At 40.2% G+C, this 132788-nt stretch overlaps 3 protein-coding genes across 11 annotated transcripts in view; 1 reads left to right on the forward strand and 2 right to left on the reverse strand.

Moving 5' to 3' along the window:
* Window positions 1-333, reverse strand: part of LOC121853876 — a 7049-nt gene extending 6716 nt beyond the window's left edge. The window contains exon 1 of the mRNA XM_042348253.1: window positions 216-333. Within this exon, the coding sequence (XP_042204187.1) occupies window positions 216-321 (106 nt within the window). The 5' untranslated portion in view covers window positions 322-333. The remainder of the gene's footprint in view (window positions 1-215) is intronic.
* Window positions 334-47144: 46811 nt separating this feature from the next.
* LOC121853903 lies at window positions 47145-57769 on the reverse strand. The gene is made up of 5 exons (XM_042348295.1): window positions 57650-57769; window positions 55034-55201; window positions 49933-50185; window positions 48718-48849; window positions 47145-48421 (listed from the first exon to the last, which is right to left on the reverse strand). The coding sequence occupies exons 2-5, from the start codon at window positions 55176-55178 to the stop codon at window positions 48253-48255; spliced, it is 699 nt and encodes a 232-aa protein (XP_042204229.1). The 5' UTR covers window positions 55179-55201; window positions 57650-57769; the 3' UTR covers window positions 47145-48252.
* Window positions 57770-63972: 6203 nt separating this feature from the next.
* LOC121853752 lies at window positions 63973-114207 on the forward strand. 9 transcript variants are annotated; one of them, XM_042348103.1, is made up of 43 exons: window positions 63976-64156; window positions 74523-74811; window positions 76158-76628; window positions 78297-78473; window positions 78760-78904; window positions 79240-79309; window positions 79778-79898; window positions 80505-80684; window positions 81539-81710; window positions 82082-82200; window positions 82896-83002; window positions 83173-83376; window positions 83703-83811; window positions 84221-84400; window positions 85262-85410; window positions 86380-86544; window positions 87220-87315; window positions 87948-88080; window positions 88464-88573; window positions 88852-88972; window positions 89449-89624; window positions 90533-90643; window positions 91109-91229; window positions 91777-91971; window positions 92693-92866; window positions 93176-93398; window positions 93633-93889; window positions 94392-94661; window positions 95174-95400; window positions 95759-95897; window positions 96815-96961; window positions 97953-98106; window positions 98612-98804; window positions 99083-99239; window positions 99466-99638; window positions 100221-100323; window positions 101064-101209; window positions 102217-102283; window positions 102575-102702; window positions 103110-103208; window positions 107480-108617; window positions 108708-109201; window positions 112018-114207. In XM_042348103.1, the coding sequence occupies exons 1-43, from the start codon at window positions 64142-64144 to the stop codon at window positions 113680-113682; spliced, it is 9690 nt and encodes a 3229-aa protein (XP_042204037.1). In that variant the 5' UTR covers window positions 63976-64141; the 3' UTR covers window positions 113683-114207. The 9 variants fall into 9 exon arrangements, with proteins under 9 accessions (XP_042204041.1, XP_042204043.1, XP_042204037.1 ...); XM_042348102.1 differs by having other exon boundaries at window positions 107480-108536; window positions 108582-109201; XM_042348105.1 differs by having other exon boundaries at window positions 107480-108332; window positions 108630-109201.
* Window positions 114208-132788: the final 18581 nt, after the last annotated feature.

A 132788-nucleotide genomic window follows, 5' to 3' on the forward strand; every position in this document is an offset into this window, starting at 1 on the left:
TAAACACATCGTTACTAGTAATATTGATATTCATCAACATATTTTCTATACTGTCGTTGTATACCTTATGAACTTCTGGAAACTGTGCTAGGTTTTCATTTGTGAATACGGAGCGAAAATGACTATTTAACGTACTACACATTTCTAACTCATCATCAGTCATTCCTCCTGTCGTATTGTCCTATATCAATGAACAAATACTATCTCTTAGTTACCTGGGAGGGAGAGTGTTGACGTATAAGACTCACAGGAGGTGTAGCACTGCAATATCAACCCGACTTGCAATAACAGGAGCCAAGGAACAGGGCCGCGCCTCTCCATACTGTGTGAAGACTTCCGGGGCACTGAAGAGCAGCATTAATCTATATTTTAGCAGGATGTTGTCAATAAGACCCAACCGCGGGTGTTACGTGGAAATTATCTTATTGTTATGAAGCAGAGATTTTTCTTTATTTAATATTATCATATTCCAAGTAAGGACTATTTCTTTCTTCCTAGTCAACAACATGACGACATGGTGGTTGGACACAGGTACTGCTGTGTCAAAACCTGGCAGTGTTGGATTCACAGTTCAGTAGATCACCATTGGTGTACCTATATAAGCCTACTGTACTGCAAACCAATGAAGGTTTCAATGGGCTTTTTTCTTCTGATGAGAGTTTATGATTTAACTAAGATAAAGTTATTGATATATTAGAAATTAATAACTGGAAAATATTCATCTTTGTTGGTATCATCACGAATTATGCGAAACATTTATTAACACATTTGTATATGAATGTATACAACAAGTCAGATTATAAGGTATTACAGTCATAAGCCAACAGACAAAGTCAAAAGGCACTCAGGAAACACTGCATGTCCATTGCTTGGCTAAAGCAGCGTAAATCTTTTGTATACCTGAATGACTGTGTTCCACTCCGTATTTGGTCTGGAGTCAAGGAGAAACAGGAAGAACAGGTTCCGGCCGATACTTTATCACCAGCAAAATAATGTTGTGTTGATTCCATCAGCTAAATAATAATATACATTACACAGGACGACACAAACATGTACTAACTTCCTCTTGACGACCGAGTTCGTAAATGGCATCTTTCAGTGAAATTGCTCTTCTTACATTATATATCTTCATGATAAATGGTTCATCATTAAGCGTTTATTAAGTATACCAAAACACAAAGCATTCATTGAAGGTGTCAGTAGTCCGATTTTCTTGTGTTACATCTGTACCGTTTGGTATCTTTAGGCACTTACAGTACATCTCGCCTTTATTTTACTTCTAGTATAAACATGGGACAGTTCCATACTGTTGGCCAGCTTCTCTCTTCGTTGGTCTCATTTCTTCATTAACCGCATTCGGGACTCTCTTGTAAGTCTGTTTGTCCGTTTATGCTTTAGTATTTCTTCCAAAGGTGAAATTTCCCTCTAATGGCTCTCTTAGTTAATAAGTTCTCCACTTGGATTTATCTCTTTGTCTTAGGGTAAATATTCCTTTACCTCCTATGGTCAGGTTAATTTTGGATCTGGACGCAAGATATATCGGTCACAAGTCCTACAAACACTGTACAGCAAACGTTAAGTAAAAGAGTTGAGGTTGAATCATGTGTTTAAGATTATCAGTCGTTTATGTCCAGGTCATCTTGGTGAGGATTACGGCTATGAACCGGCAGGGCACTTGGGGCAGTGAACATAATCGTTCGTACCTTCTGTACGCGGTCACACAAGAAACCCTTTCTATAAAGAATTGCATCAATTTACCTAATCATACTAATTCCAACAAATAATTCAAATTGGAATTAAAAAATACATAGCTGATGAAGATAGAATATAACAAGACATTGATTCATGTATCATTAACTTACGAATTGTTTCAGTGATCCATCAGTCTCGGTTAGTCTCGGTGCCACGTAAAACTTGTTATATTTAGCCATTAATATATATATATGAATATGTTTAAAAATTTCTTGGTACAGATTAGTCCCTCAGCCTAAGCAAAGCACCCTAATGGAAACAAGCTAATGATCTTAGTGTTAAGTATCCTTGGTCGAATCGACTCAATAATTATAAACATTATGAGGCAAAAGTGACGACAGAGATGGATTACCAATGGGCAAGTAAGAATGGTGGGGAAACAGTGACGTCAGAGATCAGCAGTGAGTGATTAATTAAAAGATGGTAATACAACAGTGATGTCATAGACCTGGAGTGGTGTATAATTAAAAGATGGTAATATAGCCCTGACGTCGCAGGTGATACAATCGTTCTTCAATTATCTCACTCCCTAACTGTAGAGTGGGAGGGAGGGAGAGTGTACTTAGAAGTGCTAATATATTTGATTAGGATTGAGGCAGCCTGATGTAGCCCGGAGCCCCTGGCTAGGTTGAGGAGGTGTAACAGGAAGCTGGATCATAATCATCGAGTCTGGGCTCCATATTATCCTAAAATTTAAAAGCCGTATAACTCCTGGACCTTTGAACTTGTAAGGAGGGAACACCAATGCTGGGTGAGTCCACCATACTTACATATCTTCTGGGGGTGTCTGCACCTTATCTGGCTGTGCTACAGGGAAGAGAGGTACAGTAGTTGCCAGAGTGGAAGCGCGTGTGTTCTCACTCCCTCACCAACTGTCTTCCATTCTTCCAGTACAGCATCGTGACCTCACCTGGGCTCTCGCAAGAACCGCCAGGTTTTAGGTTGCGGTATTCACTTGCTGGGCAGTGGCTGGTGGTCATGACTCTTGTAATGATGTGGTTGTTCACTTTGTGGTGTGTCATGAGATTTGAACTTCCGGAGGACCACACAGAGTAGAGGGAAGTAGAATGAGGAGCTCCCCTTATTGGACACCTTCTGCTGACACAAATTCAGTGTCTTCAAATAGCATTCTTAGAAGTTTGTAGAACCCACACGATACACAGGCCTTGCAGCTATTTAAATACGGTTCAGATAAAGCATATAGTAAACTAAGGTTTTGTAGAGAATATAAGAAGGCAGTGTGATCATCACTGTACTCGACTGCTGCAAAGTTAGGTACCATTACCACAGCTGGGCAGACTATATATATATATATTGTAACAGCCCAATTGAACGATTGTGTGATAATGACCCTTACACGTAGAACTCGATTGTTCTTTATTCGGTCAAAACCTGCAGAGTACAAATTACGTATGTTACATATAAGATAATTAATTCATTCGTACGTTCCTTCACTATTAATAACTACATATTGTATATTTGAGTAGCGTGGGGTGTTAAACCATATAAAAACTTACGTGTTTCGGGTCTAATGTAGGGCTTATTAGCTCCCTGACTTCTTAGCTCACTGGACGGCTAGAGACTATCTTCTGAATCCCACAAGGAGCGAGTCAGTCCGAGGCTAGGCCATCTGTTTCACATTTAACACCTCAGCAAAGTTCGTTGTCAACACTCTGTCTCTCTCCTGTCTCCCTTTCTCTCTCTCTATCCCTCTCTATCTCTCTCTCTTCTAGTTTATCCTACTGTGGCGTGTTTTCTTTTTCCTTGTGGTTCTCAGCATATACCTGGATCACGCGCACCTACAGTGATTTACTTGCATATATATATATATATATATATATATATATATATATATATATATATATATATATATATATATATATATATATATATATATATTGATATAGATATAGATATAGATATTGATATATATAGATATATATATAGATATATATATATAGATATAAATATAGATATAAATATATATATAAAAATATATATATAAAAATATATATATAGATATATATATAAATATATATATAAAAATATATATATAAAAAAAAATATATATATATATATATCTATATCTGTAACCAGGTGAAGGTCGGGTCACCTTACTATACGACCTGACCACCTTGTTGTGCTATTTAAAGATTAGTAGGGTCTTACCTAATACCTGACCATTGTGGACTGGTCTCACCTCCTCTGTATATATACACCTTGGTTTGTATTTCTCTTAGTCTGTACTCACCCTGAAGATGTGAATTGCACGAAAGCGCTTGGGAACTTCGTGTTTTTCTTCTTTCCTTGGTTATCAGCATATACCTAGATCACGCGCATTCTGATTATTGCATGTATATATATATATATATATATATATATATATATATATATATATATATATATATATATATATATATATATATATATATATATATATATATATATATATAATATATATATATATATATATATATATATATATATATATATATATATATATATATATATATATAATATATATATATATATATATATATATATATATATATATATATATATATATATATATATATATATATATATATATATATATATATATATATATATATATATATATATATTATATATATATATTATATATATATATATATGTATATGTATGTATATATATTATATATATATATATTTTTATATATATTATATATATATATATATATATATATATATATATATATATATATATTATATATATATATATTATATATATATATATATATATATATATATATATATATATATATATATATATATATATATATATATATATATATATATATATATATATATATATATATATATATATATATATATATATATATATATATTATATATATATATATATATATGTGTCAGAAATTTCAGAGTAATTTCAAATGCCCCGCCATGAGTGATACTGAGCGTTCAAGGTCATCTGAGGGGAGGGAGCGCTGCCTGCTCGTAGCGAGAGACTGCGGAACTAGGCCTATATGATATTAAATGTAATTTACCGAATTAATAATGGTGCGATTCATGAAGTTAAGGGACTATTATTGAATTTGAAATTATTCTAGATCGTTTAGCAGTCTGAATAATGTTACGGGTGTCCCACGGAGTTATTAGTTAGGCGGAAAATATGTCACGTAGACCTAAGCTAACGCCTTGAGGAGACGCGATGCTGCCTCTCTCTCAGTCGCAGGGAGGATTCATACAAAACAAGACGTCCCTGCGCGTCTGTCACAGAAATAGTCACGTGGCCTAGTCACCTGTGCTGCACTATTGCAGAATAACAAGTAAGTCTCATTCGATCTCAGACAGGGTTAGATAGGGCAGTGATAAAGTAAACTAGAGCTAACAGTGAGTTCATTTCAGGGTTTCCGTCAGAACCCACTTGACTGGAGTTGACCGGAGTTGACCGGAGTTTGACTGCGAGAGACTGACTGCCGTTTGAGACTGCCGTTGATGATTGAGGGTGGCGTTTGTCGCCATTGGACCGATCAGAGTAGGCCTGTCACTGTTTTAGCGGGGTACCAAAGGATCTCTTGAGGGAATCTAGCCGTCCACCCGGACGGCTCTCAACACGTCGGCTCACAACACCACATGTCCCGAGCCGCTTAGTGAAACCCTCTTGCTAACGGGAAGCTAAAGCTCCTCTCAACTGCACAAGGTCTGATTGGCTCACTCTCTTCCTGCCCATGGATGCACTGGGAGTACACTGAGGCTATCTGAGTATATTAATGGTCACACACTGAGACCGTGAGTCTAGGACTCTAGGAGATACCTAGAGGAACATTTATCTTCCTTATTACGGGTGTAGTTAACACCACTCCTCAGACTGATATTATCTTGACGTGTGTAGTTTAATATTTCTTAAATAATTTTGATAGTAGTGTTTTTTGAATGTTTGTGTCATTAAGTGGAACCAGAGTGATACTGTGATTTGATTCTTTTAATGCATCTGATTGTTCTTCATAATTCTGATCTCAAGTATAACCTTGTTCCCCAGAGTAGTGGTTAAGTTAGGTTAGGAAGTGTGCATCTGTTGGGGTGCTATAATTTTGTTGAGTGCCCTTAAGGCCTATTCATTGTAGAGTATTTAATTTCTTATTTTTTATTACCATTTCCTCAGTGCCTGGTATTATTTTGTTGAGAGCCCTTAAGGCCTATTCATTGTAGAGTATTTAATTTCTTAATTTTTATTACCAGTTCCTCGGTGACTGATATTATTTTGTTGAAAGCCCTTAAGGCCTATTCATTGTAGAGTATTTAATTTCTTAATTTTTATTAATTCTTGATTTATATTTAATTTTTATTTTATACCATTTCCAAAGTACTTATTATTTTGTGAAAGCCCTTAAGGCCTGTTCATGTGTGCAATTAACATTTCTTAATACTTCAAATTTATTGTTGCCTGTGTTTCTAATAATTTCTATGTCATTTATAACTTTTATTCCCCAGAGTAGTGTTTAAGTTTAAGTTAAGAGGTCATATATTGGTGTGCCATTATTTGATTGTGTTTGTAGTGTTGGAGGGAATATATGTGTCTAAATTTTACAGTGTGTCTCATTCATCCCAGTCACAGACGCTATCCTTCCACAGGTCACGGACAATTCATTTTGTGTAGTAGATTTAAGTGTTCTTGTGCTGGTTGAGTTTTTCTCAAAGGCGCTTCCTGCCATACCATCTAATTTTAATAAACCCCAAGTCAAGTGAAATTAAAGTCCAGCAAATTCCGACGGTTACATATATATATATATATATATATATATATATATATATATATATATATATATATATATATATATATATATATATATATATATATATATATATATATATATACACATATATGCAATGGGCGTGCTTGCATATATAAATTAATAGACATATTTCAAACAATCACCAAAGAATTCCCGTCTCGAATTGTTCCTTACTGACCCTGACCCACAAGTAACTATAAGCCATCACAGGTAGTTAATTAGAGCGAGGCGGCAGTGGATCAACCCAGTTATGTAGAGAGGTGGGTGAGTGGCGCCTGCACGGTGAGTGATGGTGACCCAATGATCCTCTCACCTGTGGGTCACCGGGAGATGGATCACCCTGTTGTCTCATTGTATTAATGGTGGGGGTGTGGTGTTCATGGTATGGTGGTCATGGTGATGGTGTGGTATCATGGTATGTTGATGGTGTGGTGTTCATGGTATGGTGGTCATGGTGATGGTGTGGTATCATGGTATGTTGATGGTGTGGTGTTCCTGGTATTGTGATCATGATGATGGTGTGGTATTCATGGTATGGTGATGGTGTAGTGTTCATGGTATGGTGGTCATGGTGGTGTTGTGGTGTTCATGGTGGCGGTGTGGTATTCATGGTAGGGCGGTCATGGTGATGGTGTGGTGTTCATGGTAATGTTGTGGTATTCGTGGTTTGGTGGTCATGGTGGTGGTATGATGTTCATAGAATGGTGGTGGTTTGGTATTCATGATAGGGTGATCGTGGTGATGGTGTGGTATTGATGGTATGATCTTGGTGATAGTGTGGTCTTCATGGTACGGTGATCATGATGATGGTGTGGTATTCATGGTATGGTAGTGGTATGGTATTCATGGAGATAGTGTGGTATTCATGGTAAGATGATCATGGTGGATATGTGGAATGGTGGTTGTATATAATTCATTTTTGTAGTTATATGGAATTCTTGGTAAGGGTAGTATGGAGCAGTACAGTTCATGATAATGGTAAAAAGGAGCAGTACAGATTATGGTGATGGTAGTATAAAGCAGTACAGTTCTTGTAATGCTAGTATGGAGCAGTACAGTTCATGGTAGTATGGTACAATACAGTTCATGGTAGTGGTAGTATGAAGCAGTACAGTTCATGGTAGTGGTATTATAGTACAATACAGTTCATGGTAGTGGTAGTATGGAGCAGTACAGTTCATGGTAGTAGGGTACATGTTCATGGTAGTGGTAGTATGGAGCAGTACTGTTCATGGTAGTATGGTACAATACAGTTCATGGTAGTGGTAGTATGAAGCAGCAGTTCATGGTGAGTGGTATTATACTACAATACAGTTCATGCAGTATGGAGCAGCAGTTCATGGTAGTGGTAGTATGGAGCAGTACAGTTGCGGTAGTATGGTACAATACAGTTCATGGTAGTGGTAGTATGGAGCAGTACTGTTCATGGTATGGTATAATACAGTTCAGTGGTAGTGGAGGAGCAGTACTGTCTGCGGTAGTATGGTACAACACAGTCCAGGTATAGGACAATACAGTTCATGGTAGTGGTATGAAGCAGTACAGTCTAGTAGTGGTAGTATGGAGTAGCATGTCATGGTAGTATGGCACACAGTTCATGTAGTGGTAGTATGGAGCAGTACTGTCTGGCAGGTAGTGGTATGGAGCAGTACTGTCTATGGTAGTATGGTAAACACACAGTCCATGGTAGTGGTAGTATACAGTACAGTTCATGGTAGTGGTATCAAGTACAACAGGTCTATGGTAGTGGTAGTATGGAGCAGCACAGTTCATGGTAGTATGGCAATACAGTCTGGTAGTGGTAGTATGGAGCAGTATCATGGGTAGTATGGTACAAACAGTTCATGGTAGTGGTATATGAAGCAGTACAGTCTGGTGGTATGGATAACACAGTTCATGGTAGTGGTATGGAGCAGTACAGTTCTAGTAGTGATGGAAGTAAAGTATGGTAATACAGCTGGTGGGTAGTGGCAGTACTGTTCATGGTAGTGGTAGTATGAGACAGTACTGTATGGTAGACAGGTTCTGAGGTGTGGTGATGAAGTACAGTTCATGGTAGTGGTATTATAGCACATAGTTCATGGTAGTGGTAGTATGGAGCAGTCCAGTGTAGTATGGTACAACAGTTCATGTAGTGGTAGTATGGAGCAGTATGTCATGGTAGTATGGTACAATACAGTTCATGGTAGTGGTAGTATGAAGCAGTACAGTTCATGGTAGTGGTATTATAGTACAATACAGTTCATGGCAGTGGTAGTATGGTGCAGTACAGTTCATGGTAGTGGTAGTATGGAGCAGCACAGTTGGCGGTAGTATGGTACAATACAGTTCATGGTAGTGGTAGTATGGAGCAGTACTGTTCATGGTAGTATGGATACAATACAGTTCATGGTAGTGGTAGTATGGAGCAGTACTGTTCATGGTAGTATGGTACAATACAGTTCATGGTAGTGGTAGTATGGAGCAGTACTGTTCATGGTAGTATGGCAATCAGTTCAGTATAGTACACACAGTTCATGGTAGTGGTAGTATGAAGCAGTACAGTTCAGTAGTGGTAGTATGAGCAGTACTGTTCATGGAGTATAGTACAATATAGTTCATGGTAGTGGTAGTATGGAGCAGTACTGTTCATGGTAGTGGTAGTATAGTACAATACAGTTCATGGTAGTGGTATCTTACAGTATTATAGTACAATACAGTTCATGGTAGTGGTAGTATACAATACAGTTCATGGTAGTATAGTACAATACAGTTCATGGTAGTGGTAGTATGAAGCTGTACAGTTCATAGTAGTGGTAGTATGGAGCAGTACAGTTCATGGTAGTATAGTACAATACAGTTCATGGTAGTGGTAGTATGAAGCAGTACAGTTCATAGTAGTGGTAGTATGGAGCAGTACAAGTCATGTAGTATGGTACAATACAGTTCATGGTAGTGGTATGGAGCAGTACTGTTCATGGTAGTATAGTACAATACAGTTCATGGTAGTGGTAGTATAGAGCAGTATTATAGTACAATACAGTTCATGGTGGTGGTAGTATGAGCAGTACAGTTCATGCTAGTATGGTACAATACAGCTCATGGTAGTGGTAGTATGGAGCAGTACAGTTCATGGTAGTATGGTAATACAGTTCATGGTAGTGGTAGTATGGAGCAGCACTGTTCATGGTAGTATGGTACAATACAGCTCATGGTAGTGGTAGTATGGAGCAGTACAGTTCATGGTAGTATGGTACCAGTTCATGGTAGTGGTAGTATGGAGCAGTACAGTTCATAGTAGTGGTAGTATGGAGCAGTACAAGTCATGGTAGTATGGTACAATACAGTTCATGGTAGTGGTAGTATGGAGCAGTACTGTTCATGGTAGTGGTAGTATGGACAGTACTGTTCATGGTAGTATGAGTACAATACAGTTCATGGTAGTGGTAGTATGAAGCAGTACAGTTCATGGTAGTGGTATTATAGTACAATACAGTTCATGGTAGTGGTAGTATGGAGCAGTACAGTTCATGGTAGTAGGGTACAATACAGTTCATGGTAGTGGTAGTATACAGCACTGTTCATGATAATGGTACAATACAGTTCATGGTAGTGGTAGTATGAAGCAGTACAGTTCATGGTAGTGGTATTATACTACAATACAGTTCATGGCAGTGGTAGTATGGAGCAGTACAGTTCATGGTAGTGGTAGTATGGAGCAGTACAGTTCATGGTAGTATGGTACAATACAGTTCATGGTAGTGGTAGTATGGAGCAGTACTGTTCATGGTAGTATGGTACAATACAGTTCATGGTAGTGGTAGTATGGAGCAGTACTGTTCATGGTAGTATGGTACAATACAGTTCATGGTAGTGGTAGTATGGAGCAGTACTGTTCATGGTAGTATGGTACAATACAGTTCATGGTAGTATAGTACAATACAGTTCATGGTAGTGGTAGTATGAAGCAGTACAGTTCATAGTAGTGGTAGTATGGAGCAGTACTGTTCATGGTAGTATAGTACAATATAGTTCATGGTAGTGGTAGTATGGAGCAGTACTGTTCATGGTAGTGGTAGTATAGTACAATACAGTTCATGGTAGTGGTAGCATGGAGCAGTATTATAGTACAATACAGTTCATGGTAGTGGTAGTATGGTACAATACAGTTCATGGTAGTATAGTACAATACAGTTCATGGTAGTGGTAGTATGAAGCAGTACAGTTCATAGTAGTGGTAGTATGGAGTACAGTTCATGGTAGTATAGTACAATACAGTTCATGGTAGTGGTAGTATGAAGCAGTACAGTTCATAGTAGTGGTAGTATGGACAGTACAAGTCATGGTAGTATGGTACAATACAGTTCATGGTAGTGGTATGAGCAGTACTGTTCATGGTAGTATAGTACAATACAGTTCATGGTAGTGGTAGTATGAGCAGTATTATAGCACAATACAGTTCATGGTGGTGGTAGTATGGAGCAGTACAGTTCATGCTAGTATGGTACAATACAGCTCATGGTAGTGGTAGTATGGAGCAGTACAGTTCATAGTATGGTACAATACAGTTCATGGTAGTGGTAGTATGGAGCAGCACAGTTCATGGTAGTATGGTACAATACAGCTCATGGTAGTGGTAGTATGGAGCAGTACAGTTCATGGTAGTATGGTACAATACAGTTCATGGTAGTGGTAGTATGGAGCAGCACAGTTCATGGTAGCATGGTACAATACAGTTCATGGTAGTGGTAGTATGGAGCAGTACAGTTCATGGCAGTGGTATTATAGTACAATACAGTTCATAGTAGTGGTAGTATGGAGCAGTACAGTTCATGGTAGTATAGTACAATACAGTTCATGGTAGTGGTAGTATGGAGCAGTACAGTTCATGGCAGTGGTATTATAGTACAATACAGTTCATGGTAGTGGTAGTATGGAGCAGTACAGTTCATGGTAGTATGGTACAATACAGTTCATGGTAGTGGTAGTATGGAGCAGTACAGTTCATGGTAGTATGGTACAATACAGTTCATGGTAGTGGTAGTATGGAGCAGTACAGTTCATGGCAGTGGTATTATAGTACAATACAGTTCATGGTAGTGGTATGGAGCAGTACAGTTCATGGCAGTGGTATTATAGTACAATCCAGTTCATGGTAGTGGTAGTGGAGCAGCATGTCGGTAGTATGGTACAATACAGTTCATGGTAGTGGTAGTATGGAGCAGTACAGTTCATGGTAGTATGGTACAATACAGTTCATGATAGTGGTAGTATGGAGCAGTACAGTTCATGGTAGTATGGTACAATACAGTTCATGGTAGTGGTATTATAGTACAATACAGTTCATGGTAGTGGTAGTATGGAGCAGTACAAGTCATGGTAGAGGAAGTGGTCGGATGGGCACCATTAAGAAAGGTGACAGTATGACCTTTTCCGATAAAAAAACTTCCCGAACGTTTTGGTCCAAAGCGAAAATAAATGGAAAGGGGAAGTGAGAGAGAACGAAAAGAGAAAAGGTGAATATTTAATGTGAAGTCGGAGTTATATGAACGAAGGGGGAGAGACAACAGTAAAGAAAGCTGTGACCATTTATAGAGAAGAGTGAATAAAAAGAGAGAGAGAGAGAGAGAGAGAGTGTGTGTGTGTGTGTGTGTGTGTGTGTGAAGGAATATACAGGTATACTATCAGAAAAAAGTGAAAAATTCCTGTTAGGATCAAGGAAGGATTTAACCCAACTGACTATGGGAAAGAGGAACTACCCCTTTTTGTACTTTACTCACACGGAAATTCAGATCCTGTAAATAGACAATATTTTGCATTATACCACTGCGTCATAACCTTTGACACCATTTCATTATAAATCGACACTACCTCAGATTACTTCGAAAGACTTGCAGATATTACACCGACAGATAACCAAATTATATAGTCAACCGTAGGTATGAATATGGGTGTCTTACGGTATCCGAACCCATAAAGCTCTCAAACAGTCTTCTAGCAGTACGGTATTCCGTTTACGATAATGTTACCGTGTATATATTGTAATATTATCAGTGTTATTAATATTTGCCCTATTGACTTACATATTTTTATAAAATGTCTGTACAGACACTTTGTCTAACCGTTATGAAGCGTGTCTCGAGTATTGTTTCAATGATATTCCTTTTTATGAAACTGATTCGAATGATAATTGTTTCGAGTTTTGAACTCTGCAAAATAAACTGAAAAGTAGTGGGAGTAAAGTGCAAAAAAAGTGCTGTGAGATTTGTTTGGGATATCATTCTCGTATAATAAAAATATAAGCCTGGGAAGTACTTTGTTTACACGAATAAAAACAAAACAAAATTAAAATATCGAACACTTCTCTCATACTGCTATAGAATTAGTGCTGTCATTATTATTATTTTCCTCTTATATTTAAAAACAACAAATGTAAGTTGCAAAAGAGCTTTTTCGAGTGACAGACAACAAGAAAATCGTATACGTGTACCAGAGTGAACATTAACACAGCATCACATACACACACACACGCCGCTCCTCCCTCACAAACACAGACCTCTATTGTTTAAAGTCAGTCCCGTGTTCCTTGCCTGGCTATCTTCCTCAGAGGGAGGGAGTTTTGTGCCGGGAAGAAGCCTCATTATTCCTGGCCAGACCGCCCCGGGGAGGCACCGCCGGCCTGACGCAGGTTTTGTGAGACGCTGAGGGAGGACCACCTGCACCCTCACTAGTCCGGCTTTAGTATGCAAATTTTCAGTTTGTGGACAATTTTGACTTTCGTTTCTGAAATTTTAGAAGACCATTAGGGAAATTTCCTAACTTTTTTTGAATTCTGAATTTTATATGTGAAATAATAATAATAATAATAATTCCCAGAGGCAGTTTCCACCTCACTAGCCAAGTCTTCTATACCAGGGAATCCAGGTAGTGTGTAGAGAATCTCTTACTCTATTGTCCTGCCTTTAAAGTATTAAAACTTTTCTTCCCGCACGTAAAAAAAAATAAACAAATAAATAAATCGTATGCCAACAATTTAATTAAGTCACGGAGAGGATTTCAAATTTCAATGCCATGTTAAGGTTTTGTGACGCTGGTAGAAGGAGAATTAGCCGAGAGGTTTCGTCTATTCTAAAGTACTGTAAATACATGACGATACTTTCAGGATCAGAATATAAAAGCTCTACCTGAACTCATATTCCCATCGACACTTACTGAAACCAATTTACCTTCTCAATGTGCGAGTGTGTGTGTGTGTGTGTGTGTGTTTATCCGAGTGACTGACTGGTATATATCTAACCAACATTATCATAGCACATGTCATTTTTAGTTTTATCGTTTACGGTTAAGAAGAACAACATTGCCCTGGTGTTATCTCTTAAATAATTTAATTCATCATTTGTTTTGCTCGTCGAACCTCCGCACCCACCTTACTCACCCGGGTCACTCACCTCTCATTATTAACCACCTTACTCATCTTGCTCATACTGTCTAGCTCACTCCCTTCCTCACACACAGTTCATATTATATTATCCAAATCACTATACTCTTATACTCATCCTTCTCATTTTATTCCCTTCAGTTATTCATATTCATCTTTCTTCGCACTTATTTCATACTCACCCTTGCCTCTACACTTACTCATACCCACTCCCTATTCTCCCCTTTCACGCATATTCATACTTCCACAAGCGTCGCAGGTCAAGATGGAGGTACTCGAGTTGTTTACATATCGGAGGTGCCATTTTTAAAGGGTTAGACGAGGGAGGAGACCCACGCGACAAGGGTTCAGCCACAACATGAACAACACACCACCACATGTTGCTGAGGTCGATACTGTGTGTGTGTGTGTGTTGAAGCAAGGACCAAATATGAGTTTATGATAATAACAATAATATTATTATTATAACTAATTTACTTAACTCTCTTAACTGAGGTGGAAGTAAATCAGTTGTCAATATAGGTGGAAATACCTTTTGTGTTATCTCGACAACCTTCATCACCAAGCAGCCTGTATCTGACGAGGCCTCACCTAGCTGATCACACACACACACACACACATACATACTAATACATACATACATACAGGGGTGTACATACATACATACCTGCATGCATACATACATAATAAGGGTAAACTAGGTAGAAAGTATAGGTAGAATATTTAGTTGTAGGAATGTAAAGTGAGGAAATGTGTTAGCGTGGCCGATTAGTTTATTAACTTGGTATTATACAGGTATATTCTTAAGGAATTTATAAACACCAATTCTAAGTACAGCTATTTATTATTCAACTCAATGACACAGACACATTAATAGATCAATAAATCGAAGCTACTAGACACTGACTCGGACGCAAACATGAAATGGATACACTTCCCACCGTAAGTAACTCACCCTAAGGATCGCTCTGACAATGACCCACGAGTGACCTGAGGGAGGCCCAGCGGCTGGGGAAGCTGCAGGTGCTGCTGGACTCTGTCTCCTATGGGAGATTGCTACCTGGAGATTCGGTGATGGGGAGGGAAGTCTCCGAATGTTAATGCCTCTTGGAAGGAGCTGCAGGGCCCTTATATTGGAGATCTCCAGCCGGAAAATGTCGTCACTAATCTGGGTGTGTCTGGCCAGGTGACAGGTGTACTGGCTGGAGGGTAGCTTCTTGAGTAACACGGTCATATCGCCGGGTTAGCTAATGACGGTGCAGTGAGAATTCTGGTTCATTGTGACTGTGACCTCTTGGGTCAGGTCTTAATCTCACCTTAATTACGAATGGTGGGTCAACTTACGAGAGTGTACACACCTGCACTTCAGGTCACTGCCGATAGTTTCACCCTTCCCGAGGATCGAACTCGGGTCAGCTTCAGCTTGTGAGGCGTGGATGCTGACCATTACACCACACACACACACACACACACACACACACACACACACACATTACATACATTACATACATACATATACATACATATCTCACCAGTCCATATAGTATGCAGACTTCCATATACAAACAATACCTTACTAATTGGGAATCGAACATACATACATACATACATACATACATACATACATACATACATACGCATACATACATACATACATACATACATACATACATACATACATTCATACATACATACATTCTTGACCACCGGAGGATCAAGACCTATCAGGCGCTGCTCTTTGTCCATTGTTTGGCCCATTCCCTAAGTCCCTCTCTCCGACCCATCCTCACCACTGGGATATCAACAGAATAAAAAATTACAATTTCGTTTCGGAAAGAAGTGGGATCAGTGTTGATCAGTGATGAACAGTATTTAAGCCAGTGAATTCAGCACTAGACAGTACCAGTGAGAGCCGTGACCCACCAGTGAGATAAGCACCCCTGGGAACCGACCACCATCTTCTGACCAAGCGGTGTTAATCAGTCCACCCTGGGAACAACAGTGGACCGGCTTTACACCTCACTATGAGATAATACAACACCACCTAGCAGAGAGTGAGGTACTGTGACACCACCCCACACCACCTGGTGTCTCCATAACCACGTGAGGTCCTTCATATCAACACCCGAGGACGAGTCACTACACCACGTGAACACTACACCACCCGGTGTCTCCATGACAACGTAAGGTCATCATATCAACACCCGAGGACGAGTCACTACATCACGTGAATACCACACCGCCCGGTGTCTCCATGATCACGTAAGGTTCTTCATATCAACACCCGAGGACGAGCTGCTGCAATACGTGAACACAACACCACCCAATGTCTCCATGACCACGTGAGGTCCTTGATGTCATCACCCGAGGACGAGTTACAGCACCACGAACACACCACCCGGTGTCTCCATGACCACGTAAGGTTCTTCATATCATTGCCCAAGGACGAGTTACTGCACCACGTGGCCTATGTGACCTCACACAGTATGGCAAAAGACCAGCCCAGGCCATCAACTGCAAACTATAATAATTTGTATGTTCAATTCATGTTCTTCTCCTTCAGTAATGAAAGCTTTTGTTAAACGACCCACCTACCCCATGTCTTTGTATGTAATTAGTAATTTTTTTAAGTTTATTTTCAGCCTTTGGGCTGCAGAACTTTTTCAATAAACCGTTAATTATTATTATTATTATTAATATATCATTATTATTATTATTATTACACACACACACACACACACACACACACACACACACAATAATAATATATATATATATATATATATATATATATATATATATATTATATATATATATATATATATATATATATATATATATATATATATATTTATTTATTTATATATATACTGTACAGGTACAAATTTATTCAGTAACATCTTCATACAAGTTTACATTAATTTAGCGCGTATATTAGCAATGTAGGTGTACATTAATACAGTATATAGACGGTACAGACAATGTATACTATACATAGTGCCTCCCAACACAGTATCCCTAACACAGACTATGCAGAAGCGCGCCCTGTCACACACACGCTAGTCTTTCGGTGTTCGTCATTCGTCAATTGTAAAAAAAAAAATGGCGTTGTATGCCTGCTCTTCAGTTTTTTTACTGTATCTATTGTCCCTCTGAACCACAGACAACGATGAAATCTGATATTGTCTATCGTGTATTCTTCGGACAGAAAGTGTCCACTGGTATAGACAGAGGCCGGGGAAAAGTTAACACATGGCTCAATGTAGACAAACATATCAAACGTATTTACCAATATCAACATCAATAAAAATTATTAAACTTAAGCAATTAATAAGAAATGCAAGACGGGCTAGAAAAAATTGACAAAATTGTGGAAAAAACTTGCACGGAAAAGGTGCCAGTGTGACGCTGCCTTTAGTCATTCACAGCTGGGACACAGTGACAGCTGGTAAATAAGTGATACGTCCATTACTAAACACAGTCACGGTAACAATACCTGGCATCTACTTGAGGGTAATATTTATTTATTCTTTTTTTCAGCCTCAATTAATGTCTTTTTATGTTGTTGACGTGATATAATATTAAAAACAACAATCAGCCCTCCACCCATACGTGAATGGATGCCAGTTATATTATTATATTTTGTTTTTATTTCATTTTTATTTTATAATTTCCACCACTTTTCAGCTTACTAGCCGTTCGGGCGGTTGGAATCGGTGTTAGTACAGGGCGAAACCGGGGACCGGGAAACCTGTGATGTCTGGTAGTGAGGGTCACACTAGATAACACCCTTCTCACGTGTGTCCAGGCCAAGCAGGACTCAACCCTTGAGACGCGCTTTACCATTGGACGTATACCAAGTGTAGAGGAAATTGCGACAGAAAATGAACGCATGATCTCTCAATAACGTACATGAACAACGCAACAGTCACGGTGTATGTATGCGATTTGTAAACGTTTAATAAACCTCATCGTAATTGTGTTTATATTTACCTATATATACCAGGTGGTTATTGCACTAATTCGGCGGGTATCAAAGCTACTCTGGCCTACTGACCTCTGGGCAGTGTAGGACTGGGCTCACTGACCTTACCCACACAATACGAAATAACTAAACAGACAAAAATACCGACAAGACACATTCCCGAGTATGATGAAATCCATTCTCCACCAGACCCAACGGTGAAAAATATTCCGATATTTCTGAACGTGAATACATTTTTTTCCCTTGAATTTCCATGTTTGATTGTCAAATTTTTGGAAACGATATTCTGAACGCTGGTCCACTGTTTGTTGAATTACTGCTGGATAATTTTTTTTTGTCGAGATTGTCCGCCGTTTCACTCAACTTTTGTTTAGTTGTTATGAAAAATTATACCTACAAGAGGACATATTAGGGCGGAGGCAGAGCGAAAGAGAGGGAGAGGGAGAGGGACGGTGAGGAGGAGGGGGGAGTTAGCTATATGTAGAGGGAAGATGAAACACGTCCATATGGTATAGGTAAGAGAAGCACGTATATATGTGTTAGAAAAGAGAAGCAGGTATATTATGTTGTAGGCAAGAGAAAGCACGTATATACAGTATGGGGTAGGAAGTAACATCACGTATATATGAAGTAAAAGTATATACACCTGGTCTATGAAGTGTGACAGGTTTATCAGTATGTCAGGCTGGGTACAGTACAGTAGTATGTCAGGTAACTATATTTCGTATTGTCAGGTGAATCATTAGTTCCATACTTGAGTGAGTGAGTGAGTGACTAATTAAACTGGACTGACTGACTGACTGACTGACTGAAAATAAAATGATTCCTAAGCTGAAAACTCCAACTGACAAATATCCACACGAGATATTACAAAGTCAGTTAACCAGAGGCATAAAACGAGCTATCAAATACATTTAACACGGAGCTGAATGTGACACGCTAACTATAATTATTACTGTGTCAGATTAATTAATTTCAATGTTTGTCTGATCAGATACATCAGCGATCTGTCAGGTGAGCTGAGCCATAATGGGCCTCAGAGTACAGGTGACATTGTGTGGCAGGTTAATTAGCGAGGTGGTCACTAATTTGTGTACACCATTGCCTTTTACGTTGGCTATATTGGGTTCATCGTGTGTGTGTGTGTGTGTGTGTGTGTGTAATGATGTAATAATTAATAATAATAATAATAATTGACGGTTTATTGAAGAACATGGCAGCCAGAAGGCTGAAAATATACAGTTGGATAATTGGGGAATGGGTCTCTTGATTGACAAATAATACACAAGTAACATAAGTGATATAAATATGATATATAAAGACTAGGTGAGGAGAAGGTCATAGTACAGGGCATTTCAACATAGTGACAGTGCAAAAAGGTAAGATTGACTGGGAGTGAATGCATTGGTTGATTACAAGTTATTGATGATTTTTACAATGGTTGGGACTGGGCTGTTCTTATAGCGATCAGTACTAGCTCGTATGGGCTGGATTTGGTTGTGGTGTCGAACAGCAATTCTCGGGCGAGGGATCTCGGGAGGATGGTGCAGAAGTTTCTCACCAAATTTGCAGATGAGGTCGTGGTGATGGTCAGAGAGACCGCGCGTGTGTGTGTGTGTGTGTGGCTCAGTAGAATTATCCTCAAAAGAACCCATGCTGACACTAACATATGATCACAAGAACAAAATAAAAAAATATTTAAAAGAACAACCAAGAAATTAGTTTGGTAAGAAGAAAAAGGAGATGAAGAAGAAGAACAGGAAGAACAAGAAGATATCAGGTAGAACAATACATCAATTGATATTCGCCATTATTATTTTCACCAGAAACAACAACAACAACAACAACAACGGGCTCGACTTAAAAGAATTTCAGCATAAAGGAAACACGTCACTTTAACTTGTATAGAAAAGTGTAAAAAAAAAGAAAATAGTGTAAATTTGGTAGTTAATGGAATGTAATATAAAATTTTAATGTGAAAAATTGTGGACAAAAAGACCTGGTTAATGGGGGAGGAGGGAGGTGTAGGGTGATGGATGGGGGAAGGGAAAGGAGGAAGAGGAAAAGAGGAGTGGGGAGATGAAAGGTAGGGGATGAAGAAGAAGGTAGGGGATGAAGAAGAAGGGAGGGAAGCTGGATGGGGGAGGAGAGAAAGAGGGGATGAGGAAGTAGAGAATAAGGGAGAAGGGAGGAGGAGGTAAGGGGTGGGGAAGCTGGATAAGGGAAGGGAGGGGGCGTGGTGGAGGCTGGACGGAGAGAGAGAGAGAGAGATTATAAAATTAACCCCATTAAAAAAAATCAGTCAGTAATTAGTATTAAAACAGTCTCTGACACACCATTTGTATCCTGTTGAGAGAAAATCCACTTATTTCTGAAGCTTTTTTTTTATTACGAGATACTAATGAAATAAAGAGTGAGACCTTTTGTGTGTATATCTAGAACAAAATAGCCATAACAAACCTATACCAAGGTAGAGTCTTCTAAAAGTTATCGACAGTAATAGGGGAAGAATCTGTCTCTGTTATGATCTTTCAGAATATCTCCTAAACTGAGGTATACAGTGAAAGAGAAATATAACTGCTATATCCTGTTCAAGAAATGAACCTCGGCACCCCTCAAGGTGGAGTCCTGAGTCCCACCTTGTTTAACACTCTCATGCACTCCATTGCATCTCTCCCGTGGCCGACAGAAGTTGTCCACTCAGGATATGCCGACGATGTCCTTCTCCAAGCCCTGACTACCTCAGCATGCAGGAAGCCCTTGATCTGGTCTCCAGAGAGTGTGATTCATGGTTTCCTTCTCAACTGCGAAACAAAGCCATGTGGCACGGTCGTGTTGTACCTCCACCCTTCTCTCTCTTAGCGAACTGGACTGGGTTAATGGGACAAAATACCTGGGTGTGCATGTAACTCGCACGTTGTGTCAGATCTGAAGTCCGCTATCTTCAAGACATATGCTTTCGGCGTCTCGCTCCTCTCTACCATGCGCAGGGGTTCCCTTGGTGCCACAATCCCTGTACTTCTCACCATGTACAAGTCCTTTGTCCGTTCCTGTGTCGACTACGCCGCCCCTGCCCTCGTTAACATTAGTCGGACTGCTGCCAACCGTCTCAGTTATCCAGAGGAAGCTACTCATATCTTGGGCTCCTCAGTGGACACGCTCTACTTCTCTATATACGAACTTGGTCTTTCCCCTTACAGGATCGTGTCCAGGTTTTACCTAAAATTGCCGTTTCCATTCTACGGATCCTCAGGGCAACTATGTCCAACCAACTTGACTCAGCTGTCGAGACCGACCTCCGTCTAAGACAGTGGCGGGTCACTCATCCGGGCCCTTCAGGAACACGACCTCCTGCCTGATATTGTTGTCACCCCTGCTGTTGGTTCGTCTCTCCTGGCTGATTTTCAACCTGAAGTGATTGCACTCGGTGGACCGCTCCCGAAATCCCACGTGAGCCCTGTTATTCTCTGCAAATACCACCTCTCCAGGATCGCCCACTGGTCCCCAGGTAGGGTCGTCCTCTACACTGATGGTTCTGTTGACCCCGCTACAGGTAGGGCCGGGGCTGGTGTCTGCATCTCCCGTCCTGATGCCCTGAGCCTATCAAACTGTGTCTCAGAGTTTCTGACGGGGCATCCTCCACTCAGGCTGAACTAATAGCTCTCTCTTGCTGCCCTTCTCGCTGAGGAAGAAGCAGATGGTTTCTGCCCTTGCTTGTCTGCTGCGATTCAGGTCTGCTCTCGACGGGATCGCATTTGGATCAGGGAAAATAAAGACCTCATCCTCCGAATACGAGGGTTAACATCCACACTTCAGGATGCAGGCCGTCCTGTGACATTCCTGGATACCCAGTCATGTCGGTATCTTGGGGAATGAGGCAGCAGATGGCCCTTGCCAAGACTGGCTGCAACAAGGCCACACCTGACTACGTTGTTCCTCGAACACTTTTAGATTAGGACCCAAATTCGCCGCAAACAGAGTAGCTCAGGGCAGCCATCCTCCTGGACTCCCCTGCCCACCTGGTACGATGTCCTCCGCTTCCTGACCTCTCGTACGTCTACAGGAAAGGGTCGCGGAAAGGGGACATGATTGCTACCCGTATCATCATTGGGTATGACTTTGCTGGAGATTGGTATCCCCATCCCTTGTGCATTATGCAGAAGACCCGACACCCTTATCCACTACCTCCTAAGATGTCCCCACACACAACGCTTCCGTGACGCCTGCTGGACCACCACTCCATTACCCCCCTGACGGAGACACGATGATCCTCCCCATACTGGCCAGATATTTTGTAAATAATATTGATTATGTGTTAAAGGAATATCCTTCCTTCCTTAGGCTTTAGTAAGCCCCTTTATAATATTTATACTGTATATACTTGTCACACTTGCCAGATGCTTCTGGTGTCATTGTACAGGGGTACCTAGTGACAGCACTAGGATCCCGCTTCCTCTATCAAGGAATAAACAATTGAAATTGAACTGCTATATAATGAGTCTCTTTAGTTCAGTGTTTTTCAAACTTTTTTTACTGCGACCCACAGCCAGAACAACAATTTGAATTGCGACCCATTAAACCTAAGTGTAATGATATGAAATGAGTAAATCAAAGACAAACACTGTTCACAATTTTTATTTTGCGACCCAATTTATTTATTTCGTGACCCACTGAAGGGTCGGGACCCATAGTTTGAAAACCCCTGCTTTAGTTGATTCATATTATATTTAATGACGACTCAACCGATCTGCTGTTACTTGGCTGATCGTAGGTGATGAGATGGTGTGTTTAAGTTCACCTTTAAGAGGGCCGAGGAGCCTAGACCTGGTTATGGCTAGGTAAAAAGGACTCGTTCCCTTACCCTATGAAGATGAGGTATGGTTGTTAATTAAAGAACTTTGCTGTTGACTTCGATTTATGCCGTGTGTGTGTGTGTGTGTGTGTGTGTGTATGTGAAAATATACACATACCACACATGATATAATACAGTGAGGTTATAATGAAGAGTTCACCATCATCCAGGTGGCCATAATCAAACCAGAGAAGAGCCTCCCAACCCGAGTACTCCGCCGCATAAAACATACATAACAGAGACACACGAGGCGGCAATAAAGCTAAGCCATTGTGCCCCGCGGTGAGCAGCGAGGGGCGCCGAGACAAGCGAGTGCCAGGCCCTCCTCCGTCTCTTGGGTGCCGCCGAGTTGTTGGTGTGTGTGTGTGTGTGTGGAGGGGGAGGGAGGGGGGTGCAATACTGCCACTTCCTCTCCCGTTTTCTTGTGTTGTTAGCGAACTATTTAGGCCAGACTCGATTTTTTTTTATACAGAAGATGGAGTTGGTAATTTACATGTTAATTGCGGGAGTTTTTATCCTTGTTGACGTGTGTTAATGGTCCAAGTTTTTTTTGTTCATTTTTTGGGGGGCTGACGTTTCGGGATAAAGGATTGTGTGGCCTCGGTCGTACTGTACCCGCTAACGAGGGAACTTTTCCTTCTTCTATTTTCCAGGTTATAGTCGAATAAATCTCCCAGACATGTTTGCAGGCGAAGAGTTTTTGTCTTTGGTCATTTATTACCTAAAAAAGCCAAAAATAGCGAGTGGATGTGACGTGTTAACCTCTCCAACTTTTCATAAATTTGACCACTTGAGTATCATGACTTAACCCCATCCCCACTGGTACAATGTCTTCGTACTCAAATGGTCAAGAAATCGTACTTCAAAGATGAAAACATCGTACTCAAAGGGTCAAAACATCGTACTCAAAGGGTCTTAACACCGTACTCAAAGGGTAAAAAACAACGTATTCGACGGCTTAATACATCGTACTCAAAGGGTCACAACATCGTACTCAAAGGGTTACAACATCGTACTCAAAGGGTCAAAACATCGTACTCAACGGGTCAAAACATCGTACTCAAGGAATTAAAGCAAACTATCAAAAAGAAAACATATTAAGTGTACCTACAGTAATTTGTATCAGCGAAAACTCTTAAGACATAGGCAGAAAAATAAACTATTTATTTAGATATTTATTTAAGTACACAACAATCTCTCTCTCTCTCTCTCTCTCTCTCTCTCGATACAAAGGCACATTAACTTATTTCACCTGGTAATTAAACACTAACACTACCTTGTGCTTAGGTTAGGATAGATAGGAATTGATTAGGTCAGGTTAGGTCAGGTTAGGTTAGACAGGTAGGTCAGGTCAGGTAAGCGTTTGGGTGTTTAATCATTGGTATGAAATATGCTGGGAACCTAATCTTCAGGTGATCCGAAAAATACAATTAAGTTTATTGGGCAAATGAATTTAAGTTATTTTCCAATACAACCCTGACCATCTGAGAAGGAAAACACATATGATCAGTTAAGTTTACAGAAGATAAAATTAGAGGGAATATATAAACAAAGGGGAAATAAAAAATAGAGAAAATAGGAAATATAAAAGAGGATATATAAAATTAGACGAAATAAAAAATAAGGGGAAAAAAATAGAAAACACAAGAATAAAGTGGAAATATAAACACTAAACAGCAGGTAGTAGGCAGCTACCAAACAGGGAGGTACTACTGCCTGGGAAGATATTGGAAGCATAATGGTGTCTATGGTAGACCCTGCTGCCATATGGCATCACGAAAATTGTGACCAAGTCCCAGGTTGTTGATCTGACTTTCTGCCTCATTTACACACAATTGCAGGGTCTCAATTGTTTCTCTTACTTTGACAACACAACATACATATATTGTTTCTTACTCTTGCTCTTTTTTTAATTTTTGTATTTCCTTATGGTTCTTTATTATTATTATTATTATTATTATTATTATTATTATTATTATTATTATTATTATTATTATTATTATTATTATTACTATTACTATTATTATTATTATTATTATTATTATTATTATTATTATTATTATTATTACTATTATTATTACTACTACTACTAATATTATTACTATTATTATTACTATTATTATTACTATTATTATTATTATTATTATTATTATTATTATTATTATTATTATTATTATTATTATTATTATTATTATTATTATTATTATTATTATTATTATTATTATTATTTTTACATTATCGCCCTCCTTCAACAAGGAGACTGAATCATGTCGACAAGAATATGTGTTTGTTGTGTGGAGGTGGTGTGGTTAGTTAGGTTAAGTGAGAAGAACTGAAACTCGTTGATGGATCACATATTTTGAACATTTGGAGTAATGGTTATTTAGATGACCTGAAGATTAGATACCCTCGGCTTATTTCACCTCACGGTTAACCACCCAAACCGAACTTACCCAAATTTAACTTAATCTAACCGGACTTAATGTATCCGAACCTAACCAAACAAAATTGATCTCAACCTAACCTAACCAAATTTAACACAAGAAAACGTAACAGCCTAACCTAACCTAACCAAAATTAACCTAATTTAATATAATCTGACCCCCTGCAAGTAGCGCTAGGGTTGTTAACCTTCAGGTGTAATATGAATTCAAGTAATTCAAGTAATTCCTCCTCATGGTTTTGTACTCACCTACAGACACAAATACATTCTCAAGGAAAAAAAGAGGACACCCACAAGGACAAACAAGTAAACAAACACACATACACGAAGAGAATTTCCCGGGAGTAACAAACACACGATGGGAACGAAACAAACAGCTATCCCATCAGTACTAAACACAACACATACAGACTGACACACACGGGGGCTATATCGTAACCCTCTATGATGTCGAGATTTGTATGCACCCGTGTGACTCTAGGGCGTGTGGGCGTGATGGGTGTGAGGGGTGTGGTGGGTGTGTGGGCGTGGTGGGTGTGTGGGCGTGGTGGGTGTGAGGGGTGTGTGGGAGAGGCGTGAAGGGTGTGTGGGAAAGAGGTGAGGGGTGTGTGGGCGTTGTGGGTGCGAGGGATATATGAACCTGGGGGTGAGGTATGTGGGCGTGGTTGGCGAGGGATGTGTGTGTGGGCATTGGGATGAGGGATGAGGGGCGTGGTGAGTGAAGGGGTGCCCATCACCCACATAATTACTCAGCATCAACACACACACAAAACAATTCGGCAATATGGACTTTTCCTCCCTAACTTGCTTCCTTGTCAGTTTCCTAGATTTCGTCTACGTCAACGTAAGACCTCTGTGGCTTTCACTTTCATAGACTTCAGTGTAACGCTTGACTTTAAGTCATTCGCAAAATAATTATCAACCAAGCTATCGACCTATGGTTTCGGATAAGTCTCATATTATGGCCAACAAACTTCCTTAGTAACACACACCAAACCGTATGCTTTCGAGGACCTGTTTCCACCTTTAAGTCACTCACTTACGGCTTTCCCCTACGACATTTGGATGGGACAATTCTGCTTCCGCACCAACGTTGCTTTGAAAGATTCTCCCACTCGCTGGAAATATGTCGACGACTCCACCTTTGACATCCGTGTGAACAACTTGGCTCCCGACTACAGCACCCCAAGAAAATGCTGAACATTCTCCAAGATTGATCAACCGCCAACCATGTCACCATTAACCATACCAAGACCATGGTTGTGCACATTAACCTCTTCTCTCTCTGACTATGTTCCACCTTCCTCCATCACACTGAGACCCAAAACACTCCAGGTTTGTGGAATCCACCAAGCTCCACGGTGTCATTATAGAATCTATAGATGAACTGAAATGTGAAGTACACATTATAATAAACGTCAAATCTTCATACTTCCTAAGCTCACCTATGCTTTCCTTGCCTGATCTTCCTCCTTACCTGCTACACAACGTGGACTCCAAGAGAGAGTTCAGTATACTGACCCTTTTTACTCTCTGATCAACACCATGACCTGATCTGTCAGTTTGGGACGAAGCTACTACACCAAACATCATCCTCGCCAACGTCACCTGCTACCGCCTGAGATCCCCCGCCCGCGAATTGTTATTCGAAACCTCAACTGCATCCAGTTCTTACGACCACATAGTGATCTCTGTAAGAACGTCTTCATTCCAACCATTCTAAAAGCTATAAACAATTAGGAGATAATGTGTGTGTGTTCACTCCTTACTAATCTCCCGTTTGTACTGTAAATGAGTTAAAATTCATTGTTAAATGACCCCCCTTCCCGTCAGCATTTGTTATATACGGTATGTATCACTAATGCCTGCCACACACACACACACACACTCCTCACAGCCTTATCAACACATTCATAACCCGGCGTCATTAGAGCTCACGTTTACCTTAAAAATGTTATCTTGTAAATTATGAATATGTGACGAGCGAGGATTTTCATCAGCATAATAAAAAGACCCACAAAAGAACGCGGCTCGCTAATTCCACACGCTCGCACGCGCTCTCGCAATCTTCCGTTTTTTTATTATATATATTTTTAATGAATGATCTCTAGTCAAGGATGTATTTTTCGCCAGTATGTGCGAACATGGAAGGGGTGCGAACATGGAAGGGGTGCGAACATGGAAGGGGTGCGAACATGAAGGTGGAACATGAAGGTGCGAACATGGAAGGAGCGAACATGGAGGGTGCGAACATGGCAGGGGTGCGAACATGGAGGGGTGTGAACATGGAGGGTGCAAACATGGAGGGGTGCGAACATGGAAGGGGGTGCGAACATGAAGGTGCGAACATGGAGGGGTGCGGACATGAAGGGGTGCAATATGGAGGGGTGCGAACATGGAGGGGGTGCGAACATGGAGGGGTGCGAACATGGACGGGGTGCGAACATGGAGGGGTGCAAACATGAGGGGTGCGAACTTGGAAGGGGTGCGAACATGGAAGGGGTGAACATGGAGGGTGCGAACATGAAGGGGGTGCGAACTTGGAGGGGGTGCAAACATGGAAGGGGTGCGAACATGGAAGGGTGCGAACATGGAGGGGTGCAAACATGGAGGGTGCGAACATGGAGGGTGCGGACATGGAAGGGGCGAACATGGAAGGTTACGAACATGGAGGGTGCGAACATGGAAGGTGCGAACATGGAGGGTGCGGACGTGGAAGGGGTGCGAACATGGAAGGGTCTGACATGGAAGGTGCGAACATGGAAGGGGTGTGAACATAGAGGGGTGTGAACATGGAAGGGGTGCAGACATGGAAGGGTGCGAACATGGAGGGGGTGCGAACATGGAAGGGTGCGAACATGGAAGGGGTGCGAACATGGGGGTGCGAACATGGAGGGGTGTGAACATAGAAGGGTGAACATGGAAGGGGTGCAGACATGGAGGGGTGCGAACATGGAAGGGGTGCGAACATGGAAGGGGTGCGAACATGGAGGGTGCGAACATGGAAGGGTGCAGACATGGAAGGGGTGCGAACATGGAGGTGTGAGCATGGAAGGGGTGTGAGCATGGAAGGGGTGCGAACATGGAAGGGTGCGAACATGGAGGGGGTGCAGACATGGAAGGGTGCGGACATGGAAGGGGTGCGAACATGGAGGGGTGCAGACATGGAGGGGGTGCAGACATGAAGGGGTGTGAACATAGAAGGGGTGTGAACATGGAAGGGGTGCAGACATGGAAGGGGTGCGAACATGGAAGGGGTGCAAACGTGGAGGGGGTGCAAAATGGAAGGGGAGCGAACATGGAGGGTGCGAACATGGAGGGGTGTGAACATGGAAGGGGTGCGAACATGGAAGGGGTGCGAACATGGAGGGTGCGAACATGGAGGTGTGAGCATGGAAGGGGTGTGAGACATGGAAGGGGTGCAAACATGGAAGGGGTGCGAACATGGAGGGTGTGAACATGGAGGAGGTGTGAACATGGAGGGGTGTGAACATGGAAGGGGTGCGAACATGGAGGGGTGCAAACGTGAGGTGCAAAAATGGAAGGGGAGCGAACATGGAGGGGGTGCGAACATGGAGGTGTGAACATGGAAGGGGTGCGAACATGGAGGGGTGCGAACATGGAGGTGCGAACATGGAAGGGGTGCGAACATGGAGGGTGCGAACATGGAGGGTGCAAACATGGAGGGGTGCGGAACATGGAGGTGTGAACATAGAAGGGTTGAACATAGAAGGGTGTGAACATGGAAGGTGCGAACATGGAGGGGTGCGAACATGGAGGGTGCGAACATGGAGGGTGCACATGGAAGGGGTGCGAACATGGAGAGGTGCGAACATGGAGGGGGTGTGAGCATGGAGGGTGTGAACATGGAAGGGTGCGAACATGGAGGGGTGTGGGCATGGAAGGGGTGTGAGAGCATGGAAGGGGTGCGAACATGGAAGGGGTGCGAACGTGGAGGGGTGTGAACATGGAGGGGTGTGAACATGGAAGGGTGCGAACATGGAAGGGGTGTGAACATGGAAGGGGTGCAGAACATGGAGGGGGTGCGAACATGGAAGGGGTGCAGACATGGAGGGGTGTGCGAACATGGAGGTGCGAACATGGAAGGGGTGCGAACATGGAAGGGGGTGTGAACATGGAGGGGTGCAACATGGAAGGGGTGTGAGCATGGAAGGGGTGTGAGCATGGAAGGGGTGCGAACATGGAAGGGGTGCGAACATGGAGGGTGTGAACATGGAGGTGTGAACATGGAGGGGTGTGAACATGGATGGGGGTGTGAACATGGAGGGGTGTGAACATGGAAGGGGTGCGAACATGGAAAGGGGTGCAAATATTTGACACAGGAAATATATGGAATAAGATTATACACAGATATACGTATATATACTTATATAGATGTGAAGTACCCAGTGGGGGGGGTGTACATGATGACTTAGCTTCTTGAGTATGATGACCTAATCCCTTGAGAACAATGACTTAATTCCATAAGTATAATGACTTTACCCATTAATTACAATAGCTGAGCAGCAAATTTTGGCCACGAGGCACGGACTCTGAGGGAGGAGGCGGTACACTACTCATTACCACTCACCAAGCTAATATCTCTAACTCTGCCTCACTCTCTTTAACTTTTTCAACATCTCGCCCTCTCTTTAATTTTGTCTCACACTCTTTAAAACTCTTTACTCTCTCTCCTGATGTACCTTTGTCTCACAACGTACAGAACAGTATGTAAATAATGTAAATAAACCACAGAAACTGCTTAGTATTCATACAATAGAAGTCGAAGTCTATGACAATTGTCGTTTTCTAAAGTCAACTGCAAGCTCATATATATATATATATATATATATATATATATATATATATATATATATATATATATATATATATATATTATATATATACTGGTGGGTATGGCAGAATCCATCATAGCGATCTTCCATCAGGTTGAGGCACAGAGCTGGTCTCACCCTCAGTCCTACCAGAATGCGAATTCATCTCGTTTCCCCGATCCATCATCGACCGGGTGAAGGATATCTTGCCGGGGCCCCCAGCCATCGACCCTGTTAGGAGCGTCCCGTGTGGTGTTCCTTGTAGCTCCTGCGATATCGCCTCCATTTTCGAAAATGAGGTGGATGACATAATGAGGGAGGGGGGTACGCTGGTGACCTCGACGTGAGGTACTTTTTCTCGTGTGCCCTTTTTTGGGTGAGTGTTCTTCCTGGAGGCGTCTCTTACTAGACGATGTCCTTTACTGAGTGACACCCTTTACTGAGTGACATCATTTATTGAGTAACGTCCACAACCGAGTGACGTCTCTTTTTTCTTTTTTTCTACGGGATTAGCCCACCCAAGCACAGGTCATTGACCCACATCAGGGCCCTGGTGGGCGAAAATGTAATAACAATAACAACAATAATAATAATAATTAGTTCATAGTAAATAAAATTTATAATACAAAATTAAAAATAAAATTATAATAATAATAAGCCTAATAATAATAATTATTATAATAATAATAATAATAATAATAATAATAATAATAATAATAATAATAATAATAATAATAATAATAATAATAATAATAAAGAACCACAGCGAAACACACACACAAAAAGATCAATAGTGAGAAACGATATACAGTCTATTGTATATGTTGTGTTGTCAAAGTAAGAGAAACATTGAAACCCTGCAATTGTGTAAATGAAGCAGAAAGTCAGATCAGCAACCTGGGACTTGGTCACAATTTTCGTGATGCCATATGGCAGCAGGGTCTACCATTAGACAATACATTATGCTTCCAATATCTTCTCAGGTGGTAGTACCTCCTTGTTTGATAGCTGCCTATTACCTACTACCTGAGTGGCGTTCCTGACTGAGTAACTCCCCGACTGAACACTCCATGCACACTGGTGGTTGATCTGCTCAGTCTGTGGTTCCTCTGGGGGATGATTTACAAGACTAAATAAAACAATGACACCAGAAGAAGTCTTGCCACTACTCGATGTCCAACACAAAGGTAACTCCAGGTACTGAGACCGGAATGAGTGTGCAGCTGAGGTCACTACGTTGCCCTGGAAAGACAATAGACATGTGGTGGTCGTCTTCCCATCACCTTCAGGCAGTGGCACAGCGGTTAATAATGGAACAAACGAATAAAAACCATTCAGTAGGCTTAGGAACTGCCTATATAAAATAATAATAGTAATAATAATATTAATAATAATAATAATAATAATAATAATAATAATAATAATAATAATAATAATAATAATAATAATAATAATAATAATAATAATAATAATAATAATAATAATAATAACCGTCACTACAGCGTATATAAACAAAGTTACACAACCAGTCACAAGTTTATTAGTCGATAAACCAACATGAAAGTTGACACCTGGTAAATTTCGCTGTAATTATACGTAATTATCTTTTAATATTACCTATAAATCTGTAGAAGGTAATTAATACATAAATATTTACAGATTTTATGACTTAAAGGTGGCAGACAAGAACGTTATCCGGGAGCTTACAGTAAGTTTGTCTGGTAGAGTCCTGTGCGGTCTCTTTTTTCTCTCTCTCTCTCTCTCTGCATAAATCATCCACTCTACTTAAATATAGTGCAATTTACACAACTAAAAACATATACTGTACACGATTCAGTGAATTATATGCTGCATATTATATCAAATACATCAAGCCACAGTGAGTGTGTTATTGTGTTACACATGAAGGCGGCGTTATTAGTACAACACACACACATATATATATATATACATAAAGTATATGCTGGATTAAGTCACTGTCAGATCATGTAGAGTTCTAGACAGTCCAGTGGTCTCAATGCCTGGTGGCATCCTACCTGTGTCAGAGAAACATCTGTTTCTACCTAACGTCTGAGTGACTCGGCGGTAGAGGGAATACGATTACCGAAGCTGCCTCAGAAACTGGCTGGTGATACAGGGAACGAGTACAGTACAGTACAAGTACACACAGTACTTGTTGCATTCTCAGTTTACAGTGATCATGTGGTCTTTATCTCCACATACCAATACTACTCGCAATTAGCTAATTTGTTTGTTTTCAAACTTTCTTAAATTATGAACAAATTTATATCCTCCCTTGCAGAATTGCCTAGCTTATACTACGGAAGAACCGACTTAATTGAAGTTTATAAGTAACATGGAGGGCATTACTCAGTCGAAGATTATAGATAACGGACCCCAGTCATTAATATGGTGTTCTTTTCCGCCGTCCAGTCGATTATTTTCATAACTAGTCAGTAAAAGCGAACCAATGAATTAAGGAATCCGGCACCTCGGGTTTCACCCTTTCCGCCAGTGATCATTAGAGGTACAAGCAGTGGTGGCGCTTGACTTTATGTGTGTGTGTGTGGTCGCCGTGTTTGATCACTGTTTCCACATGTTTGCTGTTTTGTGGATTACCTCGTGTTTATTGGGTCGTGGGACTTCAGGACTCTACGTTGTGGTTATTAGCAGTTAGTGGAAGCCAAGGTGATAACAGGTTGTGTTTTGGCACTGTGGGGTCCAGGGAGGCAGTAGTGTAGCCTCTCCCGTGTGCAGAGAGTTGTGGATGCAAGTAACCAGGACGAAAATAATGCTATTAAGATGGCTATTAACCTAAGCTAGCATGTGGATAGACATATATATACTATATTAAGATGGCCAATATTAACCAAAGTTAGCATATTGGATAGATGAATAATACTGTTGTAAGGTGGCTATTAAAGTTAGCATGTGGATGAACTATATAATACTGCTTTTAAGATGGTTATTAACCAAAATTTATCGTAATGGATGAACATATAATACTGCTATTAAGATGGCTATTAACCTAAGCTAATAATAATGGATATATGAATAAAATCCTAGAGTAGTATCGGTACATTGTTGTTGTAGTGCGAATTATATCCACCTGTACTGGGACCTTGATTTTGTGTGAATTTATTAGTCATCTTTATACATATACATACATACATACATACTATATACATACACCAGGGTTATCGGCCTGGTTATGGTCATATTAACTTACCTTCTGTTCAGTTGAAGTTTTGTTAGGGTAAGAGTGGTAGGCATCGTCTTCGGGGCCCATATGCTGCTATTGCTGAAGTAAGTGTAATGGGATCGCCTATTAACATTTCTAATATAATTATTGCCCTTGATAGTGTAATACCTGCCGTGCCGGATCAATTCAATTCAATTTCAATTGTTTATTCCTTGATAGAAGCGGGATCCCCAGGTACGTCATAATTGCCCTAATATAATAACACCAAGCATCTGACAAGTGCCTGAAATATATGGGATAAATATTATAAGGGCTTACTAAAAACCCCTAGGAAGGAAGGCTATTCCTTGCAACACATAAACAATGTTATTTACGGTATATCTGGCCAGTATGGGGAGGATCATCGTAATATATCAATCGGGGGTCGTGGAATTGGTGGTCAGCAGGAATCTGGAAAGCGTTGTGTGAGACATCTAGGAGGTAGTGGATAAGGGTGCGGCTGTCGGGTGCTATATGCACCAGAGAGTTGCTCAGGGGATGCGGGATTACCAATCTCCCAAGCAAAGTCATACCAATAATGATACGAGCATAATCACGTCCTGCTTTCCGCGACGCTGTAGACATACGAGGGGTCAGGAAGATTGCAGGAGGACATCATACCAGGTGGGCAGGGGGTCCAGGATGGCTGCTTCCAGCTTCTCTCTGTTTTGCCACGAATCCCCAGATTCTAAGCATAAAAGTGTTCGAGGAACAACATGGTCAGGTGTGGCCTTGTTGCAGCCAGTCTTAGCAAAGGCCATCTGCTGTCCTCATTCCCCAAAGATACCGACATGACTGGGGAATTTCTAGGAATGTCACAGGACGACCTGCATCCTGAAGTGTGGATGTTTAACCCTCGTATTCGGAGGATGGTCCTTATTTTCCCTGATCCAAATGCGTCCCGTCCTGAAACCCAGACCTGGAATCACCAACAGACAAGCAAAAAGGTAGAAACCATCTGCTTCTTCCTCAGCGAGAAGGGCGAAAGGTCAGGCTATTAGTTCCGCCTGAGTGGAGGATGCTCCGTCGAGAAACTCTGAGGCGGTTTGATAGGCTCAGGGGCAGCCGGACGGTACACACCAGCCCGGCCCGACCTGTAACTACGAAGGTCCTTTCCCCAGAACCATCAGTGTGAGACGACCTTCCTACCTTGGGACCAACGGAGATCCTGGAGGTGGTATTTGGAGAATAACCAGGGTTCACGTGGGATTTCAGGGCGGTCACGAGGGCAATCACTTTAGGTTGAAAAATCCAGGCAGGGAAAGAACGAACCAACATGGGGGTTCACTTGGATCTAAGTTGTATATCGCAACATTATTATTATTTCTCCACAAGTCCAGGTTCGAATCGCCTCTGGTTTAAATGTATGTCTGACGTAACTACGATTTTCCGGTTTTGCCTGCACCAACATTGGATAAACTAACCACAGATGACGTGATACGATATCGGTGAATTTCTTATATATGGTGAACAAATACTCAGCCTTTGGATAGCCACAAACTACGCCACTAGCAACTACGCGTGTATTATCGTTTTATATTTAGCCTTTTCATCCAAGGTTTGCCCACTGAGAATGGTATGACTGAACGATAAAAAATAAATAGAAACTCTGAGTGGGTTATTGTGCACGAGGACGAAGCCATAATGTGGGGTGAAATGAAGCCTAGCCTAACCTCACCTACCGTCAAACCAAGTGTGTCTTATTAGTGATGATGGTGTCTTATAATAACTGGGGATCATTCAATAACGTAATTTTCATGTTATTCATCATCATCATCATCATTTCTGTTATTTTATCATCGCATTCATCATCATCGTCATCATATACGCCTTCATTGTCGTCGTCATCACATATACGCCATATTATCGTCATCATTCGCTCATCATCATCATCATCATCTATCATCACACACCTACCCCTAGACCTCTCCCGCGGTCTTGACTACCAGCAGTGTCGGTTATTTTCAAGTGGTGTTTTATTTCGGTTCGTGTTGCATACATTTGTGGAATTTCTCGCAGAATAAATTATCGTAATATATAACTAAAAATCTTTGTTTGGCATATGCAATAAAGTTCTGATTATCTACATGACATTACGTCAATTTATTCAGTGTATTCATCATGCAGAACCTCTACCTATGGGGAATATGTCAACTAATAGTTTCGTATCATAGGTTCTGAGTGGCTGGTACCACAAGGAAGCGTTGAATCTGTATCGAGAGTTCTGAATGGCTGGGCACCACAAACGAAAGCGCTGATTCAGGAATCGAGCTTCAGGCCACATTTCTCTAGACCATCTGTGATTTTGTTGATCAGCTGAATAAAAACGTTTCCCGTATTTCCTGCAGAAGCAACTCAGTTTTCTGTTAGTGACATTACATGTATCCTCCGGTCCTTATCATTACAAGAGCGTCGGTTAGATAAGTTTTTCGATCGGTGGTTCGGTGTCTCAAGGTCGAAGCTCTCGGTGTCACTGGAAGGTATCAGTACTTTCTTGGTGTCAAGTAAGCAAAACAAATATAGCCGCGCCAACCATCGATTAAAGTGTTACTAGGTTCATAAGTGACGCTTTATATCATGTGCTTCAACACCACAAAACGTATGTTCATACTGGAGATGGTTCGATTATTATTGGTGGAGATATTGGACTGAACTTTAGGCCAGGACAATGACCAGACGTGGAGGCCGGCCGGTTATTAGCAGAGACTTGGTCGAGGCATTAGTGGATATTGTGACGGAAGTTAACGTTTACAAAATGATCTAAATTAACTTTATCAGTTGTCAAGGATTATAAGCTGAACGCCATCTCATGTGTGTGTTGGTGTTTGAAAACTTCTCTGGGTATGTCGCTGTGTATATTTTCCTTTACAACTGATTTCTATACCTCTCAATCTGCGTCAATTCATTGGCCCATTAATTGTATAGAAATGTTGATGATTGAGACTTAGTATACTGAATGATCTTGACAGCTTCACTGGGGGTAGAAATCATTTCTTATTGATTTGGTTGTAGGAGTTTGGGTTAGGTACCAGAACAAGGCGACCACCCGCTGATTAACTGGCCTCTCTCCCTAGATACCATTATCCGAACACATTTATACGGAGTCCTTTAACACGGCTTTAGGGGATTATGAACATTGAATTAACTAATGGTGTCATGATCAAACCTTATAAGTGGTTGTTCCCCAGTTGGCACCTTAATAGGGAGATGTCTCCTTTATTGTACATTACGCCTTCCAGTCTTTGACTCAGGTGTATTCATAAGTGTGTTCTAGAATTGATTACCCTTGATTATTAAGAACAAAATGTAAGCAGCACTTTTGGGCTAGAAATAACAATATAAACAACCTTCACTCAGCGCAGCCAAAGCTCAGCTCGACATTATGCATCACGTGAAGATTAAACACCCAATCAGATTTTACTTGTTATACAGAAGTGCCACTTTTTGGTGGGGAACAGGGTAGTTATCTTCAGGTGATATAAGATGAGCTGTTGCCATTTCCTTCGTGATTTCTTAATTTTATCTTGTTTTAAAGCCAACACGATTTCTATGAGTGTTTTAAATCCCCCAGTGCTTAAGGGCGGTGTTCTGCTTGTTCACCTGACAGTCAAATGTGTGACGAACAATCAGATCCATCTTGAGGTATCAGTTGGTCACTGTGGAGAATAATTGGTGTTGGGGAAGTGTGCTGTGGGTGGTGGTGGTAGGAAGAAATTTATAGTGGTGGTGGCAGGGAAGTGTTTACAGTGGTGGTGGTGGCGGCGAGTGTCTGGTGGTGGTGGAGAAGTGGAAGTGGTGGTGGTGGGGGTGTCCTATTGGTGGTGGGTACTCACTTGCCAGCCTCCAATCACCAGTGTAGAGGATATTTTCGACCAAGTAGAGATAATATAGCACACATTCTCATTATTACATAGTCAAAATTAGTATAATGGTCAAATAAATAGTTTACTCCATTATCATAAATATTTGAGTGTTGGTATATTTGTCCTTCATAAAGATATTCGCATGATATTTGAAATGAAGAGAAATTAAAAAGAATATCACTATCAGAAAAGGGATGTTCTTAAGAAGATAAATAAATTAAAAGAAGACAAAATCCCAGGCTGATGAAATTTTCCTCGAGGTTTTTTCGAAGAATTAAGGAACGAATTTAACGGACCCTCGTTGAATTTATTTAATCATTAGAAACAGGGGTTTTGCCGGGCTTGTGGAAACAAGCAAATGTAGTACCCATATTAAAGGGTGACAGAACATCGCGTCAAGTGGCGATTAGTTTGACGTCAGTAGTGGAGAGGCTAGCGAACAAGTTTAGCAAATAAATCGATTGCATTTGAAAACAAATTAATCTACGATTCTCAAAAAGGTTTACAAAGGAAAATCTTGTCTAAAAATCAGCTGACGTTTTTTTAGGAGAATCTGAGTGGTAAATAATGACGAAAATTACGATGTTATTTACTTATACTTTGTAAAGCGTTGACAGAGTACCGCATCAAGAGCTTTTGAGAAAAGTTAAGGCTCACAGTATCGAGGGTCTTAAATTGGGACGTCATAACACAGATGAACACAGAGGTGTTGGCGTAGGTGGTGTTAAGTCTGAGTGGGCTTATTGTAACCAGTGGGGGTTCCCCAGGGGTCGGTACTGGGCCCTCTTGTTCATAATCTACATGTGATCTAGTTACTGGGATCAGCAGTGACATAAAGTAAAGTTTGCGGATGACATAAATAGACTTAGATTAATTCGGGAAGGATACCCAAATACTGGGAGATTTAAATAAACTACAAGAATTGGTCTGGTAAAATGGCAAATGAAATTCAACACCAGCAAGTGCGGCCTACTTAATATTGGAGAACAAATACTGTCAATATATACAGCTTAACAACATCAACCTAGAGAATCGACTTTGTGAAAAGACTTGGGGGTACTATGGCACGGACCTACGGCCTAGAAAACAGTGCGTTAATGATTTCTAAATAAGGCAAGCAAAATTATTAGGTTTATATCTAGAAGTTAGCCAGTAGCCAAGAGTGCAGAGGTCTTGTGCAGCTATATCTTACTTGCGCTAGGCGGTGCACCTCCGTTATGCCGGTTCCGGTTCTGGTGCCCTTATTATGAATGGATATCAATTCGCAAGTTAAATTTTGTGAAGAATGACGAAATTGATCCCCAGTACTTAGAAACCTTCCATATCCAGAATGGGTTAAATAGACTACTTGCATTCCCTAGAAAGACGAAGTCGTGAGATAAGGTGAGTTGGACATAGTATTATTGTAGGGCAGGTTGGACTTGGTATGTGTTGTGTAGGAGTGAGGGATGGACTAAGTTTTTGTGTAGGAGTGAAGGGCTAAATAGTATTATTGGTAGGAGTGAGGGAAAGGTTACCAACTTATTGTGTGTAGGGTGAGGAAGGACTTGTAGTGTGTGGGCGCTGAGGGGAAGGACTTTGTGGTATTGTTAGTGCAGAAGGACTTGTAGTATTATTGTGGGGAATTGAGGAAGGACTTGGTATGTAGAAATTGAGGAAGGACTTGTGGTATTGTGAAGGGTGATGGAAGGCCAGCCAGTGTGTAGAGTTGAGGAAGGACTTTGCGGTTGTGTGTGTGGGGTGAGGACTTGTGTGTGTGCAGGGTGATGGGACTTGGTATTGTGTTGGTGGGGACTTGTGGTATTGTGTGGGGTGAGGATGGACTTGGTGTGTTATTGATGCGGTGGGGATGGACTTGGTTTTGTGTGGGGTGAGGACTTGTATTGTGTGGGGTGGGGAAGGACTTTGTGGTGAGAGATGGACTTACGGTATGTTGTGTGGGCGCGAAGGAGGACTTGCTGAGTATTGTGTGGGGAAGGAGGACTTGGTGTTGTGTAGATGTGGGGAAAGACTTGTAGTATTATGGGAGTGGGGAAGGGACTTGTGGGGTGTGTGGGGTGATGGAAGGACTGTGGTGTTGATGTGGGGAGTGGGGGAAGGATTGGTGAGAAACTATTCTGTGAGGGATGGACTTGTGGTATGTGCTGTTGAGCGTGGAGGAGGACTTGTGGTATTGTCAGCCAGGGGGTGAGGAAGGACTTGGTATTATTGGGGTGAGGCGACTTAGTTTATGTAGGAGTCAGGGGACTTGTAGTATTATCTTGAATGAGGGAGGACTTTGTATGTGTAGAGTGAAGGACTGGTATGTTGTGTGGTGAGGGATGGACTTGGTATGTTGACCAATGGGGTGAGGATGGACTTGTGGTTCAGTGTGGGGATGGGGATGGACTTGTATGTGTGCAGAGAGTGGAAGGACATTATTGTTAGGGTGAGATGGACTTGGTGCATGTTGTGTATGGTGAGGGATGGAGCTTTGTGTGGGGTGAGGGGATGAACTGGCGGTGTGTGTGGGGTGAGATGGACTTGGTATGTTGTGTATGAGTGAGGGATGAACTTTGGTGGTGGGTGCTTTGGTGTGTGTGGGGTGAGATGGTGGGGATAGACTTTTGTGTGGGGGTGAGGGGACAGACTTTGTGTTATTGGGGAATTGGGGGTGGACGGTATGTTGTGTATGGTGGGGATGAGCTTTGTGTGGTGGGGACGGAACTTGTAGTATTGTGTGGTGAGATGGACTTGATGTTGTGTATGGTGGGGATGAACTTTGTGTGGGGTGAGGATGAACTTGTAGTGTGTGTGGGGAGTGGGGGCGGACTTGGTATGTTGTGTGGGTGTGAGAGAATTTCGTAGCAAATGCTCAATCTCATTCACCAGAGTGAAATAAAACACAAGTGTTTTATCTTTGGTGGGGAATTGTATAAGAGCTATGAATATATTTGATTGAGAAACGGTTTGCTTCTTCATGATGGGTTAGCATTGTGTAGGGAGTGAGGGAAGGACTTGGCAGTGTGTAGGGTGGGGAAGGACTTGTAGTGTGTTTATGAGTGGAAGGAAGGACTTATGGTTTGTGTGTAGGAGTGGGAAGGACTTGTGGTTTGTGTAGGATGAGGAAGGACTTGTGTGTGTGTAGGAGTGAGGAAGGACTTGTAGTGTTGTGTAGGAGTGAGGGAAGGACTCGTAGTGTGTGTAGGAACATAAGAACATAAGAAATTAGGGTCTGCAATAGGCCGGTTGGCCTGTGCATGGCAGCTCCTGTTGAGTTACTACCATGAGTCTATCCAGCCTCCTTTGAAACTTTCCAGAGTTCAGCACTTACTACAAAGTTACATTCCCTTGTCCACCACCCTATTTGTAAACATTTCCTTCTAACTCCTCTAAACCTAAACTTATCAACTGATTCCGTTGTTCAGGTCTCCCGGATATAAGAACTTTATGATTCCTTTCACCCATGCTCTTAATCTCTAGGGTGCAAGTTCGTTTCTTAAGGTTCAATCAGGACAACGTGGTATAGGGTAAGTGAAGGACTTGTAGTATTGTGGAGGGTGGGGAAGGACTTGTAGTATTGTGGAGGCGTGGGGAAGGACTTGGAGTATTGTGTGGGAGTGAGAATAACTTGGTATGTGGGGGTGAGAGGACTTGTAGTATTGTGTAGGAGTTAGGGATGGACTTGTAGTATTGTATAGGAGTTAGGGATGGACTAGTAGTAAATTCTTGATAGGGTGCTGGCATAACAGTATGAAGAAAGAGAGATTTTAATACTTGTCGCCAATATACAAAAAAAAATATTTGATAATAAAATTTTTATTTCTAAGTGTTAGAAATACTCAGGAGGATGAGGACCATAACGGTGTACGGATGACAGGCAACATCAAGATGGACAGAAGAACGATCAAGAGTAAAGGATGAACATTCTCTAAATCTTAATCTACCAAACATGACAGGAAGTTGTATTGTATATATGTAAGGTGTTGGTTAAATACGTCATAAATAAAACAGATTATAAAGTAGGAGTGAAAGCACATGCAGTGTGGAGAGTGAGGAAGGTTATGCAGTGTTGTGTGGGAGTGAGGGAAGGACTTCTAATGTGTGTAGGATTGGGGATGGACTTGCAGTGTTATGTAAGTGGGGAAGGACTTATAGTGTTGTGTAGGTGGGGATGGACTTCTAGTGTGTGGGATTGAGGATGGACTTGCAGTGTTATGTAGAAGTGAGGAAGGACTTATAGTGTGTGTAGGGGTGAGGGATGGACTTGCAGTGCTATGTAGAGAATGGGGAGGACTTCAGTGTGTGTAGGATTGAGAGATGGACTTGCAGTGTTATTTAGGAAGTGGGGAAGGACTTCTAGTGTTGTGTGGGGATTGGGGATGGACTTGCAGTGTTATGTAGATGTGGGGGAAGGACTTCCTGAGTGTGTGCAGGAATTTAGTGAAGGACTTTGGGTGGTTGGTAGAAATGAGGGAAGGACTTCTGTATGTGGGGTGTGGGGAAGGACATGCGGTGTGTGTAGGGAATGAAAAAGACATGAAGTGATGGGAAGGACGTGCAGGGGTTGTGTGGAAGTAGAAAGCACTTCTACTATTGTGTGAGGAGTGAGGAAGGACTTGCAGTGTTGTGAATAAGTGAAGGAAGGACTTCTAGTATTGTGTAGGAGTGAGGGGAAGGACGTGCAGTGTTGTGTGTTGAAGAAGTACTTGCAGGGGTTGTGTAGGGTGGGGAAGGACTTCTAGTATTGTGTAGAGTGAAGAAAGGTTTTGTAGTGTGTGGAGGGTGGGGAAGGACTTGCAATATTTTTTAGGAGTGGGGAAGGGCTTCTAGTATTGTGTGGGAGGAACTGGGAGAAGGACCTGCAGTGTTGTGGGGAGGAAAGAAGGACTTGCAGGATTGCGCAGAGGAGTGAGGGAAGGACTTGCAGGGTTGTGTGGGAGTGGGGGAGGACTTGCAGGGTTGTGTAGGAGTGGGGAAGTACTTGTAGTAATGTGTGGGACTGAGGGAAAGACTTGCAGGGTTGTGTAGGAGTTAAGGAAAGACTAGCAGGTTTGCGTAGGGTGAGGGAAGGACTTGCAGTGTATAGGAGTGAGAAAGGACTTTCAGGGTTGTGTAGGAGTGAGAATGTGGGGTTGTGTAGGGTGGGGAAGGACCTGCAGGGTTGTGTAGGAGTTAAGGAAGGACTTGCAGGGTTGTGTAGGGTGGGGGAAGGATTTGTATTGTGTGTATAGTGAGGGGAAGGACTTGTCGTGTGGTGTAGGGTGGGGGAAGAACTTGTGTGTTGTGTATGAGTGAGGGAAGGACTTGTGGTTTATGTAGGGTGAGGAAGGACTTGCAGGGTTGTGTAGGAGTGGGGAAGGACTTACAAATTGTGAAGGAGTGATTGAAGGACTTGCAGTGTGGTGTAGGAGTGGGGGCAAGGACTTGTAGTGTTCTGTAGGGTGGGAAGGACGTGTTGTGTGGTGCAGGGCAGGGGAAGGACTTATAGTGTTGTGTGTGAGTGGGGAAGGACTTGTAGTGTGGTGTAGGGTGAGGGAAGGACGTGATGTTGTGTGGGTGTGAAAGAAGTACTTGTAGTGTGGTGTAGGGGTGGGGAAGGATTTGTAGTGTTGTGTGTGTGGGTGGGGAAGTACTTGCAGTGTTGTGTATGAGTGATTGAAGGACTTGCAGTGTGGTGTAGGAGTGAGGAAGGACTTGTAGTGTTGTGTAGGAGTGGGGAAGGTGTGTGTAGAGACAGGGAAGGACTTATAGTGTTGTGTGTGAGTGAGGAAGGACTTGGTGTGGTTTAGGGTGAGGGAAGGACTTGTAGTGCAGTGTGGTGGGGAAGGACTTGTAGTGTGGTGTAGAGGTGAGGGAAGGATTTGTATAGGAGTTGACCATAAAGACTTGTGGCGTTGCAGAAGCATAACTTCTAATACACTTGTATTTATGGATTTGTATCTAGACAGTCAGAAGTATTTTGTTAACAATTATTTTGGACTTTAGTTTCATCATTTGCAAAACAAAATATTTTATCTTCCTGGCAGTGAAATACAAGATGTTTGTTTATGATTTTACTGTAAAATTAAGTAAATTAATACAGCTTTACAAGTAACAATGACCATTTCCGGTGGGCAAAACTTTGAAATTGTAAAAATAAATGATTGTATTTTTTGTAAATGTTCTGAGGCAGTTTGTCCTCCTAGGGTTATGTGAGGCCCAAGGGCTTATATGCCGCCGCCACGGACTGTTTGGCTAATGAGGGCTGTATGATGATCATAGGTGGTTGTATAATGGATTTAAGGACTTTGTAAGGTTGTCAGGGGTAGTCTGATCCAACCAGGAGCTGTTTGTGGCTACATTGAATATCAACTGAGATGTGTGAGGCTCTTGAGACTACTGTGCTGTGGGGGTTAATTAGTGCTCCTAATGTGTGCATAAAAATAGGTCAGTGTACCCGACATGACAGGAAGTTGTATTGCGTATAATATTTACTGTTGGTTCGACAAGTCTTTATAAATGTTAATATAGTTCATAACGGTTGTATTGAAAGTTTATCTACTGATTACTGTAGGACTGAGGAAGGACATGCAGTATTGTGTAGTGGGGAAGGACTTCAGTGTGTAGGAATGGGGAAGGACTTGTAGTGTTCTGTAGGACCTTGGGAAGGACATGTAGTGACGTTCGTAAATGAGGGAAGGATTTGCTGACCTGGTGAGGAGGACTTGCCTAGGAGTGAGAGGACTTGGGGGAGGACAGCCTAATGAGTGGGAGGAGGTTGCAGTGTTTTAGGGTGGGGAAGGACATGAAATGTTGTGTAGGATAAGGGAAGGACTTGCTGTGTGGGTGGTGGGATGCAATGTGTTGTGTTGGATTGAGGAAAGACTTGCTGTGTTTTGTAGGAGTGAAGGAAGAAATATACAGCGTTGTGTAGTATGAGAGAAGGACTCATTGTAATGGATAGGAGTTTGAGAAGGATCACTGTGATGTAGGGGTGAGAAGGACTCACTGTGAGGTGAAGGTGTTAGGGAAGGACTCGCTGTGATGTGTGGGAGAGAGAGGGAAGGACTCGCTGTGATGTGTGGGAGTAAGGGAAGGACTCACTGTGATGTGTAGGGGTGAGGAAGGACTCACTGTGATGTGTGGAGTGTGGGGAAGGACTCACTGAGGTGTGGGGATGAGAAAGGACTCACTGTGAGGGTGTAGGGTGGTAGGAGGACTCGTTGTGATGTGTAGGGAGAGGAAGGACTCGCTGTGATGTAGGAGTGAGGAAAGGACTAGCTGTGATGTGTAGGAGTAAGGAAGGACTCACTTTGATGTGTGAGGTGAGGGAAGGGCTCCCTGTGAGGTGTAGGGTGAGGAAGGACTCACGGAGGTGTAGGAGTGAGGAAGGACTCCTGTGAGGTGTAGGGGTGAGGGAAGGACTCACTAAGAGATGTAGGAGTGAGGGAAGGACCGACTGTGAGATGTAAAGTGAAGGGCTTCTCTCACCAATGAGGCAGACTACTGGTGATGTCATTGTGTTCCTGTGACGTCCTGTGGAATGCCTAAGGTGACTCATAAAAACTGAAATGCAGAGAATTGTGACATAATGTTACAAGCAAGTTGTAATGATTTAATAAGAACTGAAAGCGCCATCATCTTGTCTGACCGCATTGACTTCAATCTTTTATTATATGAATTTGGTGGAACAATTTTAATTAATTTCTCAAATCAAGATGTATTTAAACGACTTTCTTGTGTTGCTTTTGATTTTTTTGTGGTGTTTAGAGTAACGCGTTACATTCTTCTTGGAATATATCTGCGTTTAATTTAATTTTTGGCCGATTCAGATGTTTCATTAGTCTGCTCCTCTGTTTATTTCTTTCTCTGTAACCAATGTGGAACTCCCCGTAATTTGTTTTTATGTTTATTGATTTATATTTATCTATTCACTCAGATTCTCTTCCTCACCTGATGAACTCGTGTTCTTGCTGTTCATAGAAACTTCACGCGGTGTAAGAACAAACTAACAAGATAACTGTCAAGCTTGTTCAGTAAGTAAGGAATCTCGGCAATCGTGTGTTGCTCTATAAGTCTATAGTATCAGACCAACTGATGTGTTTCTTAGAGTAAATTTTCTGTTTTAGACTTAACACTGTCGCAAGGGACTGAGAGTTACATGGTATCCTTTATCTGATATCTAGAAATACAAAGAAATAAAATATAATGTTTATAAAAGTCAGGAAGATGCTAATATAGGCTTGTGAGAAACATAAGGAGAATTGTCTCTCAGAAGAATGTAGAGGAAATCCTCCATCAGTTCACTTTCATCCTTTAGTTTCTACTCTATAATCACGTGGTACAGTTGCCTCCACATGAACGTACTACGACCTGGGAGCATTTGGGGACTCGGGTATGAGAAGTGGCATCGCAGCGCAGTAGACATGGACGTGAATCCGTGGAATACCTTGTTTGATGGCTACACACCGCTGTTGCATAACACATATTACAGAGTTCGTTTATATTTTTACATCCTTTATTGTTTGTATCTTATCACAAACAGGGTAATTTCACTGACTCCCATGCATTCAGTCCTGACTAAGGCACTGAGTCGTCACACCTCGTACTCCCAAGCTGAGGGGCGGGTACCCATACCATAGCTATGGCACTACGTTCATCTGGAGACAACTGTACATAATTCTTACTAACCTTAACGAATTTTTTTAAGGAGAACAAACAATACAAAAAGGAAATTTATTTATTTAACAAAGAACAATAAATTATTACAACTAAGAAGACATTTGAGAGTGAGGAACCCGCAACCAGCATAAGGCTCACGTGAACCATACCAAGAAATGAACACACAACTCACAAAAGTAAACAAAAACTACCTTATCGTTGTATTTCTCATGTACCTTGTTTGCTTATTATTAGTGTAACAATTATATCTCTGAGCTGATCGTATCAGTTTATGGACAGTAAGAACATAATAAAAATTGTGTTAAAAGATCATCTCAGGATGAAGAGTCGGGTCATACTTGAAGGATTGCTAGTATTGGGCTGTAAATTCACTTAGAACATCGAGGACATTGAACCCAGAGTGTTTTGTGTAAAGATCCAAAATGGAATACAGTCGTCCAAGGTCGTATTAGGTCGTGCCACGTCACGTTTCAGTAGTTTGGGTTTAATTTCTGATCCTTTGTGTTAGTGCATTGATGGATGATAATAAACTCCCTTAGTAGGTCAATATGATATATAGTCAGTCATGATAACACAGCGTTGGTCGGGAGGTCATACAGTCAGTCATAATACTGTCGGTCAGAATAGTAAATGAGTGGTCAAAAGAGAACACAGTCAGTCAAAATGATTTATGAAATCAATCAAAAAAATTTACAGACGGTCACTGTAGCATACAGGCACTCTAAATAGTATATAATCGGTCAGAATAGCGTAAAGTTGTCCAAAATTATATATCGTCGGTCAAAATAACATATAGTTGATACAACGCTTTAGTTAGTCGAGATTAAGTTGGTTGATATATACATGTGAAAGGAGATAGCAATTTATACATTAGCAGCCATAGGATATTTATAGGCAGTCAAGATATCATATACTGTAGACTCTCAATGGAGATATAGGTCGTCAGGGTGTATCTTATAGGCAATCAAAGTATAATCACATATGGCAGTCAGAAGATGTATAGTCTCAAGGTACTGCACATCATTACCGGCGGTCAAAGCAGGAAATATTGAACACAGGAGACAACAAACAACTGAATTTGATGCACATTCGGTTAAGTTAAACAACTGGATAAGATAACATTTGGCGAGTCAAGGAACTGTAGTTTCAATCTGGCATGATAGACAATCGTATTAATCAGGGTTTCGACAGCCAGATTAACTACTATCGATCAAGTTGGTACTGGTCATGGTAGCGTTTATTCTATCTTGGTCACGTCTAGGTCGTTTAATATGGCGTGTAATCTGTCAAGAAAGCGTTGATTTAGAGAGTCTGCAGGGTAGAGTTCTTCAAGTTAGTCATGGTAGTATTTAATCGGTTCACTTAGCAGTCTTTGCGCATTGAAAACTCAGAGGTCAGTCAGAAGTAAGGGAAGTGGGGGAGTTATCGGTCAAATTAGCGTCTAGATAGTAAAGACAGTATTTAATCTGTCATTGGTAAATTAACCGGACAAAGTGGAGACAATTCGGTGTTAATGGCGTCTAGTTGAAAGAAATCCATAATATTTTGAGAGACAGCTCAAAGACTATAACATGTAGTTTCTATAGAAGTATGGAATCTCTTAAGACAATATGTAATAGACTAAGATTCTGAGAAGTTGTCCGAAATAACATGTTGTCTTTCGGGATGTTAAGGAATTGGTTATGTTAACATGATACACAGAACTATATCATGCACGTTATAAAGACAAGAACATGTTAGTTGAGGAGTGTAGGACTGTTGAGTTTTTCTTATGACAATAAGGATCTAAAGAAGATTTTTGGTCAACAGAGAATTGTGATATTGGTCACTTGGTAATAATCTAAAAAAATAAACATAAATTAAACTAAACATATAAATATATTCAAATAAATACATGCTAAATATTAATACCATTTATTCACTGTTTTGACGAGAAGTGACTAAGTTGTGTTACTGGCGCGAACAAGTCGTTACGCCTTTACTGGCCATAAGTCAACATCTAATACAACAGCTGTCTGCATCCTCTTGGCAGACTGCGGAAAACAACATTGATTTTGTTATAAACTGAAATTAATGATCTATTAATTACTAAATAACAGTGACGCAAAGTTAACCAGAACTACAGATTAGTGTGCTTTATAAACAGCTACCAAAGTTGAATTTAATTATAATATCCCCCATTTCTTTTGATCACTTTAACATTATTGATATACCTCACATTAACGTGATATTTTCTTTTAATCTACTCTATCACGGCCCTTTTTGTGTATTTAGGTACATTATAACTGAATGAATTTCTATGTAGTTATATGTTAAATTTCGAAAACATATTTTAACTTTTCAAACGGTCGACATCACAATAAGGGCATGTTGTACGAAGCATCATCGCCTTCTATAAACTTTGCGCAGGACGAGTGTACAGTCAAGGCAGTGGAGAGAGCCGCTGGCGTGTGTGGAGGTTTACCTGGTCGTCGCCCCATACATTCTGGACCAAGGAGGTGGGACACTCGGAGAATAGCAACGCGCAGTCCTCCAAGGCGGCACCAGCATCTTGCGCCTCCTTGTATTCCTCCAGGCCACTGATTGATGGACTGGAGAGTAAAGAGAAGAGAGCTTCATTAACGTGCGTATTGTTCGGTAAGGTCAGTTAAACTTCAAGCAAAAAATCACATGGTTAAGAGATTTTGGGAGAAGTTAACACTGCACGATTGAGATACTTGATTGAATGAAGTTATATGCTAACTGCTCCCCTAAAACACTAATGAAGGAGCAAATACTTCACTCACTTATTGTATATTATAGGGGCCACTCACCTCATTAATTACTGGAACTACTCACCTGATTTATACTGGAGCCTCTCACCTAATACGTCATACAAGATACTCACCTGATATACTGGACGAGGGAAGCTATGATAGGCATCCTGGAGGCGGCTCTCTGTAGCTCACACACGGTGCGTCTCCGACAGGCCACTTCCTCCACATCCATCAAGGCGAACGCCGACTCCACTGGGTCGATGCTGATACAACAAACGATAGATTAAGAATAATTTCACCCAAAACTTTGAAATCTGCGACTGTACAATTTATCCTAAAAAATAATTTTTGTGGAATGCATAGATAAGTCCCGCTACTCTGGCCTAAACTCTTCATTTGTCATAAATTTCATTACATGCATAGAACTGAGGCTGCTTTTCCTTGAATTTTATTCCAAAAGTCTCTGTTTTTATTGCATAAATTTCTATAATATAAAGTATAATAAAAAATCTGTAGGTGATCTATATACTGTATGTCACTCACTGCAAGAGTTCCTTGTAAACCTGAATCTTAAAGAAAAGGCTGATTTGCTTCGTTGCTTTCTGTTAAACAAATATATAGATAACATAGTTTATTGTGATTTGTTATTTTAAGTTAAACACGAAAATAATGCAGAAATGTGACCTCAAAAGAAAAAAATAGGTATACACAAAATAGATATAAAATTTGAATAAAAAACTGACATATCCTTTACTTGGTGAATCACTAAGAACATCACAGCATAATGTATCTGATCTGCTGACTCGTGCTCTTCTTGACTGGCAGCTTTGAGACACAGCTACTACACGATTTTTATGTGACCCGAAACAGCATGACAACTACATGTATTTATTTTTGTGAATCTATTAGTTACATATTTCAAATTATTTAATATATTGATGAAAGACGTTTATATTGGCAACTCATTTTCTTTTTTTACTGAACGTTCACCACTGGCGTCACACACTGCAAATGGTATGAGCTGTATTATATCATCTCTCTATAAGTTGTATTTGTGAGCCAGATAGAAATGGTCTTGCTACTAGTATTAGTGTACACCGGTTATCTGACACACATCACTTTCTATACCGCTATACCCTGCAGTGTACAATATAATTTTTGTTTTAAGAAATTGACATGCCTCTATGATTTTGGTGTCTGAATGTTACTTTATCTGGTTGTCACTCGAAGGATTTAAATGACTACATCTTTGATACTAATCCACAAATGAAAAGACACGTATGGAGAGTCAGTATGGGGAAAAAGTTACTCACCTCTTGAGAACTTCTGTATAATGGATGACTCACCTGTTGAGAACCCGTGTAAGTAAGGACTCTCTTTTCCCTAAGGAACGTTGACTGCTCTGATAGCCGATGGAGGCGTAAGAGCTGGGTTGGTCATAGTAGGCAACGTATGGCTCACTGTAGGAAGCCTCCTCGGAATCTTCCTCCGGGTAGAGTCCAGATTTGAGGGCTAGGCCGAGTTCCCGGAACAGGAAGATTACTCCTATCACTACTGCGACTGTAACGATTCCCTGGATGGCGAACACGGAGAGCATATCTGTGCAGGGGGGGGGAAGTATCTCAGCTAAATGATGGCAGCACTCACCTGTTCATCACGCGCTGTAGGATACCCAAGTCATCACCGGACTGGGCCGCCGACAGCATCGCCCATAAGTCCCAGAAGGCTTCGACCCACGAACGCAGGGGCGAAGAGAACGACGATGAGGAAGAGCAGCAAGGATGAGCAGCCAATAGGTTACTAACTGCCCCAGAAACACGCCAAGGCCGCCTGCCGGTGGACCTGCGTCAGCACACTGCCTACGACCATTTCATCTAATGTCTCTCACTTTGCGATATTTGTTTATATATATACATATATATATATATATATATATATATATATATATATATATATATATATATATATATATATATATATAGAGTTTTCCATCCACGCCTTTCATTTATTGCTCACATTACATATTGCTACTGTCCACCAAATTCTACATTATTACTGTCCGCAGCTGTTAGCAGATATTTTGCACCTCTAACTGGTGTTAATATGGTATTAACTACATGTACAGCCTCCTGGTACTTAAACTGTACAGTTACTATCTAACACTGTTCATTGTCTGCCACTGTCTATACCTACTGCTCAACACATTCGGTAGTTACTGTCGACAAATTTCACATTAACTGCCACCATTACATCAACTTACAGCCACCATTACGTGAAGATACTTTCCACATTACATACAGCCCACCAGACGGGCAGAAACAAGAGACAAGCAATGCGATAGGCAGACAGATAGATGGAGAGAGAGAGAGACAGAAACAGTGAGACGATTGTAGGATCAGGATAGAGAACAAATATGTAGAGAAAATTAAATATGAGAAAAAGGACAAGCATCAAAATATTAAACCGAGATGGTGAGCCTGTGTATAGTTGTTGTGGTTATGAGGTGTTGGTGAAGTGTTGGTCATGAGGTGTTGTGGAGGTGCGTGTTGGTCATGGTGTTGTGTGGAAGTGTGTTGTGGTCATGAGGAGTGTTTGTGGAGTGTGTTGTGGTCATGAGGTGTTGTGTGGAAGTGTGTTGTGGTCATGAGAGTGTTGTGGAAGGTGTGTGTTGGTCATGAGGTGTTGTGGAGGTGTGTGTTGTGGTCATGAAAGTGTTGTGGAGGTGCGTGTTGGTCATGAGTGTTAATGGGAGGTGTGTGTTGGTCATGAGGTGTTGTGGGGTGTGTGTGTTGGTCATGAGGTGTGTTGTGGAGGTGTGTTGTGGTCATGGCAGGTGTTGTGGAGGTGTGTTGTGGTCATGAGTGTTGTGGAGTGTGTTGTGGTCATGTGAGGTGTTGTGTGGGTGTGTGTGTTGGTCATGAGGTGTTGTGAAGTGTGTTGGTCACTTGGTGTTGTGGAGGTGCGTGTTGGTCATGAGGTATTTGAGGTGTGTGTTGGTCTTGGTGTTGTGGGGGTGTGTGTTGGGTCATGAAGTGTTGTGGAGGTGTGTTGTGGTCATGGTGTTGTGGGTGTGTTGTGGTCATGAGTGTTGTGGAGTGTGTTGTGGTCATGCGGTGTTGTGGGGTGTGTGTGATAATGGGGTGTTGTGGAGGTGTGTGTGGTCATGAGGTGTTGGGAGTGTGTTGTGGTCATGAGGTGTTGTGTGGAGGTGTGTGGTCATGAGGTGTGTGGAAGTGTGTGTTGGTCATGAGGTGTTGTGGGGTGTGTTGTGGTCATGAGGTGTTGTGGAGGTGTGTTGTGGTCTGTGAGGGTGTTGTGGAGGTGTGTGTTGGTTATGGGAGTGTTGTGGAGGTGTGTGTTGGTCATGAGGTGTTGTGTGGAGGTGTGTTGTGGTCATGAGGTGTTGTGGAGTGTGTTGTGGTCAGGTGTTGTGGAGTGTGTTGTGGTCATGGGGTGTTGTGGAGTGTTGTGGTCATGGGGTGTTGTGGAAGTGTGTTGTGGTCATGAGGTGTTGTGGGTATGTTGTGGTCTGTGGTGTTGTGGAGGTGTGTTGTGGTCATGAGGTGTGTTGTGGAGGTGTGTGGTCATGCCCGGTGTTGTGGAGTGTGCGTGTGAGGTGTTGTGGAGGTGTGTTGTTGTGGAGTCCTTAAGTGTTGAGGGTGTGTGGTCATGCGGTGTTGTGGGGTGTGTTGTTGTGGTCATGTGAGGTGTTGTGGGGTGTGTTGGGTATGAGGTGTTGTGGAGGTGTGTTGTGATCTCACTTGAGAGTGTTGAGGTGTGTTGTGGTCCTTCAAGGGTTGAGGTGGCATGTTGTGGTCATGAGGTGTTGTGTGGAGTGTGTTGTGATCATGGTGTTGTGGGGTGTTTGTGGTCATGAGGTGTTGTGGAGGTGTGTAATTTGGTCATGAGGTGTTGTGGAGGTGTGTTGGTCTGTGAGGTGTTGTGGAGGTGTGTTGTAGTCATGGTGTTGGGGGTATGTGTTGGTCATGGAGTGTTGTGGAGTGTGTTGTGGTCATGAGGTGTTGTGGAGGTGTGTTGTGTGGTCATGAGGTGTTGTGAGTGTGTGTTGTGGTCATGAGTGTTGTGGAGGTGTGTTGTGGTCATGAGGTGTTGTGGAGGTGTGTGTTGGTCATGGGGTGTTGTGGGTGTGTTGTGGTCATGGGGGTGTTGTGGAAGTGTTGTGGTCATGAGGTGTTCAATAGTGTGTGTTGAGGTCATGAGGTGTTGTGGAGGTGTGTGTTGGTCATGGTGTTGTGGGGGTGCGTGTTGGTCCATGAGGTGTTGTGGGTGTGTGTTGTGGTCATGAGGTGTTGTTGACAGGTGTTGTGGTCATGAGGTGTTGTGGAGGTGTGTTGTGGTCATGAGGTGTTGAGGAGGTGTGTTGTTCATGGGGTGTGGCAGAGAGTGTATTATTGTGGGGTGTGTTGTGGTCATGAGGGTGTTGTGGAGGTGTGTGTTGGTCATGAGGTGTGGCGTGTGTTGTGGTCATGAGGTGTTTGTGGGGAGGTGTTGTGGTCTCGCAGGTGTTGTGGAGAGGTGTGTTAGCTAGTGTAGTGTTGTGGTGTGAGGTGTGGGGAGGTGAGTGTGGTCATGAGGTGTTGTGGGGTGTGTTGTGGTCAGGAGGTGTTGGCGGGTGTGTTATGGTCATGAGGTGTTGTGGGTGTGTGTTGGTCATGGTGTTGTGGAGGTGTGTTGTGGTGTGAGTGGTGTGGGGTGTGTTGTGGTCATGAGGTGTTGTGGAGGTGTGTGTTGGTCATGAGGTGTTGTGGAGGTGTGTGTTGGTCTGGGGTGTTGTGGAGGTGTGTTGGTCATGAGGTGTTGTGGGTGTGTGTTGGTCATGAGGTGTTGTGGAGTGTGTTGGCCCAGGTGTGAGGTGTGTTGTGGGTGTGTTGTGGTCATGAATGTTGTGGAGGTGTGTTGTGGTCATGAGGTGTTGTGGGGAGGTGCGTGTTGGTCATGAGGTGTTGTGGGGGTATGTTGTGGTCATGAGGTGTGTTGTGGGGTGTGTTGTGGTCATGAGGTGTTGTGGGTGTGTTGTGGTCATGAGGTGTTGTGGAGGTGTGTTGTGGTCATGGTGTTGTGGGAGTGCGTGTTGGTCTTGGAGTGTTGTGGAGTGTGTTGTGGTCATGGTGTGTTGTGGGGTGTGTGTTGGTCATGAGGGTGTTGTGGAGTGTGTTGTGGTCATGAGTGTTGTGGAAGTGTATTTGTGGTCATGAGGTGTTGTGGAGGTGTACGTGTTGGTCATAGTGTTGTGGGTGTGTTGTGGTCGCAAGGTGTTGTGGAAGTGTGTTGTGGTCTTAAGTGTGTGGGGTGCGTGTTGGTCATGAGGTGTTGTGGAGTGCGTGTGTTGGTCTCATGAGGTGTTGTGGAGGTGTGTTGTGGTCATGAGGTGTTGTGGAGGTGTGTATTGGTCATGAGAGTGTTGTGGAGGTGTGTTGTGGTCATGAGGTGTTGTGGGTGTTGTTGGTCATGGTGTTGTGGAGGTGTGTTGTGGTCATGAGGTGTTGTGGAGGTGTGTGTTGTGGTCATGGTGTTGTGGTCATGAGGTGTTGTGGAGGTGCGTGTTGGTTATGAGGTGTTGTGGAGGTGTGTGTTGGTCATGAGGTGTTGTGGAGGTGTGTTGGTCATGAGGTGTTGTGGGGGTGTGTGTTGGTCAGGTGTTGTGGAGGTGTGTGTTGGTCATGAGGTGTTGTGTGTGTGTTGGTCATGAGGTGTTGTGGAGGTGTGTTGTGGTCATGAGGTGTTGTGGAGGTGTGTTGTGGTCATGGTGTTGTGGTGTGTTGTGGTCATGTGTTGTGGAGGTGTGTGTGTGAGTGTGTGTGTGTGTGTTGTGTGGTCATGAGGTGTTGTGGAGGTGTGTTGTGGTCATGAGGTGTTGTGGAGGTGTGTTGTGGTCATGAGGTGTTGTGGAGGTGTGTGTTGGTCATGAGGTGTTGTGGAGGTGTGTTGTGGTCATGAGGTGTTGTGGAGGTGTGTTGTGGTCATGAGGTGTTGTGGAGGTGTGTTGTGGTCATGAGGTGTTGTGGAGGTGTGTTGTGGTCATGAGGTGTTGTGGAGGTGTGTGTTGGTCATGAAGTATTGTGGAGCTGTGTCATTGTCATGTGGCAGTGTCATGTATCAGTGACATGTGCTAGTAAGTAAGTGTTAATGTCATGCGTCAGACTCAATCGGGTGTCATTGTTATTATCAGTTTTGTGTGTCAGTGTCATGTGCCAGTGTCATGTGTCAAGGCTATGTATCAGGGCAAATAACATGTGTTCACCATATCTACCACGTTAACTTGATAATTGTCTTAGTAACACGACAAACACTCGTAATAATGTATAATTTGAAATCGAACTTGTCGACCCTTCCTCCGCGGTTTATTCGTGATTAAACATAACTACAATAGAGGAACAAAAATATATCAAGTCACCGAAAGTTTAATACATTCGTTACTGTTCTTACCTTTAATGCCATCATCTAGGAAGATCTTTTCCGTCGCCACTTGGAGCAGATCGAAGGGATTAGGTTCATTTAAATCGGTGGTGAAAGCGGAGGCAACAGTCAACAGGTAGATCGCCACCAGCAGCGTCGGTAGTACCCAAGTCATCGTGTACTAGCAGGAGATGTAGTCTGTGTGAGAGAGCATGAGAACAATGTGAGGGATGGTAAAATGAATGAAATATGAGGAACCTACTTACTGTGACGATGTAAGGGGGAGAGGGATTCATCTCACTCCCATCCTCCCCCTTGAGAGGAAACAACGATAACAAGATCAAAGAAACAAATTTTGGTATCGTGAGAAAGATTGTAACAAGAATATTTGACTTAAAAGTTTCTTCATTGAAAAAAAAGATTGACTTAAACACTATTTTCTTAAGAATCGTATTTTTTGTTTTTGTTTTTGTCTTCTATAGGATAAAATACATTTAATATGGGCATGAAAAACAAAATAAGCGTAATTAGAGTGACGTCTAAACAATATCATCAATTAAAACTCTGATCTGAGCAGCTATTGACTATAGTACTGTGACTAAACAAATGTAACAAACGGAGGCAGGACCAGAGCTGGTGGTGACGACTTCACTCAGTCGACTGTACACATCAGTGCAAGATGGAACTGCTGAATTATTTATGTCTCAAAATCCACAAGTGGTGAGAAAGGAAAAGCTAAAAAGACTAATACATAATGTCAAACATAGATTCGACGTTTACGAAGCCTGTGGTTGGGAGGTGGGGCTCAGTCAAGTCACGCGACTTAAAGAATTGTGACCTACTTCAGTATCTAAAGCTGCTGCTGCTGCTGCTGCCTTGGGTCACACACACACACACACACACACACACACACACACACACACACACACACACACACTCACACACACGTGACATACTTCCGTGGAGGCCTTCAATATCAGGTTTCTTGGACAGTGTATGGGAGGAGGCGAGGCAGGATTGAGGTCATCCAGGCTATTCCGTCTTTCACCTCACTGAGGATATAGAAGTAAAGGTCGGGTAGGGGGGGTGGAAGTGAGTGTGGGGGAGGGAAGGGAGAGGTCGGGGTTAAGTAGGAGGAGGGGGAGGTTAGAGTATTATGTGGGGCGAGGAGGGTGAGAGCTCAGGGGGGTAAGGACGTGAGGGTATTGTAGGGAAGGTGAGAGTATAGGTGGAAAGGAGCCAGAGTCGATTGTGAAGGTTGGACGTGAGAGTGTAAGATGGAAGCATGAGGGTTCAATGACAACTTTGGTTTGAAGGCAAAAATTTTCGATATCATAATTCAAAACTTCTGTATCAACTTGGAAAATATACACTCACGTACACATGGCTTCACACTTAGGTATACAGTATCGTTCACAAACTTAAAACACTAAAACTAACATATGAAAACACACATACACACACACACACACACGCGCACACGCACACACACACACACACACATACACAGAGGATTAAGTTAACATATGAAATGAGTCATAGCATCACCATACTGCTTTCTATGTTATACAGTACACATGAAATTTATATATGGTGTCCGAAAACTGACGAGTCCTTTCTTCAGTGAAAGTTATCTTCTTTATAAGGCCGGTGACAGTTCTATTTTTTTTTTCTAGAACTTGTAGTGTTAAGGCATTATAACTAAAATTAATTCCTGTTCATTGACCGTCACCAAAACTGCCTTACAAAATTTCGAGAGGATTGTACATTTTCAAACGCGAGAACAAACACAAGCATATAAAACAGAGTCGCCATTTACATTCTTGGACCGAGTAACATTTACCAGTATTAGTATAGCATTAAGTTTATATTGTAGTAGGTAGTAGGCAGCTACCAAACAGGGAGGTACTACCGCCTGAGAATATATTGGAAGCATAATGTGTTGTCTAATGGTAGACCCTTCTGCTATATGGCATCACGAAAATTGTGACCAAGTCCCAGGTTTCTAATCTGACTTTCTGCCTCATTTACACACAATTGCAGGGTCTCAATTGTTTCTCTTACTTGACAACACAACATACATATAGAATTTCTCACTATTGATTTTTTTTGTATTTCTTTATCGTTCTTTATTATTAATATTATTACAGTGTTATTATTATTATTATATTTTACTTTTATTATAAATTTTATTTATGATGAATAATTATTACATTTTCGCCCCCCAGGCCCCGATGTGGGCCAGTTACCTGTGCCCGGGTGGGCTAATCCCCGAAAAAAAATAATTCCTGGGACACTGCTGACTACTGAGTAATTACCATCACCACGGCACCATAAAATATCGAGGAAGTTAAATCCAGATAATCAGTACAAGGTAGTGCAGATTGTTATCCTGCTGATATCCTGTATAAACTAATTGGGTTTTATATGCCGTTTTGTACGTCTTCATATAGTCCCGAACATCATTACACAAGTAAAAATAAATAAATACATTGGGCAAGTTTCTGTAGTAGTACAGTCTTCTATACTCTGCCATCTATCAGTACTACAACTGTTGGTAAACACAAGAAATCCTGATACTTCTTGAAGTACTTAGTATGAGATTACTAGACCAGTAAAAACTTAGCAGGTATCCATCATGCTCACCTTGATTGAAGGGAATTACGATTCACTGACAACTGCTTTCGTGCCACCACCACCAGGCGAGACGTTACTCCTTCAGGTGTGCGCGCGGGAGTGTGGTGGTCGACCGAGGAGGATATCCTAAACTTCTGGTAGGCGGTCGCCCAGACGTTTGTTCGTGTGACGTAGCAACCACACTCGACAAGGAGAAACTGCCTTACGTAATCAAAATACCACTTAGAAGCCTATATATATATATTTTTTGTGTGTGTTTCTGTGTTTATAAATAAGGTCGTATTTTTTCCGGTGATGCTTAAATTATGTCTTATGACCAATACATGACTGATGTAATTGTATATCTGGTGACTCGCTGCACCTGACACCACTCGGGAGCACTGAACCCATTCCGACCAGCGTCATTGATGGCGGGATGCCCAGCACAGCCATACTATTACAGTAAAGCATTACCAAGTTAAGAAATACATATAAAGAATACCGAAGGTTTACTTTGACAAACTAATTCACCGAAATAATAATACTTCCCAAATACGTTCAACTAATGGTGGTGACAGTTGTCGCCTGCTGGAGATGGTTGGCGCCAAGGACGTCATGTGCCCCGGTCAGGAAGTGTCCTAGTTTCTCCCTCAACTTCTGTTAGTTTCGGATGCGGAGGAACGCACAACGTAAACCTCCTATACACCCTAGTGATGAACTACACGTCTCAGTGTTATTCATTAGACAGAAATATGTTAAAATTTTCCTTCACTTTCTTAGACTTACTTTCCGGTACCACTGGGAGAAAACTGACAAGCTGAGAAACACAATAACATGACGTTTTACCGTATCCTCGTCTCATCAGGTGTACGTTGAACATAGGGTGTAGTGAGTGTATGAAGCTGTGTCAATAGCGAGTGTGGCTTGTTAATATGTGGGAATACTTTAAGGCTATGTATTATGTTTATAGGTCTACAGTATATTGCATCTAAAAGAGAGAGCAGGTGATTGTGGGGCACATTTAAATCACAATGGCACAAGACGTAAATTTAATACAGTTGTTCGTGGAAGACGTAGTGAAATCAGTATACAGTGTGTGTGTGTGTGTTGCATAATAATTTGTGACAGCCAGCAAAATTTTCAATTTGAAATAAGTCGCCGTAAGCAAGAAGTTCTAAATTGGAAACGCTGAAAACAACTGCGACAAAACTACCCAATAGTGTGTTTTACTATTAAACTCATCGAATCACCAGCGGAATTAAACAAGCAGAAACTTTCTTTCAGACAGACGAGGAAGAGATTACGTGAGAGGACGCCTAGGAGTGGGTAGGATGGGAGACGGTGGGAGGGATCGAGGTTACCATTTGTAGGCTGGGCAGGTTCCACACTGACCTAGAATTACAATACCAGGATACAGGCATAACAGTACATCCTGCTGAGGTTATAGGCTCCGGGGATGTGACATAGTGATACAGTAATGATACTCTCAAGTTAGCATGACCATTGCGTGGTTAATGAGATTGTTATGTGTTGAATTGTCCTTGACTTTTGTCCTAGTAACCTCATCGAAATATTGAGAGCCTTTTTAGACGACACAATTCATCTGTTTATGGTAAAACGTGGCAGGTCTCTAATAATATCAAGTGCCAGGCCTGTCTGTAAAAGGATGGATATTTGGTCAGGCTAGAGACGAGGTATTGGTGACGGCTGGGGACCTGTACACACACACACACACACACACACACACGCAGATGATTTTATATTTAAATTGAGTTCAATAAATCCAAAATTATTATGTATCCTTTTTGGAAAACGTGCAACATAGATAAGCAATCAATCAATTAAAGTAACATCCTTATATCTGAGGGTTGGCGACCACAGTCCTCCTCTCTAAACTTTTTCGAGTTGTTTTTACCAATCCTCCAAGGTGTTCCATCTCTCTGGGGACCCATATTTTAATTTCATTCATCCATCCCAGTCTTACCCTGACCCGCCTACCCTCAACTTTGCCCATTAATATTTCTTCTACTATTCCCTCATATTAATTATTATTTATTTTTCCTTCTACTGCAAGAAAATGAATAAGACAAGTACACTTAATTACAACATTGGATACAACTACTGTAATGATAAAACACCTTAACGCTATTTGGGGGACGGGGTTAGGTTAGGTTATTGTTATGGAGGTTAATATGAAGTTAATATAAACTGAGGTGCTGAATTTTCAATTGATCTGAACGTAGTTTGCTTAAGGTCTATAAGTACAACGTAAAAATCAACTATGATCAGAGCAAGGGGAGAGCATACTGTACAGTATACCAAGAGGAGGAGAAACTAAACTGGCCTTATCACTCCCTTTTGTTGCTGGTTTACACAATCCCCCTGGGGCCCTCACGCCAAGTTCATATTTCTCTGTCAGAAATCACCCTTGTCTAAATATGTTGTATACAATATTAGTTTCTTGTTGTCCTTGTTGATAAAATTGTTCAAATGGGGAGCAAATAGGCTGGGTGGATATATATATATATATATATATATATATATATATATATATATATATATATATATATATATATATATATATATATATATATATATATATATATATATATAGTAAATCACTGTATGATCTAGGTATATGCTGATAACCACAAGGAAAGAAGAAACACGAATATAATTATATATATAGTCTGTACTCACCCCTGAAGATGTGAATTACACGAAAGCGCTTGGGAATAACGAATCTGACGCATGTGCAGTGGTCAAGAGGATGTTTTGGATTAGGGGAGCAGATAGACCGTGATACTGATACCATGGTAAAATTAATTGGCATCTTGCTACCCGTGACATAACTTATACGGTCCTTTTGTATTACGAACATAGTACATTAGATCTATTTACACTGCTTCTGGCATTTATGTCCTAACACCGTAAAGCTTGTATACCATCTGTTACTTTATTTTCAAAAAATAAATCTTGCATTAGATCGCACAATTTGCAATTATTGTTAACACAATATTCGGTCGCCACGCACATTATCCTATGCAAAGTACAGTTACTGAATACGTTATGGCATTTTTTCCTCGTTTTATTCGTACTGTATTTTGTACACAACATTTCACCGCAGTTCACCATTATATAGAGTGAGGAGACACATGCAGAATAACAGCATCACAAGTAAAATGTATCTCTATGTTTTGTTTTTTGCGTAAGTTGAGTTTTCTTCAGTAGTCAAAGACCCATAAAAGTTTAAGTAACCCCTAAAGAGAACTCATTATTTTGTCTTCGTTTCCAAAGAAAATGAGCGTTTGAAATGCTAGACTGCGAAATATTTTAAAATTGTATACGGTACAATAAGTTTTTCTCACTTCCGTATAATTTACCTTATTTACCTAATGGCCACCTACTAGAGGTGGCCATGCCGAGGGAAGGAGACCAGTGGCCTGTATAGGATTCCTCCGTTGTTCTTGATAATTTGGCCATGGGTTATTTTGAAGCTCACAGTGGGCCAATAGAATACAACTAGTGGACCAAATACAAGGGCCATTGACCCACTATTATATACATGTTAAAAAAAAGTCCCTAGGTGATATAGTTCTGGAATCATCTTGTCGCTTTGTGTTGTATCTTTTCTAGGGATGCTAAGTCTTTCTGGAGGTAGTGTTTGCAGGCATGTATACGGTAATCCAGGCTGGGACGTACGCGAGACTAATGAAGATGAAGGATCATTTTCCTATCTTTATAAATAACAAAATTCATTTGACTTTTCTCATTGTTGTTCCCACTTGCTTACGCTGTCTTCAGTGGCTGAGCTATCACACCGTCCCGATACTTCTCAATTAAATATATAAAAATCACAAGAGTATACAGAGAGAGATTACATTGTTACCATAAGTCCAATGGAAAAGAAATTCATCATAATTTTAACAGTGGCTTTATGGTTAGTTAAGGTAAATTTTTTAGTTGATTTCTCATATTCGCTCCTTATTTTGTGGACGAAGGAGTTGTTTGAGTGGAGTTTTAAATGGTTTATTCCTGGAGGAGAGTGACACAACTAACGTGTGATTTTGTACCTACTTTTGCGATGTATTTAATGGGTGTTCATGGCTTCTTCTTAGTCAATATATCAACGAAATAAACAAGACTATGCACCATTATATATTAATAGTAACACAACCTGCTTGAGAACATTGTCAAAACAGCCTAAAATTAAAATCGTTTCTTGTAAAAAAAAAAAAAAAGATTCATTAATGAGGTCGAGATGTGTTTTCCCCCCTGTGTCAAGTACCCGAGGCTGGGAAGATATAAGTGTTATTGATAAAACTATTACGTATTACTAAGAACCAAAGCCTCTTCCACTACAAGGTGCCCCATAGCGTCACCGTCACCACTGTTACGTCATCCAATAAATTAAACACTACAGTACACTATTTACCATCTACCTTACGAGTTAAAGACGTGGTGCGGCAAGTGACGATTATACATTATTCACGATGTTTCTAGTGAAGTAAGAAAGTGAAATGAGGTCAGTTAAGTGAACGTGGAACGCTCCAATGATGAGGTCAGGTCATGAGAACGTGGAGGTTTGGTTGGGTCGTGGGAACGGGTGGGAGGGGGAGTGAAACCGATGGATGAAGGTCAAGGGGAACGAGCATTAAACCCCCAAGTCTGGCCTAGAGTGATAGGTCGGTCACTGTGGCTAACTATACTAACCATCCATCAACTCACTTGGACCTGTTTACTGGGGTGACAATGATGATTTTGCAGAAGAATTTTGTAATATCGTAAAACCACATAAGTAAATCTATTGGAACAGTTACATTCCAACGAAACCTTTATTAATGGCAGAGTTATACATATTAAAACAAAATACTTATTTACCTTGTTTTTGCATCATTTACTTATGTTCTTCCCTATAGCGCCTTGTATACACTGACTTCGTACGTAAACATAAGCTATCCAGTATATGTTGATTACGCTATTATTTGTGTCTACGTGAAAATGGTCAATTAGTGAGCCTTGCTATTAAAGATTCTTATAATGTTACTCTACAAAATAGTTCAAATTGCATATCCACAAAGGTGAATAAATTATTATGAATCGCCCTGTGTTCTAATGGCTGAATAGGTAGAGGAGCTTTACAACATTGTAAAGCGAATATGAACAAGTGTATCATAGTTTGAAGAAGATGGATAGTGATAATAAATGATAAATAATGATAACTGAAAGAAGTGAAGAAGTATGAAATTAGGTTGGGAGAAGAAAAATTTGAGAGGATCCGATGTTTTCATTCCTTGCTTAATATTTCCTGTAGGAATGAGGAAGAAAAGCTAAAATACCGAGAAAAAATGAAAAAAAAAATGATAGGCAATAGAACTCTAATGGGTAATCATATACATTTACAGGTGTTGATAAAGTGTGCAGGAGGCCAGGGTTCAGTTCACTCTGATACAAGGGAGTGAAACATGGCGGTGTGATGGAAAATTGTCAGGGAGAATACAAAAAGATATAGATGGATTTCTTTGAAGCCTGCATGAAAACTACAAAGGGTAATGAGTAAATAATGAATAGGCATACATGGAGGATTGGATGACAGAAATTAAAGATTAGATTACTTAGTGTTTAAGTAACAGTGTACAGTACATAGGATTAGTTGAAAGGAGAAGAGGAAGACACAGAGCAATGTGGAAAGAGAAAATGGTATCATTTATGTAAGAGGCTTGGTAATGTTGAGTGCAATGGCAGGAATTATTACAGAAGACGTAATGTGCCTATATAATCTTGCTGGAGAACGAGAGCTGGTATGATGAACACAGATAAATGCAGCAGATAGAAAGATAGATAGATGATAGATGGATAAAAGCACAACGAGTTCAAGTTCAGTATTTGACCTGCTTACTGTTGCGTACTTACATACTTTGTTCTGCGTTGAACCAAAAGCAAATCATACATAACTTTTGGTGGTGAAACAATGTCACTTTATCGGCCATAAAACTTTCCTTATCTCACCGGCAAGAGAGAGATAAGAAAACTGTATCAGTATGGCCGGGTTATCTGTCCACATCGTGACCAATCATAATAAAGGTTTCCTGGCATACTAGAATCTCATTGGACACCAGTGAACGCCACTGCATACAGTGCCATATTATAGAGTCTGTATCGTCAGAATCTTTGTGTTATAACACGAGAAACACACCTTAACTGTCCAGAACAATGGACAACAATCATATACACTATTTGTTATATGAGCGACACTCTCGTACATAATTATTGATAAAAAGACCATAAGGTTTAGCCTCTTATCTCACTAGGAAGGATTACCAGTTTCAGTAAAAGTGATGCCGGCGGTGTTGTTGAGCTGCGGCAGTCTAGTCCTGGAGGTGGTGACGCCGGCTAGTGTAGTGCCACCCTCACCCACCAGGCCTAAACATCCCGGGTTAACCATTACGTCACAGTGTTATATTAATGTGAGAAAATAGAAGGCAAGATCTGAACTCATCGTGTGTCTCTAGGACCTCAAACATGCGGTACTTGAAGGTAAGACGACACTAAACGTTGGCCTCCCGGGTGGGGTAAGGCATAGCACCTGCGTTGTATTGCATAAATTGTTATGTTCGTGACGATGAAGGTATTTCTGAACACTAACATTGGTGGTCATACGTGTAGGGCGACTCCTGATGTGTCCATACAACGTTAATGTGTTCAGAGTTTAGACTGAAGGGCAGAATAACTCCATTTACAGTGATGGAGTGGTTAGTTGTACTTCCTTTTGTTTGACACTTGTAGTTGTAAAAAGTACGAGCAGCGGGATACACGGAGTCACTCAGTCATCAAACCTCAGCCTCCACAGTTTCCTCATCGGAGCATTCCTTGTATGACTCTCCTCCACACATCTCACGATAAAGGACTGTATACTGAGAACTTACGTGTGCTATCATCTTCCTTCATGGGATTTGTCATTGTGGAGTAGTATTTCTTTAGAGTAATCCGATAGGTAGTTGGTAGACTTCAGACACATCAGGTGTGGCGGTAAGATAACTGTCAGTGGCCTCATAGTTTATCGGTAAGGGAAATAGGAAGACAGTTGCTCACATCTTATGGTAGTTAATGTTTTAATACTGCTAAATGGTGCTCCTTGCAGGCGGTCATTCTATGCTATGCACTCCATAACAATTGTGGATGATCAAGTTGCTACAGACTACACTTTGAACACTTTAACTTCTGCCTCTCAGCTCATATTCTCTTCTCTTTACCTTCGTAGCTGCTGCCTCTCATCATCTACATATTCGTATAAAGCACACTGCCTGTTTGGTGGAACTGGAAGGCTGCGATAGAGCTGAAATTTGGCATGAGATTATGTATGCACTCAAGAAGGTTCCAGAAGGTAGTTTAGCCCAAAGGTGTAGTGTTATGTAATGGATTTGGTGTAGATAGTGTGATGATGGTAGCCTAGTGGATGTAGAGCTTAAACGTAGATAATATTGCGGTGGATGTAAAGTATTGTAGGTAGTGGAGATACTATTGTGCTGATCATAGTGGAGTGGATTTAGCTTAGATGATAGTGTAGATTGTAGTAGATACACCAATTTGTTCCATGTAATAGAGTCTCGACTTCCTTTGGTGATTTTTTCTCTTTTATAATTAGAATTAATATCTGATTCATTTTGCTTCACCAATCAGATACAGGATAATGCAAGGAGCTCAGCATCAATCTTTTTTTTTTCAACTTCTCTCGGTAAATGAAATTGAAAGACAAAGACTCACTGCAATATGTTACTGCTTCTTGATTTCTCACTCCTCCTAAGGTGACACATAAGAAACATTCCACTATTAAAAAAAAAAACCCAAACTGATGTATCGTAAAGAGCTTCAGTGAGTATAGTTCATTTGTGGGTGAAAGTAGGGCTTCTTAGCGCCGTTCGATAAGTTATCATCAGATAAGAGACGTTGTGTCTCTTATCAGCAGAAGTATCATCCACCATTCTTACTGTGCATCGCCTACCGGTTCGGCCAGCCACGTGAAGGTGCTTAATACACCCTAGGTTATAATACTGATGCTGCATGGGGGGGTATAGATAACGTATACTGTACATCAAGATGCCTTTCCTTGATACTATTGTTAATCAACATGATATTAATAAGTCAGGTACAGTACGAGGGTGTGAAAGGGTATTCCTGTTATATTTGTTGGTATAAATATCATCATTTAAAATTCAATTGCTTATACACACAAGGTTTATAGTGTACGTACATTGGTATAGGAAAACACACACACACACACACACACACACACACACACACACACACACACACACACACAAACACACACACACAGAAGGTACAGAAGAGAGCCTGCAGAATCATGCTCTGCGCAGACTACTCGGGATACAACAACGCTCTCTCCACCCTGGAAATGCCTTCCCTCAATGACTTCCACCACCACGCACTAGCAGGATTTGGCAGTGGACTACTGCACCATCCTCGTCATCGCCACCTACTGCCACCTGCAGTCCCGCGCTCACCTGGAGCAGTACGCCACTAAAACAAAATTCAGCCCATAAGAGCCCGCACTGATAGATATAAGAACTGCACCATCCCATCTATTGTTAAACTAATAAACAGTTCCTGATTTATGAACTGTACAGCCCTGTAAATGTATTGAATGTATATTATTATGTCTAAATCACATGTAAGTTTGTATATTTTCAGCCACTGGCTGCAACTCTATTAATAAACCGTTTATTATTATTATTATTATTACACACACACACACACACACACACACACACACACACACACACACACACACACACACACACACACAGCGCATCATTCTTACCTTTTTGTTTGTACGTAAATTTTCAATCATACAAAAATTAATGTATGGTACGATATATAAACAGTAGTTCAAATCTTAAGCACGGGTTGGTGAATTGTGTTCTCTACCAGTACAGTCCAGCAGGCAGTGAAGTTTATCAGATAAGAGTAATGAGTAAGAGGATCAAATATTTCCTGACTGTGTGAGTGTTCTTTAAGTGCCTTCTCCCTAGAGCTACAACTCTAATGAGACACAGCAAAATTAATGTGATAACTGAACATTTATTGTTATTTTTATTACATAGATGCTTTCATTATCACTTTCAAAGTATATCAAGATTCAGCTGGTACAAAACTACAAGCATTCGTAGATATTCAATTTGTGGTCACTAAATCAATATACCTGTAGGGTCAACACATAACAAGAGAATAAACGCTCTTGTCTGTTGAGGTGTGACGTAAACTTAGTGGGTCGTAGTGATAATTCCACTGCACTATATACTGTTTGGAGACCAAGGCTTATTAATAAATCCAGGACTCGTCTGGTTTAAAGTCAGACAAATTTGGATTTAGGCTGGAAATAAGTAGATAATAATTTGGTAATAAATTTGTGGATGAGCGGAAAAAGTTACTAAACAGCAAACACTATCATTAACTTGAACTCGTTTGTGAGCTTTAAATATATGTTGGGCAGATATATTAGTGATAAGAGTTGGGCGTAAATAGAGTTGCCTAGTATAAACCAATAGGCCCACTGCAGTTTCCTCCATTCTTGTGTTCTTGTGAAAGTTCCCTCTGCCAAGTTCTGGCTTTTGTCCCCGTCTAATTTCGCTTTGTTGTTTTACCTGACACAATTTCTTGTTACGCTTCCGTTGCATATTCCCGCACCTACTACCAGTCTCCCCGACCCTTATCTCCTATGTTCACCTTACAGTTTAAGGGCCGCTTCATCTTATCAACTGTCATCAAAGAGCTAGCCAGGGATGTCATTCCGTCCCTTGATAAATGCATCCCATATCCCATATCTTACATACAGGTCTCTCCTGGTGTAGAAGGTATCCCAGTTGTCGACGAATGGAACTGATATTGACTTGTAATATTTATCCAACCGGCGTTGACACCAATTGCCCTAGACAACCATTCACTCTCAGCGCCCCTTCTCGCTAGGATACCACTTATGATAGGAATTCCTCCTCTTTATACAATATGTGGCAACCTTGTACATAGGAGTTTTCGCTCCTACTCTTGCTAATATTGTTGCCTCATATACCGAGACAGATAATAGATTTGTTCCCATTGTCAGACATGATATTGCTCATCCTCTCTACCATGTCTCCCACCCCAGCTCCTGACAAACACACCCTCGTCCTACTACTCCCATCCTTGTTACAGAAGGGACGATCTATGTAGTACTTTAGTACCTTATCTGCGAATCACCAACTATTATATATTTTTTTTACCTTCAGTGTCCATCTTTTTTGTTGTCCTTCTTACCGTTCAATTCGTCCTCCAGAACACACTTAGTTGCTTTTGTCTTTGCCACAAGCCCTGTCGCTCCCCATTTCCCATACTTTCCATTGCTCGTTGGCATGTGGGTCTGTGATAGACACCTATCCCAGACTCACCCAGTCTCACATTCTCGTCCTTCACCTCTGCTCCAGCTCATCTCTCAGAGAGGCACAGACCTGTTCCCAGCTAACTCAAGACATAGTAGCTATACTTCTTGGATAATCCAACAACCCACTTGACGCAGCCTTCCTCTGATGAGTTTTGGGGTCAACTGAGCGAGGTCTGTGGTCATCTTCGCCTGGTAGATCTTTATTCAATGACCTACGTACGTTGCTGCAGACATACATAACGCATTACTGTATTACCTCAAAGTTAACCTATTGACCTCCATAGGGTTGGAGTTTTTTTTTAACCTGTTCATTATCATTCTGCCCATGTGCTTGGCTTCGTTCACTTTTCATTTAGGTCCTCGAGCTTAGACCTACATATCCCCACCGTGTTGAATGATAAAGACCACAGTTTCAGACTCCATCAGCAGTAAGTGAAAAAAACGATTTGGCTGCGTTTGATTAAGAAACCATAGGAATGTGTGCTGCGCATGGTCCAAGATCTTCTACTTGATCTACATAGTTCTATAATTATATAAAGTATGGGGCGTATTTCTCGACATACCCGTGTCATCTCAGGTGATTTTTCTGTATGAAACTGTAAAGGAGATGCCACGCCCAGGTGTGTCTGCATATATCTTCTGTCCTCAATCTTTCTTTGTGAGTAACTCTTATCTCCACTACCTGAACGCTACTTCTTGTTTGTTTTATTGATAACTCCCCAGCGCCTCAAACTTACTGTGGTGCTGAGGTTAACTTCTCAATAGATGAACAATTAAAAAAAATCGTTAATAATATATCCAGGACGATTGACTCAAAGTAATCGTCGTCCTCCGATTCAGTTCATTGACGACATAAATAATTTTTAGTCTATTGTGTGTGTATCGTATTCTATACTAGCACACGTATTTAGTAAACTGCACCTCGACTGCAAAAGAAAAATCATGTTTAGAACTTGAACAGTAACATACAGCTATTGATTTCATTTAATTAGTCTCATGTAAAAAAAATATCATAAACATACGCCGAAGAAGCTACTGTAACAGTGAACAAACGCCAAACTCTGAATGAGACACAAGCAACAGAGAGTTTACTGTGCAATAGATATATATACAGTCAGTAATTATATAACGCTAACGGTCTAGAAAGGGGCAATTTACATAGAATTACGATTTCCATTTCATGTTTTAATTATTGATTACGGAGACTGAAAATGAAGTGACTGAGGAAGAGGAGGAGGAGGAGGAAGATGAGGGAGGGAGAGAATGCTAATGCAACCGGTCATTTTCACATAAACGAGGAAACGCCTGGTGGGGGTGAGGATCTCTTGAAACAGACCATCCAACATTATAAAGAACAAGGAGGTATGTTGAGGTCTACGAGTATATACCCATACTAGAGGTCAGGGTAAGGGGAAAAGAAGTGAAATTTATTCCTATCCACAGGGTTGGTAGACGACGGTAGACTAAACATGACGAAGATTATCCCTCAGTTTGGATGTAGGTCAAAGCGACGGTTGAGAGGTTGCGGCTGGCCAACACGGCAGCTTTATCAACAAGAACACACGATAAGCAGATAACTTCCACGCTACCATAGTAAGAGAGAGAGATGCTCCTCCGACAACAGTGTAAAACGTGAATGAACTCATTTTTTTTCACCATCTAACTTCTTGAGGCAATAGAACATACGCTGAGTAGAGGTTCACGTTGTACAGAGTTCACCTTCAGAGTGCAGGATTGCCTGGTCGTATCCAAAAACGTAAAGGATCGTCTTACCGCAGCAGTCGTATATATGGATCAGGTATTAGAGTGCATAAGAATATTTCATAACCAACCATCACTGTCTGGGGTCATAAACTTTGTCATTCTTGTTATCTCTCGGGGAGTTGGAGAACACCTTAGCTTATATTTACACACACACACACACACACACACACACACACACACACACACTAACACTATTTGAACTTTTATATCAAGAAGGTAACTGCTTGTATATAAAAATTTAAGATAATCGTAAGGTTCTATAACATGTCAAGCATAATGTTGAATTTATGACTACTAAAGATAGCAGTGAAATATTAAGTTCAATATTTTCTAAGTTACAACACATTATGAACTGTGTCTCGACCAGTGAGCAGTTACGTTGAGCTTGGCGATTCACCTCTGTGTGCTTACATCATTATACTCATATCAATTAAGCCCAAGTATTAAAGGTTACGAGGTAAATGTTATCCTTTAATTAGATTTTAAGTACAAGGTGTTGGAAGGAGGATTATCCAGCATATATTGTGTTGCTTATCACCTTCTTGCCTCTGTCTCCGTATCTCTCGGTCTGGAGTTAGCTAGTAGATATCTCTCTCTCTCTCTCTCTCTCTCTCTCTCTCTCTCTCTCTCTCTCTCTCTCTCTCTCTCTCTCTCCCAGATGAGAAAGATAGATACTTCAGGAAGTAGAGGACAAGCGTCACTGTCAGAAACACCTTTACACATCTTCACCATCAACGCCGTTTAAGCCTTCAAAGGCAACTGATGTTTTTGCCAAATAGGGACAACTTTGAGTTTTTATTCCTTTACTTTATCAAAATTTGCTATTTTCAACTTAAGGCATCGTCTGCCACCATAAGATAGCCAATTTATGCCTAAGTAAGATTAGGTTAGGATAGGTTAAATCAGGTTTTGTGTGAAGCTATGCATTGATATATATAAAAGCACATGGGAGCGGATCAGTGGGACGGCCGGAGGGATACTGCAGGTCATAGAGTACATGAGAAAGAGTAAAATCGTGCGGGAGAATTATTTTTCCCAGCACCTGCCGATCTTATATGAATTTATTTCTCAAAGTATTAATTCCTCAATAGATCTCTCATGGATGGAGATGCCTGCTTAAAGCTGTTGGATAAAATGAACACAAACTCTCATATAAACAATGTATAGTAATCAGAAGTGTATATACTGAACTAACTGAGGCAAGTAATCTGAGAACCCTAACACATAGTTCCTAACGATGACAAACAGACAATGGCGATGTGTACACAGACATGGTAGTTTTGTCAAGTTCTTTTAGTTAACAGCCTGAGTTATGTAGAGCAAGTGAAATGATGCAGATCAACATGAGTTCTCTGCCGGTAACCACATTCTTCATCATTCGTAGGTCGCCAAATCTCCATTCTTAATTAGATCAAAAGTTTGTTTACGTGCATGACCGTACGAGAACACTTTTTGCCTTGTGACTTTTGACTTTTATAGATGAAAATAATGCAGTAGTTAACACATATATTTTGTTAACAGACAAGTGGAAGTACAGATAAAAGTTCCACAAGCAGGAAACTATCTGGGACTAACTCAACTGAACGGTAGGGAAGATAACATTTACCACTGTTAGGGCGCAACAAATTGTTTTACCACGTGTTCTTTTATTTCATCATTTTAATCTAGTCCCGGATGTTTGTGCCTGAAGTAAGACAATACCAGGAAAAACAGTCAAAAACAACAACTACTGCACAACGCTGTTCTCACTCACGAAAGCAAAAACACACACACACACAAAATAAATGGTGTTTTTCGATTATTTTATTGTGAACCTCGTAGGAGTCAGGTGGTCGATAAAGATGATAATGTGCCGTGTGTGGTGATGGGAGGCAGGAATAGGCTGAGTGTCAATTTATATGGAAGAAACTTATATGAAAAAATCTGGCCATAGTACATATACCCTCAATAAACCTTGGCTAAAAAGAACTATTTCAGTAGACAGGATGTTTACAGTCATACTACACCTGAGTGATTAAGTGATAGAGGAGGGAACAAGTTAATGAGACGGTGTAGATGGAAATGAGAACGTGAAATGAGGCGTGTCAGTTGGTGAGGGTGATCATGAGGTGACTGTGAATGTGACTGCGAGGGTATTAGTTTCAGACTAGTATGTTGGGTTTTCCTGGTCCAAAATATTGTATCAGGATTGAATTATATCTATTTATTTCAGTGGCTTACAGGAAACACAGTACCACCGTTGGGTTCATTATCTCTGCATCAATCCTGGTGTTGAAATATAAAGTTATTGTACACTCTCGCTTGGTCTCCCTGCCAGTGCTGAGATAAGATATGAAGTGCAGGAATCATGGGTGACTTATGTTCATCTTTTACAACTTCTTCTCTCAGAATCTGATATTCTGTGTCGTGAACTCCATCTTGATTACATAAGAACTGATGAGCCTGACGGTATAATATCACAAAAGTATAGAGTACCTCGTATAATGATAATCTAGTGATTTATAAAGTCATTTATTCTGAAATATGCTCATAGTATCATTTCCCCCAAGTGTGGTTACTTCTGGAGAGGTCATGTATGCCTTTAAGGTCAAGTTATCTACACCTACAGTAGTCACCAATCCTCTTAAGCTTCTTCTTAATCCATTATAATCAAATCTACGAAACTCTAGAACACTAATGGTATTTTTTCTCTGTTTCTCCATGTTGTTTCCCATTTTACTTCTTTATCGTCACTGTTTCTTGACGCGCTCCCTATATCGAATTGTTTGGGGGTAGGGTTAGGTTAGGTTACGTTAGGTTAGGTTAGGTCAGGTCAGGTCAGGTTAGCATTAGGTTTGTTTAATTAAATTTGTCCTACCTTCCTTCAACTGTCTAAATTAATTGTGTATTTATTTTGTTTCATTTTCTTTAACACCACACTTTTGATCATCCCTAACAAGACTGTTTCCCATCCTCTTTTCCTACGTGTGAAATAATTTAGATCCTTTAATTTGACAATAGTTAACTCGTGAACCTATATTAATCCAAATTTTTTGTGAACGGTATTTTATATATTTTTGTACATACAGGTGTTCTAATTTCTTCCATTTATGTAATTCACTATAAAAACAATGACGTTATCCCCATGAACTCCTGTTATGGGATCATTGATATATTAATAAACTACAGATGATAATTTTGTGATAATTTTATTATTTATGATTTCCTTTTTTTTCAGAGTTGAAATTAAAAAAAATGATTTAAGTTAATTGATGATTTGTTTCTGTGTTAAAGCGCCCGGGTTGAACATTAATATACTGTACATATTGGTATGTGGGATAAGTTAAGCTGGACTGGTACCAGGTAGGGCAGCCATACGCTCAACACACCTCAATGTATTCTCAGACTCACCCAGCTCTCTGTTATGTTCCACCTCGCTGGCCCGAATTAATTAACTTTCTCTTATTGTTGTCACTGATCCAGTATGTTGTTACGGTAGTTACTATGTTGTCACGGTGGTCACTCTGTTGACATAGCGGTTATTATGTTGCCATTGGGGTCACTATGTTGTCGTGGTAATATGATACATACTTCGGTCTATTTTGTTCAAGCAATAGAGTTGAAAAAGATTATTAGAAATTAAAGTTGAATATAAAAAAAAATATATATTATATTTGGATTTGTTTACGTGTCATAATCACTTATTTCTGTTCCACCGACAGTAGTGTATCATCCCTTGGTTGTATTATCAAAAGCATAAACGGGGTAAATATGGGATCAACCTGGTCTTTTTCCTATGCATCCTGACCTGTGCATTAGTGAGTGTGATAAACGCTATATCCATGATAACAGTCAAGAGGGTCCTCTTCATCTTTGGTAAAAACAAGGTGAATGGAGCGGTGAAAAATTAAGGGAGAAAAATGCTGGTAAATGCAGCCAATTACATGTGGATCCACACTTCTGTTTTACAATTTTTTTTCCTGTCCTCTATTTTAATTATCTGAGGACTGTAGGTAGGTTAGCAATGTTGAATATCTTTGTAATTGACCCACAAGCCCCTAATGAACGGTAGAAAATGCACAGGATGCAACGTAGCGTCAATCTCACCGCCAAAGTGATAACACACAAACACACTCGTTTGTCTTATCAACACACTCTAATCTCCTTTCAGCGTTATCATAAGTTATAGTCTTGTACTTAGATAACCTGAAAAAAGGTAAGTTTTTTTTTGGATTGTGTAATCTTATCCCAGTTTATCCCGAAGATATTTTAAGACAGAGTTATAACGCATAGGAAGAGGTGGTCGTGGAGTGACGTTTATAGTTCACGGGAGCAAGATTGTCTGCCAGAATAAGAGGCGGTCATTTTGATACACTTCAGCTCTAGTAAATATCCCAGGATGATATGGTTAAAGCTAAGACTGGACTCTGTTTTTGGAATACTGAAGCAACGTCATCTCTATTATGAAAAAAAAGAATGAAATGTAGAACGATTGAAATATAGAAATATACGTAAATACAGATAAAAGATAATAAAGGGGGGGGGGGAAGGAGAGAGAGAGAGAGAGAGAGAGATGAAGAAATGGAGAAATATACACAGAAGGAACAATATAAACAAGAAAATCGTTACATAATGTAGCTAACTGCTCCTCTAGATACCAAGAACATACTGTAGCCCATGTTTAATGACCAGGTGTTGACACTTTATTGTCTTCTTTGCCTACAGGTGTGGCCTGGGCTCTTGCTGCTGGGGCTGGGTCTTCTTGCCCACCTGGTTACCACTAGCCCACTACCCCAGAGTGACTATTATGACGATAACTATGCTGCTGACACTAAACCCGAGGCAATAAATGGAGGATCAGAACCGGCAGTTGACCCAAAAACAGAGGCTGAGATTCCTACAGACACGGAGACTGAGGTGAAGCTTGATGAACCACTTGGAGAATCTCTGCCCGCACCCGCTGAAGGAGAGGTCCTTGTTGGTGCCGCCGTAGACTCGCCTCCTGCTATACCTGGTGAGTATTATCAAACGCGAATATTACTAAGACGAGTCCTTCTATTAACCTAATTTAGGCTACAGTTCATACTCCTCCCTGGGACTTCAAGCATAAGACGTTCTCTTCCATAATTTGTTTGCTTTAAATGTTCTTACTCCAATTAAGTTACTGACCTACTTATATGCCGCAGACTGGAGTGCGTAACCATACAAACAATTTTTTTTTCTGTCGCAAGGAGGTTAATATTTAGGCTATACCTGAGAATAAGTAAAATAAACTATAAATGTTTGCTCTATTTCATACTTATTCGTGTTCTTAATTTTTAAAGATACATAGTGATACAGTTTAAGCTAGTTTTTGTTGTTCACATTTACTTGAATGCACTGATATTTATAGACAGTCACTGGTAACGCATGTCGAGACAACTTTGAAATGCATCATAATATAAAGTCATTTTATTTGCATGTTATTGACTCGTATATACCTTGGACTCATAGTTCACATATATAACATATTTGGACATAAAACTCTCATCTAAAACTATGTAGTTCTTAAATTATTATTAAATTTGCTTGATATTCATAAAACTTTAAACTGATTCATTCTTTTTAGAAGTGTTTACATAAATCTATCAAATTAACATGTCACTAACTTTTCCTGCTTGCTAACTGATTCCCATTGCAAATGATGCAATTCTGCCTTTTTGCAACAGTGTGATTACCTATTTATTATTTATATTTTTAGTCCTTTACCATCATTATAACAGTTCGCTTTGTTGCATAACCTCAAGCCATCGTATATATATATATATATATATATATATATATATATATATATATATATATATATATATATATATATATATATATATATATATATATATATATATATATATATATATATATATATATATATATATATATATATATATATATATATATATATATATATATACTCGCTATTTAAATATGTACAAGATGTAAATAATTATGAGCAATTTGTTGTGCAGTTTACAGTGCATGGTCTTGATCTGCTTTCAGGGCTTGGTAGGTCTGTCTTGTTATGTTGTTCATGCATTACCCAAGATAATCACTATTTCGTTTGTTGATCAAAACTATCAAGTTAATTTGCACAGGTGGTGGCTCGCTTTTCGTAACAGCTTTTTTCTTTTATTTCGCTAACGTGTAACAGGAAGTTACTCCTGTTATTAATACGCGTGCCGAATACTTGGCTTTCTGCAGTGATTATATTTCTTATTGTCTCCGTAACCTGCTCTCTTCGCCTGGTGCTTGCTTCATACTACCCATGGAGACTTTTCTCTCTTCATCTGGATGAGCCAGGTGTTAACACTGACAATGAATTAGATCCTGCCGAGGCAGTTCCTGGGTCTGCTGAAGACTCTGTAGAGGACGCGGGTCGGCCTCCCGCTGGAGATACAGACGCCATGTCGCCATCAAACGTGGACACACCTGCAGGGGATGAGGTTCTGGTTCCTGCTGAAGCTGAAGTCCTTGTGGAACCCATCCTCGCTGAACCTGCTCTCTCAGTTGATCCTGAATCTCCTACTGAGCTCGAAGCTCCTGTTGGCCCATCCCTATCTGTCGGTCTTGAAACTCCTGTTGAATCTGAACCTTCATCTATACCTAAAATTTCTCCTAGAATTAACCTTGTTATTGAACCTGAAAACTCCACTGATGTTGAAAAATCAATCGACCTTGAACCTGGCACGGAACCTACTAAAAGAACAGAGAATAATGCCACTGAAGGATCTGTAGCCTCTGAGTCAGCTAGAACTGATCATCCTCCTAAAGAAAACATCCTGCTAAATCTTGATGGTGAGTATTATCTTCCTACACCTTCCTATCTCGAACTCCTACATCCTGCTTATTTTTATAGGTGTTGTGATTGAAATTCCTGATGAAATTGTAGATTCGAACCTATGCAATTGGGTTTAATTAGAACTTGATGACTAGACCACATGTAAGTTGTTTTATGGGTAACTGGCGGGCCGGAGTGTGAACCGTAATTAATGAAAGAAGAAAAGGTGTCTCTTTATCGTCGTTCTAATTTAAGGGATTTATTCAAACAATTCTTACTTTAATTTTACTGCAACGCCAAAGTGACAAGAGATACTGTGAAGTCTTCGCGCTAGTGTGCTAAGACCCAGGAGTCAATGAGCCTTTAGGGACAACATCAAGAGAGCTGATTTTTTTTTTTCTCTGGGACTCGAAGGTAAATGTGCAGCCTTTGTTGCCTATAGTGTCGTGAAGAGAAGTACGTGTTCCTCCTCTTCTTGCTCTTTAGAGCGACATAGCGTGATGTTTTAAAGGGAACGAAATTTTCATTGTACGTAATTTAGAGATTCAGGACGAAGTGTGGTTAAAAGGGTGAACATAGAATAAAGTAAAAATTGAAGGAGTTAAGCATCCGCGTGTTTTTTCTCATGATTTATCTGAGAACACTAAATGCAATGTAACAGATTTTGATTTTATTTTCTCTGGACTTTAAATCTTATGAGGGTCTTATATTGCATGGAATTTTCTCATTTTCTCTTGTCTGGAGAGCCTTGGCAAGAAAGAAGAGAACTAGCAGCGAAGGAGAATTTAATCTCAAATTTAAGCAGGTAACACATTGGAATAACTGGATTAGTGGTTCTCTAGTTCTCTAGAAGTTCTCAAAATCAGTACCCATTGGCTCACTCATGTAATTTGTATGTGAGAGAGAGGAAACCATATATCTCGGACAAAGATTATGATGTTATTGGAGTTTCAACTTCTCGCATAAATTTCACTCCTGAACGATTCTGTTAAAAGCTGAAACATCTGTTTGTCTGGTTTCATGGCAGTTATAGATAAGTTCTCCATGCAGGATGTCCATGAAAAAAAAATCTAGGCTTTCCTACCCGCCCACAGCACCTCCATCTTGCTAACATCAATATCTGTTCATGTCCACAACACCTCCACGCCCACACAACACTACAACATCTCCACGCCCACACAACACCACTACAACACCTCCACGCCCACACGACACCACTACAACACCACCACGCCCACACAACACCACTACAACATCTCCACGCCCACCCAACACCACTACAACTCCTCCACGCCCACACAACACCACTACAACACCTCCACGCCCACACAACACCACTACAACATCTCCACACCCACTACACAACAAAACTACAACACCTCCACGCCCACACAACACCACTACAACATCTCCACACCCACTACACAACAAAACTACAACACCTCCACGCCCACAAAACACCACTACAACATATCCACGCCCACAGAACACCACTAAAACATCTCAAAGCCTACACAACACCACTAAAACTCAACGCTCACTCAGCACCAATACAACACTTCCAACTCCAACACAATGGCACAATATCACCTTTATGACCACACAACACCACCACAACACAACACCACCTTCCCGTACCCTATCACCATCTCCCCAACTAACAGTGTGGTTGGGATCGTCCACAGAGAGCTGCACCCATCCTCCTGATACGGAACTGTGTCGCGGCCACTTCCCTAAGTTTTACTTTGACCCGGCCTCCAAGACCTGCCGCAATTTCGTGTACGGTGGGTGTCGCGGTAACAAGAACATATACAAGACTGCTGCCGACTGCTATGCTAAGTGTTACCCCGCCCATCTCACCAGTAAGTGTTACTCCATGTGTATGACTAGTTTTAATGCATAGAGAGTATTATTAACTCAATATGTAAAAGTTTGAGTATGACAGTACTTAAATTCCTTGTGCTTTGATAAGTGGCCCTGGTTTTAATAATACCTCACTTAAACACACACGGGTAGATAATAGCCAAAATAGGGTACAAATTGTTCTCAGACTATTGGGTGATTTAGTAAGTTGTCTTATCCTCATTAAAAAAGAAAAGAAAAAAGGATAATCTGTGAATGTGTCATTTGAGTGTTGCTCCCCTGCAGAACACTCACATGCGGTGCGAGGCAGTGTGTCAGAGAAGAACTACCTGGCACTCAAAGGCGGCACCTCAGTCTCCACCCTCACCTTTGTCGGCAACAACGCCGCCGCCAGAGTCGACGATCAGGCGCTCACACAGTTCTCTATCAAGTAAGTTTCCTGGCGTGTGAAACAACGCTTCTTAATGTTGATTTATTTTAATGTGCATTCATGTGTAGATGTTATAACTTACTGGAAATTAAATCGTGTTTGGTTAGATTTTCCCTGTTTCATTTAGGACGTCGTTTACCTTCATAAAATAGCCAAATTATAACTAAGGTAGGTTAGGTTATGTTATGTATAAAGCTATGCATTTATAATGTATTGCAACTATCTACATACTGTAATTGTCTTTGTCCAACCTGAAGTTAGAAAAATATATTGCAGCTATTGTTATTTCGCATATGTGTGTGTGAGGTACGCTAATACACTTTCTTCCACTCCAGCAATATCTATCAGTTTGAGTTCGACTTCAGGACCGACTCTCCGCACGGACTCATCGCCTTCCTACGTCAGGTATTGCATGCCCTTCTTCCTTCTATGACAGGCAGATCATATGCAAGTAATACCATAAAACAGGGTTACTGCAGGGTGATGGTGGGGCTAAGTTTCTCTGACATAGTTTACTTTAGCTTGTACCGGCCCTGGCACCATAGGTCAAACACATCGGTTACGGGGCAATAGCGATGTTAATTTTTTTAAATTTGCTTGGCCTGTGTACAACTTCGTGATGTAATGTGTTGAGAAAATAATATGGTATTTAGTGGAAATATCTCACGCCGTTGTGTGGATAAAGACAAACACTGTATAGGCCTAGTACTGTATAGTATTAATCAAAATTCGTTGTCAAGTAAGTTTATAGCGTTGGTCTCATAACAGCACAACAAAGACTAGAGGGAGAAGAACTATGCTGAATTTTCGCATTCATTTAAAACTAAGTTAGTTGTAACAATTTCATTCTTATGTTTCCCCACCTTTCATTAGGTGACGGTGCCTCCCGAGCTGCAAGGGACGAGGATCCAGCTCTACATTTACCTCAAGAGGGGTCACCTCTCCCTCACCCACGTCTTCGGTAACAATTCTGAGACGTTCATCATGAATAAAGGTGAGTGGCTGTGATGCGCTATGGAAGTACAGGTCTTCTTAACCAGGAAGTAACGGTATTCCGGACTAGGAAGTACAAGGTCGTTTGGACTGGTAGGTACTGGTATTCTAGATTGGGAAGTACAAGTCGTCTGGACCCCGACGTACAAGACATGTGGTTCAAGAAATGTGGAAATTCTAGACAATAAGAAATCAAGTGATCTCTCCAGGGAAAAGAACTGTGAAGCATTTTATTGTTTTACTCCCGGCTAATTAAGTGATACTGTATGATCAGGCTTCATCAATTGCTTTATATTGAAAATAGGAAGACGTTTACTTTCTGTCCAGCTGCACTTCGGTTAGTTATTTCGGATGGAAGGAAAAGTTTTGATCATATAACCTCTAATTATTAAATACTTTACACTATATTAATTTTGTTTACACTAATGGATATTTTATTTTGTGATTATGCATATTTAGTTTATTGTCTATCTTTGATTCTAAATAATTCTGAGGGTTATATATATTGGACACATAATTATTCGATAATTACACTTTAATTCATGGACTCTGATTAATAACTATCATTAATTAATGTCTATTTCCCTCACAATTGATGAACTTGTAGGTGGACTGCAGGAAGGGAGCTGGCACAACGCTTTGGTAATGGTGGACGCTACAAGGGGACACCTGATAATGGAGGTGGACGCCAGCCAGGAGGACTTCACTATCAACAGCCTCGTGAACTTCCCGAGCTACACCAGCGGCAACGCTCTCCACGGGTTCTCTTCTAGACTATGGATCGGTGGTATGTGTCCCCCTGTAATATACTGTGTGTGTGTGTGTGTGTGTGTGTGTGTGTGTGTGTGTGTGTGTGTGTGTGTGTGTGTGTGTGTGTGTGTGTGTGTGTTATTGTTACAGCTCAGGGCTTCACGAAAATTCCCATCCTAATTCCGGGAAATGGTACTGATAACCTCTGCTTGTATTCTGTTACTAATCAGAAGCATTAACAAAAGAACAAATAAAAGCTTTTATTGAGAGAACTGAAACAAAAACAAAAAGGGAAAAGATCTGCAGCACAGGTATCTCTTACAAATAACATAATTACCTGGAGAATAGCAGACGATAGAGTAGACAGAAGAGTGATGCACCAAGTATCTAAACTGTATGACATAAATGGGACATAGTCAGGAGCTAATCAGAATTTTTATATAGGGAAATTGGAACATGTTTTAGAGTCAGCTAGCCAGAGAAAAACAGGCTTCTAATGAAAGAAGGATGTGTAAAGCTGTTATATTTGTTCAGTATTCTCTTGGTAGAAAGGTGAAAGTAAGAATTAATGAAGGAATGAAAGTGTAAATTTACTCATATTCCTGGTGACAGGGCGTTAGTTCACAAAAAGGCTCTTCCATCATCGACAAGATCACCCGACTGTACGCATTTACTGCTGAGTGTAACTGATCAACTGTACAGAGAGGAGGGAACCCAATCCTCCTCTCACGTCAGGAATCGAACCAAGACCATGTATATAAATTTTAAAAAAAGCGGAAGAAAAAGAGAGAAGTGACCATCAGAGCCGTAGGTTACAAAAGACAGTGTAACAGGTAACGATAAACTACCGTGGTATCTAATATTTTAAAGCTTTTCACTGGGATGTTTCAGGTGTGTACAAGGGAGATCTAGAGAAGGAGGATGCTGTGGCGGGGTTCCTGCCTTACCACGGGTGTCTACGGGACGTGAGTGTGTTGAGTGGGGTGACCTCCGAGGACATGGCATACGTCAAGCCCCTTTTCACCTCCAAGCACTTCGGCGTGAGGGAACACTGCGGCGACAAGTAAGGCAGAAGGTTTAGATAGTATGAGAGAGAGAGAGAGAGAGAGAGAGAGAGAGAGAGAGACAGATATTAAGAGGGACATATATTGAGAAAGAATGAGGAAGAATGGGGGAACAAAATTAGAGAAAGATAGAGATAAGAGATAGTCTGAGAAAAAGAGATATAAAAGACAACCACAGAAAGAGAAGACAGAGTCAGAGAAAGAGACGAAGTTCTGAAGATAGCTAAAAAATTGATAGGGAGGTGCGGGTGGCATAGGGAATCTTCGTGCACTACCTCCTGTCTTTGGCACACACACACACACACACACACACACACACACACACACATACACTCACTCGACGCGTCTAACACCCTCACTCTACTCACAGCTGTCATGACCGCCACCGTAACCTGTGTTCGCCATCCTCCCAGTGTGTGGAGCACTTCGACCACAGCACCTGCAAATGCTTCAACAGTGGACAGGACGGCAGGCGCTGTTCCAACCCAGGTGCGTCCTAAGCTCTTCTTTCTTTTATCTTCGTCCTTCTTTATTTTATCGTCATCTCTCTTGCTTCTTCTTACTTCTTATTTCTTTCCTTCTTCTATTTCCTTCTTTCTTTTTTCTTCTTCGCTATTCTCCCCGTTTCTTTCCTCTTTTTCTTTTTATTTTGTTCCATAATGTGATGTGATTTGTGTTGTGCGGACTCAGAAGTTTGTTTGAAGAAAAAAAACCACTTAATAGATTTCTTGTCACGAGTCACAAACCTCCGTTAAAATATGTCATATATAAATTAATTTCCTTACTTGTTGAGTATGATTATATTCGTTATCTTTTAATATTATTATTTTTTTAGTTTTCATATTTTTTTTTTTCTCAAGTGATTTTAATTATCTTGAAATTGTGCTGATAATATTTATGTGCATTGGCGACTGTGACTGATATACGAATATATGTATACTTTATTTGACTTCCTTTAACACTTCCAATCTTCTTTTTATTTTGCGTTGTCGCCTTATATAAATTTATCTTACTATAAACTACTTAAATATAACTCTGTACTGTGTAGTTAGAATATAAAACCCACTGCTTATATCCTTTACACGACGACATACAGGAAAATGCTGCCCTGGTCCATTATTTCTTCTTTAAAATCTACATCTGTTACTGTGAGGAGAATGTCAGTGGTTTTCTCCCTTACACAGATCTGCCAGTGTTAACCCTGAACAATGACGGCTATGTGGTGCACCGCCTCTACGAGTGGATGGATCGCGTCCATTCCTCCAACAACTTTATCTCCCTCGAGTTCAAGGTCAATCCGGGTTATGGGTTATGGGGGTAAGGTGGGAGGGGGGGGGGGGCTGATGGAGCCTCATAGCAAGAATGGTGAAACACCTGAAGAGAAAACAATATGTATTTAGATAATCAGGTAAACACACAGTCAGAATCTCCAACTCTACCACCTTTTCCTTTAACCTACAGTCCAGGTTCGGTGACTCCATCCTGTTCTACGCCTCGGCCGAGCACCCGGAGAAACAGTACATGGGCGCTACCCTTACTGCCTCCGGCCGCGTCTACGTTGAGGCTGACTTCGGTGGAGGGAAGGTGGGGACTGAGATAGGAGAGGGCTTAGACTCTGGATTGTGGTTTCTCCTCACCATCATCCACCAACACGACCAGCTCCAGGTGGGTCCTTCAGAGAGGCAGCTGTTATTTGTATATGGAGGTAACACAAAGTAATTCTATTTCATTTCCCAAGCACACACATACATTATATAGTATATATATATATATATATATATATATATATATATATATATATATATATATATATATATATATATATATATATATATATATATATATATACCTTATATGTACTCTATATGTTATTAAGGCGTTGTAGAAACATATGTTTCCCTCCCTATTACTATTGCGTGAAAAAACAAAATAAAAAAACAAAATTGATTATAAGTTACGCAGTAAGACTTAACTCAATGGTCCCAACACAGATCTACCTTGACGGGAAGCACGAGGAGACACTCACCGTGCCAGGAGAGGTTCACTACCTGCACCTCGACCCGGATTTATACATCGGTAACGCTCCAGGCCTCGCCAGAAGTAAGTTTTCCAAAGTATCCTCGCTGTACAATAGTAGACTGTGTGGGGGTGAAGCGCTACTGTACTGTAGCTCTTAAGTACCTCCATAAGATCTGTTGCTGCTACTCTCACGTTACAGCTGCTAAGCATTGCAACCACATGTTAGGATGATCGTAGAAACTAATTACATGCAACTCCTCAAGTTTTCCTTTATTTTGTGCGTAATGTGTTGAATGTTTTTCCCACTCAGCTGAGGAGGACTGCAGGTTGAAGTCTAAATTTTCAGTGCCCTTGTTTTTCTGTGCTTTATTTTCTCGTACAGTTGAATTTCAGTGTTACATACTGTGTGGTTGTGTCTTGGTTTGTAAAGCATAAGGTTATCATAATAAATGTAACTACTAACGTGAAGTAAACACTGTGTGGTCAACAGAGTGCGGACTAGCAGTAGACAGAGGCCACCATGAGGGCAAGGCGTGTCACGATCAGCTCAAACGCTACTACTACGACGTTCCCTCTGCCTCCTGTTTACCCTTCAACTACACCGGCTGCGGCGGCAACGACAATAACTTCTCCGGCCACTGCTCCTGCATGGACGCCTGCTACACACCAGGTGAGGCTGACGGTGTTTGACGAAGGCTGCTGAGGGGGTACAGCGCTCTCCTCTTGTCCAAAGGGCCGGTGGTTTGATCCCGTATCATTCCCAATCCACCCAACGTAAATGGGTATCCGGCCTTGCAACTTGCGAAAGCGAAGGTGGTTTAGAGCAGCGCTGGCCACGCTACCACCGTGTGTACTGAAGGCTTAGAAAGACGAAGAGTGCGGGGAGATATGATAGAAGTATTTAAATGGGTGAAAGGAATCAATAAAGGTGATATAGATAAAGTTCTTATAATATCCGAGCAGGATAGGACTCGGAACAACGGAGTCAAGTTGGATAAGTTTAGGTTTAGGAGGGAGATAGGAAGGAACTGGTTTACAAATAGGGTGGTGGACGAGTGGCACAAGCTTAGCAACTTTGTAGTAAGTGCCGGAACGCTGGAAAGTTTCAAAGGGAGGCTGGATAGATTCATGGATGATAGAGAGCGGTAGTAACTCTCGACAGGACCGGCCTGCCATGTTCACCATCCCCCTGTACCCTCACCATCCCCCTGTACCCTCACCATCCCCCTGTACCCTCACCATCCCCCTGTACTCACCCCTCTGTCACATCTCACCATCCCCCTGTACTCTCACCATCCCCCTGTACTCTCACCATCCCTTTATATACCACTATTCCCTAAGTATTTTTCATATACCTTCTACATTTACTGACTAATAATGCGTCATGAAATCTTTGCCAACTTTAGACAAGTGATCAATACACCAATAATACCTTTTGACACTTAATCAAATCTGCTGATACCTGTTGATACCTGTTGATACCTGTTGATACCTGTTGATACCTATTTGACCTCCTCACCCTATTCCCCAGGTCTCAGGTCTCTCAACACCTTCCTGGGGTGTATGAGGAAAGTCTTCTTCAACGACATCAGCATCCTGAATCAGCTGAGGGAGGGCAACAAAACCACGCGTTACTTCGGCGTGACGCAGAACCCACCTGTTTCCAGCACCTGCAATGAGGTAAGACTCCTGGGTCACCTAAAGGACCCAGAAAGAGGGAAGGTGGGAAAGAATGCATGGAAACAGATGTACTGGAGGAGAAATTTAATATAATAATAAATGAGTCCAGAATGACATCAATCAGTACCTACCAAGATAGTGGTCAATGCATTAAAATTTAGAATTCCTTTAATATGCTGCAACACCTTGATTGATTTCGTGTACTCGTAAAATTCTAATACTAGAATATGAAAAAGCCAAATTATAATTTTGCTTTAACCTTTTACTTTAATATTAATTAATTTTGTCAGTCCTAGTGTTTGCATTATGAAGAAAATTTAAGATTTTTTTCCCCAAAGATGTTTCTCAGAAGACACACTTTGCTTGGTAAGTCTCTTTCCTCTCAACTCTTCTTATGTAGAGTATTTATTGAAGAGTCATTTTAAATATCCATCCACCCTCATCCCTCTTCCCACACCACAATATATTCACCATTTCAAACTTTGGAATAGATCACAGATTGTCTTCCCCCTTATGTAGCTAAGATATCTTTGATTACGCCTGTGTCAGCTATGTTTTGATTCACTCAGACCCAGTCAACACAATTTTTTAAGGGTGTCTCTGTCTCTGGTCTTTCAGTAACACCACACAACACACGCTAGAATATGTCTCCACGTAACAATCTCAAATACTTCTAGTTTAAAACACTCTCTAAAAAGTTTTTCTAGTCAATAAAAAAATATATTATCTTCCTTGAGTTTGATAACCATTGAATTTCCTTGTCTATTTCACTGGATCACTTTTGTCTTCTGAAACAACTTTATCTGTTTCATTTCTCATCAACACCTCTACTATCATAATAATTTAACCCAATATCTACTCATTACTATCCTCACTTCACCATCTTTACATCACTACCCTTACCTCACCAGCCTCACATCAGTCTTCACTTCACCAGCTTTACATCACTGTCCTCTCCTCACCTTGCAGAACGGGATGGTGCAGGTAACACTGTCGACGGAGAAAGCCAGCATTAACCTTACCAACCCCAATCCTACCAACTTCCGCATCATCGTGTCCTTCAGGCCCGTCAGGTCACATGGTGTCCTAGCCTCTGGTCACGTGGACGTTCTCGACACCAAAACCATGTGGGAGGTGGGTAGCGGGTCGTTAGGTTGCCATGAGGTACAGGAATGCACTAAAACTGCCTAATCTCGTATGATAATATGTTGAAATACATCTAAAACATTCTGTGCAATGGACGAGTGGACATAGCGCTCGCCTCCTATTCTCAGGGGCGCTAGTTCGATCCCGGGGCACTGCCAATCCACTCAATGTTGGGGAAATGAAGGTGATCGATTGCTGTATCGGCCATGCGGTTTCCTTGTGTACCGAAGATCTATACAGTGTACTTGTATCCACATTGTCCCTAACAGGCAGGCATGCCCACGGGACCCACTTTCACTGTTCACATCATGAATGTTTGTCGTGCAGCTTGAGCGTCTTAAGACAGTGTTTGGCAAAATCTGGCAATAAAGAACTAAGATTTATTTTTACTCGGTATTTATACGTTTTAGTTGTTGATAATGTATTGAAATAAAAAATAAAAACTTTCCTGATTCTGCGTGTCGACATATCTATCATTGTTTAAGACGTTGACGTATATCTCAGAGTCCATGGGAAAGTAATAAGTAAACCACATCTCACTAACTAATGTTTCCAAAAATCCGAGTATCTTGTCGGGTTAGGTGAGATTAAAATAAGATGGATTTTATCGCACAACACCTAGAAGCCGACGTTTAACGCTGTTCTGCCCCGCACCTCCCACAGCTCCGTCACGACGAGCATCACGTATTCTTCTTTGTGCATGACAACCTTGTCCACCTGAGGCCCAAGGATAAGATCAAGATTGGCCATTGGCAATATGTGAGTATCTGACTTTTCTTTGTTAGTTCCTAAATTACTATCCGCATTAGTAGTAGTAGTAGCAGAAGTAGTAGTAGTAGTATTGATTTTATCCAGAATATACAATAAATCATGTGTGAGTGGCAATACTTTCATGATGTTCTTTACCTGCTGGTCATTACGAAACCCTCAAAAGGCTGATCAACACTGAGAATTATTAATGTGTCACTGATATTACAGTGTCACATATGTCACGGGGCGTCATGGAAGTCACGAAGGACCACAGACGTCCTGAAATGTTATGATTATCTTTTTTTGTTAGTTTTTGTAAACTGAAAAAAAAAGGTTTTGTTTTTTTCCAGTTATTTATATTTCACTGTACCTTCCCTTAACGGAGCTAGGGAGGGGATGCAGCATTTTGTTTAGTTAGATCAGTTGTTCAGCTCTCCATTACTATGATTAAGTTCCTCACTTGAGTCTACCTGTTGAGTATGTAACTTGTGCTTCTCGGGAACTGCTCCGAAAATAGTCATGACCCTAGGCATTTCTGAGGTTTGTTCAGTTGTTCAGAAGTATTTGTGGCGTTTATTGCTGGTTCCCCTAATTATTGTTACGATCATAATTCTTCATGACGTGTCACTTTGTTCGTGCAGGTGGACGTGCGGTATGAGAACAACCGCGTCACCATGCGAGTCAACCAGGACACAAAATCTACCAAGCCTCCGGGACCTCTCGCCTTCTCTTCTCGCTTGACCATCGGAGCCCCAATACTTGATGCCTTCCCAGGTGAGAACTCTTCCTTTTAATCGTTTTAAGGAGTACCAGAGGAAGTTTCTGTCCCAAAGAAATGTTTGTAAGAGAATGATGTGGGAACCAATGTTTCTTTTAAACGTTGTGAATAGTCTCCAGGAGGCGTTTGGAAGAGTGTTGGGAGGTGAGAACTCCTTTCATATTAAGTGTTTAGAGAAGTACTAAAAGAGAGCCCCGTTCCCAAAAAGTGTTTGGAGTAGAGTCAAGTGAAAACTATTTTAACTTAAATTTAACTACTATGAAAATTCAGTAGTTATCACTTAGGTGTTTCTGTATCTCTTCCTCTCATCTTTTATGAAATTCTGTTTTTGTTTTTTTACTAATTTATTCAAAGCTCAATAAGTTCATGTATTTCTTAGGTTTCATCGGATGTCTCCGTAAGTTGGAGGTGGGCGGGGAGAAGGTGGATCTCCGATCTGTGGTGGGCACAACGCTCGTCGACAAAGACGTCACCTTCGACAACTGTCAGGTCAGTTTCCTTTCGACAGGCTGGATGGTTTGACCCCGGACGTGCAAAATATTCCTGAGTGTAAAGTTCTCCTGTATATAAAATTTTCTTGCGGATATAAAATAAACGAATTATGATATAGGAACACAACATGGCAATGTAAAGGTGATTATTTACTTGTATTGGCATTACTGTTCATTATACACTGAACATAACCAAATTCCTTCGGCAATAATTCTAAATATTTTTTCAATTAAATTTATGTCGTTAGTATCTCATAAAGTTGTTCTCCTGTACAGGTGTTGGGTCCGTGCGAGAGGCCGGGGTCTTGTGAACATGGTGCCTCCTGCACTGTGGTGGATGACGACGTCCAGTGTGACTGTTCTGGCACTGGCTACACGGGCAAGAGGTGTCACTTCTGTAAGTTCTGTACTTAGTTTACTGAGAATGCTAGTATTGTGCATGCCATTTTTACAAGTTCTATTGTAGGATGTACAGGGTACTGAAGGAGGATTAATTTTATAGACTTTCTAAAGGCCCATTCCTTAAATTAAAGTACTTTCGGGGTGTACTGTACTCAAACTATCATGGTTAACATGTTACTAATCAAGTGTAGTACACCGTAAGTCAAAACATTGGTTAAAAACATTTTCAACACGATTGTCTCTGGTCTTGATGAGTCTAAATGATTACATTACTCTTTGTAAATGATAGAGAAAAGTAGTTTGGTCACATTTCTGTTACATCTGGGTATAAGAGACCACATTTAGGATACTGTTACCATATGTACCTGTTATTTATTACCAAAGGATATCCATTTGCAACGATTTCTCCGTATAAACTTCCCGGTTCTTTGATATTTTAAACACATATCCGCCTTGTATGTCTTCTCTCAGCGCTGTACAAAAGATCGTGCGAGCAATACCGCCAGATCGGCTACACCAACTCTGGCATCTACAAGATCGACGTGGATGGGAATGGTCCTCTGCCGGCTGCCTACGTTAAGTGTCGTTTCAGCGAGTTCACAGGAGAGACAGTAACGATAGTGGAGCACAACCTCCCTGAGAACTACGTGAGTACTGGAGGTTATCCTTTAGTTCTCATTTATACAAATAAAGTAGTTTATACAATATCTGGCGACATTTGACAGACTTAGTTTCCATGAGCTATAAAATGGCATTCAAGGTCTTGGGTTCTGAAGATTTTGGAGTAAAACGCACGACAGCCAAACCCTGTGTAACCTGCTGGGCGAGAAGAAGAGACGCTGCGAAGTTGGGACCTTATAACGTGAGGGAAGGGCGAACATACTTAAGTGTGTAAATTTCCTATGACCGCATTATTTTTTTAATTTTATCACTGAAGTGTCACAAATATGATACTCATATTAAGGTCGGTTATTCTGTGATCAAAACCATTACACCACTGTTCGCTGGGTCTCACACACGGTCAGTCACTCTGGAACAACAGGCCTCAGATTGTCAAGCGAGGTCATCATGTTGGCAATATGTGTTGTGGTGAGATAACTTGCTCCACCACAGGTCACAGCGCATCACCTGGCTGCTTGGGAACATTTTTAATCATTTTATCCTTTGAATAAAATCAGCAAGGCGACCAGATGCCGAATAATAGTAAAATCACATTTCTTGTTGAACTTTTGATCACCAATACTCTCTATGATTAATATAAACATTCTTTAAAATCGAAAAATACTAAAAATTCGACTAATTGATGCCCTGCGGTTTATTTAAAATGTAAGCTTTCTGTATATTTTTTGCATCTTCAATCTTTAATTTTGTGTATTTTTTTTGTAAACATTATACACTGAACCATAATGCAAAAAAGTGATAATAATGATAACTAGCTTAAAATTTTAAACAACTGATCTTTCATTTATGGAAGCTCGGGGAAATTTTGTTACTATTATAACAAAAGCTTTAGAGTAAGGTTGTGTTATGATGACAGTATGAGGTTCTCCTGCAGGAGGTGCGGAGACCACATGTGGACAACGTGCAGGTACAGATCCAGTACAGAGACTTCGCACCCAATATGTTCAAGTCACTTATCAGCCAGTCCAACTCCTGCACACAAAAGGTTCGTAGCTCACACACACACACACTCACACACACACACACACACTATTATAGTACACGTGAAGCGACAGGATTGTAACAACACCACTCCTTGTCTCTGTGTCACTCTGGTTCATTTTAGCATATCACGGCTGGAGGTGAACATGTGACATTGAATTAACATGCAGGATGAATAACCTGTTGACTATATTTTAAGTAATTCATATGAACACAGTTTGACATCTGGTGTTTATAAAAGGATTAATAATGTCATTTTGTATCCCTGGCCTTTTAGTCTTGTGTACAAATCATTCTAGAATAAGAACAATCATGAAGAACAATACTTCTTTAAAGGCTATAAATAACGGTAGGTTAGATATTACGCAGTACCTTAGTACTGCACTGTACATGTTTCAATCTAAAATTATTATATCAGTACAAAAGTTCGTAAAACGTGTTGTTAAAAGGAGTGTGATGGTTTTCTTAGGTAAGGTATGATTGCCGAAGGTCGCCCCTCCGTCTCTACAGCAGGACCTGGTTGTCTTCTCCATCGAAGGATTTCATCACCAACTTCGGCGCAAAGGTTCCCGGACTGTGCAGGTGCGGAGGTCAGTACTGGTAGGAGCTAAATTTCTATTGTATTATTTCTGTAATTAGTTTCACAGTTGCAGTGATAAGTTAATCAGGACTGATGAATACTCGCCAATCAATTAACCAAGGTGTCTTCTTCATATCAAAGGATTGGCAGCCATCTAACTTTACACAACTATATAACTTCTGCTTCGTAAGGAAATAATCTCTGCGCTTTTGAACCTATCACACTACAACCTTTTCTTCCCTACAAACATCTGTATGTTGTCGATCCTTATACTGTATACTGTCCTTACATAATGCACTTAGATAAATCCTAAGTTATATGTCCTCAGCTCTGGAAATCTTGTATTCGCTCTAAGCTTAATAATTTGAGTGTACTGTATGTATTCATCATCACTTATATGATCGAACCACTAATATATAAAATGATACTTTAACGCATCTTAAGTAGAAGTGCAGTATATCATTAGACTTCTAAGGCTCCTTTGAGCTAACTATCATGGGATGGTCTGTAGAACTTTTGGTAAAATGTTGACAACTCGATCTTCTTATGTTTCGTAGAAGCGAATTCATGTGACGAGCTGGACGTGATGTGCAACTGTGATATAGGAGACGGCCTCCCCAGGACGGACAAAGGCACGCTCAGGGACCCGGAACATCTGCCCATCACCTCCATGGTGTTCCTGCAAGACCCGCGAGAGAAGGAGGACACTGAAGGCTTAATTACTCTGGGTCCTCTAAAGTGCATCAAGGAAGGTGTGTTCTGACGCTGAGGGTCCATCATTTTTTTCTAACCCTTGTGTGATGGACACAGGGCAGATTACCTTTTGAATGACAATATAACGGAGAAAATTATCTATATTTAAGCTCGGCTTGCCAGTTGTACCTTGAACAAGAATCATGGAAATTCATAATTTTGCTATGTAATAAGAATTGAGTGTACGCCCTATATTTAAAGAGTTGTAAGTGGAAGGAGAGGCGAGATAGGGTAGGGTAGGGTAGGGTAGGGTATGATATATTGTCACATGTTAAAATCAAGTAAAGATAATTTACAAACAGTAAGGGTGACACAAATGGCGCGTTGCAACTGGGATTGAAAGGAGGAGGATGGACCTTATTTCATGAGCAGAATGACTACATGTATAGGTAAAGAAGTGAAGGAACGGATCTTAGGACATGGTGTTGAAGTGAGGAAAAAGTGAAAGAATGGCTTTAATGAGGCGAAGAGTCTTAGGTCGTATATTTTTAATAGTGATAAGTAGGACTGTGAGGCGCCATGTGGCAGCAGTATGTGTATAAGACTCTAGCATGATATGTTGTGAATGTAACCAAGTCGTAGTTTAACAGTTTCATTTTCCTGATTTTTTATTATTACTTTTTATTATTCTTTACAATACAAAGTTTTTTCCCCTGTATCCAGTCTTCGTTTTTTCTTGTAACAAAAGATGCATTTTCCCTATTCCCTTTCCCTGTGCAGCTTCAGCAGATCAGACGGTAAGCTTTACGAAGCCCGGCGGCTACCTAGAGGTTCCTGCGTGGCGCGAGGGAAGCCTTTTCCTAAGCTTCAAGACTACGACTAAGAAAGCGGTAATCGCCTACCAACCAGCTTACCACCCCGCCCACGCTTCCTTCAAGATCGCTCTCACTGGAGGTAAACATCTTGAACCTTGGTCTAGGTCCCCTTCTCTTAGTGTGATTAGTCCCTTTCCGCTAACTCAACAAAGTAGTGGCTACTTTGTTGAGTTAGCGGAAAAGGACTAATAAGATAGTGTTTATAACAAGAATATAAATGAAAAGAGGTTCATTGCAACTGAAAGTCATGTTTGGTAAATATCCCTACAGCTGTAAACGTTTGTTTGCAACAAATCCAAGTGTTGAGCTCTGGTTACTCTGATTTGTGTTGATTCTGATTCTGATCTTATCACCGATGAAATCAAATATTATGTTTCATCTGTCGCAGATAAAGTGGTAGAGCTCACGTACACTTTCCGGGAAGAGACATACCGTCACCGCCTGTCCACCAGCCGCCATCTCAACACCGGCAGCTGGCAGCAGATCCTCATCGATATCCACGACCACCAGCTGCGTCTTGCCGTCAACTCTGACGAGGAAGTTATCGACATCGACCAAGACACCCGTCTTGGAGTTCTCGACGGAACTATGTACCTTGGAGCTATTCCTCCGTAAGTAGGCTAATTTATCGAGATGTATGATGCATCAGTATAAACCGTGCATGGATTACATCTTAATTTAAGTGTTTAATTTATAATCGCAATTCTTCGAATATGTAGTACTGTGCTGTACATGACATACAAGAAAATACCCTTCTGTTGCACATCATTCTGAGACACCTGCTTGATATAAACGAGAGTTTACAATAATTTGTGTATCTTACTATTAATGAGTTTCCTCTTCAGAGAACTACTGACGGACGAAGATAAACAGGAGGGACTAGAGGGTCTAGTGGGCTGTATCCGTGGACTCACTCTCAACGACGAGGTTATAGACCTAAAGCCGTTCATCAGGGTGTCTGCCCATGGCGTCACTTACGGTTGTACACCCTCCTGTGACCCCAACCCCTGTAAGAACGGGGCCTCCTGTATCGAAAAATGGGGAACCTATGAGTGCATCTGTAAGAATCCTCTCGCACACTCTGGGAAGAACTGCGAAAATAGTAAGTATAAATTCTCTTAGATTAACGAGAGAATACTTATGAGAGTCATGCGAAAGAGAATGGTACGGTTCTTGAGGATATAAGGGTGTGGGGGAGAGGAGAGGAGACAGGCTGTTAGGAAATAAGAAAGTGAATCAAGGAAAAGGGAAGGCGTTTGTGTGTGTGCATGCGCGCGCGCTCGACATTAATTAACCAAAACAAACCTTTCAACGTTTTCGTGTTAGAAATTTGAATATTAGATCTTCATCTGTCTTTTATTTTCGATTTAGCTGCTAATAAATGTCATAGCTCAGCTGTCATCCATTCGAGTTCTGATAGACTTTTTACAGCGCTGATAGTGTAACTGAACAAGGTATGCAATATTAATGATGCTGAAATATGCTAATTAGGTACCTTTTTTCCATATTTTTCCATTTACATGTCCAATATTTTCTTCAATCATTGAAATATAAGCTAAGAGTTCCCTACAGTATGTAAATTAAGAATACTCTGTTACTGGCAGACATCAACGAGAATGCCATCACCTTCATCACGGAGGTCTCCAAGTTCAAGTATTTCGTTAACGACACAGAGAGCCTCGGGGAGCACAACCTACTCAACGAAAGCTTCCTCATCAATTTCCGAACCCACATCAACAAGGGACTCATCCTCTTCGCCTATGATTACCTGCATAACTTCGTCCAGCTGTACCTGGCCGCAGAGAACGAGGTAGTTTTAATCTTCAACAGCGGCCACGACGTCCATAAGCTTGTGGTGACGGCTGATGCTGGTGGTGAGTGTCCGGGATACATAACTAAGGCTCCCGGCAGCCTTATATATGTTACATAGATAACGTATTATTAGGTATATAATATGTATAATAATTGAAATTTATTGTTTCATTCATTAGTGCACAAAATCCTTAAAAGGTCACATATACATAAAAACCTTGAAATTTGGTCAGGTATTTTATACATTATTACTGAATGTTACAGTACTCAAATTTACAGAACTTTGTGCTGTCACCCAAAAGTCTCAACGCCAAAATCTTTGTAATTTACCCCAAATCACTATTGTTCTAGTTCACAGAATGCATATTTTCTTTAACTTAAATCAGGGTGAATATATTTCCATTGCAATAGATTAGAGTAGTTTTTGTACAATCATGCTCTCATTAACTGACTGCCTAAGACCTCGAGTTAAAGGTACAGTATATGAAATTTGGATATATTTGTTTCACAGTTAGCAGTATTAAGAGTTCGCAATCCTAGTTGTTACTTGACAAGACCATGTTATACTCTGCAGTGGTGTTCACCAAGGGTCAGTCGGTGCAGGTTTCAGTCGAGCGATCCTTCGCCTCCACTAGTCTCCGAGTCTTCACTAACGGAGTTTTCTTTAACGTCTCCCTGGACGCTGGTTTGTTGCTCCTGCACGAGGATGAATATAACCAGTTCCCCTTCGGCGAGAGTCGACCACTGCATGAGATAGTGTACTACCCACACTCCGTCACCAAGCCTAAGCCTTTCTTCCAGGTGAAAAACAAAACTTGTTGTTTCTTCCTAAAGACAAGTATATGAGTCAGTTTTCTTGAGGTAGAAAAGGATGAGTGAAAAGAAGAATGACAAGGACATTTTTCCCTATCAGCTTTTGGTAATAGTGAAGGTGAAGAAGATATTCGGTCCTAAAAGTGTAATTCTCGAATGATAAGTAATGAAAGAAAGAATAAAATTGATTAAAGACAGTAATAAAAGAGACGAAGACACGTCTATTCTGATGAAAAATAGGATATTGGGGACTTGATTAAAATGAACAATTATAGTGATACAGATTAAACCTTACTCGTTAGTATCTACTACTTATTAATATTACACGTCTCCCTATCTTCTGCAGGCATACATGGGTTCAGCCACTGACAAGCAGCATGATGTTACGTCTGTCATCCCTGGCTTGGTGGGCTGCATCAGAGGACTCCAGATCGGATCCAGACCCGTTTCCCTCACCAAACTGATCTCTAAATCTAGTTTCCCAGGTGAGTGTTTACGAAGACTCACCTTCATAACCGTGTTTCCCGTAGAGTGAATCACGCCTCGGGAGATGTAAGCCTCGTAACGCGGAGTAAAAAGCTCCGATTTTCATATACAAATATTGTTGATAATATAATATCTCGCAATTCTTAAATAATATGTTATTGTGGTCTTCTCGGAGGTAATGTTAATTGGAGAATGTAATTTGATATATATATTTAATCTCAAAATAACATTCACACACTTCTTATACACCCGGATTACTCTTTTTTGTTTACTTGTTAGAGATAATTAAAATCATATGCGTCAATGGTAACATCTTTGAGTGTTACATGATACGCAGTTCGTCCTCAGAGATAAATTGATCTTGCCCAATGATCTCCATCAACCTAAACCAAATGAATGACTTTCAATAATCTAATGTAAAAGATTAAATGTTACAGGGCGATGTGTTTAATAACTAAACCGGTTATAAACACACAACTACAACCCCAATAATATAATTGATTTAACCAACATATTTAGCAAACTTTCATGGAGCAAGTAAAGTACAGTACGTTTTCCCCCCAAATGGTCTCCTAATTCATTGTCTTTCATTGGTTTGCTTTCTGTTATTAGTCTATAAAGATCATCTTAATTGTTGGTTATACCAGTGACACAACACGCACCTCACCAATCTAGATGTCATGAGAAAAGTTATGTTGAATATACCTTTCATCCCTCTATGCTATCTTAGTACAGAGTTTAAAAAAGAAAAAGGTTATACATCCCTTGTATTCCGTTATCAAGGTATAACATACTTTAAATGTTAATATCAACTCCACTAATTGAGTATTTAACATTCATTCATATCTTTTCAAAATGACGAAACAATCTGACTAACACCATAATCATTCGTATTACTTGTGATGATGGGCTGTAGTGGACGACATCAAGGTTAACTGTTCGATGGCCTGCGACCTCCGTCCCTGCCTCAACGGTGGCTTCTGTACCGAGGACTTCCAATTCTACAACAACTTCCACTGTGACTGTGCCGACACCTCGTACTCAGGACCTACTTGTGCTACTGGTGAGTACCGCATCCCCTGGGCGTCCTTAACAATACCGATGCTGTTATTTCGTCTGGTAATCATTAAATATATTGACTTCAAATATAGTTGCGACATTTGATACTTGGACGGAAGGTACTGTAGCTAAAACAACTATCTATGCAGGTGGGGGTCGATATGCTCCGAAATTTTACGTGTGACTAGTGACAGCCCTCATATACCAAAATTTATCGTCCATGGTCTCATATTGTTTCCCACAAAGTATGCACAGATAGTTGTTTTAGCTACTACATGTATACCCTTACATTTTTGGATTGGGTGAGACATCTGACGGCAACTAAAGATTTTTTGGGAAGGGGAAAGTAGATTGATTTATCAGTCGGGTAGGTAAGGCTTAGCCATGACAAGTCAGTTTATATGTAGTGCATCTAGTGTAATGGGAGTAAGTCTGGCAGAGAGTCGATGAGGGGTCTGCTTAAGGATGGGGTTAAAAGAGTATATGACTCAGGAATGGAAGTTAGGAGGTAGAAGGGAAGACCAAGGAGGAGATGGAAGGGATAATAGGGATAATAACTAGACACTGGTAATATTGTATGGGAAAAACTGATGAGGTTCAAAATGGGAAACGATTTAGCATTTAATGAAAGGTTTAGCGTTTAGTCAGAACACTTATAGAAGGACGAGTACAATACGTCATACACTCAGTAATTACTACAGTAGAATATAGTTCAATTAAAAAATTAAAGAATTTGTAGATCTTAACCAATTTGTTCCCTCCCATTTGCCATACAAGGTGAAAAAATTACTTATTTAGAATTCTACTTTATTCTTGACAGTAATGACCAGACATAATCGCAAATCATCATATTTTCATTGCATTCTGAAGTATCTTCATACAAATAAGTTATATTTCGTGACATTAACATGAGTCAAGGCGATGGTACACTTATCACTTTCACTATACAGTACTAAGTTGTGCCGACACAGTGTAAAATATTTCTGGGCTGACAGAGATCGGGTACACGTTTTCTGGACGACAGTGGATCAGCAAGGACTCAACTACCTCACCCATCAAGGAAAACTTCAGGTTCGAGCTGGCCTTCTCCTCCTCCAAGAGACACTCAAACCCTCAGCTAGTTGCCCTCCTCAGGTCCACTGACGTTGAGTAAGTAATATATACAGTTAAATCTAAAGGTACAGCATTGTACAGTACATGATGAATTCCAATTATGTGTAATAATTAGGAATACAGTGCAGGGAATCTTGCAGCATAGACTAATAATAGAGCAGAAAATTAAACTACATGTTATAGGTTGGGGCCAACATAGCGGTAAACGGTAACACTACTGCGGCGCAATAAACATTGGTAAAGACATATGACCGCACTAACTTTTCTGTTTGCGGGACGAGAATCACATTAAAAAAAGATTAAGATGGTGGAGGAACAACTGCCCAGGTAGAAAGGCGCATAACATGGACACATAACCAAGATGTCCTTTGTCACAAAAAGCTGAATATTTTTGGAAGTTTATCATATTACAGGTCTTCACTAATTATCTCATGTCTGACCACAGCACTGAGAGGTAATCCTACGATTTTATCTCTGGTACCCTGGTAGTCACTTCACCTCACATTAGCGTTAAGGTAACCAACATTTGCCACTTCCCCAGCACGGCTCACGACTACTTGCTGGTGGCAATTGAGCGTGACGGGTCCCTCCTGGTAGAGGCGCAGTTGTCGGACCTAAATCAAGAAATGGTTCTCGGTGCCAAGGATATCTCGCCAGACCACGATTTTAGTGCCTTTGACGGCTACAGGCACTATGTGATCGTGGAGAAAACGGACAGTGGGATGACGCTGAAGGTAAGGAAAGAAAAAAATGCTGGACAGAAATTAATTCTAAATAAAATCCTTCCTAACAGTTCGGCTCTGCTTTGTAACAATGTGTTAATCAAAGAGAGAAAATTTTGTTTGTAAGACATGTGAATATTATTATTCTTTGTTCAATTATACAATGTTATTTCCTCATTATACCTGTATCATGAAAAATCTGTTATTTTCTCTGTACCATAAACCATCTCACCAAATATGGAAGATGTGATCTAAGTGTGTGCGTGTGTGTACTTGTGCGTGTGTCGTAGGTTGACAGGAAGGAGCACCAAATATTGCCACTTAAGAACATCTACGTGAGCGAGACAGGTGTCAAGACCACGCCCACCGGCCTCTATCTTGGCGGGGTGGAAGCTGGCGTCGACGACCGCCTCGGCCAATACGATAGTTTCCATGGCTGTATCTCCAGTGAGTTAGACACCTATACACGTTTTGAAACATGAGTTAATGTTATAATTGACACCACGGGTAGAATTAGAATGTATCAAGATTATAGTATTTATATCCAATTCGTTACATTCTCAGATTTTTGTGTAATTAATTGAAGTTCCAGTTCAATATTTTTGTAACACAGTCCAAAGATAACTTACATAACCCTATAACACTCTGTCCACCGCCTGCTTGTTTCTATTAGACGTGAAAGTTCTGAGTCCTGACGGCGAGGCTCAGATTCTCAAGCTGTACAAAGAGAACGACATGCACTTCAAGAATTACGGTATCCCCGGTCTGGGCTCTTGTGCAGGGTTTGCAGGTGTGGGTGCCCCCAGTATTCGCATGACCTACAGCAACAACCTCAACACCTCGGCGGTAAGTCACCATCCTTCTCCTGGGGCAATAAACTGTGTAGTCTCAGCTGTTGGCATTATAGTGAGGAGGGTATCACTAATAACCTAAAACTATATCACTTTTATGTGTAGTATTGTCGAGTACAAAGAGTTATTGGAATATTTCATGACACTTTTATCAATTGTATTAATGAATAAGGATGAAATATGATTTTTTTAACTTATCAAATGTATGATGATACTAATACTTATCCCTCCAATTGATATTCTTCAGAGAACTTATTCCTCTGGTTTAGAATAATACAATGTAATACATTAAAGCTCAGTTGTGATTTACTTGTATAATATGTCAACAAACAAAGTTCTCAGGCCATATTGCATAAGCTCTGCTCTCTCTCTCTCTCTCTCTCTCTCTCTCTCTCTCTCTCTCTCTCTCTCTCTATATATATATATATATATATATATATATATATATATATATATATATATATATATATATATATATATATATATATATATATATATATATATATATATATATATAGCGAGAGAGAGAGAGAGAGAGATTTTTTGGGTTTTCACCGTTGTCTCGGGGCTGGTACAGGTGATGGGTCCCGAGTGGGCGTTCAGGATGGCTCAGAGGTTCACCTACGATGTGGATTACGTGGCCCCCTCTCACCCAGAGAGGGACACGCGCATGGACGACGGTGAGTATCTGGTTTAACTATTCTAATAATTATTCCTGTTAATTCATGGTCGTAGGGTATTGGACTTATTGTATTTTTGCTATAGTATTAATTAATGTTTTAATGGAAAAGGGGCATCAGGCAAAAGGCTGAACATAAACAATGGACAAACATTATTTATTTGATTTATTATGTACAGTGACATTGGGGAGTGGGTCGTTTAACAAAACCTTTCATTAAAAGAAGAAAAAAAGGAACATGAAGTGAATATACAATGGGTCGAGCAGCAAACACCTCGTTCGCAGGTGGTGTCATATGGTGTCATGGGGACACCATGTAGTGTCAAGTACCTCGCTTACTGTCAGCTGGTGTTGTGAAGGTCAACATTTCCCGACCCTCGGCTATTACTGTTTAGCTCTGATTTTTATGGTGTTAGGTTTAGTTCAACATTGTTCATCACTGTTCAACACGTCTTACACTTCTTTCTGAAACGAAATTGTTTACTTTTGCCACTGGTATCTTGAGGGAGTATGCTGATATATCCCGGTGGAGACAAAGGGTTGAGGAGAGGGAGCTAGGAATAGGGCCAACATCTTTAACCTTAGCAGCACCAGGTAGTACATCTTGACCCTCCAATAGTGTGTGTGTGTTTGTGCGCGTGTGCGTGTGCGCGTGAGCGTGCGTGCATGCATGTGTGTGTGTGTGTGTGTGTGACTTATCCTAGACCCGATACTTTAATGCCCGTTCGTTCCTCCTGACAGTGGTTCCGGCCGTCTCAGGGACCATCTTCCTTCTCACCGCCATCCTCATCTTTGTGCTGCTCCTGAGGTCACACCAAAAGAGGAAGAAAACTAAGGCGCATCAGATGGACCTGGAGGAGCAACAACCACTATTCAACGGCAGCAGGGTAAGGACTCCTCAGAGAACTTCCACTTCCCTTATTCGTTTTTCCCCTTAGCCTTGATGTGGTTACTGGAGAACAATCGTGCAACATTGACTCACTTTAGTCACACATGATTTTATCCTTATGTTGCTTTTTTATTATGTTGAGACGTTCCCAGATACGAGGAACAGTTATTGGAACGAATATTTGAGAATTCATCCCCAGACTTAGTTGGTGTTGAACTTTAGGGAGTTTTAGGGTTGGAGTAGTGAAGAACTGTGGGAGTCTTAGGGATCGCGTGGTGTTGGCCTGGGGGAGTCTTGGGATTGGCGTGGTGATGAACTATTGGAGTCTTTATAGGGCACGTGTTGTTGTGTTGACATGGGGAATCTTAGGACTCGTGTGAAGATGTTGACATAGGGGGGTCTTAATCTTAGGACGGGTGTGGTGTTGATATAATAATGTGTGTCTTACGGTAGCTTGGTAGTTGTAGGTGGGTTACAGTGGTCGTGGCAGCGGGTAACAGAACTGCAAAGGTTGTAATTTAAGAGTTAATTCTATTTTTTCTTAACAATGTAAAAAATGAATGTGAACATCACTACGTTTAGAAAATTACAAATTACATTATATCAAAGTTTGGTATTAATATAAGAAGTAAAATATTACCTCTAGTACTGTAACCACTCTACATAGCTAGAGTGAATGAAAATCCCTAAATTTTTACTTTAAACAAAAAATTAATTATTCAGACTCAATATCAAAGTAAATGATATTAGTGTCAGAGTTAATTTTAAGTAATTACAAAGAAACTAAAATCATATATCTTATAATAATTGTTTAAATGTGGTAAAACAATGTCATTCATCTCCCAGTGGTCAAGATGGACTTACCAGAATTATGATATATGTCAGATACGAATCACCATAAACCATTTTTTTACGAACATTTACACAACCATCAACTATGTCATACCCATGTTACTTACACACCGACATTTCTAGTGATTTATAATAGTTGTTTCTTATCGACAGAGAACAAAAGTTTCCACACAAACAGAGATGGTATCGCTGAAAGCTGCGTCTGATGGAGTTAATCAAGGTAGGCTGTTTTGGTCTACATTCTTAAATATTGAAGGAAGGATTCTAATTAGTGTTATTTTTGTCACTGGTAGAATCAAGGAATTCATTCACCTTTGCCGAAATATAATTAAAAACATTTATAAATTAATCTCTCCTTTCCATCTTTCTAATAATATAAGAAATGTAAAAGTAATCCTAAAAAGAACAATATATATCTTCATGCCCTTTTCCAAGAATGCCAAATGGTATTAATTAAGGCAGTAATTGAAAGAGAGTTAATGTAAATAGTCAATTGTCTGTTCCACTGTAGCTGTCAAGGAAGAACCCGTCAAGGATGTTGGTATCAAACTGGAGGAAGTGCCGTTGAGGGAGACCCCAGAGGAGGTGGAGCAGAAGCCCGAGGTTGCCACCAAGCAGGAGCCACTCAACGGTGTGCAGGTGCGTAAAGTCGGCAAGTCTGAGGATGGCGCGGACAACGGAGAGCGACCTCTCTCTTGGGACAAATCTGTTGATAATCTGCCACTTATCATCGGCAGCCAGGTGGGCTAAAGTGGCTCTCTCTCTCTCACTCTCTCTCTCTCTCTCTCTCTCTCTCTCTTCCTGTTGTTTTTCTCTAACATGTTTATTTAATTTCTTTTTGCTCTTATTTCCTCATGTCTCATACTGTCTATTCTGATCCCATATCAATGCGTATTATCTATTTATACATATGAGGAAATATACAGGCTTTCTCACCTACATATCTGCATGGTAATTTAAATTATTGCAAAGAAAGTGACACCCTTCCCCAGTGCTTATCAGGATTACGGTTATGAACTGTGATTCCTCTTTGACCCCACGTTCAGGGTCAGCCTACAGGAGACACTAGCTCGGAGAGCAGCATAGACTGCGTCATAGACATCAACGACTCGCCCACCTCTAGTCCTACGTCCCCCAAAAAATCGGTAAGGGCTCTCTTGACCTCCGGCTTCATCGGGGCATCTTCTCCGTCTTGTGGTCACCAGGATGACGAGGAACCGTATGGAGACAAGGAAGCGGAAGATGAAGGGGTAGTACTAGTCAGGGAGAAGTATAGTCCGTTTGATAGCGAGGAGTGTAGGTGTCCAGGCAACGGTACACCCCTGGAAGATGAAATGACTGAGGGTGGTGACGGAGGTACTGTAAAGGATGTTGACGGGGAGAGTGTGGAGGTGTTAAGGCAAGAGGAAGACACCGTAACTGTCAGTGACAGTTATAGTTTATCTTCTTTTAGCGATAGTATCATCCGTGATGCTTTACACCGAGCAATAGACATTAGCCTCGTTCCTAGTGTGGAGGAACTGCTGGGTAGCGGGACGGACAGCTTAAGTATATCAGACATTTCTGACAATCAGTTAATGGAACAGTCCACTGATTTCCCAGAAGACATTCAAGGAATTGATATATTTAATGAACCTCCAGAGGTCCTCGGACCAAGTGAATCTCATCTCTCCAAAGGCGTCAGTGAAGCAGACGGGGAGGACTGAATAAAAGTTAGATAAAATAGCAGAGAGCCGTTGAAGACCAGAAGAAATGGTAGGCAGTAGTTATTATTATCAACTGACAGTCATTTTGGTCGAAAATGTAGAAGGGGAATCCCCGTCTCTACTCACACCTAGTTCAATGATGTCATTTCTTAAAATTTTACAACATATTGATCTCTCAAGCTTTAATGACATGAGTGTAAACAGCACTGACAAAATAGATATAGTACGACGGCATTTGCTTAATCTAAATAATAATGGTTCTCCAGGTGTTTATATTTTTGTAATTGACTAGACGCCAAAGAATAGTTCCCAGTGTACTTGCCGAGAAAGAATAATGATAAGTGTTATGATCATTAAGTGTGTGTGTGTGTGTGTGTGTGTGTGTGTGTGTGTGTTGATCTATATCTTTCACCCAGCATCTTTCTACAGAATGATGTCACCACCCGTAACTGTCCAGTGGTGATGAATCTCGATAAAATTTGGGTAGAAGGAGTACGAAACATGAAAGGAGTTACACAGGCCTTTCATGATGACAGAAGGGAGATAACATTATAACTGCCTCGTGGGGAAGATTAGCTCGTTGGTGACATTATCAACTTAGTGAGATTTATGGTTAAGAATAAAACCAGGAATGATTGTTGCCAGTGTTAGATACCGAAGTCAAATATCAAGGTGACATTACAGCAAGCTTGGTGGTTGATGTTGTTTGGGCGAAGATGAACACTGAAGCCATGTTCTTGTTCACGGAGTACGGTGCTTCTGAAGTAACTTTATTACACGTAGAAGTGCCTACTCTATATTCACATCATCAACGCCTCTTGGTATCTTCCATCTTCATATACACACACGTGCGCTCAAACACGTACTCACATGTACACACACGCTCATTACATTCACATACAGACACACGAACATGCACACAATTTACATAACTACATACACAGAAAAACCGACAGTAATACTTTTGCTTTCGGATGACGGAAACTTGCAAGACAACAAAATAATTATTACCTTTTACCTGTACGTAAGACCTAATACCGCGCCTGACTTTGAATTAAACTTTTATGAAAAAGGTAACTTGCTGATTTATTCTACTGAGCTTCCCGCTAATTGCTTTCTATGGCAGTTAACATTAATACTGTGATAAAATTTTAACATTGATGATTAACTGAGATTAGTATTAGTATTACAATTAGTATACTTTATTATTATTATTATTATTATTATTAGTATTATTATTATTATTATTATTATTATTATTATTATTATTATTATTATTATTATTATTATTATTATTATTATTATTATTATTATTATTATTATTATTATTATTTCGCCAATCAAAAACCAGTTTCTCGGGCTGTGATTTTCATTTCGATATATTAAAGTAAACGCCAATCCTAAAGCCTTCACTAACTGCATTAACTGATCCACTGCTTCAATACGATGTTCTAATACAACCTAACCTTATAATACAGTAAATGTGACAATGTGGGAAACATGATGATTGTGCCGTGACAAAACCAGCTTCTTTCTTTCTGTTTCCCTGTCTGTCTTTCTGTCTATCTGTAAAGAGAGAAAGAGAGAATAGGAAATGAGTAGATTCTATTCATATCTCTCTCTCTCTCTCTCTCTCTCTCTCTCTCTCTCTCTCTCTCTCTCTATATATATATATATATATATATATATATATATATATATATATATATATATATATATATATATATATATATATATAATAATTACATCTTCAGGGTGAGTCTGTACTCACCCCTGAAGATGTGAATTACACGAAAGCGCTTGGGAACTTCTGTGTTTTCTTCTTTCCTTGTGGTTATCAGCATATACCTAGATCACGCGCACCTACAGTGATTTACTTATATATATATATATATATATATATATATATATATATATATATATATATATCTGTGTTCTCTAAACCTTCAATTCACTCCCCTTTCCTTCTTTATGCTGGTTTTGTTATCGACAGCTCTATATTGTCCAGTTGATTGAGACAGTCAGCCGTTATACTAATTAATTGTTGTTCTATATATATATATATATATATATATATATATATATATATAATTCCAGCCACAATACGTCACTATTACATGACACTGATTCCACAAAGTGATTGTATTATCAATTGAATATCTATGTTAATGTTCGATCAAATGAATGTCTATGTTACTGTTTGATTTCAATGTTTTAATTCTGTGTTCAGTAATAAAATGTGATTTTTCTTTTTATTTAATCTTTAATAAATGGAAGTTATAATTCATTTGTTTGAATAACCAATATTTTTATGCAGGTTATCGTCAAGGCTTGGGTGTTCTATGACAATAGGGTCACACAAAACCAAATTACGTGTTATTGGCAGAAGCAAACAACCCGAGAGTATTGAATGGTGTCAAGAGTCATGCCAATTACGTACATACAGTACTAGTCCCAGAAAATGTTCAGAATGACGTAATATATCATTTTTTTAGAAGGAAAAGAACCCTTGATATAAAACTCCCTTTAATTATTCAAGCATGTAATAAAATACTAAAAGTAGGTAACCGATCAAGTATCAAATATCGTTTTCAAGTAAGCAAACTTGAGAAAATTTTATCTGTAAAGTAGACGATCACGGGACGCGCTATCACTTATAAATCAAAGAAAATAGGAACATCATCTTTTACAAATCAAGGAACATACGACGGAAATACTATGTCAACAGATATGTGAAACAGACCCGAGAGAGAGGTAAGGTACCCTCTATAAGATTCAGTTTGTTAGGTGAAATGTACAGTATATGAGATCTTAAGAGGTTACTTCCGACTCTTACCTAAGGCTTGTTCAGTGGTCTCTCTTTGATCGCCCCCCCCCCCACCCCACCCCATCACCACCATCCCCTACAATAAAACCCTGTATGTGTATAAGAACAATAGTGTAGTTCATACCAGAAAAAAAAGGCAAAACCCGTAATTTTCTTTTATAAATGTTTTGTTTATTGATTTTTTTTACAGTGTGAGTCTTTTGTGTGTGTGTGTGTGTGTGTGTGTGAGTCTTTTGTGTGTGTGTGTGTGTGTGTGTGTGTGTGTGTGTGTGTGTGTGTGTGTTTTTGTTTGTACAGTATGTGTATGGTGTTTGGATATGTATGCGTCTGTCTATCAAAGTGTTTTTCTGTATATGTGTGATATTTATGAACATATATGTCTGTGTGTATAGTTTATAGATGTTTTTTATACGTACTGAGAACTCGTGTATAGACGCTTACACTGTTACATCAGCAATTAAAACATTATGAAAGGTAAAACTCTGTGTGTTTTATGTATCCTTGTTGGTGTGTGTTTCTGTTTGTGTGTTTTTTTTTGTATGTTTGCCTGTATTTACGATTGAATATTTGTGTAATTATTCATGTAATAACAGATAAATTCAGATATTAATGCTCAATCCGTCTATCTCTCTCTCTCTCTCTCTCTCTCTCTTTGTTTTTAAAATTTTCCCCCAAAATTAAATTGTACATATTTGTACACCCACCATTAAACAAACAAAGAGGCGTAATCCCAAGCAGAAACGTACAGGTTCACATGACGGATATACATACATTTCCACATTTTAAGCACGTTCACATATATTACGTTTACGTATTTACCATAATAAGTTCACAAGAATCTTATATACATATATATATATATATATATATATTGTTTTTCCAGAGACATCCAGTCCTGGAGGAGGGATCACCGTCATCCACTAAGGTCCACACGGGATCCAACAGCATGCTCTTCATCGACGAAGACGCCCCTACCGACGAGGAATCTGATGGTGAACCGATGATGCTGAGCTACCGTCTGCTAGCGACCGGAGACGAAGCAGTGGGAAAGAAGGAGGTAGACTTACAGAGGCTTGAGACTGCTCGTGAGGACATGTCAGAGGTGCCACCTAAAGAAGAACATATACCAGACAAAAGATATCCCCAACTGGGTGACGAGGAAGTCCAGAGGATTGTGAGAGATGAGACGGAGGAGGATATTGAGGTGGTTGATGACGAGGTCAAAGAGAAAGACGATGGACAAGTAACAGGTGATGGTGAAGAGGAGACGGATGATCAGACACAAGTGGAAGCTGATAGTAAATCTGGCTCCGAAGACGAGGTTGTCGAAATTGAGGAAGATGTTGACGAAGCTCTCGCTGTTCAAGGTGAATTTGAAATGAAAGACGACCCTCCTGAAACTGTGATGGAGGCACAGCAAGACATCACAGCAGACGACGATAAATATCAACCTGAAGCTGATGCAGGTGAAGAAGACCAGCTGGAAATAACTGAGAGTCAGCCTGAACTTCAGTCGGAAGAATCAGAAAGCCAGACTGAGGAGAAAGAGGAAGATCTCTCGGAAGCTGTGAGGGAAGAAGAACCAGAGCGTCAAGTCAGCAGCGATCAGTCGGAAGTAAGTAATCAGTTGGAAGAGGAAACTAGTAGTCCATCACAAGTTAACGAGGATCAGTCAGAAATTCCAATAGATAATCAGCTGGAGATCGGAGATGATCAGTCACAAAATAAGGAAGATGATCAGTTGGAGATCAGAGAAGGTCAGTCACAAAATAAGGAAGACGGTCAGCTGGAGATCGGAGAAGCTCAGTCACAAAATAAAGAAGATGTTCAGTCACAAGATCAGGAAGAAGATCAGCTGGAGATCAGAGAGGATCAGTCACAAGATAAGGAAGACGATCATCTGGAGATCGGAGAAGCTCTGTCACAAGATAAAGAAGATGATCAGTCACAAGATAAGGAAGAAGATCAGCTGGAGATCAGAGAAGATCAGTCACAAGATAAAGAAGATGATCAGTCACAAGATAAGGAAGAAGATCAGCTGGAGACCAGAGAAGATCAGTCACAAAATAAGGAAGACGGTCAGCTGGAGATCGGAGAAGCTCAGTCACAAGATAAAGAAGATGAACAGTCACAAGATAAGGAAGAAGATCAGCTGGAGATCAGGGAAGATCATTTACGAGAAGAAGCAGGCCACATAACAGAAAAAGATGACGATGCAGATCACGAACAACTGGAGGACAAAGAAGAATCTGAACCAGAGGTAAAAGGCGAGAGCGAACCACAAATTGACCAAACCCCTGACCCGACATCCTCCTCCCCCGAAGAGGAGATGAAAGTCAATGCAGAGGAGAAACTACCAGAGGAAGTAACTACTGACGCTAAAGGTGATACAGAGGTTGAACCAGAAAATTTATCAGGTTCTTCAGAATCGCCAAAATCTTCAGACCAAGAAACGAAGATTGACAGTGAGCTAGAAACGCCCGAACAGGTGACAAGCGAACCCGAAGACGACGAAGACGAAGATGAATTTATTGAACTGCGGCCAGAGCGAGATGATGTCCACGCCGCACGAAGGATGACCTCGAAGGTAACATCACACCAGCCTGTAAGTAGTCCCTCTCTAGTGGACTCTGAAGGTACTAAGCATTTGTCCTTTCAGCCTGAGGCGAGTAAACAAGAAGAACCAGAGCAACGTATCGATATTCAGAAGTATTACCTCACCAAGAAGGTCTCTAGCCCCCCTGCTCTGCCTCCCAAGCAAAAACATTACAACTGAAAGTTAGAAGTTATCATATGTACTTATCATTCCATGTTCATGTCTTGTCTCAAACACTTCAGTGCTTCTGTGCTAGGATCTTTTAAATTATCTTTATTTATATGACTGGCTATGATTGACTGGCCATCAAAATGTCACTAGCTGTTTCCATACAGACTTTGTAAATGTGTTTACTAAAATAACATTAACACTAAAGTCTAACATTAATTACTAATCATTTTAATAACGATATGATTGTTTCATTCATATATATATATATTTAATCAACGACCTCACCAGCCAGGGCTCGAACCCTAGACCTTATGCATGTGACCAGGGAACGCTACCAACCATGCCACAAGGACACTAAAAGCAAGCCTAGACTTTGTTCTATTTCATACAAAGCCTGTTCATCGAGCTGATGGCGCCATGAACCTACCAATGGGCAATCCCTATTGGAAGGTTCACGGCACCATCAGCTCGATGAACAGGTTTTGTGTGAAATATAACAAAGTCTAGGCTTTCTTAAAGTGTACTTGTGGCATGGTTGGTAGTGTTCCCTAGTCACATGCATAAGGTCTAGGGTTCGAGTCCTACCTGGTGAGGTTGTTTATTATATGTTCAAGTTCGTGTGTTATATGAACTAAAAATTATATATATATATATATATATATATATATATATATATATATATATATATATATATATATATATTTTTTTTTTTTTTTTTTTTTTTAATTAACACCTCAATCCACTCGGGGACGCTACCCCTGGACCACCAGGATTCTGGTGGTCCAGGGGTAGCGTTCCCCGGTCACAGTCATGGGCTCGTGGGCCGTGGGTTCGAATCCTGGCGGGTTGAGGTGTTGATTGTATGTAGAAGTCTGCGTTCTTTATTGGGCTAATGACATACATATATACTTTTAAATTAGAATTTATGTTCTTTCCTGCAAATTCATATTTTTATTTATCTTCTATTAAGATTATCAATATCTATGATTAATTTTGTCAGTTTAGCTTTATGTTTGCTGTTCTGTCATGGAAAGTCTGTTTTTGTTCCTAATGTTATGAAATTTTATACGTTGCTTATCATCACTTACACTGTACGCTGTTACTGTTCATGTGCAAGTTGTGTCCCTGACATCATTCTGTTAGTCAAAGCGTTATTAACTCACATGATCATCCATATAGTAGTCTTGAACTGTTGGTGCCCATGACAATTCTCCGTTAGTCTTTCTTGATGTAAAACCATCTGAACCAGGAGGTAACTTCACACTACCTAATGAGCGAAGTTTCTGAGCTGGACTCGTGAAACACATACCTAATGGCCTCACGTGGTTTTCATCTCTTTCCAACATCGGAAATAAATCTAACAAAACATCTGAGACGTTTCTTATTTCCCTTGGACCTGAATCAACAGCTGAGCCTCCCTCCACCGTCACCTGAGTCACACTGTCTTGTTAGATTTGTTTCTGTTGTTTGTTTAAATGTGGGTGTAATTTTTGTCTTAATTGTTTACCTTTTTCTTCTCGTCCACACGCCAGAAGTGACTATTCTGGCTTTATGTTGACATATCATATGTTGTGAATTTGTTAGTCACGGTGCTGTTTGTGTGTGCCGCTCACTGTGTACTATTACACATTGCAATCTATGATTGATTTTAGTGTTACTTAGCATGATATTATAACTTCTTATATGATTCAATAGACTGGGTGAAGAGGCAAGTTGAATGCATCAGGGAGTGAAATACATATGCAACAAAGTAACCACTTGTGAGTCTGTATCTCAGCTGCTCATTACTGTAACAGCTTCTTATGATTATTTAATAATTTCCTTTTTGCTGCTATTTGTGACACATCTATATTGGCTTTACTAATGAAGAGACTATATATCTATTTATTGTCATCTTTTATATGTTCTATGTACACATTTAAATATATATATATATATATATATATATATATATATATATATATATATATATATATATATATATATATATATATATTTACTTATTTACTTATTTATTTATATATATATGATAAAGAGTAACAGGAGTAACATTCGGGGACTCACAAATATCTTGAGTGTTTAGTTGTTGCATTCGATCAGTCTACGTGTCGGAACATCCCTCCTCAGAGGAGAGCCGAAAGGGATAGAACTCTTCGGTAGTTACTTGTGTATATCCATAATAATGAAATATAGACTTGATCATTGTTTGAACCATAAACAATAATATCAATAAAAACAAAGTCAGGTCAAAAATAAATGTCTATTTGACTGATTGACAGAACAAGTCTAAAATAATAAATGCAAAAAAGTGAACAAAGTTAAAGTTTTAAGTTAGACACAAATGGACACAAACCTTAATCTGAGGAACACGATAGTTCAAACAAGGCCATACCACCGATAGCAGGTTTTATATTCCATGATGGGTAGATCAGTTTCAACTAATTGTCATAAACATCTGGGCGAACTCATCAGTACATCTATGTGTGCACTGTCAATGTAATTATGTTATTAACCATAAGTGTTTTGTAGTGTGTCGCTGCATGTGTGTGTCCTAACTGTGTTCCCCTTCTCTTATTGCAGCCTTACTAATAACACAGCTCAATGGTGACCTGTCTGATGAACCCCTTGTGACCTTGCCTCACCTCTCTTGGCAGACGTTCCAACAATTCGATGATCACAAACCAGCTCAGTCCGACAACCTGAGCTTGGAGGAAGGTGAAGTGACAAGTGCGAAGATGGAGAAAAACAAAGAAGATAAAGATAAGGAAGAACAAATTGATAAAGAAAACCCGAATGACGTTACAGAAAATGAAAGTAAAACACGAGAGGAGGTTAAGAACACGGTAGACGGCGAAAATGGAAGAGAGGAATCGGACTTTATGAAGCAGGAAGAGGAAAATAGCAAGAAAGAAATGTATTCGAGGGAAAAAGATAGAGAAAGAGTGCCAGCAGAAGAGGAGGACATGTCTCTACTGCCGACCCCGATAATAATTATCAGCACTTCAGAGGAACAGCGAGAACATAGCGATGATGACGACAACGAGGAGAAAACTAGTGAAGATATATCTTGGAATGACGTGAAGACTCCCGGGAATTACGTGGAGATTCCCGAAATTGAAGATAATGATATAAATAAAGAAAAGCGAGAACAGTATGAATCTATGGAAGATAAAAGAGAAAGTTATATGGAAGATATTACCGAAGAGAATGAAGCAGAGACGAAAGAGATGGAAAGTGAAATTGAGGAGAAAACTGATGATAGAGAGGAATTTGTAATGAAAGAAACAGGAATTGGAGACTCTGAAATAAATAGAAGCGAGAAAGAGGATAGTGAAAGGATGCAATGCATAAAAGACCATGAAACTGGAAGAACAAATTTGGACGAAATCGGTAAATGTGAACATAAGGGTAATAATGATGAAACAAAAGAAGACAAAAGAGAAACGATGGACGAGAGAGACGACATTATCCTTGCGGGTGATGTCGAGTTTCCTACCGAGCAGCGCACTGAACCTGAAGACATATTAGATGGAGATTGGTCCCTTGTGAATCAGCTCTCATTAACTAGTGGGAGCACTAGCGACGGCGAGACGAGTCATAGACGTGCGGGGTCCCCAGTGAGTGATGGAGACGAGAGTGGGGAGGGAGGTACTCCAACCTACCTCAATTATATCCAGGACGATGATGTCTGCTTAGAAAACCCGGTGTTAATGTCAGGAGAAGATTCGGACATCGTTCACAGCGCCCCGACTCTGGATACTATCAGCGAGCAAGATGAGAGCGAAGATGATGATGAGAGTGGTACTGGAGACAAGATGCCCTCCATGTTAAACTCAAAATTCTCTGCTGGTATGTCTCATCTCAACACTATTGCTGAGGATGGAACGACGGATGACACTTCTCAAATGGATACAGAGAGTGACTGTGCAAGAGCCGGCGAAAGCAATTTTGATTCCAGGGAAGACAGCGAGTTAACTTCAAAAGAAATAAGAAAAGGAGAAGAAGAAAAAGAGCAAGAAGAGGAAAATGAGGGTAAGGAACAATATGAGGAAGATGATGATGATGATGATGAGGAGGAGGAGGAGGAGGAAGGACAAAGAGAAGAAGCAACGGGAAAGGACAGGAAAGTTTCAAGGCGTCTTAAAAAAGGTCATATCTCTAGGGGAAAGAAACTGAACCCTGTGTATCTGTCAGAAAATCTACGAAACTTCAACAACCCCATCAGCTACTTTGGTGGGCCGGACATCGAGTATGATGAGGACAGTGAAGGAAATAGGTCGAGAACCGAGAGTCTGACATCAGTGACATCTCTAGATTAAACATTATGTTGTTAAGTTGGTTAATATACTTTCGAAAATTACCATTAAGCACACTCTGGTATACGTTCTCAGTGAAAGTAAACAGAATGTATTTAAAAAGTACGAACATTTTTTTACGTATATTTAAGCACTTTTAGGGTTGGTTGAACATCTCGCCAGCTCTTTCTTCTGATAATGATTATATAAAACTGTACAAAGATATCACACGTATTAATTTCAAATAAAAGAGTTCAAATAAATGTTTCTAGTTATGATTTTCTTTAATACTTTTAGCAGTATATTAGTAACACAAATACTTGAGTTCCGATGTCACGTTCATAAAGCTTATTACTTATTGACTGATTACATTAGTGTTCACAATGTAAATATGTAATAGTATGTTGTGAAGTATTCTTAAAGGTTTAATTAAGAGACTTCTAGTGGAGATAATTAATTCCTATGAATCGTAAATTTGTTTTACTGGAGTAGTAGACCGGATGCTGTGTGACTGTATTTGTGTCCGTCAAATAAAAAAATGAATCAATATTCCTCGGCGTCTTCCTCAGCCTGTAATGATGACCACGTGTTCCATGATCAAAGGGTGACTGTTGCTGAAGAATGAAACAGAAGTCAGTGGTTATAATGTATTCTGTGATATCATACCACTGTTGTGTATTACGTTGTTATAAGATTGTGTGTGTGTCTAAATCTGTAAATGGACACTTTTTGGGTGAGTCCATGGAAGTGAATTATCTTCCTACAGGTCACTCCAGAATATCTCCTTCGACCTCTCGTTGTATGCAGATCTAGACCATGATTTTTTTTTAATTCTCCATTGGTATATTATAATCTAAGTCAGTTTATCAAAGAATATATTTTCCATTAATAATCAAAACCTTAGCAAGTTATCCATAAAGTGAAACATAAACTAATGTAAGAGCTTCACCTTTGGGATAAACGTAGCCTAATCAATAATAAGAGTTCGGTAAATTGAGGATAGTATTCTGGTTCATAATAGATATATAAGGTAAACAAAAAGGTTATATTGAGTATTGCAACATTATACAGTGCAAGTGTATTAATTATAAATTGTCTTTTATCTACGTACAGTATACCGCTGATCAAACAAGAAGTGATTACTTAATGGATAACTCAGGCGCATGAGCTCTAGTCACTGTTCATATGGAATATATCTTTCACACAGAATTAATTTTTTTATTTCATGTCTGAGTCTTGCATTGAAATAAAGTAGAGGTGAGAGTGGATACCCATTCACAGCTGGGCGGAGCGAATTAGCGACCCTGATGATCATTCATGACCATTGATAACATAACGCGAAGAGATGAGAAAAGTTCTACGCTTGATCTTCCCTGTTGCACGTACACGTTCACAGTCTGTCTTAAGGGAAGGACTTGAAATTTCGTAACCCCAATATTCATGGGAGACGACATGAAATATCAAGTCCGCAATTGCCCATAGCTAGATAGCCCATATATTAGAATTTCCATAAAATCATTAAAAGGGCCCCCCCCCCCTTACTGATACAGGACATAGTGTGTTCTGTCAGCATAAACAAGGCAATGCAAGTTATTACTCCAACTCGGCTCCTTTACGGCGATATGTTGAAAATGGTTATAAGTGAGCATCTCATCTTATCCTCGACTGGATCTCACCAGGTCAGAAAACATCTAGAAAATGACCAGCTATTATAGTAGAAATTGCGAAGCTTCGATGTATTTGTGGGAGAGGGAAGATTCAAGTTACAAGCTTGTAGAAACTTATGGGGAAGATTTCATCCAGGAAAGAAGGCTTACAGATAAAGAGGAGCAAAATCATAGAAACGATAAAATAAAGAAAAATGAGACTTAATGGCTACGTGCATACAGACTTTAAATACATGAGTGACCAATTCATTTACTTATGTCAACTAACATCTCTTAATAGTTCGTCATTCGTTCACTACTGACATCAAGAGGCTCCTATGGGAAGTGCTGCGTTCTTCTACTGCTGTTATAAAGCCGGGGCAGTACTAGTCATCACCTGCTGCCATCTGGTGGAGACTTTCTGAAGAAGCGCCATCAACCACTAGTGCCATCTAGTGACTGCTATGGGAGGTAGCAACCCCTCCATAACGTGTTGCCATCTAGCGACAGCCGTGTGAAGAAGATATATAGGTCACTCTCACTTAACGGTTCAGGGAGAAAGTTGAGGTAGGAGGAAGCAGGTGCGTCAGGGCGGGGCAGTGACGACAGGATAAACCGGAACTGGCATACTGGGTCATATGGATGGGTGGAGGGAACCTTTACGAAATATATGACTAGAGAGATAAGAGAGGAAGAGAAGGGTAGAGAGCGAGAGAGGGAGAATATATGGTAAGAGCAAGATAGCAATGAAGAAATCCATAAGAGAGAGACAGACGAGGAATCATCAGAACAGACGCCAAAGACAATACAACATGCTCTCTTATTACCATCGATTCTATTAACAGGAGATAATTATGAAATAATGTTGCAACCATTAAACTGAGGAAGACATAGCCCAGGAGGTTAGTAGAAACAATAATCTCGCAGAAAGGAACGCATTGGGAATATAATTACTTACCAAGGAAAAGATCAACACACGAATTCCTGTGCACTCAAGTGTGAGAGCCCAGTTTGGATAAGAACCATGACTGAAAGAATTTATTATAATTATTTTTACACTACTACTACTACTACTACTACTACTACTAATAATAATAATAATAATAATAATAATAATAATAATAATAATAATAATAATAATAATAATAATAATAATAATAATAATAATAATAATAATAATAATAATAATAATAATACTACTACTACTACTACTACTACTACTACTAATAATAATAATAATAATAATAATAATAATAATAATAATAATAATAATAATAATTATAATAATAATAATAATAATAATAATGAGGAGTGTAGTAATAATTTTCGATAAGTACCAATAACAAAAGACAAACGCTGTTTTATAACCTCCTGAGTTTGGGACGGTTTACTGCATCATGGCAGACTGGTAATCACTACTGGTGTAAGCAAACAGTGTTAAATTGACGGAGAAAATATGAATCATACCGGAAATCAAATTTGAATCCACCCTTATGTATTTTAAGCGAGATATAATGTTTCTACAATGTTAATATTTTCCTCTCTTAGCGGCCTAAGTATGGACCAAATTAAGAGAGAATCTCACGGACCGAATGGATTTTTAGGAGCATATTGTGTGTTTCATTAAGGCAGGTTGACGAGAACTGGGCTGACAAAAAAAGAAGATACTAAAAAAATATGACATTGAAACGAAATGAAATTCATGAAAAGGAGGAAGGTCCCTCGCTAAACGGTGTAAACATATTGGTGGTATTATACATCTTGACATTTCACATACACTACTACTACTACTTTTTTTATTTTCATAAAGAATGGCCTCCAGCCTCCCCTAATAGCCATACCTTCGCCACCATTTTATTACCTTAATATTAAATATGCTAATACATAAGTCGCTATCCTAGCTGTGTTGAGTTAGTTGAGCCGCAGATCTATTAGGCATTCAGTGACTGTAGCATCATAGTCAATATCTGCAACTGTTGCCGGCTTTGGGGCCGATGCTCTCGTTCCCTGAGGCAGAGCAAAGCCGTCCAAAGGAGAGAGAAGGACAGTCGATATCTCATCCAGGCTGTAACATAACTTCTGGGCTGCTGCTTCTGTTCGGATATCACCTCCGCGAGTCTGGCGTAGAAGCATCTTGCACTTGGTCCCATCCCACCAGAGGTTGTGAACACTAGAGGAGTGAAGCTGCCTTGATCAACGTTCTGAATTCTCTCCCCGTATGCCCTTATCTTGTCGTTCTCAGTTAGTGAGGTTTTTTTGTCAGTGAAAAGTCGGGTATAGAGCTACTGGCGCTGCTCAAAATATCTTAGTGATATTATTGCTTTAGTTGAAATATTATAAAACACAAATCCATTCTTTGTTTTACTTAATTGATAGTTTATAAAGTTGCATCATCAAGAGTGATTGTATATAGTTCATACACAGTAAATTAGGCGTGAACAAGATATTCTGCTCAGTCAAATTAATCGGCGATCATCCTTATTTAGCTTGTATATAATTGCACACACACACACACACACACACACACACACACACACACACACTCACACACACACACAAACACACACTGTGCTTGAGAGAACGTGGAGAAATGCAACAGAGACCAGATAAAGATCTTGGTCGTGTACAAGACCCTCCCGTGATGATGAGACTTGTGCAGGCAGAGCTCACACGGGTACACTACTACCAACATAACAAACAAACAACTTATATTTGTACTAGATACAGAGACAAACGTACGTGTGTTGGTGACCCATTTAAGAACAGACGACACAATTACACAAGAGAAAGTTATCGTAGAATCCCAAAATTGTGGTCACGTCTCGCCATCTGCTGGGTTCAGGAGTACAGATTTTTAATGCAAATTAGTAACAGGTGTTTGAACGCTAATTCCCAGGCGGAGTGATAATCGCCACCTGTAAGGGCATTACTCCGTCGGCCACGACAGATGTTCATCGCCGGAACTAGTATTTAAATCTCTTTACATCTGTCATTATTGAATATAGCCTCAGCAAATATTTCTGTGTGTGTACCAGGTGTTTGGTTTCTTCCATTACTACGATGTGTATGTGTGTGTGTGTGTGTTCAAGTCTTCATGCTTTCAGTCAGTATCATTTTTATCCTCACACACAAGACGATTGACTTCTTGACCCTACCAGTAATTCTTGGGACTGGTCATCTTACACTGAACAAATATTTGACAACTCACTAAGACTATCAAAGAAACCCGGGAAGCTAAGGCGTTACTCAACAGAACATTAAGAATGTCCTCACAAAACTATTATCTCATTACAGTACTTATTTTGTCGAACTTTGCTGTCGAATCGGATATGTAAGTACTTTATATGGTATGGGAAAATGGCAATCGTAATAATATGTTCACTATGAACATGGTCACACAGTACTGTAGTCTTGTATCATTAAAGTTTTTTAGATTTTTACAAGTAGGAAATGTTGTCGTTTTCTACTCGCTTCTTCAAGATGCATAATTTTTTGCTGCATTTCAGTGTAAGATTTTTAAAACCTCTGAATTTCGATATTTTTTATTATAATTTGTATATCATTGGAACTCATACCACTAGGTGTTTTGTGGTGTCATATAACCTTTCAATACTTCACTACATCTTTTTTATACATATTTTATTTCTTATATGACGATTATTTGTTGAATAGGATCTCCACTGACATTTCTCTAATCTCGTCATGTATCATTTATGTCTTTAAAAAATGCAAAAGGTTATCTTTTAGTTCGTTTTTTTCCTTTTTTCATAAAAGAAATGTGGGTTGACTGAAGCAGCGGCACGACACTTTAAATTCTTCATAACAATATACTATTTAATGAGTATAAAAATATTCCCCAGCGTTAGAATGGGTTAGGAGACAAAACTTCTCCTGCATCACAGTTCAATATCACTTCCCTTCATTTTAGGGTAAACTTTAACCTCGTTGAGAATGTACAAGGATCGTGTCTAGGGTCCTATGCAGGCCGCTCCCACCTGGCCAGCTGAACAGTCAGGAGATTTCAACAACAGCTTTTAATACTGTATACCGCTAGTCACTTTATATTTGTGTTTTTATGATAAGAACCTTTTCTTCGCTATTTACTTGATATTTTTACTCCTTGATCAAAGTGACATGCTGGATATCCGTACAGCCGACACGGACCAACAGGTGAATCGCCAAAGTGAGGTGGGTCAGAGCCACACCCACCTGCTGCACCTGTAATACCAAGAAGACCACTAAAATCTTCTCTTTTTTTTTTTTTGGTATGCAGAAGGTGCGAGCGAACCAACTCAACCATAACCTAACGAAAACTATTCTTAGGACTGATAAGTGTTGATGGTAAGTGACGTTTAAAAAAAATATCAATGGTTTAACAGGTCTGTTCAGGGTACTTTTCTGTTACGGTGCTTTTTGTGTACGGATCCTGCCCTAAATCCCGTGAGAAATTTTACCGCTTTTAGTTACCTTTGTAATTTAAACGTCGAGCATATACTTCAACCACACTATCTGTTGATATTTTCCCATAATTAACAACTTGAAATTCACTGATAAAATTTATGATGATGTCTCAAAGCCTAGTCTCAATTTCTAGTATAACCAGCAGAGTCTATTGACATCAACATGACGTGGTACTTTAACCTAGATTAACCTTATTACAATTCAGTCACTGGAATTACAAACCTACATAAGTTGTCATAAAATATTCCTCGTCGTCGGCTGCGTCAGTGTTTGAGATGTTCACTTCAGGAGGCACATGATGCAGAGAACACTAATTAACCGCTCTAGACTTTATCTCTCAGCTGGTGCAGGTAGCTAGCCAAGGCGGGATGTCCAGCATACCAAGCTATTGACGCTGCTAGCTTTCACAACGTCAGCCACCGCCTACTTCCTGATGCTTAGTCTAGGTGTGTCATTGGCTTGTTATTTCATAGAGAGAGAGAGGACGTGACGTCTCTCTGTCTCTCTCTCTGTCTCTGTCTCTGTCTCTCTCTTTTATACACAAAAATTTGAAATTAACAGACGTGGGAAAATTTACACAGAGTACAATATTTTTACCCCACAAGAGCTACAATGATGCGAATACGGTCCTTCCTCTCGGGGTCGGGTCATGGACAATAGCACAGCAAAAGAATACCAAAATACTGGAGACCTCAGCAAGATAACTACAGTAGACTAATCCTATATTTGATCCCGGACATGAGAGACGTGCCTAACACCATCTCCGTCGTGTGCTGGGGGTCAGAGGGGTTTAATGGGAGAGGGAATAAATTAAAATGAAAAACAATGGTAATGTCAGATAGGTTCAGAGGTGGAGTGCCATAGTTAAGAGGTATGTCTGAAACAAAACAATATGGGCTATGAAGCATTGGGAGGAAATATAAAGAAGTTCGTGAGGTCGGACCACATTTGAAGATGGTGAGGAACATGTGAAAGACGTTTCGGAAGATGAATGGCTTGACGAATGAGGTAAGTGAGAAGGTAAAAACCTGTGGGTGATAATTACGGGACCTAAGGTGAGGCGGTCAACAGAGGGTCTCACAGGAAAGTATTCATCTTAGAGCCATAAGGAAGAGAAGGAGAAGGTTAATACGAGTCTTGAGGACAACTTGAAGGTGTAAATGAAGGTCAAGGTTTATTAGTTTTGATTAGACAGTCTAATGAAAGAATGGAGTGGGGGGGTGATAGTCAGGGGTGGCATCCTAACAAAAATGTTATTCTGGAACAAAAATACTTGGGAGGTGTGTAAGAGGCCATCAGACACTGTTAATGTGATCTTTCTCACTAAGGTAGTCCATAAATGTAGACACATACTCAAACGAAAAAATATACACAATAATAATATTAAGAATAATAATAACAATAAATGATGAATAAAATTAACTCAGCACTGCAGGATCATACTTAAACATGTAGAATGCACAAAGTTAATGAAAGATAGACATTGAAAACATGAAGACGGATGAGATATGAGGAATTGGCTGTACCTTCACGTGTCCAGATAAAAAAAAATAACTTTAACACTGAAAAAAAAATCGAAATCCAGACGCTAGATAAGTGTATTAAAATATTTACACCATGTCTACTGCAGGTAGTAGTCAGTCTTGTCTCTTTTGATACTTACGCCATGTGGGATGGAGAGAGCCGCCTGGTGTACGCGGGGCGCCCAGTAAAAAGGAAAACAGCGCAGAAGTAAAAGTGTTACGCTTCGGGAGATGGTTTTCACAGGCGTCTCCCGCTGCTTTCTCCCGGATAACTTTCTATGTCGACTTCCCAGGCTGCTAGTAAACCATGATTTCTGTCTGTCTCTCTCTCTTTCTCTTTCTCTCTTGACTGTCTTTTTCTCTTTCGTTTTCTCTTTCTCTCGGCTATTTATCTGTTTATATTTCTCCCTGTTTATCCGGTTGTCTTTCTCTCTACTAGATATTTGAGTCGTCGCTATTATAATACAAAACACTAATTCTTCTTTTCAGCGTATATATTCCTTTTAATAATATGAACGCCAGCTTCTAAGTTTATCGAGGGGCTGTCGTTATCATCTTCAAAATGTTCGTAAAAATCGTCTCATTCCAGGGCAGTTTCTCGTGTTTTGATGAACGATTACATGAAAGAACTAACCTATACTACCTACCCTTAACTAGACCTCTCTGGCTCTCGACTTACCTGGCTCGGGTTATATATTCCTGGTTGCAGGTTAACTTATTTATTCAGTAGGGACCTCTTAGTTTCTACGGGGATTCATAAGTTCAGAGCTCCTTGGATGCGAAGTTCCTATCCTAAGGTTCAAAGTTTCCTGAATCCAAGGGTCCCATCTTAAGGCTCAAAGCTCACTATATCTACGGTTCCCAGCCACTGGTCAGAAATTTCTAGGTTGAAAGTTCTGCTAGGAGAAAATGGTCTCAACTCAGTTCTACACTGGGAGCTCTGCTCGTACGGTCTCACTAAGAGACTTCAACGCAGCACCATAAACCTATCCTTAATTTTATTATTTTACACAGGAGAGAGATTTGGGGCTGTCTTTCCTTGTTTACAGTCTTCCCATGTATTCGACTTTGGTTGGCTGACAGAACAATAAATTGGAAAATTAGTATTTTACCTGTAGGCTTGTGATTGTTTATTTATCGCTGTTGAGAAGCGAGTGCAACATACAAGAAGGGGAGGAGGGGGGAGAGAATGATTGAGGAGCTACCTACGTGCTGTTGGTCGCTTGGTCTCAGTGAGTGAATGAGTTGATGACAGTCTGGCGGAACATGCAGGCAACATAAAACCATCTCTCTATAGAAAGTTCCCATCACGTGTTTGTCTTCAAACATAAACTGAGATTTTTCAAACTCTTACGGTTTATGAGATATTCTCCTAATGCTTTATAAAACATTTAGCTTAATGAATGAGTTTATAAGAAATTCTCGGTCCTCAAGCTTTACACGTTGACAAAGCTATTTATTTCGCCTCTAAATGCACACTACGGAAAGGTAATAGTCGACCAGGATGAGCTTCACAACCTCACCCGTACAACACCTGCAGCTCTTCCTTCTGTCCAGCAACAACATATTTTCGTCTTTTTAGATTTCGATGAAGTATCCACATATAATTGTATGTGGTTCTACCTTGGCCAGCGAAACTACGGTGGTTCTGCTGACTACACAGAAGCCACCAAGACTTACGATAGGGGTTACAACATCTGTACTATTTTGTCACATCAGGAACAGAAACTTATAATTTGGGTTCTAGATTAATTATACTACTCGAGGGTCATCAGTTTGCTCTTCCATCGTCTGAGCATCGCGGTTAAAAGGTGTTATTATAATACAATAATCACATACACACAAACATACAATTTTATCCTTGTTTTTTCATTCTAAGTATCGGAGAGGCTTAATGGCTAACTAATACGTACAGTAATATGGTATTCCAAATTGACAATGATAGTTAAATGATTGTACAATTTGAAGGTGACAACTTAAACGCAGAGTAAACTTCAGGTTTTGAGGAATATCCCGATAATTACAACTTAGCCACAAAGGAATGAATCTACTGCTATCGTGGTTTTCGTTCAGAGGTAAGGATTTGTGGCAAACTTGGAACCTTTCTATCGGTAATCCTTTTCATTTTAAATAATGTAGACATAATTCCCCGGGAAAAACATGCGCTTTCGACAACCCACCTTTTACGGATGCTCACAGATTTCAACAAATGTCACAAACAATAATGTAAAGAAACATATTATGCTGACTTGACAATGTTAGTTTCTCTTAGTCTAGATTTGTTTGACCTCCAACGACCATCTGCACATCTTTCATCTTATGCGCTAAAACTTCCAGTGTGAATTTACCTAGCGCCCCCATCATTAATGGTTGGTTACAGCTTAAGAGAAACCTGAAAATTCGTGGTAATTGTCCACTTTGAATTTTTCTTCAAAATCTTAACGTCACGCAAAATGAAATAATAAATGAAAAATACTCAGAAAATAAAAGGAGCGGTACAACGCTTACCTTCTCCGCCTTTCATCTCTTTCCTCAATCTTTTTGGGTCAGTGCACCACAATTAAGGACCTATGACCCATAGACTCAGTACAGCAGATTAAAGATAAATAGAAGAGCGACTCTTAACATCCATATATTTTCACAGATTGGTTTATCACTGTTGTCTGACTGACTGACTTTCTCATGCACACACGAAACGATTTCAATGCCCCGCTCTCCCCACCTCACGGAGGGCGAAGATAAGATTCACGTTACTATGTACACTTCACCAGAGGTAGACGGCTGAAATATTGTATTTGTCTTAAAACAAAATAATTTGATGAACTGAGACAAGATACAGAGAAACTATTGTTGTTTTTGTGTATTTCTGTGCTTCAGTAACTATAACCATTAATCACGTAAGCTAATTCATTTCATAATCTAGAGTCGACAATTGGTATTAATATTTAAGAAAGTATGTTTACTGTTACATACACCTAATAAGATGGAACTAATAACAATAGTTCTGTTTCTGAAAAAAAAGTGATTGTATTCCATTTAAATTTCTAAAGTACGCTTGAAATTTTTTTTATAATTACAAATATTAAAAATTAAAATGAAAAAGACTAAGCTTAAAAGACTCGCAGGAGATTAGCTTCAGTAGAGTGCGTATATAGTCTTATTATCTTTGGACTCGTCCAACTTACCTTGACCTCTATACTCGCGACCTCTCCCCTGTCCGTTTTCTATTGAAAGGTCGGCTGCCATCTTAAGGGTAAACTATAATGTTCACATACCGTAGCGGGTGAGCAATGTTAAAAGAACAAAGATAGGTTTTAAAATCAATTAAATCTGCAGTCTTACAAATTGACAAGTTTATTGAACTGTACTTAATACGCAAGCAGGTGAAACATACTAGACAAAAACAAGTTATACCTTAAATAATTAACATATTACGAAAAAATATCAAAGGTCATGCTGATAAGAGAAGAATTGAAGTAAATTTATAATTTCTCCAGTCATCTTATACAACATCGAATATTATCTCTCTATGAAAAATCTGATTAATATATTTTGGACAGAACTTGTGTTGTAAATACCAGCGGATAACTATACTCAGATGACATATATTCTATACATGGCTGCAGTATACTCAGGTCAAATATATTTTATGGTTTTTCATTCATTCGTGAATGTAGCCAAGAGTTCCTCAACTCATTAATGGAAGCACAGGACATGCATACAACCTTTTTCTTTACGGTCAATGAACGATACAATGTTTACGTATGGTATCAACATAAAGTACGAGAAAAGGAGAGAGATAAACAAACAAAAAGCAAACAGAGAGAGAGAGAGAGAGAGAGAGAGAGAAGTAGGTCGTCTCTACCTCCCACTCATAACGGCACCTCGGCCCAACGTTCCGCATTCCGGTTTGGGACGATGAACTCACCATCCGCTGAGGACGAGAGAGGCACGCGCTCTACGGCAACAGAAACCCCTACGACTCTTCATGCCTGGAGCCGCTCCCCTCCTAGTAAGTAGGTCTTCAGGTATGGCAGAGACTCAAGCTTATGAATTACATATGGGCTGAGGTGGGTTTTGCGGGTATCGTGGTGCCGCTGGTGCTCAGGTTCTTATATCGTAGAGTTGTGGCAGATGACTGAGTGATCATGCCTTCATATTGTGTTGCTTTGCCACACAGTACCCACGGCAGAATTATTTATCTTTCTACGGTAGACATATATTTATACGTTGATGATAAGGTAAACAAAAGAGAAATGGGTATCTGCCCAGGGTGACAGTCGCCAGAGAAAGTGAAGAGTTATTAAGTTATTAATTATATTTGTTAACTTCTACCTTTCGGAATATGCCAGCCATATAAACAGATAAGAAGCTCCTGGACCATTGTGCTGCCAGAGAATACTGTTTAGTGTGCCAAGCTCAACGTTATTTTATCATAGTTGTATCTTGACTTGTATCACGGACGGCAGCACTAAAGGTGTTATAAGTACTCCCATGAGACCGAAATAATTATGTTCTTCATCAATAATCAAGTTTAGATAAATAACACAAGAACATTAATAAATACTAGCAGCGTAATTGGATATAACGCATAAAACTGAAAGAACAAACCTATTATAGTGTTCTTTGGCCGGTGCTGCCACCTGGACACGGTTGGAGTACGTTATGGTGGTCCCTTGACCCAGATCCTCATAGCCCAGGGGTCTGGTTGTGTGTACACGTATGCTCTCACTGACTGGACTGCTACTCATACTCTCACAACACTGCTACGACACACCTCTCTGGTAGGCTGTCTTGTATGTTTCATATGTAAAAAGCCGTGTGTATGTGTGTGTATGTGCGTGTGTGTGTGTGTGTGCGTGTGATACAATTTAAGGAAATTCGTCAATTTAAGCATTAAACGCAACAGACTAATTACGACATTGTGTAAGCTTTTATATTTAATACAATAACTCCACTTAGTTCATATAACAACAAAAACACGATTAGCTTATTTTATGTAAGGTTGGGTTAGTTTAAGGTACATTAGGCGCTAGTACTTATACCAGTCATGTATAGTGTTTTATTTACCTGCTTAGCCGTTCATCATACAGACCAGTTCATAATTCTAATAACAATAAATATATACTAAATACATTGTTATGTCACTACAAATGATCATCCAGATTTTAAACAATCATTATGAAATAATTGATAAAGCTACAGGAAAACCTAGATATACTAATAAATAATTTTTAGGGATTTTTTCTATTAACTTTTACTGATTTCTTCTTCAATGAACTAATGACTAAACGTTGACTGGCTCTTTCGCCCGATAAGAGCCTCCTTTATTTTTTACTCTGGGATTATCTCAAATAAAGTGTTATAGATGGAAACAAAATGCAGCTTTGATGTCTACAGCGCCATAACAGAAACGCATACTGAACTTATATAGCATAATGCTAAAATAATTGAGCGTTATTTTGTTATTATATCTTAATTCGTTATTTTTATAATAGCTGTAACTGTGTGATTTTTATGTATCAAATAAAATTAAGTAACAAAACAACTTACGATTAGAATAATATTATTCTTTCATCTCCTCTACGGTAAAATGTACATCGTCATCGTGGTTGTCTTAGGATGTGAGTAACAATACTTAAAACCTCACACGTGGATTTTAATGTCATTAGCAGAGGGCTCGGGGACGTATCTATCAGTGACAGAGACCTAATATACTTCATTCTTTAATTATTTACAACATAGTGAAGGTTTTCCCAAAGTAGTTTACCACCCATCGTCACGAGCCTGGAGAGTGAGCCAGATGAAGCCAAGACATCAATCCCCAGGCCCCAAGGTTGATCTGGCGCAGGTGTTGAGGGCCAGGAAATACCATCCCTGGACCCTGTAACCTCAATATAGTTTCGATGCCATTTAAACAACCAACTACGTGCCATGACAGTAGAAGGAGCTCTCAAATACCCAATTACCGGAGAATACACATACGATCAACAAAGTATTTACGCTCTAGTTCACTCAAGATGTCGACAAGCCTTATCCACACAAGTAGGTAATTCTCATGACTCGACGGTAATGACCAGGAATGTGTAAGTAAAGGTAATTCGATATAAAGGAAGAATATAATAGGTTTTTGCTTAGTATTTGAGATGTGACAACCTGGAGAATATTAAGAGCATGACTGTGGTTGTGGACGCCAGGTTATGACAAATAGGAGGTTAAAAGTCGAGTGTGAGGAGGTTCAAAGGGTTTATGGCAGAGGTTGACTGAAATGATGTGAGAGAAACAGAGATTTGTATAAGAGGCTACAAGGATTAGTGTGAGGTCCTGAGAGTCACTGATAGTGGAGTTAAGATGGTTAGTATGAGAGGGTGACGGGGCTAGTATGAATGGTCAATAGGACTGACATTAGAGGCTGAAGGTGTCAGGGTGAGTAGCTAGATTGAGTGATTTAAACGCAAACATAAACATAAAGGTTAGGTACACACAGCTGGATGCCTGGTACACCTACTGCATAAATTAATCATATTACGGACTGACATAATAATATATATATATATATATATATATATATATATATATATATATATATATATATATATATATATATATATATATATATATATATATATTTGTGTGTGTGTGTGTGTGTGTATAAATATATATAATTTCCATCAGAGAAGATGGAGAATGAAAAGCTGTCTGTATAGCCTTAGAGGCTATACCAGCAGAGTTACGCGACTGTGATTATGTAAACACCACCTCACTCTCAGAGACAGCAAAAACCCGACATGCAGGAATGACCCTGAAATTGAAAGGAAACACGTTGACCTTACACAGTTTCGGATTTTTTATTTTTTGTTCGCACAACGTGTACAAAAACAAAACCGGCTTGAGGGAGAGAGAGGTTTAGTTCTTCCTCTCGGCGCTTAGAAGTCTCACTCAAGCGCGACCGTATTGAACGAACGATCGTCCTTGTAAGTGAATGCTTGTCCATGTCAGTAAAGGATCGTTCGTCTTAACGAACGCTCGTTCGTTTTGGTGAATACTCGTTCGAGTTCGTTCGCACTCATCATTCGTATTGGTGAAGGCTTGTATCTTTAAGATAAAATTCGTCCATTCTCGTTAATTCATCCCTTCTGTTGGCTGAGACGCACCATGACATGGTATATAGAGACAAGTAGGACCCAGTAAAGTGATTTGACCTTTTAACTGTGAGAATTTTTTTACCTTTGAGAAGTTTAAGGCAGGCGGGCGGAGGGGGGGGGGGAGTGGTGCCTGCGTCAAGACTGGTACATGACCTCCACCCTGTTGCTGGGCGCGGCGGGAGGCAGGAAACATCCCTGTCTGCTTCCTCAATCGGGACTAGATGTTTCACTGTTGCCTGTATGTGTGTGTGTGTGTGTGTGTGTGTGTGTTTCTGTGTGAGTGTTTAAACGTGTGACTTCATGTTTATTTAAGCTCTCTTGAGTGTGTATGATCACATTTGTATACGCAATACTTACATACAGTATGTGTGCTTACCTGTGTTAACAGATGCTTGAGTGTGTCTGTGTGTGTACCCTGCGTGTTTCTTTTGACGACATATTTTTAGCAACTTGAGGCCGCGGAGAGCTGGCCAGGGCCCCGGGCAAGAATAAATTCACATCCCCTTTTAGCCTTTGAACGATTTGATTATTAATATCTATCTATAACATATTTGTTCTTAGTGCCTATTTTTAGCATACCATTTAATTCCATGAACAACATTACAGATACTGTTTGAATATGTTGTATCTTAGCAAAACCTACTAGTCACAAACAACAACCACAACAACAGTAACAACACCAACAACCACAACAAAATAGCCGGTTTATTTTTCAGACTCACGTAATCGTCCTTCAGGGTCGTGGCAATACAGTTAACCGAAAAGGCCTGAACCATGTGACTACTTTGTACATACATTGATTTTGATAAACACTGAATACAGACTTAATGGTACAAGTGAACAGGGACTTTAATGTACAGGCTTGCCGTTATAGTTCAGTATACACTTAAATATTAAGAGTAGCCCATTTCGATTACCTTCATTATTTTATCTCTCTTGTGTTTAATGTGAATAAAATTAACAACAGTAAGAAGAGACATTGTGAACTCACCTATGATTGTATATCCCGTGTGTTCATAACTCCCCAGAAGTTATTACGAGAGGAACAAAATCAAAATCAAATATGAAGAAATAAGTTTAGTGGGTCGAGTGCAAGGGGTTCTCGAGCTTGAACGTGACCGTCTAGCGCGTGCTGCCATCTGTCGGCCACCGGCACCACTACCACCAACCACACACCCGCCTGCCCGCCACCACCAACCACACACCCGCCTGCCCGCCACCACCAACCACACACCCGCCTGCCCGCCACCACCAACTAATCTTATTACTTTTCTGACTACTGTTATTTAACCTAGTTACATCAACATCTATATAATTTTCAGTTTCTGTTTAAACAAAAGACTGTAGTTAACTATTAGGTTAACAAAATCCATTAATCTATTCATACTAATGTTATCACAAATATTATTCAATAAATTCGGTGTTTGATTTTTGCTTTATTAAACATTTCCTTGATCACTTGATTATCTTTATGAACTCTTTCCATTTTATTAGTCCCCTTTTCTATCTACCTCCCTGTGCAAACGTGTATCTGTCTGTCTATCTATCCTCAATGTCCCGTCACCGCTATTACACACTAACCATTTTATATATATTTTTTATTCTATTATTAAACTTGACCCAAATCGAGAGGCTAATGAGGCTCAGGCCGCCATGATACACACTTAATAAGTTCTTGGATATGATAAAAATAGCTGTCAATGGGGTCGGCTTTTTTACACACATAACAAGGAAACCATTGTGAGTGTGTGTTTTTTTTTCGTCCAGCCAAAAATAAGTTTTGAGAACCAGAAGATAACAACGCACATTAATTACATAGCTTGTGGGTTATATCACCAATGGCAGACTGGTCTTTTGGTTTAAACTTTATTACACATAAACCGCACTAAAATTTCTTCATCGAAGCTGGTATAAGTTTAGAAGATAATAAAAAATACTATAAAAAGAATTTTATCAGCTAATAAACCACCGAATGACTGCTGAACACTTGTAGGTGATACTGGTGAGCAATGTCGACTGAGTTACTGGTACAGTATAACCCTAATCTCATTTTTTTTAAGTATTTTTTTTCATATTCATTTGCCCCCAAAAAATCCTCTCTCTCTCTCTCTCTCTCTCTCTCTCTCTCTCTCTCTCTCTCTCTCGTAGGCAGCTTAGAAGGTCAAGAAGGGTCCCTAGTGATCACATACTTTTAAAATTCCTTCATTATAATAAACAAATGCTTGTATAACCCTTGACCACGATGGTAAGGAAAATTTTCTTTAAACATTATGTAATGGAATTGTTTTACCTGATATAAATACTATACCTTTCTCCTGGTGACACGATCACTAATAGTTTACGGAATATACAAAAGTTGCTATACTTCTGTTTAATATTCTTATTAGTTTGATTATTTTCGTATGCAGATATTTTTTATAGTAGTATCATTTGTTGCCATAGAGTTTAGCATCTGGCGTCATAAAGACATAACAGTTTTTTTTAATGTCACTTAATGCAACGTCATTGTTTGTCATGCTTTCTCTGACGCCATCACATAGCATATTTTGACACGTATATTACACACTCACCCTGAAGGTGTTTGTTACGAAAGAGACAAACAATTATTAACAGAGTAAGAGACTGATAGATGTCTAGGTAAACAGATGTGTAGATAGACTGAGAGACAGATAATAGCTAGATAGGTAAATAAACTAAAGAAGAGACGGAGAGAGAAGAAGAGAGACATAGAAAGGCAGACGAGTACAGTGTGATGAAACAAATAGGTAGTGAGAGGGATATGTAAGCAGGACTCCCCCCAGCAGGTAACTAGGACCAATGCTTACCCCTAACATTTAGCGTATGTCGTCACTTGGGGCAACACCTCTCACTGATCATGCCCACGTATATAGAGGGGCAGGGAGCACTGACATCAACCTACTGCTTTCTCCATACCTCCACTATCCTCATGTGTTGTGCCATGTTATTGATACTTTCATTCAGGGTAACTCTTCCAGAATTCTTGATTATGAACAAGATAATTTTAACTCCAGTCCAGGAACTATAAAAGGAAGGTATTATAATTATACAGTAAGTCATTCGATAATATTCCCTTTAAAAGAATATTAATTTACATGCCATTAAGGTCTTAGTAGGTTACGTGTGATGTTTTTTCTGTATGTTTCAGAAATGCCGCCTTGAATAATTTAACTTTAATGCCGCATTTGATCATTTAAACCACCTGGAACTTTGACCAATCTACAAAAGAATGAAGCAAGGATGACTAATACAAAAAATATGTACATCCTTGACAGTGAACAGATGAATAGAATAAGTAATCATATCTAGTACAACTCTTTGTGATCCTCAGTCCTCGCCGGGGATTTAAACAAAATATATTCACTATTTACCGAGTGAATGCCATTGACTTTTGACATAACTAAAAACAATCAACTTTAAAACATGATTATAAGGATTATAATTTTAATCAGTTCAAGGATAAACTACATAAATAAACACGCAGGCAGCTAAGGATGGAATATGGACAGAGCTTATCATCTTTGCCAGGTAATGGAAGACACTGAAGAAAACGCTAGATGATTGTATGGTAGTAATGGAAACACAAGGTCAGCTAAACAGTTTTACTCTTGACATTAAAGATTTCTCTATAGTCCATGTGTTCTTTATAACCAAACTGCCATATATCCAAATAAATGTATATTACTCAGAGCACTGGATGTTAGTAGGCAGTCTCAGCGTCCTTTTGATTATAAAAGAGTGTGCGTGGAGGTGTGTTAGTGCCAGGGTGCAAGATAAGTCGATTTTACCTGTTAGACCAGGTAATAATATACAGTGACAGCGGAAACCAAATTAAAAAAGATTCGATTTTCCCATAAACTGGATAACAAGATCTAACTGGAGTCGACTACAACGACGTAAACTAATATTAAATTTATCCCATGATCCGATTAACTGAAGGAAATCACAGCGGTATAATGATTTTGAGGTTATCCCGGAGCTGAGTTAACAAGGAGTGAAAGTAAATATGGCAAAGTTAACAAAAAGAAGGTTATCCCAAAGCCAGTTAACTAGTGATACAAAATTAAGTTTGCTGGAGCTCAGATAACATCTCGGTGTACAGGTACGGCAGCCCATTATTTATCCTTGAGTATTCAGTATGCATAACCAAGATTGATCAATGATTTAGATGTTAATAGTAACAAATCAGTCAAATTTGGTTACTTCATATAATTTACTATTAATTCCTCTGACAAGTATCATGACAAGTTTAATGGCCGATCGGCAGTTAAGATCACAAGTTACTGACTGTAACAATGACTGATTTACTGACAGATCGCCTCACTGACTGACTGGCA

This window comes from Homarus americanus, unplaced genomic scaffold, assembly GCF_018991925.1.
Source record: "Homarus americanus isolate GMGI-L3 unplaced genomic scaffold, GMGI_Hamer_2.0 scaffold18703, whole genome shotgun sequence".
NCBI lineage: Eukaryota > Metazoa > Arthropoda > Malacostraca > Decapoda > Nephropidae > Homarus > Homarus americanus.

Bases quoted from the DNA above. Each gene is read 5' to 3' on its own strand.
- LOC121853752 (XM_042348100.1), top strand. The intron at 91,972-92,692 runs GTGTGTTCTGAC...TTCCCTGTGCAG, and splicing joins TCTAAAGTGCATCAAGGAAG to CTTCAGCAGATCAGACGGTA. The intron at 99,639-100,220 runs GTAAGTCACCAT...GGGCTGGTACAG, and splicing joins ACAACCTCAACACCTCGGCG to GTGATGGGTCCCGAGTGGGC.
- LOC121853903 (XM_042348295.1), bottom strand. From the start codon at position 55,178: ATGACTTGGGTACTACCGACGCTGCTGGTGGCGATCTACCTGTTGACT. The intron at 50,186-55,033 runs GTAAGAACAGTA...CCCCCTGCACAG, and splicing joins CCTAGATGATGGCATTAAAG to ATATGCTCTCCGTGTTCGCC. The intron at 48,422-48,717 runs GTGAGTATCTTG...TTTACTCTCCAG, and splicing joins TCCCTCGTCCAGTATATCAG to TCCATCAATCAGTGGCCTGG.